At 41.9% G+C, this 121,896-nt stretch overlaps 1 protein-coding gene across 1 annotated transcript; it reads right to left on the bottom strand.

The window, feature by feature from the left end:
- Positions 1-4,110: 4,110 nt before the first annotated feature.
- On the bottom strand, positions 4,111-81,199 carry HSD11B2 (hydroxysteroid 11-beta dehydrogenase 2). The gene is made up of 5 exons (XM_089692846.1): positions 80,834-81,199; positions 35,002-35,214; positions 16,999-17,184; positions 13,667-13,804; positions 4,111-9,839 (listed from the first exon to the last, which is right to left on the bottom strand). The coding sequence occupies exons 1-5, from the start codon at positions 81,108-81,110 to the stop codon at positions 9,487-9,489; spliced, it is 1,167 nt and encodes a 388-aa protein (XP_089548972.1). The 5' UTR covers positions 81,111-81,199; the 3' UTR covers positions 4,111-9,486.
- Between the last annotated feature and the right edge of the window lie 40,697 nt (positions 81,200-121,896).

The following is a 121,896-nucleotide window of genomic DNA, read 5'->3' as shown; positions in this document are numbered from 1 at the left end:
TGAGCCTGCAGAGATTCCCGTCTCATTTCCATCTCTCCCCCAAGGCATTAAAATAGGACTTCAATTTAGGTATTAAAAATTCACTGTATTTTTTATAGTATCTAACAGTGTATCCATCTGGCCCTGGAGGTTTACCCGTCATGGAGCTTTTTAATGCTATCTTTATTTTTTCATATGTAATTTCAGAATCTAGGGAATTCAGAAGTTCTTCATTTAACTTCAGTAAACCTGCATTTTTTAAGTATAACCTTCTTTTTTCAATAATTGCTGTTCCATCCTTATTTATAGAATCATGGGAGGCAATATTATATAGTTTACTATAATAATCCTTAAACACCTTCACAATATCTTTAGTTGAGTGAACCAGTTCTCCCTTGGGGTTTTTTATTTTATCTATATAGTTCCTATTCTTTTTACTCAAAACTCTCATTAAAAACTTTCCTGGTCTATCCCCCCGTCTATGCCTTTCACATATCACTTTATTAAAGGCTCTCCTCTTCTCCTCTTCCATCATGTTCTCTAATTCTTCTTTCTTTTTTTTTAACTTTCTGCATTATCTCTTTTGTTATATTATTTTTATGCAACTGTTCAACTGTTTGAGGGTCCAAACCCAGCATAGATCTACCACCTTGGGGTTGAACTCATGAACGGCACCCCCTACTTCCCACCACCCCAGATACCCCAGATCTATCTAATAAATTCAATATGGTTCCAGCAATTCTTAAGACCCAAAAAAGACAAAAAAGAGCTACCTCATAAGGAAAGAAAAAAAAAACCCAATCACCATCTCCCCCTTCCCTCTATCCCCTATCTCCTTCTTCTAACTAACTGCCAATCTTCCTTTCCTCTAGCTCCACAATCTTTCTTCCTCCTCCCAACCAGGAATCTCTATAATTTGTAAATCAAGTCTATCACAGAAGTCTCTTAAGTCCTCAGGGAATCTCAAATAAGCTGTAACTCCATTCTTTCATCCGATTAAACACTCTGGGATACCCCATCTATAGTACACATTCTGTTTTTTCATCTGCTCAAACAGGGGTTTCAAAGATCTATTTCTCCATAATGTCTCCGATGTTAAATCCGCAAAAATCTGTATGTCCTTTTCTCCATATTTAATAATTGATCTTCCCTGAATCTTTCTCCAGATCTCTTCTTTATCTCCCAGCTTCTGGAATAAGACAATTATATCTCTCGGTTTCTCTTTTCCACTTCCTTGTTGGATCCTTCCTATTCTAAAAACACCTTCCAGGTTAACCAATTCTGTTTCTGGTCTGTCCATTATGGAGTTTAAAATTTTACAGACAAGTCCTCGTATTTCTTCCCCCTTTGCAAGCTCTGGAACCCCTCTTACCCTAAGATTATTTCTCCTATCCCTATTTTCTTGCATCTCCATCTTGTATAGCAATTTTTTTTTATCTTTCCTGATATCTATTGTCCTTTTTTCTAAATCGGAGATATATTGGGCATGATTTTTAACTCTTTCCTCCGTCCCCTTCACCCTCAATAACATCTGCCCCAAGTCACTCCGTATAATTGCCAGTTCTTGCTTTATTGATTTTTCTAGATTTTTAAACATATCTGTCATCTTTCTTATTCGGTGCTTGTAGTTCACTTTCCGGTCCTCTCATCTCCAAATTGTCTATTACTTGTTGACTACTATATTTCGTTCCCAGGGAGAGTCTAGGGCTACCTTCCAAGCTCATTTCCAGTTCACTTTTTTCACCAACACCTTGAGACCTTTCTGGAGTCACATTTCCTTGGGACGTATATATTTTTTTATTGTACCAGTTTGAGACCCCTTTAGTCCACTACTTTTTACATTTTTATTCTTCATCTCTTCTGTGCGTCTTATTTTCTTAAATACAGGAACCACAGTGAATGAAAGAGTGTAAGCCAGGGACCCAGTTTTTAATCCACACTTATTGTTGTCCGCTTTTCCACTATATTCTCCTTCTAGGGCTGCTAATTCCTCCTTGTCTCATTCAATCCCCCCAGGGAATCCCCCTTCACATATCTTCTTTTCCCTTTAAACCACAGTCACTATTAAATAATATTGGCCAGCCCAAGCTGCTCGCACTCACCCTCTACTTGCTTTTCTTCTGTTGAGACAGCTACAGGCCGACAGCAGAAAGCTTCAGACTTCAGTTACTCTCTTCAGGGGATTCCTCTGGGTCTTTTCTTCTGTCAAATCCCACTCCCGTGTGTAGGTTCCTTTCACACAGGGGAGTAGGCTATCCATATGAAATCTCGCTCGTGTGCTGGGGGGGGGAGCGAACCGGCGTCTTCCCTCTCACCTCGGAAACATCAGCCGGCTTTTCCCCTACCCAGTACTCCTCTGCGGCTGACCACGTGGTCACGCCGCATTTCCTCGTCTTCCCAGCAGCCCCGCACGTCAGGCCGGACTTCCTCCTACGAGCCTCCGGCGAGCCCCGATGCCGTAGTCTTCCCACCGCCCTCGGGACCGCCGACTCCGCTCCGGGTCCAGCCACTCTCAGGTAGGTCCCTGGCTATTAGGCTTTCAAATCTGCAGGCATCTGGAGCAATGTAGAGGCCTCGGAGAGCACCCGCACTGTGCTCTCCTACGCCGCCATAGCTAGGCTCCACCCCCCAATAACCAAAACTCTTGACCAGTTAGTGGATCATGACAAAAATAGACTGTAATGTTAATTTTGTGGGAATTAAAAAACGTGGTCCTGTCTAAATAAATAAAAAACTGGGGAGATATAATTTTGCAAAATATTTGGTCTTAGATCTTAAAAATTATAGATTTACCCACTTGCCCTCCTGTAGGTTTTACCCCTTTCCTGACCAGGCCATTTTTTGCTATACATCATTGCGCTACTTTAAGGCTGCTTTCACATGTATCCATTTTTCTTCTGCTTTTGCATTTAAGAAAAGAGGAAGAAAAACGTGACCATGTATACCTATGTGACTTTTCACACTGATCCGTTGTGATCAGTCAAAAACGTACCTCCACATTGAAAAAATGAAAAAACATGGCAGAAATGCACCCGTGGTGCATTTTTGAGTCACATGTCCTGTAGAAACGTTGCAAAAACACTGTAAAATCACAGTAAAAATGCAGTAAAATCATTTTTGCTAGATCAGTGTTAAAGTAGCCTTGCTGACAACTGCGCAGTCATGCAACACTGTACCCAAATTAAATTTATATCATTTTAATCACACAAATAGAGATTCCTTCTGGTGCTATTTGATTTTATTATATAATTTATGTGTGTGTGTATATATGTATATGTGTGTATATATATATATATATATATATATATATATATATATATATATGAATGCGTATATATAGAGAGAGATTTATTTATTTATATATATATATATATATATATATATTGTACCACATGAGCACATAGCTAGTCTGTGAGCCAGAATTATTGTTGGTTGGTAGGGGATCAAATACTTATTTTATTTACTAAACTGCAACTCAATTTATAACATTTGTATCATGTTTTGTCTGGATTTTTGGTTGATATTTTGTCGCTGTCGTTTAAAATACACCTATGATAAAAATGATTAGACCCTTCATTTCTTTGTAAATGGACACACAAAATCTGTAGGGGATCAAATAATTACTTTCGCCATTGTATCTTAAAGTGGAATTCTAGCCATAAAAAGTATAGTTAGAAGTTTAAGTCAACTCTGGAATAAACGTATAAACTGGCTTCTTTAGCAAAGTTTTAGTAAAAAAGCTTCTAAAAAATGCCTATTGAATAAAGGAGCCAGTTTATAAGTTCTGATGTAGGGGGAACATGAAACCCAACCCCCCCGCTCACCACATACACTGGAATGACTGGGTTGTTGTCTTTCAACAATCATTGGTACTGCACTCCTATTTTCTTGGGTTTTCAAGCTTATCACTTTTAAATAAGATCAAACTTAAAACAAAGGAAAAACCCAGCAGATTGACTCAATTTTTGCAGTGGACAAGTCTTAAGGCCATTAGATCAAATCAGTCATCTATATTCTACCAATCTTTCATTATTCCAGCTGATCATGTTTATAGCATCAGTTCCACCCATAGTCAATTTTGGCAATCATGACTCTTTCCTTAATCATGAAATTAAACACACAGACACGTCATATTTTACAAGTTTTTATCACACAATTTAATGTGGTTTTATGTAAAAATATAAACTTTTTATTTTCTAAAAACTAGACAAGAATTGAAATGAGAAAGCACTTTTATGCCTTAGAAAAATAGTTTGATTTTTTTTAAAGCGCAATAATTATAACATAACCAAATCATCATACATCTCACGCAAGTATGATTCTAAAATTCCTATTTAGCTAGATATATGATGCAGCAGTCTTGATTTTGAGGTTAAACACAGAAATTTTGATAGGAATTTTAATAACACCATTGATTTCATGTGTGGACAAATATTGGTTTATATTAGAAATGGTCATATATGCTCTGTCTGTGTCAAGGCAATGTGTAATATGTTAGGACTATGCAAATGGTGTTTGGAGATTCTCTACAGTAGAAACCAGGGTAGTCTAATAACTCTTAGGAGTCTTATGTATCAAGCCGTTTCCCATTTGTAGAATGTTAAAGTATTATACCAAGAAATGTACGCAACAAGTTTAACTCAGTGATACTAGATTTATGGCCCGCATTATTATTTGGAGATAATCTCAATAGAGACAGAAAGGACTTTTTCTTCCAGGGTTGCTGAAGACCTAGCTTGCTTTAAGAACCTACTTGGATGCAAAGATCTCGTTATTGTTGCATCACTATCTAAGGTCTTATACATGGATCAGAACTTTTTTTTTTTGTTTTGAGAAGGTACCATAGCAAGTATGAGTGTCATTATTTACTTTAAATATGTCAATTTTAGTTACTTACAGTTTTAGTTACATACATTTTTTTACAGTTTTACCAAAGTTTTGTAATTTAGTTCATTTTATGGTTTGCATTCATCCTCCTTCACAGCCAGGCAGGTAACACATATATTTCTTGGATAAGCCAGTGGTAGTATATGTTCAGCTAGTGGATCTCAGTGTAGATCAGGTCCAGACTGACCATTTGGAAACTCGGGCACTGCCCGAGGGCCTGGGGTCAGTAGAGGGCCCCATGAGATGCCCCTGGTACCTTTTTCTTAGGCTTTTTTGAGTTTGGGCCAGGACACAGAGGCCCCATGATCCCCTATTGCCCGGGGGCCCCATGAGTTGTCAGTCTGCCCCTGGTGTAGATACTCTCCCTTTCAGTCCTCAGTCAGTAGACCTACAGACATTGACAGTAACTGGACATTATATAACTATCTGCTCCCTGTTCAGACCTACAAACACAGAGCCTGGGAGAGGAAAGTCAATATCAACCTTGTGGCTCAGAGATGTTTTGTGATGAAATGCAGAAAACTGCAACGAAAGTCAATGCTGGAAGAATTCCAAATGGAGAAATGTGTTGTTCTAACTTAGCAAAAAAAAGCTATATGATAGGGATTAATTGTGATTATGCCATTGTATTATATTTAGGAGAGTTCATAAATGTTTACAGAGCATCATTCATCTTTTTCAGCTCATTAACGCAGAAATAAATTTAAAAAATAAAACCGGTAGGCAGGTTTTTTATTACAGAAGAGATGCAATGTTTCTTCTGCAATAAAGTGCACTTAACTTCCTGATCGCAACCTGCTTTGGGATAAATACTGAGCTGCGCATGTGCAGCTCAGTTTACATTCAGGCAGACCACCAGTGTGGCAGAATGACTGCACTCCTGTGCTTGCACATTGAGGCGTCATCCTACACCAGCCAATTAAAACAGCTGACCGGCAACTGGAAAAAATTGAGAAGATGCTGGCAAGGGGGACCTCGCAAGCATCAGACCATTGGAACTAAGGTAAGCATTTGTTCCTTTAGTTCTCCTATAAGTACTTTATTACAATTCACTTATTAAACCCCCCCCCTTTTGGCACATTTTCCCTAGCTCACAGGAGACATTTCTACCATAATAAGGCCAGTTGGATGGATTTCCTTTAAGGCCAAAGGTTTCCCTTTCCACCCTGGCTTCCTGTGTCACTCTTCCCATTCAGATTGGTAATTGGTCAATAAATCGACATCATCACCTCTGTCCAAGTAGCAGGAAGGGGATTGAGGAACAGTAAAGCTGAACTAGAAGTAGCAGAATGATCTTACGGACTGTGCAATATGCAATGTGCAATATATGTAAACCAAAAAGATTGCCTGTAATGAATTACAAATCCTTAGAAAGGTAAAACAAAGATATATGTACTGCAACTGTGTATTTAACTATGCATTTAAAGTTCCACCAATTAGCTCAATAATAGATGGAAAAGGCATATATTAAAAATAACAAATTGTTGCTTTTGAATTTAAGATAAACTAATCAAATTTCTCATATTTGGAGCAGAGTGAGTAAAGTGTTGTTGTGTTTATGGGTTACAATGGTAATGTTTTTTCGGAATAAGACATCAGTCATTTGCACTATGTTCCTTGACTTTTAGCTATAATTTTTTTTCTACTAAGTCACCATTGAGTATACATGTGTTTATATAACCATGGCAATATACTCTAAGCCAGCTTACAGTATATACTGTATAATCATCCAAAAGAGCTGACGGTATTGGTAAAAGTCACAGCAGTCCCTGTTGGATATAGTCAAATATTCTTCTGACCATGAAGCAAGGTGGTTAATTTAAAATAATGAACAAAATCATAAAAATGGTGATGAAGATTATGTCAACAAAGATTTGCTTTTTAGGATGGAATGAAGGAGGGTTTGAACAAAGGAAAAAAAAATAAGGATTGTGTCATATCCCAAAATGCTAAATTACAATATCCTGATTTAAAGGACATGTTCATAAATTAAATAAACTGCCCCCTCACCATTGCCCTAAACTACACTATAATAACCCTCCAAATACAATCTTGCCTACAAAACAACAAACAGAGGGTGCACCTGCCTAGTGCATTACTGTCAAACAATTTTATTGATAAATAAAACCAAGTGATATACAAACACATGTGAAAAACGAGCATATTATAAATAACAGATGAGACTGCCTCCAGATCCAAACTGCTCAAATGGTAGCATGAGAAGAACCATCAGCGTCCTATGTGGCTTACGCGTTTCAAGGGACGAATTCTCTTCTTACAAAAAAATCTGGAGGCAGTATTATCTATTATTTATGATACACTCGTTTTTCACATGTGTTTGTGAGCATATCGCTTTTTTATCACTATATCCATTTTATTTATTTATAAAATTGTTCGATGTTAATGCGCCTGCCAAGCCGAATGCACCCTTTGTTTTTTTTGTAGTGTTGCACGAAAGGCTACCCACACTTCTTGAATGGGGCAGAAAGACATGTCAGCGCTTTATTTGGAAGCCAGGACCACACTCAAGTGCAGGAGGCTGTTTTGTTTTGATACAATCTTACCTACTACAGGGGCAACTTTTCAGTTTGCTTACATCCTGGGATCCTGGGTGGTAAAAATCTACAGTTGCCCACATCTGTGCAGAAACATCCCATAGACTTGCGTGGGCCAATGCTATAGCAGTACGGGTAAGTCCCATTCAAGTCTACAGGGCTTTATTGTGCAGGCATAGGTACTAGATTTTAACTGGCCATGATCAGCATGGAAGCCCACCCTAATAGGAAATAAGTAGTTTGGGGTTTAAATAGTTTCATGAATGTCTATGTTGTTGCTATAAAATGACCACACATGCTTAATGTAAGCCTTTAAACACTTTAGAAAACCTTCTCTAGTTTGTGAATTAGTTTTACTTTGTTACTGAATATCGGTTTAGCAGGGGGTACCCAAAAAGCAAGAGAAATCAAGCTCCCCTTAACAAAGTTAAACTAAATTACAAAAGTGCACAGACCTTCAGTAAGTAAAAGAGGTTCAGGTTCCTACTTTTAGGCAGAACTTTTACTCTTAAAAACTTTTCATGGCTGATTATTCTGCTAAAAATATACTGTTGGAGGCTTTTTAAGTTTAGCTTGACTTAGTTTTAATAAAACATAACTTTTGTTAAAATGTTATTAAAGCATTTGTTTAATTTAGTTTTGGATACAGTGGGGAGGGATTTGAAGCCCTGTCAGATTTTACTGCTATCCAGGGCTGTGTTACAGAATTTTCTGCTCACTTTCAATCCCTGTGATATAGATAGGAAGTGAAGGAAATTTCTAACAGGAACAGAGAAAGAAATGTACATTTTTTTTTTTAGTAGAGTAGGTTAGAACCTGCAACAACTCATTTATTTATGTGTCCCTAAAGCAAACTTTACTTCCCTTCCTATCTGGTAAAACTGTTGTCACAGTTGACGGTAAGTTAGAGGAAATCTGCCCCCAGATAGCAGTGAAACCCGACAGGGGTTCTAATCCCTCGCTACTCTATAAAAATCTACAATTAAAAAAAGGCTTGGCTGGACTTACACTTTAAATTATGTCTTATCAATTCATCTTAAATAACACATGAACCGTTCATAGAGTAATCAGATTTCACCTCTAGACAATTTTATGAAATCAGACTCATGAAGCCAAATGCTTGATTGATCTACTACACACCATTGCTCTCAGCATCATAAATAAACCTGTGCGTCATGTGCTTCACATTTGTGTGAATACATGTAAAGATCTTCAAAGACGAGGACAATCAGAGTGTGAATGATGAATATAAAAAAAAAAGTTAAAAATAGAGTTTAAGGTAGATTTTTTGAAATCATGTTCTGGGTCAGACATCTTCTAAGCCAAAGAAACTCAACTTGGTCTCCTACTGCAGTGAGGTTGCATGTTTTAAGGATCTGAGGGACCGTATCCTTTCAAATTGATAATATAAAGTGGAATATCCCTTCAAGGGAGATGAACAAATAATATATAAAAGGCAAAGTATCCTGCTTGGCATAGGTATTGGATCATTAATAATATAAAATAACTGCGTAAAAGTTTTCTAGGGTAATTGCAGCTTCTAAATTTCCAGTCATTTAAAGTGTTGAAGATTTTCCTTATTTTTAGAAGGCACTTTTACCATCACAAAATAGAAAGGAAATCTACAGTGCATTTGAATGGTTAATGCCATTATACAACTGTTCCCTATGCGGTTGCCCAGGTTGTTCATCTAACTTAAAGCAGAACTAAATCCACATTTTTAACCATTTCCCAAAACTAGTTGCATTCAAAGTACACTTCTGGTGATAACTATCACAGATGCTTGTATGCTTCCCATGGTGTCATAGCTGATCATATGTGCAGCACCGTGAGAACTGCAGATCTAAATGGAGGCACCATCTTTGGTGCCATCTTGAGCTGTAAAGGAAAAGAGGGTTTAGTTCCGCTTTAATATAATGCAGATGTCTATCTCCATTCCACTGTGGTCACAGTCAGTGCCTTTTTATATTATTTTGATTTGCTTGAAACGCAGCTAAGTTGGCTCCCAGAGAAAATAATTTGTCATGGTTCAACATACAAATTGCATGGCTTGATGAGATAACTCCTACTCATTGTTCTTCTGTTTTCGCAGAGCTCTGGGCCGGAGTTTACCCTTCAGGAATAAGCTCTTGAAGAAACTGTCGCTGATGCAATGAGGTAAATATATTCCAATGAAGTAAAGGATCCATAACTGCTTGCCAGCATAATATTTCACTTTAGGGTTCTCAGATAAGATGGCATCAGTTATACTGTCTATCACAGGACTGAAGTCAGTGTGTGCTGTCTTCCCATATTCGAGGAAGAGGTTTTGGGTTTCACAGATATATTCCTCACCATACTCTTGGAGGAGTTCATTAGGCAAATTGGAGAGCAGTTTCTTGTGCTGATTTTCCCAATGGCTTTTGTCATCATGTGCACCTGGTGGCAAGCAAAAAAAGTCACTTAAAAGTCAAATATTTTAAAGGATTTGCAGTAAATAAATTAACTGGTGACCTTCAATATAATATTTTTGACATGCTACCTGCTTCATAGTCGGCTCAGAATATGATTAGAGCACGTGGATCCTGCACTCTAATGCTGGCCTGAAACTAATGATGGATTGAAACTTTGTCAATTTAGCAGGGACTGTACGGATTTTGATCCATGTGTGGCCATTCCTGTTCAACAGATATTAATTAGGAATGTTGGAAAATATTTGTTGATCAGTGGCTGCAGTCACTGATCTGTGTATTTTGACAGCGGAGAGTCCTGCTGTTAGAATACAATCTGCCAGTGGGGGAAATTCTTCCATCCATCTCATTTGTGTGGATGGAGGAATCCATTCTTTTTTTTTCTTGGCTGAACAGAAAAAAAACTAATCATCTATGACCAGCTTAAAGCTGATTTCTAGATTTTGTTGCACTTTGCATAGTTTGCTGTAAACTGGCCCATTTGAACCATAGCTCTCACTAACATGTGAGGCCTCTGGATGTGCTGTATAAACTGTATGTAGCTGCACTGTGTTCCAGGTGCGAGCCAAGACCTTCCTGTCTCATACCAAGAATACAATAAAATCTGTCTCTGATTGGCTGAGTCAGAGACGCAGGCTGATGATGTCACAGCCTCTGACTCATCCAGTCACAGGAAGCTTTGTATTCATTAATGGAATACATTGCTTTCAATAAGTAGCTGAACGCCGCTCAGACAGATTCTACTATGTTCCAGAAAGGTCTCGGCTTGCACCTGAAATACAGTGCTGTATGCTGTTTGTAGCCTCAGGTACAAACAGTTTATACAGCACATCCAGCGGCATCACATGATAGTGAGAGACATAGTTCGTTTGTGCCAGCTTGGCCCAAACAAACTATGTAAAGTGTAACAAAAGCTGGAGTTCAGCTTTAAATGTTGCTGGAACCACCATTTGGGTGAGTTGTCTTTTCAACTCAAACTCATGACTCCACTCCAGACTTGTTCCTTTCATCCCACATGTCAACCAGGGTGCTGGCTACCACAGCCTGTTTCCACTTTTGGTGGAAAGGAAAAAATATAACCTGCACTAAAAGCTTGGCTCTTCTTTCTGTGTTTAATTTGTCAAAAAAAGACTACTGTACATACATTGATGTATCAACCCAAAACCAACTTTCCTTGATGGGTTTCGCCACTGCTGACTTGCACACAAGGATAGGAAAAGTCTTTTTGTTCTTTTACAAATTAACCATAGAAAGAAAAGCTAAGTTTTGGAGTTCTACTTATATTTTTTACTGTCTTTTCAAATGAAATACATCATATACACAGTTTTATTTTATTGGTGCCATGGCTAATTGTTTTTTTTTTTTTTACACTGACAGCAATTGTACTGGAGTTCATAAAATGCTGTACATCCCAGTTGAGTCTACTGGATACATATGCTTTGTTTATACTAAAATCTAATTAAGTGGATTTTAATACAGCAAACTTTACAGTGTTTCAAAATAAGTGGAAAAATAAATCGAAATTGTACTACATTTAAATGATGCCCTCATATACAATACATGTCTGAATGAAAATATACCGGTAAGTGTTTTAGAATAACAACAAACTCATGCTACTAGAAGTTGATCAGTCATAATATTAGGGAACGCCAAATTGCAATAAAAGAATATATCAGATGATTTTACTGATAAAAGAAAAAGCTTAAGGACAGGAAATTGTCTGCTGGATAGTACAATAATGTAATGTCAATTGTGTTACTTATAATAAAAAAAAAATGTTGGTCAGAACAAACTCTGTTTTTAAAAACCAGGTCTAATTAATGAAAGCCAAATGGAAAATGGACATTTCCCCTTATCTGATATGTCTAGATCGTGTTGATCCCTTGTGGTCTACCAGACCAATTATGATGTCTGGACAGTTTGTCATTTGTTTGTTTCGGAGGTTAAACAAAACTGAAAGTTATCTAAGTACAGTAATGACCCTTGTGATCTCAAATGGGTAAAAACTCCAAAAGATGGTCATATCACAACACTGCATTCATATGTTTCTTTGCTCAACCCAACTAATAAATTGGAAGATGGATGACTGAGTAGACTCAACTAACGCAAGCACTGTGGCAGGCATTCTTAAAGTGTAAAAAATACGTGTTTTGTCATTTTTGTCTCTTTTTTTTTTAGTTTTGGGTAGAGTAAGGAGGGGTTATCAACATGTCAGTTTTTTCACTCTCTTTGTATGTCCTAAAGGACAAAAGTGAGGAGAGATCCAAAACTAGTTAGAATGCAATGGTAATAGAATGAAAATCTTCCAAGAAAGACAACTTTAAAGAAAAATCAGATATTGACTTTGGTAAGTTGACTCTTTAAGCTGTTAATAAAGTTTTTTATTGTTTATGAGTAATCAGACCCTCAGGAGACTGTACAATGGACTAAGTTTTTTCCTGCATTTAAATATTCATTGCAGCAATTTGGAGGATATACTGTAGTTTGTTATTATATTATCAAAAGGCAAAACAATGTTTTATATCAGCCATTACAGTTGGAACAAAGACATATGTAGCTTAGACAGGCTTCAAAAAAATAAAAAAAAATAAAATTCAGAAATATATGAATTGAACCGTTGTTTACTAATATTGAAAATAAAATAGTGTTTCTATTTAAGGGAAACTTACTGAGAAAATATGGAGTCTGTCTTTGTTGACTTTCTATTGGAGATGCTAGCTGCTAGAAGTCCTGACTTCACTCCAGTGTTTTAATCTGCATGCTCGTTCCAGGCCAGTTACTCAAAGTACTCAATCCATAGGTAACCAGGCAACTTGTATGTTTAGAAATCGTTCAATCTGGCAGCCTTCATATTTCTTTCAATATTTCACAAATAGTCTGTCTGATTATAATATCTATGTTTATATCATTCATGGAGCCAGTAAAAATATAGAACTGTTACTACTGTGCTGGGCCCAGAGAAAAAGAACTGAAGGCTTCTGGCATACACATACAGCTTTGTAGTGGAGTATGTGGAAGAGGTTATGCTGTGTCCCAACTATTATGTATTTCTCATTACATTATTGATGTTCTGATGTAGACTGACATCTAGTGATGGTGCTGCACCACTAAAACTTGCTATTATGTGGAACCTGCCCTTTCACTTCTTGTTTTATTCTATTTAGAATAGTCTTAGGCAACCCTCCCTGCTTTTCTCATGTTTTCTCAATTAGTTTTACTTCATTGCAGAGAGAGGACTCAGCCATGCTTACACTTCAAAAGTCTAGAAAAACATTCCTTGTAATTTGAAGTAAAATGACTCAATTTCTGTCTTAGAGAGTTAAGCTGTCTGTGGATACTGCCAAATCAGTAAGTTGCCATTTTGTCCACCGAGACTGGGTCTAAGTCCAAAGAACAAAGGTATACAGCTCAGGCAAACAATCCAGATCAATCCCCAACAGGTTCTGGCTCGCCACCCCTCACGATGCAATAGGAAGAAAGGGTCAGCCGCACACCAGAGGATAGATGAATATAGTGTGTATTTATTAATCCATAGGACACACAAAACACCAGAACATGAATACAGGACCTTAATCATAATGATGATTAAGCACGAGATCGTGTGAAACACGTTAACAGGTCCTGTAATCATGTCCTGGTCTTTTCTGTGTCCTATGGATTAATAAATACACACTATATCCATCTATCCTCCGGTGCGCAGCTGACCCTTTCTTCCTATTGCAGACTGGGTCTAAGGAGGTAAGTCATTGCATATATTGTTACTTGAAACAGGTTATGAAATCTTTAGTTACACACCGGTTCTGTAGGATCCTGGCTGTATCACACTGACTTTAACTCCCCAAGGCATCAGCTCATGGCGAAATGTGTCCATTACTCGACATAGAGCAGCTTTGGAAGATCCATAGGCAGCCAAGAACGGGAATGAATGCTCACCTGTCAAAAAGCAGATCATGTTTTATTTAACAAACGTTATCCACTGAAGGTATACACATGGGATTCAATAAAAGTGGGGATTGCATAGATTATCCAAACAGATCCTAGCCATCATTTTTCTGTTGCAGGTTCAAAAGAACTGTCAAATGGGTTGCTCTTCCTTGTATATACTACACCTACTGCAGATTTAAATGAACACCATAAATCCGCTTCAGTTAAAGGAGCATTAAAGCCATTGTTTTTTTTTTTTCCATCATGAAATTAAAAAAAAAAAAAAATTAAAAAATGCCTGCTTCTTCCATACAAGTGTTTGTCCTATAAAAGCATAATGAGAACAAGTAATGCTTATCAGTGTTGTTGGGCATCTCTGGCCATTTATGGGTACTGGTTATTACAGACCACATATACTTATCACTTGACACAAATTCATGAGACCAGCTGCACAGCCTGGAAACCACAACACCGTTGGTGTACAGACACAATGATTGCTCTTTTAACAAACCTTTTCATAGCTTGTAATAATCACTAGGCAGGTACTGTGACAGCTGAAAGGAACAGCTTAAAAGGGTGTGATGACACAAATGGACTCTGTGGTTTAATTATATACTTGGGAGAAAACATTTGGGAACTCTTTTTTTTCTGGATGAATGGCTCATAAAATGTGATGAGATCTGCATCCATGTCATGATAGTGAGGGTAGTCTAAGTTAACCAACAGTTTAAATTGCTTTATCTTTATTTAACAAATCATTTAAATAGTAAAAGTTGCTACAAAAATATTTTTTTTAACATCTGAGATAATGGCACCTTGAATGGAGGATAAGTAGGTTTCCAGTTACTGAATTAGTTGTTAGTTCAAGTATGGGTTTGATCTGTACTGCCATACAGGGCTGGGACAAGGGGTGGGCAGGAGGGGCAGCTGCCCTGGGCACAACAGTAAGGGGGGGGCACCCAACCACACCAAGCCTTCCCCTGGGGAGGTGTGGGTGGGTATTGCCCAGGTTTTAGACTCCATCTTTGGTGATTTTAAAGGTATCAGAATGTTTGAATATTTAATTAACCACTTCCCGTCTGGCCCATGTACATAAACAAAATATATAGAAAACTTGCGCCAAAGGAATAAACAATAAATTGAAATAAATGCTGCTGTTCAAAAAATGACTGAACATCAAAATATACTCATAAAGTGACACATTATTATTATACCATTGGCATTGTTTTCTTTTATATTTTATATCACCCTATGTGGAAATATCTGGGAAGGTGAGAAATCGTTTAAGAGTATTACAACATCTGAGGATATAACACTCCACCTGCAGGCTCGTCTTTTTGTCTCTTAAAGCTATATTAGCTCGAACATTCACAGTATTTGGTGAGTGTGGAACAAATGTTTTTTTCACTGAAGATGTGAGCATGCTGGAAAATTTATGAAGTTTGTGTTAGAGTTCTATATATTTTTTTTCCCACAAATTTTTGGGACATTGGACTTTAATTTGGGACTTTTGTTTGTTGGACTTTAATATATAATTTTTCACATTTTTATTATTTGTATTATTTGCTCTGTCACTTTAGGAGTATAATTTCATGTACATAAATGGCTGGACTGGAGCAGTTCAGGAGCGGGTGGCTGTTTATAAACGGCCTCCACATTCACTGCCTGTGCACGCTCCCTGGGAGCGAGCAGCACAACGATCTGGTTCCCGCTGTGTCTGGAGGACACAGCAGAACACTGATTGCTGGATGGGACCTCTGTGTGAGGTCTTGATTCATGTGATCAGTGATTGGCCAATCAGTGATCACATGAATAGTAGTAAGCAAGATATCACTTCCTGATATCATTGCTTACTACTTGTGAAATCTGTGAATGATCACAGAGATCATATGGTACAAGACTATTCACAACAGCCATGTACCATGTGACAAGCTGTGACCAATCACGGCTCTTACAGTATTTCTCAATGGCTGCAAAAATGCAGCCAGAGAGAAGGAGAAATGATTGCTTTTACAGCCTTTATGGGTGTAAAAGCAATCAATGTAAAAAAAAAAAAATCTTCACCCCCCCACAAGTAGTACAGCGTCACTATGGTGACACTGTACTGCTAGGGTGACAGTATGTAAAAAAAAAATTATATAAAACATAAAATAAAAATGTAAAAAATGTTTTGAAAAATTATAATTTTTGGTTATAAAGTAATTTGGGTTATTTTATTTTTACTAAAAAGATAGCTGAATAAATTTTGGCCAAGATTTATGAACAAATATTATTTATTTGCAAAATTTTATAAGAAAACACACTTTTTTTTTTTTTCAAAATGTTTGGACTTTTCCATTTATATAGCAAAAAAATAAAAATCCCAGAGGTGAATAAATACCACCAAAATAAAGTTTTATCTGTCTCAAAAAAATGCTAAAAAATTCATATGGGTACAGTGTTGCATGACCATGCAATTGTCATTCAAAGTGTGATAGCACTGAAAGCTGAAAATTGGCCTGGACAGGAAGGGGGTAAAAGTGTCTGGACTTGAAGTGGTTAAAAGATAAAAAAAAGATTGACTTTTGATTTATAGTTTCACAGAACCTGAAGAAGTGGGGTATATTGGACCCACAAAGTACACTGTGATAAATTCCTTTATTCGCTCCTCCCAATGTTGTTGTGAATATCTGTATTATCAAGTTCAAGCAATGGAAAAAGCCAAATGTTATTGAACAATGTGGGAAAAAATAATGATATGCTGTGAAATGTATTTTTTGCACTAAATCCATACTAAAAAAAATTGCTGTGTAAGGCGAAATATACCATATGTGGAAATGCTTTTATGATTAGAATAAATGTGTGATTTTTAACAGTGTTCTATATATGTGGTATATCATTGGACACCTTTAAGGTCCCAGGTTTTGAAAGCTTTTTTATCTGTTGGAATTTGATGGGATGTTGGTGCCCTCCAAAGCAACCCTAGCAACACATTGTTTTTTTTTTTTTTCATTTGGAAGATGCAATTTCACCCATCTATTGGGAGGTAAAGATAGTGGCTACAAGGACAGATTATACCTATGGCTCTAGTATAAGTGTTTCCTAGAAAATTCTTTCAGTTAGCATGGTAAACCTATATATAACATGTTTCAAGGATCAAGGTCAATTTACAATATTGTTGCTGTTTATTAGTATGAAGGGAATTATATTGGAATGGTACCTACCAGCTGGGCTGCCAATAGTCGCAATTCGTCCTTTAGAACTGCGTAACATGGGTAACAAAGCTTTAGTGATCTCCAGTGTCCCAAAGAAATTCACTTCCATGCAGCCTCTGTAAGTGGACATGAGTGACAGCTCAGCATCTCCAAAGTGAACACAATATCCAGCATTGTTGACCAGTGCCCAGAGCCCTAAACAGAAAGGAAAAAAGAATTACACATTAAAATATATAGAACATAACAGAGTGAGAACTAATTGTCTAGGCTCCAGGACTTCTCCATTCTGCTGTTGGTAGTAACTTAAGATGGAAAAAAAAAACATACCATACAAAGCAATAGTTCTGGGATTTGATAATCAAAAATTTTAAAGGCAAAAAAATACTGAAAAAACAAAGTTTGCGGTCTACCTCTCGTATGCAGGTCAACACAAAAAATGTGTGTGTGTGTGTATATATACAGTGAGGAACATAAGTATTTGAACACCCTGCGATTTTGCAAATTCTCCCACTTAGAAATCATGGAGGGGTCTGAAATTCACATTGTAGGTGCATTCCCACTCTGAGAGACCGAATTAAAAAACAAATTCAGGAAATCACATTGTATAATTTTTAAAGAATTTATTTGTCTTGCACTGCTGAACATAAGTATTTGAACACCTAAGAAACCGCAAGAATTCTGGCTCTCAAAGACCTGTTACTGTGCCTTTAAAAAGTCCACCTCTACCCCACTCATTAATCTAACTTAGTAGCACCTGTCTGAGCTCTTTAAAGACACCCGTCCACTCCACAGTCAGTCAGACGCCAACTACTACCATGGACAAGACCAAAGAGCTGTCAAAAGACACCAGAGACAAAATTGTGGACCTCCACAAGGCTGGAAAGGGCTACGGGGCAATTGCCAAGCAGCTTGGTGAAAATAGATCAACTGTTGGAGCAATTGTTAGAAAATGGAAGAGGCTAAAGACGACTGTCAGTCTCCCTCGGACTGGGGCTCCATGCAAGATCTCACCTCGTGGGGTATCATTGATGATAAGAAAGGTGAGGAATCAGCCCAGAACTACAAGGGAGGAGCTGGTCAATGACATGAAGAGAGCTGGGACCACACTTTCAAAGGTCACTGTCGGTAGAACACTACGTCTTCATGGTTTCAAATCATGCATTGCACGGAAGGTTCCCCTGCTCAAGTCATCACATGTCCAGGCCCGTCTGAAGTTTGCCAATAACCATCTGGATGATCCAGAGGAGGCATGGGAGAAAGTCATGTGGTCAGATGAGACCAAAGTAGAACTTTTTGGTCTAAACTTCACTCGTTGTGTTTGGAGGAAAAAGGATGAGTTGCATCCCAAGAACATCATCCCTACTGTGAAGCATGGGGGTGGTAACATCATGCTTTGGGGGTGCTTTTCTGCGAAGGGGACAGGACGACTGCACTGTATTCAGGAGAGGATGAATGGGGCCATTTTTGTGAGATTTTGAGCAACAACCCCCTTCCCTCAGTCAGAGCATTGATGATGGGTCGTGGCTGGGTCTTCCAACATGACAACGACGCGAAGCACACAGCCAGGATAACCAAGGAGTGGCTCCGTAAGAAGCATATCAAGGTTCTGGAGTGGCCTAGCCAGTCTCCAGACCTAAATCCAATAGAACATCTTTGGAGGGAGCTGAAACTCCGTGTTACTCAGCGACAGCCCCGAAACCTGACAGATCTAGGAGATCTGTGTGGAGGAGTGGGCCAAAATCCCTGTTGCAGTGTGTGCAAACCTGGTCAAGAACTACAGGAATGTGATTTCCTGAATTAGTTTTTTAAATTCTGTCTCTCAGAGTGGGAATGCACCTACAATGTGAATTTCAGACCCCTCCATGATTTCTAAGTGGGAGAATTTGCAAAATCGCAGGGTGTTCAAATACTTCTGTTCTTCACTGTATGTATATATATATATATATATGTGTATATATATATATATATATATATATATATATATTGGCAGTGCGGTATCCTGCCATGGTCTAAAGCAAGGTTATAATCCAGGATTCTCAACTATACAGGTTGAGGGGCTCCAGGCAGTTTGCTTAATGCAGAGGAAACTGGTTTGTCAGTTTCCTCGTTGAGTCGTAAAGCCCATTTTGGAACCTGGGGCCTAGAGATTTCAAAGTGATTTGGGAGGGATGAAATCTCCAATCCTGGGTCAATGTTTAGTGAACAGCCAGCAAACTGATTGCACAGGTGTGTGCAGGCATTCTTGTAGAGGCCTAACCATGGTTCTGAGCTCCATCCCGGCAGACAGGAGGTCGTTGCCCAGGAGTCAGGAGGGTTCCACCTAGGAGAGGTGGGAGCCAGAGCAGAAAGGGGCTGCAAGCTGTATACCTGAGAGAGCCAGGAGGCTGAATATTTGTTTCATTTCTGTTGATGGTGGATACCCCTGCGTGGGAAACATATTGTATGGAACTTTCCTTTAAATAAAATTGGGCTAAAAGACCCTTAAAAAAGAAGAAAGCGGGTGACTGTATGCTGTAAAAGCTCTACCCTTTAAGCTTGTTCTCACAATATATATATATGTAACATTAAAGTAGACCTTTCCAAAGAGGAAAATGGGGGCTGTCACAACTTACTTTCATCTTAAAAATGCTTAGTTGCCTCTTGAGGGACCAGGAAGGATCAGGGATTTTTTCCCCTGCTGGAGCAAATTGGATCAAGCTTAATTAGGGTTTTTTGCTTTCCTCTAGATCAACTGTGGGGATAGGATTGTATAATTATTTTCCCTTCCCTAATGGTTGAACTAGATGGACGAGTGTCTTTGTTTTCAACTGGACTATGTAATATCTTATGATCATCCCTGAGCTTCAATATTTTCTGGGTCACTGACCAGAAACAAGTATGCAGAGCAATAGCAATCGAGATTTTTGTCAACCTGAAGTAAACCTATTGCAAAATTAAAAAGTGGAAAAAATGTTACCCCATTTATTAGTTATTCCAGGTTCTTATATAGCGCCATCAATTTACGCAGCACTTTACACACACACATATATATATATATATATTGTACATTCACATCAGTCCCTAACCCTCAAGGGGTGGACAAGCTAAGATATTTAAAAGAGATGTTATACTTACCCATCCTGTCACCCCCACCGTCAATCTTTGCTTTCTTCAAGAACTATGGTGCTACTAATCTGACACAGGAGAGTTGAATTCCTTGTCCCCTGATGCTGTGGTTTCTTCTGCCTGGCCCCAAAGTCACTGCAGGACACAATAGTGACATAGGCAATGGCAGAACAATGGCATAGTGGCTGGTGAGGGACCAGAGATGCAATACATCTGAAAGTGTGTCACATGAAGAGGATCCTCGAGGTGCCATAGCTCATGAAGAAGCTAAGATATGTAGCATTGACAGGTAAGCATGAGATGACAGGGTTACTTAATAACTGGATAATAAGCATTTGCGCAAAGAGCAGTCAGTAATGGCAACCACTGTTTCTCCTAAAGATGTTTTTTTAAGCAAATATTGATATATTTAGGTCAAAAGTCATATTTTAAATAAATTCTAACATACTTTAACCACTTTAGTGCCGCCCCATAGCAGAAATAATGCTACAGGGCTGCAGCTGTATGCAAAATCACGTATATATACACGTGATTTTACACTTCTGGGTAGGGGGTGCGTGTGAGTTACTCGCCTGCTTTACCTGCGCTGCTTTTCGCGGCTGTCAATCACCGGGTTCCGCCCGGTGATTTCTCACCGGCGCCAGGTGATTGCCAAGCTTCTCCGACAGGGGGGACAACTGTTTGTAAACAAAGCAGTTCTCTCCCCTGTCATCTCCTGCACGCTGCTTTGCATGGCTGTACATAGCACAGCCATGCAAAGCAGTGTGCTTACAGTGAAGCACTAACACAGCACACTTAGTAAAACGGCACATAGTTAACCCCTTTGGTCGCCCCAGATGTTAACCTCTTTCTGCCCAGTGCCACTACTATAGTGTCAGTTTTTTTTATTAGCACTGATCACTGTATTGGTGTCACTGGGGATGTCAGTGACACCAAGTCAGTTCCCCCCAGTGTCAGAATGTCCGTCGCAGTCCCACTATAAGTCGTTGATCACCGCCATTACTAGTGAAAATAAAAAAAAACCAGTATATATATCGCCATTTGTAAACTCTATAACGTTCACGTAAACCAATTAATTTACATGTATTGGGATTTATTTTTAGCAAAGACATGTTGCAGAATACATTTTGTCCTAAATTTGTGACAAAAATTAGATTTTTTAAAATTTTTTCTACTGGATATGTTTAATAGCAAAAAGTCAAAAATACTGTTTTTTCCTCAAAATTGTCTTTTTTTTTTTTTTTTTTTTTTTAATAGAGCGGAAAATAAAAGATGCACAGGCGATCAACTACCACCAAAAGAAAGCTCTATTTGTGGGGAAACAAAGGATGTAAATTTCATTTGGTTGCAGTGCTGAATGACTACACAATTGTCAGTTAAATTTATGTAGCACCGTATTACAAAAAATGGCCTGGTCAGGAAGGGGGGGTAAATCCTCTGGAGGGAAGTGGTTAAAGCCCAACTTTAAGAAACCTCAGAATCTTCTCTTGCAATGGGACTGCACCTACACTGCAAATGTTCAAATTTAATTTATGCCTAGAGAACAGAAAAGATTTACTGTCCTGATCCTCTACTACCCCAGCAGACTCTCCATCTCCATGCTCCGGGGTGGATTGTTCCTCAGCATCCTTACATCCATTGGTCTCCATCACGCCAAGGACCTTAGATCGCCAGAGTATAGGGAAAAAAGAGGCTGCGGGGAGTGATCTGACATCTTTACATTCATCAGCTTCACTAATGTCAAAGAACCTTAGACCGCCAGAACATAGGGAAAAAGAGGCTGTGGGGACTGATCTAGCAGCTCAGAGGAACCTGTAGGACTGGAGGATCGGGTAAGTTCCCTAGGCATAAGCGAGTGGTTAACGTTGCAATGCAGGTGCATCCCTACTGCAAGCGAGCATTTTAGGACTCGTTCACACCGTGGTGCAAAGATGTCAATTCTTTCTGCACGTGTTCTGCAATGGCTCAACTAGTCAATTGTTCTCTATGTGCCCTGTTCACACCACAACACTAGTATCACGTGCAGACTTTTACTGCACAGCAATGTGTATAAAACTCATTGACGCATGCAGGAAAACTGATGTAAACTGATGTCTTTGCAAGTGAAATCTGCATGTCAGTTTCCATCGGTTTTTCTGCACGTATGGTGTGAATTAATCCTTAAAGCGGAGCTCCATCCAAAAGGGGAAGTTCTGGTTTAAGCCTTTGCCCCCCTGCTCCCCATTAAGGATTGGCACCTTTTGGGAGTGGGTACCCGAATTTGACAGGTATCTGCTCCCACTTCCGCTGCAATCGCCTAAGCGATCGGAAGCGTAAGTTGTCCCAGAAGACTACGGGGCCATTCACAAAGCGCAGGGCTTCTCACACACTAAAGAAGCCGGCACCAGGGAGAGAAGACGGCCGGTGAAACCAGCGGTGGTGAGGACACCGCTGGACCGAGGGACAGGGAAGTGGCTGTACTTTAAAAGGCAGCAGCTACAGTTTTTGTAGCTACTGACTTTTATTTATTTTTTTTTTTAGGTGGAACTTCGCTTTAAGGTTTCCTGAGATTCAGTTTTAACCAATAGACAAATTTGGTGGACAATATGAAGTTATACATTTCAGCATATATAAACAATAGAAATAGATCTCCTTTGAGGTGGCACCTTAAATTTTGAAAAAATTAAGCACAGATCCAATAAATCATCATCTCCAGCCATACATTAACCTTACTCACTTTTTTATGCACCTCTACCCTAAGAAAGATGGTGGATGTGAAGGGGGCTCAAAAAATAAAAAAAGCACAAGATGGTCCCTATTTCAAGCTGTGCTTGAAGAGGGTGATACTGAGCACCTCTGTTTCACTAGGAAATCTCCTTCTACATAAGAGAATAATGTACTTGAAATAACACATATGATGCAAGGGTCATGGCAGGTCATGGTGTTTAGCAGAACCATGCTAGGTATCGCCTAGGCTTTAAAGGAAATTAAAGTAATGGCAAATATACACATTCACACTAATGGAACAGTGAAACAAGGACAGCCCTTAGAAAGCAATCAATCCTGTGAAAAAGGTTTGCTGGTACATTGATCTGTTCTCTACCTGTCTGGGCTGTGTCTACTGATGTTCATACACCACCACTCTCTGGGGTAAGATGCAACTGTGTCTTTAGGGTAGATGCTTGTGTGTTGAGGTCAACAATGACAGGACGAATGAGATGCGGATCTGACAATGCTGCTGTCAATTAAGCATCTTCATATTCTTATTGAAGGCTTGGCACTGGAAATATAGAAATCATACAAGCACTCCCACATGGAAGAAAAATATATTTTAAAAATATTTTTCCCAAATATATTGACATATATTTGAAATACTACAATCTTGACCGTATTCAATATATTTAAAAATATATCTCAATATATATATGTATGTGTGTGTGTATATGTATGTGTGTGTATATATATATATATATATATATATATATATATATATATATACAGTTGCAAGAAAAAGTATGTGAACCCCTTGGGATTACGTGGAGTTTTGCATGAATTCTGCATAAAATGTGCTCTGAACGTCATCTAAGTCACAACAATAGAAGAACACAGTCTGCTGAACATAATACTACATAAACATTAGATGTTGCCATGGTTTAATTGCACATAACATGTAAACATTCACAGTGCAGGGAGGAAAAAGTATGTGAGGCCCTAGTTTAATGACTCTAGAGCTAATTGGAGCCAGGAGTGAGCCAACCTTGACTCCAATCAGTGTGATGATATTGGATGTGTTGCTGACAGCTGCCCTGCCCTTAAAAAACACACACCTGTTTTGGGTTTACTGGTTTCAAGAAGCACTGTCTGATGTGAACCATGCCTCGCAGAAAAGAGCTCTCAGAAGACCTACGATCAATAATTGTTGACTTGCATGAAGCTGGAAAGGGTTACAAAAGTATCTCCAAAAGCCTTGATGTTCATGTGTCCATGGTAAGACAGACTGTCTACAAATGGAGAAAGTTTAGCACTGTTGCTACTCTCCCTAGGCGTGGTCGTCCTGTAAAAATGACTGCAAGAGCACAGCACAGAATGCTGCATGAGGTAAAGAAGAATCCCAGAGTGTCAGCTAAAGACCTACAGAAATCTCTGGCACATGCTAACATTTTTGTTGACACATCTACAATAAGGAAAACATTAAACAATGGAGTACATGGGAGGACACCACGGAGGAAGCCATTGCTGTCCAAAAAGAAGATTGCAGCACGTTTGACGTTTGCAAAAGAGCACCTGGATGTTCCACAGCACTACTGGCAAAATATACTGTGGACAGATGAAACAAAGATTGAGTTGTTTGGGAAGAACACACAACACTATGTGTGGAGAAAAAAAGGCACAGCACACCAACATCAAAACCTCATCCCCACTGTAAAACATGGCGGAGGGAGCATCATGGTTTGGGGCTGCTTTGCTGCCTCAGGGCCTGGACGGATTGTTGTCATTGATGGGAAAATGAATTCCAGAGTTTATCAAGACATTTTGCAGGAAAACGTATGACCATCTGTCCGCCAACTGAAGCTCCGCAGAGGATGGGTGATTCAACAGGACAATGACCCAAAGCATACTAGTAATTCAACAAAACAATGGCTGCAACAGTACAGAATACGCCTTCTGGAGTGGCCCAGTCAGGGTCCTGCCCTCAACCCAATTGAAATGCTGTGGCATGACCTTAAGAGAGCCATTCACACCAGACATCCCAAGAATATTGCTACACTGAAACAGTTTTATGAAGAGGAGTGGTCCAAAATTACTCCAGATCGTTGTGCAGGTCTGATCTGCAACTATAGGAAATGTTTGGTTGAGGTTATTGCTGCCAAAGGAGGGTCAACCAGTTATTAAGTCCAAAGGTTCACATACGTTTTCCTCCCTGCACTGTGAATGTTTACATGTTATGTGCAATTAAACCATGGCAACATCTAATGTTTGTGTAGTATTATGTTCAGCAGACTGTGTTCTTCTATTGTTGTGACTTAGATGACGTTCAGAGCACATTTTATGCCCAATTCATGCAAAACTCCTTGTAATCCCAAGGGGTTCACATACTTTTTCTTGCAAATATATATATATATATATATGTGTGTGTATATATTTTGAAATTTACATATATATACAGTCAGGTCCATAAATATTGGGACATCGACACAATTCTAACATTTTTGGCTCTATACACCACCACAATGGATTTGAAATGAAACAAATAAGATGTGCTTTAACTGCAGACTGTCAGCTTTAATTTGAGGGTATTTACATCCAAATCAGGTGAACAGTGTAGGAATTACAACAGTTTGCATATGTGCCTCCCACTTGTTAAGGGACCAAAAGTAATGGGACAATTGGCTTCTCAGCTGTTCCGTGGCCAGGTGTTTGTTATTCCCTCATTATCCCACTTACAATGAGCAGATAAAAGGTCCAGAGTTCATTTCAAGTGTGCTATTTGCATTTGGAATCTGTTGCTGTCAACTCTCAAGATGAGATCCAAAGAGCTGTCACTATCAGTGAAGCAAGCCATCATTAGGCTGAAAAAACAAAACAAACCCATCAGAGAGATAGCAAAAACATTAGGCGTGGCCAAAACAACTGTTTGGAACATTCTTAAAAAGAAGGAACGCACCGGTGAGCTCAGCAACACCAAAAGACCCGGAAGACCACGGAAAACAACTGTGGTGGATGACCGAAGAATTCGTTCCCTGGTGAAGAAAACACCCTTCACAACAGTTGGCCAGATCAAGAACACTCTCCAGGAGGTAGGTGTATGTGTGTCAAAGTCAACAATCAAGAGAAGACTTTACCAGAGTGAATACAGAGGGTTCACCACAAGATGGAAACCATTGGTGAGCCTCAAAAACAGGAAGGCCAGATTAGAGTTTGCCAAACGACATCTAAAAAAGCCTTCACAGTTCTGGAACAACATCCTATGGACAGATGAGACCAAGATCAACTTGTACCAGAGTGATGGGAAGAGAAGAGTATGGAGAAGGAAAGGAACTGCTCATGATCCTAAGCATACCACCTCATCAGTGAAGCATGGTGGTGGTAGTGTCATGGCGTGGGCATGTATGGCTGCCAATGGAACTGGTTCTCTTGTATTTATTGATGATGTGACTGCTGACAAAAGCAGCAGGATGAATTCTGAAGTGTTTCCGGCAATATTATCTGCTCATATTCAGCCAAATGCTTCACAACTCATTGGACGCTTCACAGTGCAGATGGACAATGACCCAAAGCAGACTGCAAAAGCAACCAAAGAGTTTTTTAAGGGAAAGAAGTAGAATGTTATGCAATGGCCAAGTCAATCACCTGACCTGAATCTGATTGAGCATGCATTTCACTTGCTGAAGGGAAAATGCCCCAAGAACAAGCAGGAACTAAAGACCGTTGCAGTAGAGGCCTGGCAGAGCATCACCAGGGATGAAACCCAGCGTCTGGTGATGTCTATGCATTCCAGACTTCAGGCTGTAATTGACTGCAAAGGATTTGCAACCAAGTATTAAAAAGTGAAAGTTTGATTTATGATTATTATTCTGTCCCATTACTTTTGGTCCCTTAACAAGTGGGAGGCACATATGCAAACTGTTGTAATTCCTACACCGTTCACCTGATTTGGATGTAAATACCCTCAAATTAAAGCTAACAGTCTGCAGTTAAAGCACATCTTGTTTGTTTCATTTCAAATCCATTGTGGTGGTGTATAGAGTCAAAAATGTTAGAATTGTGTCGATGTCCCAATATTTATGGACCTGACTGTGTGTATATATATATATATTGCATGTTGAAATGCGTTTTGTATATATTAAAAAAGTATATGAAAAATATTTTTCAAAATATTTTTTTTTTTAAATATATTCTTCAGATTCTTTTTAACATATAAAAAACTAATTTTAACATATATTTTTACATATGTAAATGCATTCCAAAAATGTAGATTAAATGTATTTTTAAAGACATACAGTATATTTGAAAATGTATTTTTTAAAATATTTTTTATATTAAAAATGCATTTCAACATACAGTGTGTATATATATATATATATATATATATATATATATATATATATATGTTTATTGAAATATATTTTGAAATACATTGAATACGACCAAAATTTGTCAATATATTTTGGAAGAATATTTTTTAAATATATTTTTCTTCCATGGGGGCTGGAAGGATCAACAGGTATATAATCAGAACAAAAGGATGACTACAACAAAACATTATAATGGCTTGTATACTAAAAGAGGCATGTATATTTGGAAAGGTTTTTGATGAAGTTCCAATCTAAGTTTGCTGAATGTTTCAGCAGATAATCTGAAACAAGTATCAAATTAAGTGGAGCTCTTGTCATGAAAAGAAATCAATGCCTGTGATTGTTTTAACATACCCCATGCTTATTAGTGTAGTGCCGGGGCTGAAATAAAGCATTATTTGTAAAAAGAGTTTATACAGGTGTCATTTTTAGATATTCCACCCAGCTTGTTTGGCATCCAAAAAGATATTGATTATTCTAATGGCATAATGTACTGTAGACATTATTCTTTTGAGCATAGTTAGCTGGGGGATGGCCATCTTAAATATGAAATAAAAATATTTTAGAAGGTAGATTTTGGAGAAAAATCAGAACGGTAATAAAATTTCAAACCAACAGGTCACTTGCTAGTCTGTATTATAGCAAACAACTGTAACAGAGGTTAACTTCCTGCCCTCCAGAGGATTTACCCCCCTTCCTGACCAGGCCATTTTTTACGTTTCGGCGCTGCATCATTTTAACTGACAATGGCATGGTTATGTAACACTGCACCTATATGAAATGTGTGTCCTTTTTCTCCCACAAATAGACCTTTCTTTTGGTGGTATTTGATCACTTCTGCGTTTTTTAATTTGATGCGCTATAAACAAAAAAAGACCGCCAATTTTGAAAAAAAATTTTTTTATTACTTTTTGATATAAAACATATCCAGTAAAAAAAATTTAAAAAATCATATTGTCATAAATTTAGGCCAAAATGTATTCTGCTACATGTCTATTCCAATATGTGTGAATTAATTTGTTTACGTGAAAGTTACAGACTCTAAAAATGGCCGTATATATACTAGAATGTTTTGGATGTTTTTTATACTAGTAATGGCGACGATCAGTGACTTATAGCGAGACTACAGCGGGCATTCTGACACTGGAAGGAACTAACTGCCACTGACATCCCCAGTGGCACTAATACAGTGATCAGTGCTAATAAAAAGCACTGACACTGCACTAATGACATTGGGCAGGAAGGGGTTAACATCTGGGGTGATCGAAGGGTTAACTATGTGCTGTTTTACTATGTTGTCTGAGTGTATTTTACTATATAAGCATGCTGCTTTGTATTGCTCTGCTATGCATTGTATTGCAGAGCAATACAAAGCAGCATGCAGGTGCTGACAAGGGAGAGATCTGTATTGTTTACATACAGACCTCTCCCCTGTCAGTGTTCCTTGGCGATCGCTGGGTGCCAGCAGGGAATTCCAGGCCGGGACCCGTTGATCGACAACTGTAGCCGCCAATAGTAGGGCACTGGTAGGGCGGCACGTGTGTTCCCTACCCGGAAATACATACAGTGGGGATCGAAAGTTTGGGCACCCCAGCTAAAAATTTGTATTAATGTGCATAAAGAAGCCAAGGAAAGATGGAAAAATCTCCAAAAGGCATCAAATTACAGATTAGACATTCTTATAATATGTCAACAAAAGTTAGATTTTATTTCCATCATTTACACTTTCAAAATAACAGAAAACAAAAAAATGGCGTCTGCAAACGTTTGGGCACCCTGCAGAGTTAATATCTTGTACTGCCCCCTTTGGCAAGTATCACAGCTTGTAAACGCTTTTTGTAGCCAGCCAAGAGTCTTTCAATTCTTGTTTGAGGTATCTTTGCCCATTCTTCCTTACAAAAGTCTTCCAGTTCTTTGAGATTTCCGGGCTGTCTGTCACGCACTGCTCTTTTAAGGTCTAGCCATAGATATTCAATTATGTTGAGGTCAGGAGATTGTGAAGGCCATGGCAAAACCTTCAGTTTACGCCTCTTGATGTAATCCCCCGTGGATTTCGAGGTGTGTTTAGGATCATTATCCATTTGTAGAAGCCATCCTCTCTTTAACTTCAGCTTTTTCACAGATGGCATCAAGTTACCATCCAAAATTTGCTGAAATTTTATTGAATCCATTTTTCCTTTTACTCGTGAGATGTTCCCTGTGCCACTGGCTGCAACACAACCCCAAAGCATGATTTATCCAACCCCATGCTTAACAGTTGGACAGAGGTTCTTTTCATAAAATTCTGTGCCCCTTCTTCTCCAAACGTACCTTTGCTCATTCCGGCCAAAAAGTTCAATTTTAACCTCATCGGTCCACAGAACTTGTTTCCAAAATGCATCAGGCTTGTCTATATGTTCATTTGCAAAGTTCAAACGATGATGCTTGTGGTGAGGACGTAGAAGAGGTTTTCTTCTGATGACTCTTCCATGAAGACCATATTTCTACAAGTATCTCTTTATAGTGGAATAGTGTACCACAACTCCAGTGTCTGCCAGATCTTTCTGGAGGGATCATGCAGTCAAACGTGGGTTTTGAATTGTTTTTCTCACAATCCTGCGAGTTGTTCTGTCTGATATTTTTCTTGGTCTTCTAGATCTTGCTTTAACTTCCACTGTTCCTGATGACTGCCATTTCTTAATTACATTCCGAACAGAGGATATTGACATCTGAAAACACTTTGCTATCTTCTTATAGCCTTCTCCAGCTTTGTGAGCGTCAACTATTTTCAGTTTCAGTTTTCTAGACAACTGGTTAGAAGAACCCATGGTGCTGATTGTTGGGGCAAGGTCAGATGAGTCTGGGCATTTAAAACCTTTGAGATTGACATCACGTGGTCTGCCCAGACGATGATTCAGAACAATCCATGACACTGGCAGGTCTCAGCTTGGCAAAGGGGGCAGTGCATGCTATAAATTCTGCAGGGTGCCCAAACTTTTGCAGACGCCATTTTTTTGTTTTCTGTTATTTTGAAAGTGTAAATGATGGAAATAAAATCTAACTTTTGTTGACATATTATAAGAATGTCTAATCTGTAATTTGATGCTTTTTTGGAGATTTTTTCATCTTTCCTTGGCTTCTTTATGCACATTAATACAAATTTTTAGCTGGGGTGCCCAAACTTTCGATCCCCACTATATGTGTGTATATATATATATATATATATATATATATTTATGTGTGTATGTGTTTTTGCACAGCCCTGCCGCCCTGTAGCAGTAGTTCTTCTATAGGGCAATCGGGAAGCGGTTAATGAACAGTCAGAACATGAGAAAATGTTGAAAAACAAGCCATTTTTTTGTACATTTTTCTTGAAACATTATTTGTACACCTGACCATTGTATCATATAAGAAACAATCCTCTGCAAACAGTAAATGCATTACAAGGTAACAATAGTGTTTTTAGAAATCTGGAAACAGGTAGCGGAGCAGAAGATTAGATAAAATAGTGAGTAATACAGTCATTCCAAATGTACATATGATCATTGAAATACTTCAGACAATCAACATTATTATTATTATACAGTATTTATAAAGCGCCAATAGTTCGCTCAGCGCAGTACATTACAAAAGGGGGACAGAACATGTGACAGAACAATACCAATACAATGCAAAACATGAGGGGATTGAGGGCCCTGCTCTTTCAAGTTTACAATCTAGGAGACATAATAACATATAGGCATGTGTGATCCGTTTCATTAAGAATTGAGATTCAGACAAAATTTGAGTGAATCGGACTTTTACATGTATTCAAAACAATGAATCAAAATAATAACAGATTTCAACTAATTGATAAATAATTAGAACGAAAACGACAAATGAATTCATATTAATTCGTTTGATTTGGATGACATGATATATTTTGAGTTTGAAGCATCTAAAATAACATAACGAATTGATTCAGATCCATTTGTATTTATTTTGTTTTGTATTGGGGTTGAACTTGAGAGACCATTTGTTTATTTTGTAAGTGCATGGCCCAACAAACAAAGTCAGTTGGGAATGGGGAACTGAATTCAACTTTATAACATGAATGAATAGGTATTAGTTAATTACATTAAAACAAATATAGCCAATATTCCGAAACAACAAAAAACAAACAGAACTTCCGAGAATACGAATCGTGTTGAAACAATGTACAATATATATATATATATATATATATATATATATATATATACTGTGTGTATCAATCATATATACAGTCTCTCGAAATAGCAAATCGCTCTGAAAACAAATCATTCTACATAACGATTATGACGAAACAAAATGATTTATTGAAAAAATTAAACCAAAATGAAACAAAATTTTCCATCATGTACCTTTCTGATAACATACAGTATATAGACTATTTCAGTGGTCTCAAAACTGTGGCCTGAGAGACAGATGTGGCCCTTTGCTAGCCTTTATCCGGCCCTTGGGACACTATTCCTCCTAGTGATATGAGGCAGTATTCCTCCAACTGACACCAACAGTGGGGCATAATTCCTGACACCTATGATGGGGCACTATTCCTTCCACTAGTATCAATGATAGGGTACTATTCCTCCAACTGACACCAATGATGGGACACTATTCTTTCCACTAGTATCAATGATGGGGTACTATCCCTCCAATTGAATCCAATCATTGGACGATATTCCTCCCACTGACACCAATTATGGGACACTATTCCTTCCACTAGTATCAATGATGAGGTACTATCCCTCCAACTGAATAAAATCATTGGACACTATCCCTTCCACTGACACCAATTATGCGGCACTATTTCTTCTACTGATACCATTGATATGGCACTACTCCTCCCCTTCTATTGACCACCAGCCCTGAGGCCATGTTTGTTCTCACTAATGTTTGGCATGGGACATTTTCTACCCCCACTGACCTCAATCCGGCCCCCCTAAAGTGTGAAGGACATTAAACGGCCCTTTGTTTGAAAAGTTTGGAGACCTCTGGACTATTTCAATGAACACTTTTAATAGCCAAAACGTTGACCCTCCCTTTCAACCAGCTTTCTATTTTTGTCTTTTGTTGCTGTATATGCTAAGAATCTTGGATACACGGTTCCAAAGTATGGATTAATTACCGTAAGCAAGTTAGTGTAGCATGCATAAATAAACTCCTAAAGACTTAAAAATATTATCAGGTTACATCTTTATTAATGATTAAAGATAGTGTGTCCTCAGAGAGGTCATATTTCCCAGTATGGAGTTTGCGGGTGTTTGCTAGATAAAAATCTGTGCCACTATGTTTTGCATTTAAACATTAAACAAAACAAAGTAAATCATTATGGAAGAAGATGTAAAAGATTATTAGTCCTCAATAAAAGCCTGCCAAGCAGAAATAATCTGTAACTTCTACATGTGCTATGGTAACTGGCAGTGGTCCAGATTTATTGAAGTGTCTGAAATGACCAGTGTGTAATGATTTTCAGAATGGTAATGATAACATAAGGTCTGCTCTATTGAAAGCCTACGACCCAAAAAATCAGATCATTTACGGTTGTGTTTAAAAAAAAAAAATTAGGAAAAATATTACGTAACTCGGTACCGACTCCCAAAACATCCAAGTGGACATCAACATGCCTCGCTGCTGCCTCCTAGGAGGTGAGGTATTTTTTCTCTTTAACAGCTTTGTATTTAAAAAAGCCTTAGAAGGCAATCTGATTTGGGGGGCTGGGGGATTTCGATGGAAATTCTTTAACCACTTGCCGACCACCCTCAGTAATTTTAATGCGGGTGGGCAGCTTGTACAGGCACCATCACGTACCTGTATGTTGTCACCTTCTCCCGGGTTCAGGGCGCGCATGTGTGCCTCCCCCACCACCCCCTCCAGCTGACTCCCACTATGATTGGACACAGGGGTTTCAGACAATGATTCATGGTTGAGACCTGCTGATTGGCTGTTTCCAATCACAGCCCATAGCCCTGTGTTGACAAACATACAGTGCTCTGTACAGAGGGAACGGTCTGCAAAGCAGGGTGAAATAACAAGCAGATTTTTAATAAAAACAGCACATATTACACACAGTGACACTTGTTAGGCACACACTTAACCCCTTGATTACCCCAAAATGTTAACCCCTTCCCTAAGACTTTGATACTGCCCTGGAGGAGGGGCGAAACGCGTCAACCAGATGTGCTTCCGGTTTCCTATGTTGAGCGTGTGACGTCATATCCGGTGCTGCCAGTTTGGTTTACTTTCTGGAATTTTACACTAGGAAGTCTGTTTTGGAGGATTTTGTCAATTGGCAACTTATTTTAAGTTATAATGTGAGTAGATTGAGCACTATTTTATTCAATGAAAAGTCTTTTCAGTATTGCACTATTGGTTCTCCTTTGTCTTCCTATATAACACATCGTTATGAGGGGAAATCCCTTTTGAAATTGGATGTAAGGAAGCTCCTGTATATGGAGGAGGCTATGGAGAGAAAATTTTCCCTCGGAATTGGAAGATAATATTGTATCCATAAAGTGCAATTTATTCTTATCTCTGGTGAGATTCAGTATTCACAGGATGATGTGGATCCGTGGAGTCTTTTCTCTGTATTACACTTATCCTAAAAAAAATTTTGGAGCACTATTTGCATGTTTAAAGGGGACTTTCTTTGTTTTAGGTTTCATCACTTTTTGTATTTGGACACAAATTTTAATTTTGTTTTCATTTTGGTGGTTTTGGATATTTATTTTATAACCACAGAATTTATTATGATTTGTGCCTAATTATTTTTGATTCATTTCATGTTTTGCGCTGTTTTATTGTTTCACCGATTATTTTTTTTTAAAAATGTTTTTTAATCTTTTTGATTCTTATCAAGGAACAGCAGCATTCACTTTCAAATTTTTCACATAGTTCTTGTGGCACAGGTTGTTTGTTTTAACAAATTCCGGTATATACACCATAGTTTTAGACGCTCACACTCAGTATACACTTATTGGGATTTTTTTTTACCAAAGGCATGCAGCAGAATACATTTTGGCTTAAATTTATGAAGAAATTTGATTTTAATTTTTTTTTATTGGATATGTTTTATAACCGTAAAAAATATTTTTTTAATAAAAATGTTCAGTCTTTTTCATTTATATAGTGAAACATAAAAAAAACAGTAATGATCACATACCACCAAACGAAAGCTCTATTTGCGTGGAAACAACACAGCGTTGCATGACCAAGCAATTACCAGGTAAAATAGCGCAGTGCTAAATAGCAAAAAATGCCCTGGTCATAAAGGGGGTAAAACCTTCTGAAGCTCCAAAGAGGATGCACTGCATGGTCTTTTTTAAGTGGACCTTCCATGAAAATCTTGCAGTAGCTCTCATTTCCCTCTGCTAGAGCCAAGTGATGGCCAGTCTGAGTAAGTAATGTTTTGGGATTGTTGGGAAATACAAAATGTTGCTTGCTTTCCCACCTCCAATCTGGAACTGTTGAAGACAGATCATATAGGGAGTACTGGATGTTACTGGAAACGAGCCATTACCATACTTCAGGAGGTTTTTTTATAAGCACTGATTGAAGTTACTGAACAATTGCTGAAGCCTGCTGACAGCTTTATTAAAGTTACAGCCAGCTATTCCTTTGAGACACGTTTAATACTAGCAGAACTAAACCAATGCTTTCAGAGCTTTACAGAAGCTGATGAATGCTCAGTAAAAGCTTTGAAAATATCTACTGTACAGAGCAGCAAGTACAAACTGAAGGTAGGTCAACAAGTATGAATATAATGAGTACTGTCATTTTGTACATCTATTGATTAGTATTCTTGCACCAAGTGGGGTTCTGGTGCTATTTCTGATGTTAGAGCAAATTCACATACCAGTTTCATGTGTCTGCTCCTTTGCCACTTGCTGGGCTCTCTTGATGTCCTCAGGTTTCGTCAGATCCATTTGGATGATAGTTAGGCGGTCTGAACACCTCTTCCGGAGATCTTTAGCTCCTGGGCTTTTAAGATCCAGCACTGTTGCAATGACCTTGAAGCCCATCTCATCCATTCTCTGAGCAGCAGCCTTTCCAAATCCAGAATCGCATCCTGAAAGGAAAGAAAAATAGTCTGTAGGAAAAAATGTGGTATTTATGCTTTCTATAAACATGATGCCAAGTACAGGTTGTCTGCCTTTTATGTTTCAATTAAATATAGCCTGTCATTGCTTCTAACTTCTATATCACTAGGGTATCCCTCATGGCTGGATCTAGGGAGGTGCTAGGGTGGGGTATGCTCCCTCAGATTTTAGTTGTGCTTCCACCCCTAAAGCCTGCCCTAACCTGCCACTATACTGCCCTAACCTTCTACTATACTACCCTAACCTGCCACTATACTACCCTAACCGGCTACTATACTACCCTAACCGGCTACAATACTACCCTAACCTGCCACTATACTGCCCTAACCTGCTACTATACTGCCCTAACCTGCTACTTTACTACCCTAACCTGCCATTATACTGCCCTAACCGGTTACTATACTGCCCTAACTGGTTACTATACTACCCTAACCTGCCAGTATACTGCCCTGACCTGCCACTATACTATCCTAACCTGCTACTATACTACCCTAACCTGCCATTATACTGCCCTAACCTGCCACTATACTGCCTAAGAATGACCCTTGGCCTCTGCCTTGCTGACCTCCCATCCTCTGCTTCCCTGACATTTTTTACTGCACCCCACATCGGACAGGCTAGATCAAGCCCTGGTCCCTGTAGCTCTTGCACTATCAATCAACATTTTGCAAGGATCTGCTGGGATCGTTAGGTGACAGAGGGTTAGAAACAGACAGTGGGGGAGATGCAGTTCTAAAAAATAAACATTTTGGCTGGAATCTCACTTCCATTGACCTGGCACATATATGCAACCTCTCGGTGGGTGGGCATTCCTTGCGGGTGCATATAGGCTTCCCTAGGTAAATACTTTACTCTGTTAAGAGAGAGCTCCCAGTATAGTAACGAGTGGGAACCAGAAAGCTCCTGATGCATGCTAGCAATCGGGAGCTTTCCAATCATGTGAATGCTCTGACTGCCAATCACAGCAGTCACATGATCGGTATGCCCGTCTCTGCCTGCCAGCATTTAGATCCTGCTAAAGGGCCAGGAGGCAGCGGGGGGGAAGGGTTTAAAGCCAGCAATATATGCAGCACTTTACATATTGCACATTTCTCAAGGAGGTTACAATCTAAAGTCCCTATCTCACATGCATACAGTACATACACATACTAGGGCTAATTTACCTACCAGCATGTCTTTGGAGTGTAGAAGGAAACTGGGGTACACTAAGGAAACCCAAACAAGCACAGGGAGAACATGCACATTTCTTGCTTGTAGTGTCCTGGTTGGGATTCAAACCGAGGACCCTAAGGCTGCAAGTCACCAACTGCTAAGCACTAAGCCACTGTGCTGCCCATATTGAATATTTGACTTGGCACCCACCAGACCAGTAAGTATTCACCATTTTCTTTGACAAGGAGTCCAAGTTTTTATGGCATCCATAGCAATATGGTAACTTTGGTAACAGCTCAAATTTAGTTCTTGTTTTTACTTGTGAATGTTGTATTGTTTTTGTTCAGTTGTGAAGTCTTTCATTAAAGGCGTTATTGTCAAACTACAGTCCATTGCCTCTCTCTAAACATACTAAAAACCTAAATAAATCTGTATAAAGTACAGAATATTGCATGGGTAACCAATATTCTGACTTGATGTCAGAACCTTTCATTACCATACTGCTTTATATGTCTTGGAGGCCAAATGTACTGAGGCACCCTATATCAACTTTGTTCACAAAACAAAAAAAAAATCAAGAGCACAGTTAGGCTGGCCATACATTATACAATTATCTGCAGATTTTCTGCCCATTTTCCTTTAGATTTACCTTCAACTATGTAGTGCAAGGGCCTGCCTAATTGGATACAACTGAAAGTGTTGTTTAGGTTTGTCCTCCTATTATATGGTTTTTGGTAAATCTAAACCAAAAATCTGCAGATAATTGTATAATGTATGGCCAGCCTAAGGCAATTATTGAAACTTTTATTCTTTTTAGTTGAAAACAGAGAAAAATCATAGGCCCCTGTACGATCATAAACAGGAATCTCAGTGGGACTCCATGACCAACTACGTGTGAGTGGCCACGATTAGCTGCAGGAGCTGTCATCCTTCCATTGCCTAGAGTGGGGCTTCTTCCAGCAGCTAATTACCAAGAACCGCCGCTGGGATTCCTACATATGATCGCACATGGCCCCATCCAATGTGAATGGGGCATTGTAAAGTGCTATATTTTTCCTGTAAACTGTAAATGCAACACCAAAAACACCCAGCAGCATTAGAAAGACAGGGTTGGCAATTTATGGAAGAGTTTAATGAGAACAGCCTTGTCAACACCCAAGATAGATTTCAGTTCATCAACAAAAAACCCTCTTGCCCTGAGCCATTTATCTACTATTATAATTTTTATTGAGATTGTTAAAGCTAAAGTTTAATTTGCTAATATTTTGCTTTTCCTGATTCTTCCTCTCATCAACAGCCTAGTGAAAGTTTTATAGTTGAACTCCAGGGGAAAAAAAAACAATTTTGGGCTATTACCTCTGTTGATGGCTGTCCCATGCTTGGCTGCTGCTCCATTTGGTAAAACGTTTACTTTCAATCAGCCCTGCAGTATTGTAAGTTCTGAACGTCCAGTGCAGAGACTTGTTGTTCCAGCTGCAAAAGACTGATCATAGCAAGTCATTCACTGTACATCTGCTCCATTCAGAAAAAGCATTGGGGGTTATTTACTAAACTTGGACAGTGCAAAATCTGGTGCAGCTATGCATAATAACCAGCTTCCAGGTTTTATTGCCAAAGCGTAACAAGTTAGGAGCTGATTGGCTACCATGCACAGCTGCACCAGATTCTGAGTGTACCAGTTTTAGTAAATCTACTCCATTGCATACTATTTACTGAGTGCAAGGCTTCCTGTGGTTGGAGGAGGGCCAGATGGATGTCATGATCTCCCCTCCTCCAATCAAAGAAAGCTTTGCATTCATTGAAAAAAAACAAAAGGTCTTTTCTGAAAGGAGAAGGCGTACAATAAGTTACCTGCTATGATCAGTGTACTGCAGTGCTAGATGTTCACATAAATATTTTTTTATTGACTTGCAATGTGCCACCAAACTTGTTAATACATTTGACTGTTTCGGGAAGAGTCAATTCTGTAGAACAGCCCCTCCCTCTTTGCACGTCATAGCCCCCTGTTGTTTTAGGCATGCCTCTTTGTGTCTGCAGGCTGTGACACCACATCCAAGATGACAGCACCCAACAGCAGTCTCAGGGTTTTTGGATGTAAGTAACATGCCTAAAATATATGAAATGCATATATAATCACATGGGAAGACTGATGTTTAAAGGAATGGTTAGGCAGCAGGGTCTTATTAAATGAACACATTTCATAGTAAAATGTGAGACGAAGTGCTGTCCATAGTGCTGATGGCATTCAACATCTTAACACTGTAAAAATATATGGTATTTAGCAAGAGACTTGCAATATTATTTTTACATTTACTCAGTTTGGTGGAATTTTTGCATTAGCAAAATCAGTGTGTGTTTGAGACATTTGGAAATAGATTAAAAAAGGATACATTTCCTTTATTAAATACATTTTAGCATTCCAGATGCGTACACTGAAAAGAGGAACAAGGAGCAATGAACACAAAGTATACAGGTTACAAGTAGGCACATGCAGCACAAAAGGCATGTTAAACTATACAGCAAGTAATAAAAACTGTTTTATTTCTGAAATCCCATTGTCATCTACTTCTGCGCCTTCCTACTAATACACCAAAAACCCTCAATGTGTTCACACTGGAATCAAAATAACCAAAGCTGGGTGAAGTAAGAAGCGAGGGTCAAGAGGGCTGGGACCTGGTAGAAACACGAGGGCTAGTTAGGGGAAGTTAAGGAACAAACTAAAACACTGTTCCAACAATAGGGGGGCAAACAACGGGATGTCTGCAAAACATGCGTGGTAGGAAAAACAGCCTAACCGGCCATCTAAATGATGTGCAATGGCCATGGCTTTTGTAGGGCCCAGTTGTATGCAAGTCAAGAATTATTGTAGGTAGTTATGAAATGTTTACAGGCTGCAAATGATCAAACTTACCATATTTGTCCTGATAGAGATGTGCCCAATTCTCAGGCTCTAATAATCTACTCTAGCAATCCAGTCATTGACTGAAAGTATAACTAAAGACAAAACGTTTTTCATTTTTAGATAGAGGAGAGGGGGATTAGACCACCTGTCAGATTTTAAGCTGAAGGGAATTGTGGTATTTGATTATAAAATTAATTTGATTTTATCTACAGCTTGAGCCCCTCAACAGGCGTTCTCTTAAGCTTTAAAGAAGGCAACAGCGTAAGGCCACTGAAATGTGTTGGCCATTGAATTTGCTACGTTTGGAAGAAAATCTCCTGTTTATATGTCAATATGTTGTTGTGGCACTCCGATCCTTTGATCCAACCAATATATTTCCAAAGGATTTCTGTGGAGGTCCCTTGATGTATGGAAGCAGCCCACACATCACCCAGTTGTCCCATTGGGATAACATTAGTAGCCTTTTCGACAATACCACTCATGGGTACTAAAACACATCCACCTAGGGTCCTGCAGCCATCAATTTCACTATCTCAATGTGTTTATTGCTATAGATGCCTCCTTTAGGAGATTCACCCTCTCCTGTTTACAGTTATCACTGAGAAAATTAAAAACAATCCCAAATTATGGGTTGTCACCTTAACAGGTAACCTTGAGGACAAGCAAGGATTCTTAAACTTTAGAGAGATTTCCTCTCACTTATTGTTGTGGCTACAGAACTGGAAATTAAAGGAAATCTCCCCGATGGGACACAGATGGCAAAAACCCTCCCTTATTCTACCCAAAATGAAAAAAAGCAAGCTTTGGTTCTACTTGAAGGTGTTTGCAGATATTTCCAGTATAGGAGGAATCAAACAAGAATACTTTTAAAAACATTTTCAGGTTGCAGGAAGATGGCTTTTCCAAGTCTACGCAGAAAACATGGTGCATGCACAGTATACTGCATCTTGCCAAGAAGAAGAGTGCAGCATTATGATACCTGGCAGTGGTCATGGGGCGTAAAAGAGGTTGTTGGCTAATCTGAGGTCTAGAGTGGAGGGTATAAGAGGAGACGATGGAGGAGATTAGGACTGGCAAACAACTAAAGCCAAATTCCATGAAATAGGCAACTTTGTAAAAAGTGCAGGCACACCATGGGTTAAGTCCTAATAGCTGCCTGCCACATCATGGGCCTATTTCAATTATTTATATTGCTTTGCTGGACGATACACTCCACAATCAAGTCTGTGAGAGAGGACAGAAGCATAGAGAGCAGTTATGCCTGCCCCCCTGCTCTGCTGCCTATTCACAGAAGCCTGTGTATTGTGTGAATGAGTTCACACAAAACAAAGGCTTCTTTGATTGGGCAGGAGGAGGGGAGGGGCAGGGATAGTAGATGCACTGACTGTACACTTGAAGCGGCTGAGACCAGAGGAGTTCAGTGTCGGAGCTCTGAAAGCTATGCCGCTGGAGCACAACAAACCTGTCAGATTTAAATAATAGACATAAACACAGACAGGCACCTTGTTGGACTTAACTCAGAGTGCCTTCACTTTTTAAAAGTTGCTAAATTCCTGGAATTCAGCTTTAAAGGTATCCTTTAAATCTTGTGTGTCAGTGATAAATTTTGAAGGAGAAATGGTTTAAAAAAAAAAAAGAATAGAAAAAAAAACTATAGAGCATTACAGTAGGGATTTATGCCAGCCATAGATGGATTGAATCTCGGCTGGTTCAGCAGTAATCATTGTGTTCTGCTGGAAATGAAGGCTCCCTGCACAATGGTGCTATGGGTGGGTTTTCCCCAGCAACAGTGAATGTATTGATGGGGGAATGGAGCAATTTTCTTTCCTGCAGCTTGTGGTTGCAGGAAAGAAAATGGCATAATCTATGGCCTGCTTTACAGTATATTTAGTTAATTTTGCAGGTTTTTTTGTGTTAAAATCATATTTACATGCTTGTTCTTCCATATATTTGTTATTATAACAGACAAATATCACTTGCACATGTGCAAGCACACTACATAGAAACAAGGTTTTCAAAACTTGCATATTATGGCCTGGATTTATTTACACTGAAGATGCAGTTAAAAGGTTACAGTTTATTTACAATGTCGGATTGTTTTTTGGCTTTGATGATAGCATTGTGTACAAAATAAATAATTGATCTGTACCTGCCAAATTCTTATATAATCGATTCACTCATTAAACAATAATAGATCCGGTACAATACCACATAATGGTATGATCTATTTTATTAGTGATGCTGTTAAAGTGACCATGAGTGCAAATATATGATAGTCATCATAAAACAAATCGTAACCTAAATATGTTTTCTAGAATAAGTGATCAGTGAAAAAAATGAGTAGTAAACATCTATGCATACTGTATATACAGTACAGTGGAAGAAAATCCTTTAGCATCCTGGACACTTAGAATTCCCTCATACCAAGACTGTTAGTGTTTGCAAAAGATTCATGTACCCATCAGGTACATGAATCTGTCTTCGGAGGTGGAGACACTGAGGCTGGAGTGTCCATACAGATGCCACTTTGCAGAGGGGTGAGCGAAGCCTGATAGGGAACTAAGAGACTAGGTCCTTATCAGGTCCACCTTGCTTTTGATTGACAACACACATCAGTGGGCAGATTCTACAGCCATGGCTATGGAATATTCGCACTGCCATGCATGGTCAATCAAAACCAAGGTGGACCTGATGGGGAACTAGTGTCTCAGTTTCTCATCAGGCTCCACCAACCCCCAACAGGTGCTGTGACTGTTCCCCATAAGGTCCACCTTCTGTGTGACTCGTAGGCATTGCTATATTTGGGTAGTGATGTCAGCCAGTATCTCCGGTACCTTTGTTTACATTCACCTTTCAGTAGGCGAATCCAACATTCTTGACAGCTTCCCATTACAGACAAGCCCCCAACTCTGAGCACTAGTACCTCTCTGTGCATATTGGTGGTGATTCTCTTTCAATCTGTCACAGGTTCTTAAAGTGGCTGATGTGAAAGTTATCTGAATTTGTAGCACTTGTTGTGGCTGATACCCAAACTAGTGCAAATGCTTGCCTGAATTAGGAGCAGGAACCTACTGCCAGAAAACCGTTGTAAAAAGTTTATTGAATTCTCTGGATTATATTTACAATCACATCTAATTTTTTTTTTCTTTTGAAAATTTTTTTGGTGGGGTTTCTGAAAAATAGAAAAAATTACAGTATACAGAACCACAATGTTCAATATTCATTTGTCAGACATAGCCTCGCGAAGCAGGATAAAGGTGTACAGATCAAATGCCCTAGCAAGGGCATAACCATACATGAGCACTGTGAATAGGGGGAACTACAGGTCACTAAAAGGAAAATCTAGACAACAAAATCATCTTTGAGTAATAGGAAGGCTATGACCGATGACATACACTGTCTCTCCTGCTAGAAATAAATGCTGCTTTTTGAAGGTGGTAGGCTGGACTGCTCTGCTCACAAATGGAGTATGTTTGTGGCGATAGTGGGGGTACAACTAGGATCCCAGGTAAGGAGATCAGAGAGGCATAGGAAGGAATTGAAATCTCCATTTGCTCCAGTATCCAAATTGCAACATTTCAAGCAGTACCTTGTCAATTCCTCTAGCATAATCCTACTGGCCAACACGGCTTCCTACCATAGTAATAGGCCAGTAATATTGTGAGAAAGACATATTATTCCTTTATTCTTAGAGCTAGTATTGTACCATTTTAGTGGTGGCAGGTGTACTTTAAGAAAGATTTGTGTTAAACCGCATCTTTACCTAAAACATTTTTTTGGGTAGTTTGAGGGAAGGATACCTGTCAGGTTTTACTGATTCTCCCTAAATCCCCTTAACATTATATCCTTTAGATTTGGTTGTCCACCCTAACATATTATACATTTTTAGGGCTTTAGTTTGCTAGCAAATTTTTAAAACATTTATTTAATTTTTTCTCTTGTTTTTTGTTAGGGCAAAGAGTAACAAAATTAAGAAAAGCATTTTCCTGTAATTTTTTTTCCCAACACAACGGTTATGTAATTTGTGCACCTTGTATATTTACCCCAAAAATGTTGATTAACATGAGATCACAAAAGCGTGACTCTTATGTAACGTGATGGAATAGCAAAGGTCAAGGTGAATGTATTGAATGTAGGGGGAAAAAAAGATAACAACAACCCCAAACATACATCCAATGACATTAAGAATTATCATTAGTGTAAAGAAGAACAAAAAGTACTGGAAGTGATGGTATGGCCCCCACAGAACCCTGGTCTCAACATCATTGAGTCTGTTTGGGGTTACATGAAGAGACAGAAGAATTTAATGCAGCCTACGTCCACAGATCTGTAGTTAGTTCTTCAAGATGTTGGGAACAACCTACCTGTTTTGTTCCTTCAAAAACTGCATAAGCACTGTGTATACCTAGAACTAAAGAACTGATACTGGTTTGAAGGCAAAGGGTGGTCACAGCAAAGATTGACTTGATATGAATTTCTCTTCTGTTATTATACTTTCCATTTTGCTAATTGTTAAGAATAAACTAACATTTCTATTTCTGAATGAATTCTTAATTTACAGCATTTCTTTCACACCTGCCTAAAACGTTTGCACAATACTGTATAGATAGAGGAAGAGATAGAAACTACTGTATATCAGCTTTTTAATGCTGTCTGTGATTCTATTGGGTAGATGGCTCCTCACTTTTTTATACTATAGTGGGGAAAGGGTAGAACCAACATGATTTCCCAAGGTCTGTTTTTGATTTCATGTCCCAATAACCAGTGTTCCCCTCATTACATTGTTGCTCTAGAATAAAAATACTTTTCCGATGGTCGCAAACAGCAAAATCGCGAAATAAGTTATCATCCTGCTGTGCAGTATTCGAAATTGAAAAAAAAAATCATGTTGGCTAGAACTGGGCTTTAAACATTTACATATTTATATTTCAAAATAATGCCACTCCATGCCTAGGTCATGCAACTTCTGCTAGTCCTTAAGATCAGTGTTCAAATATAGAACTTTATTATTCTCAATTAAAAAAAAAAAAAATCAGTGCAAAGCCCAAATTCGGTGCGTGAAATGTAGTAACACAGTGAAACCTGAATTCTGATTGAAAGCTATAAGCTAGTGCACCTAGCATATTGCTCTTTGCCTTACTAAACAGGGTCCACAATATATGTGATAGCAAGTACATTCTATGTGAACTAGTTCAATGAAGCAGCGCAACAGTGCCATCCAAAATGCAATATGCCAAAACCAATCTGACTTTACTGTATGTAGTTGATGCCATTTTTCAAAAGATGATTTCTGGAGGTTACCATGGGTGAATGTTCGTTTAATAGTGCCCTTTGTCTTACTCAACAAGACCAGTAGAGCAGAACATGTTATGTTTATGTTTTTTCCACCCAGAGGCTAAGTAATGAAGAAATTACAAGTGTCATGATTAAATTAATGTTGATACATGAACAGAACTGCTAGGTACACCATGTTCTGAGCCCTACTTTAGTTTAATTATACAGTTATGCTACAACACTGTAAACGTTATAGCAGATTTTTCTTGTTTCCAATTCTGTGTTGGCAATATTGAATAGTAGAACATGCGACTAATCCAGACCTGAAGTCTAGAGGTTTTCTTAAAGTCTAAAGCCCCATACACATGGGCCAAATATTGGCCAAAATCAGCCAGTACTGTAGACCCCGGTCGACATTCGGCCCACGCGTACAGGTCCTTGTTTGGCATGGCTGATCACAGTGTTGGCCTCTGTTGAAAACACATGCTAGAAAACCAGTGCTGCGGGGGGGTTGTTTAGCGGTCCCCCTATCAGAACACAATAGCTCAACAAGGAGATCGCTGTACTAAAATCGCTTTGATAGAACAGAGACCTCCTCAATTTTTTTTTGTTCAGCCTGCTGGGCTGAATGAAAAATACTTACCGAGTGTACTACGTTTAACAGAAGAGGTGAGAAAATTAAGAAATTAAATTTAGACATCATACAATACCCAATACACACCATGTATGGGTACCCTTAATAGTAAAAAGTTCATAGTGGAAATATGTTACACACTGACTAATAGTCATTTGGCATTCTCCATCACAGCACAATCTACTTTCCCAGTGAATGAACTTTAAACTTAGAAATTCAACCCACCCATCTTGTCCTTAACTTGCCTTGAACTCAGCCTACCGTAGCTGATGTGTTCTCAATGATTCATGTATTACTTATGTTTATTAATGAGTCACATGTTCTCTTTTGTACAAGAAAGCTCAATATTAATGATGCTTTCTTTCATTACAATTTCTGTCTAACCCCCCTCCAAAAATATGAGCAAATTTTATAGGACAATGCAAAAACCAATGGTTTGCTGTTGTCTAGAACAGATTTTTTTTCTCCACTAAATTGTTAGTTGGCTAGCACAATGGAAGAGAATTGCAGATTGGTCATATGCATCAGCATGTCTTTCACATATACATTTGAGTTTGCTGAATAGGCGTTTACAACCAAATATACCATCATGAATCTAATAGAAAGCAATGGGTGCCATTTCCAGCACGATGGATCAAGCCACCATTAAATCACTTATAGTGTTTTTTTATCCTAGACAACTTGATTACCAATATGGTGGCTAATGGCTAGCTTTTTACAAGCTATACTCAATTTCTGTGATATGCAAAAGAGAAAGGATGGTATTTGATCGCCTGTGCGGTTTTTATTTTTTGCGCTATAAAAAAAAAAAAGGCTGACAATTTTGAGGAAAAAAAACAATATTTTGGACTTTTTGCTATAAAACATGTCCAGTAAAAAAAAATTTAAAAATCACATTTAGTCATAAATTTCTGCCAAAATGCATTCTGCGACATGTCTTTGCTAAAAAAAAAAACCCAATACGTGTAATTTAATTGGTTTACGTGAAAGTTATAGCGTTTACAAATGGCGGGAAAGATACTGGGATTTTTAGTTTTTTTTATACTAATAATGGCGGCGATCAGCGATTTATGGCGGCGATCAGTGACTTATGGCAGCGATCAGTGACTTATGGCGGGACTGCGGCGGACATCCTGACATTGGGGGGTACTGACTCGGGGTCACTGACATCCCCAGTGACACCAATACAGTGATCAGTGCAAAGAAAAAAAAACACTGACACTGTACTAATGGCACTGGGGAGGAAGGGGTTAAGTTTAATATTCAGGGAAAGGGTTAACTGTGTGAGGGGAGTGTTTTACTAGGGGGCAGGGGTGTGTACTGCACGGGACACTGCTGATCGGGAGAGAGAAACTCTTCTGTCCCGATCAGCGTGTCCCGGAGCTGTCACGGAACTGACAGAAAGTACAGCTACTGCAGCTGTGCTCTCTGTCAGCGATTGCTGCAGATCGCCGGGACATAGCCGGTAACGACCGGCTGTGACCCAGCGACTGACATCCACGGCTGTGATCGGCGGCACACCTCGCGCGCGCCCCCTACCTGTTTTCAAAACACACGTTTAAAACGTGCTTTTGCCCAGCTGTGCCGGCCTGCCGCCGTATTTATACAGTGGCTGGGCGGCATGTGGTTAATATCCCTACACAAATAATGCAAGTTCATTGCCAGGCTTAAAGGGAATTCCTGAACGGCAAATGGCGCACAGAAATATTTCTATGCGCGCAACATCGCACATAGAAATGAGAACGGGAACATTGCTAATAAAAATGAGCATAGGCTCACACATGCACGCAAGAATGCGCTCACACGGGTGCACGCAGGAGGGAGTGTGCCCACACTTTCTGGCACCAGTTAATTCCCTGTATCCTGCTGTATACTTTGTGTATCCGTTATTGAGCCAGCTTGCCATTGACCTTCTCTTGGATTATGTTTATGCTTTTGCTCATCGGTTTCTGATCCTGGCTTCCTCCTGACCTCGTCCCTGTCTGATGTTTCGGTATCTCATTGCTTGCTCATTGCTGACCCTGGCTATTACTCTGACTACGCTTCTGGCTCCAGTTTGGCTCTACAGTCCTGCCGAGTGCTTGCCCTGGCTATCTATTATATCAGCTCCGGTTGTTACGGTGTGTTCTGGCCTCACGCTTATCAGAAGTTCCTGCAAGTCACGTACCCAGACCTTGCAGTTCCAGTGGAGTGCTTCCTTAACCTCAGCTGGCTGTTATGGCATCTCTTCTATTCCTGACTGGATGCCCTGTTTGGTTTTACTGAGGTTACACCTCCAGCTGCAAGCTCTGCAATCAATATTCGCAGGCACTCGTGTTTCTCCTGTCCCTCGGCACAATCTGTTCCACCTTCAGTGGGGCCTGGGTTGGAGATGCAAGAGAGGTTGACCTCGTCAATTCAGACTTCTATCAGGTACGTGACACAGGCCTTGATGAATTTAAAGTAGAACTATGGCTTCCCATTAAAAGGTTTTCTGCAGCATTTTTTTGTTTATAAGTACACTTGATTTTACTTTTTTCTCTCATTCCTTATGCAAAGTCGCACAAATACCTATTGATCCCACCAGGTAAAGTGTTACTAAACCAAAACAGTAAAATCAGACTGTATATGCAGTAATACATACTTACTCACTGTGGAAACTAAGGGGTTAATCCTCTACATTGAGTAAAAATGCTGTTTGATTCTGTCTTCTCTAATCCTCCCCTTTTTCCAGTGCCCCCCTCTTAGCTCCTGATGAGACATATCATGTGGAGACACTCTACACAAGCTCAGATTAGTGTGTATTGCTAGAGAGGGTTTTTTTTTTCTTTTTTGTTCCTTGGGAGAGTGCATGTGATCAGCACAGGGCCAATCAGCACTGTCCAGACAGAGGTCAGGGGTTCTGCATCCTCCTAGAGCAGAAAGAAAACTCCTCCTATAAGCTTTAACCAATGCTAAGCTGGACACTGATAGAAGTCACAAGACTGCTCTAACTGCTGATGAGAAAAGGTATTTAGCAGTTTATATTCACTAAAATAACTGCATTTCCATGTTCTGTGTACTGTGGGAGTCCAGATATATTAAATGCAGCGTCCTGGGTTTAGTAGCACTTTAAATCCACCTAATGCAGCTTTCTGGAATTGTGTACCAATGATGCTGCACTGCTACTGAATTCAGAGTCGCATGCAGGTAAGCTGTGCCTTTTTGCACCACATTAAAATGTGAAGATGTTGCAGGAGGTTGTTGTTGAGGGGGTTGTGGCTATCACTGTCACAAGTCTGTAGCTTGTCAAACAGCACCTGGCCTCTCCTGCCCACTAATTTGTGCATTTACAATACAGCCCTCTGTTGCTGAAACCCTCCCACTGTAGGCTGAAGGGGTAGCATGGGAGGCACAAATACATAGGATATGGCTTACTCAGATGTGATACAGGAAGTTTTTATTTAATTTATGAGGCTTGTAAATCAAATAGTAATTGGATTTGGGCCTTGCTTAGACTGTCATACAGAAGCCTTTAGCTGTACTCTAAAGCCCAATTCTGTGAAATCTAAAAATGATCCCTTGCTGTGGGCTTGCGCCCATACTTCAAGCATTAACTGCTCATTTAGTCTAGGGAAGAGTTTTTGTACTTTAAAGCGGAGCTCCAGTCAAATAAAAAAATAAATAAATAAACGTCAGCAGCTAACAAAACTGTAGCTGCTGACTTTTAAAAAACAGCCACTCGCCTGTCCCTCAATCCCACGGTGTCCTCATCACAGCCTGGTTCAGCTGCCTTTCTTACTCCCTGGCGTTGGCATCTTCAGTTTGGGCACCTGGCTGTGACAGCTTTCGGCTTCACAGGTGGGTGCCCACTGCACATGCGCACGTAACACTGCACTTTCTGCATGGTCCTGTAGTCTTCTAGGACCAGTCATGTGTCCCAGAAGACTATGGGGAGGAAGGGAGTACAACTTCCACTTTCAATTGCCTAGGCGATCGCAGAGGAAATGGGAGTGGGTACCTGTCAAATTTACCCTGCCCCCCCCCCACTCCCCAAACATGGCAATTAGAAACGGGGAGCAGGGGACGAAGCCTTAAGGTGGAACTTCTCCTTTTGGGGGGAGCTCAACTTTTACTTACCTGATCCTCCACTCCCCATCTGATGGCACTCCTCCACGCTCTGTCGATGGACTATCCATCAGTATCATTGCATCCAATGTAGGACTTTGAACTATGCATTGGTCTTGATGATGGCATGATCCTAGACTGCTGGAGCATGGGGAAGAAGATGTTGTGGGGATTGGTCTAGCAGAGTGGAGGATCTGGTAAGTAGTGCTTAGTTTTTATGTGCCACTGCACATGCGCACGTAATGCTGCACTTTCTGCATGGTCCTGTAGTCTTCTAGGACCAGTCGTGTGTCCCAGAAGACTATGGGGAGGAAGGGAGTACAACTTCCACTTTCAATAATTGCCTAGGTGATCGCAGAGGAAGTGGGAGTGGGTACCTGTCAAATTTACCCTGTACCCCCCCCCGCTCCCCAAAGATGGCAATTCTTAATGGGAAGCGGGGGATGAAGCTTTAAGGCGGAACTTCCCCTTTTGGGTGGAGCTCCACTTTTACTTACCTGATCCTCCACTCCCCGTCTGATGGCACTCCTCCACTCTCTGACGGTGGACTGTCCATCAGTATCATTGCATCCAATGTAGGACTTTGAACTTTGCATTGGTCTTGATGATGGCATGATCCTAGACTGCTGGAGCATGGGGAAGAAGATGTTGTGGGGATTGGTCTAGCAGAGTGGAGGATCTGGTAAGTAGTTCTTAGTTTTTATGTGCCATAAACCTAAATAAGCAAATTGCCCTTAGAGTGCAGGCATGGCGCCATTGCAAGGGATAATTTTTAGCTTTACCAATGTTGGGCTTTAGGGAACCCTGGAGCTTCACGTGCAAATACTGCAGGAAGAAAAATTATTTGTGTTGGTAAAAATATTTTCAGACAGATAACAGCACAAGCAGGATGCATTCACAGTTGACTTGTCCGGAGGAATAAAAAGAAAGTGCAAACTAATCTCAGAATAAAAGACCATCCAAATGTCCATACAGCTCCCAAAGCTGCCATTCCTTTGGTTAGAAGAAGAATTGAATCTGCATGGTTATAATGGGTAACCTAGATACTCTCCTTCTCTTTAAACTTCATACAATAGACCAGGGGCGGACTGACAACTTATGGGGCCCCCGGGCAATAGGGGATCATGGGGCCCCTGTGTCCTTGCCCAAACTCAAAAAAGCCTATGAAAAAGGTACCAAGGGAATCTCATGGGGCCCCCTACTGACCCCGGGCCCTTGGGCAGTGCCCGAGTTTCCAAATGGTCAGTCCGCCCCTGCAATAGACAAAATATTTCAATCCATATAGCACAGTAGAGGCAAGTGTTGGATCAGGTTTATTAGTTGAAACACGGGAACAGTGCATAATTTGCATAGGACCATCTTGTTTCTAGTTTATGCCAAAAACTGTACATATAAATGTGACATCTCTGTTCAAAATCAGAACATAGCTCATCCTTAATCTGATAAGAGCTAACTTCAGATGATGGCTCATTAATTGTACCTTCTGCGGAAGGTTAAGATTGGCAGAGTGCTTTGTGCCCGAAGCAAACTACAGTGCTTAGGCAATTATAGAGTACATGGAGTTCTTTTGGGATAACAATTATAAATGAAGCATCCCTCCCTGCCTGGGAAGAATAGGAATAAGTACACCATCCCAAACACGTAGTTATTAGTATATTGCAATTATCCAAATACTGTGATTAATCTTCTAGAAGAAAAGATTTTCAAACCTCTTGTATTTTATTTGTGTCATTGTGTCAGCTAAAAAAAAAAAGGATTGAGTAGCAAAATATTTAGTACTTATTTATCTAAAGAGATAATTACTGCCAGCTATGGTTTTATTTTTACATGGTGTGATTAAAATGTACCGTGTGTATACAATGTAGAAGAGAATAAAATGATCTGCACTGCAAAAACATGGTAAAAACACATGTGCAAAACTTCAAAAAAATATAGGTTGCGCTTAAATACATACAAAAGTGTAACAAAAAATGTGACAAAACAATAAAAAACAATATTTTAAATCAAAATCCAATCCAGCAAAAAAGAAAAAGTCCAAAAGTTGAAATAATCAATAATGTCCAAAATAATTAATCACCAAGTGAATCCACCACCAAAAATGGTTAAATAAAACCCACCAGAGTAATATGCTGATTGTTGAAAAAACCAGCATATAGTTCTTGTTACTCTGGGAGCAATGATTAATATGGTGACAGCAACACTGAAGAAATGAGGGATGAACTCCAACAGATGATGTTCTGCAAAGCTGAAAATCCACTCCAAAGGTGATTTAGTACACATGTGCGTTTTGCCGCATGTTGATGCGTTTCTGATGCATTTTGTTGGTGCCTATTACCCATCATGTGCTTGTAAAACTTAGATATGTGACTCAAAAAACACACAAAAAAGTGCATTTTTTAATGCGTTTTTGACCCTTTTTCCATTAATTTCAATAGGGAGGTATAGATTTGTTGCATTTTTTTAACATGCACCAAACATGCATCAAAAATGCAGCAAGCTGGACTTTTAATAACTCACCAATGGAAATAGTTCCATAGGCTTTAAAGGGATGCATTTTTCATGCATTTTTTCTTCTGGCTTTTTTTACTGAAAAAAAGGGCCCTTACATTCTAGTTATTTCCTGCAGATGAAAGCATAATAATGCACTAGTTTGGGCATGTATCTCCTTTTAGTGCAGAGGTTCCGAACCCTTTTACGATTATGGACCCCTAATGCATTGCCAATATGCCCCCATACCCCCTTTGCCAAATCAAAATCATCATCAAACAAGTCATTTTAGGTCTCAATAGGACTTTAAAAGATGTCAACATCTTGGTTTCACTAATTGGTATTTTGACACATCAGATTGATTTCTCCAGTCGTATACCCCATCATTTAGTTCCTGCGCCACCAAGGAGTATTGATACCCATGGTTGAGAACTGTCCTGGTTAATCATAGCTGGTTCTGCACAACATGCCATATGGTGTGGCCATTTATTTCATATTGATCATTTTATGGGTGAATTTTCCTCTTTTCTTCTTCTCTTCAGTACCTATTTGTATGACAGGCAACACAGTTGGTTAAGAAAAAATGAAGCACAAGATGAGCACTTTAATAAAGGTTAACTTTCCAGACTCTATGGAGGAGATTTTTTAAAACTGGTGCAGCTGCGCATGGTAGCCAATCAGCTTCTAACTTCAGCTTGTTCAATGAAGCTTTGGCAATAAAATCTGGAAGCTGATTGGTTTCTATGCGGAAATGTACCACATTTTGTACCATTATGTAACCTAAAGTGGAAATGTTTTCTACAATAACATACACACTTTTAATAAACTATTTTGAGGGTCACATTTATTAACAGACTTGTGCTTTGACAGGATGAATACTATATAGCAAGGAAGGCCATAATGATCTGATTCAATCCTCAAATGGATGAGCCACTGTGATGCCCACACTAGATTGGACTTTTACTATGGTGATCACGAGCACTCCTGATAATTGGACGCTTTTGTTGCTTCATGCCAAGATTTTCAATCTTCTGGAGAGGAGGGAAATGTACAAAGTAAACTTCTAAACTTAAAATCTGGGATGCTGTATTTAGGAAAAAGCAGTTAGATCTCTCCAGGCCTCTATGTAGCCAGATGCCCCCTTTTGGTTACAAAGTATGATGGGTCTCTTCACTGGCCAATAGGAAGGTGAAAAAGGCAGGAGGATTGGACTATACAACACCCACAAGAGATCTGGGAGATTTTTGCTCTATTACAGCAATCCAGATTTTAAGGACTTGAAGGTCACTTCTTTGTATAGTTCTACACGTGCTGTACAAAACCTTTAGAACAGTTTTCCAAACAAATTTACCCTTGAATTACTTCTCCCACAGCAAAAAGGTATTTTTATTGCTGCAACTACAAATTTGATTTTCTTTGTACCTCTAATTATTATTCTTCTATTGCTAATACTCTTCAGGTTATGCCAAGTGGCACTTGAATCTCTTAGAGTGTATTCATAGCCAGCTCAGAAGCAATCGATACAGAAATGTAGTGCGGGCCCCGTTGGCAGTAAGGGTTACAGGCAGCTGTAAAATAGAACTAAATTCCTGGAATCTGTATGCCGCAGTGATTATATTCTCACAGCTAGTTCCTAGACAGAATACCCCTTGGAGAGGAGCCAAAACTATCAGCAAACAGAGCAGTTTGGACGCATGCCATCTTACCATTCCCAGCTAAATCAGATTTTACACACTATGCTTTCAGTCATTCTACAACCTTGTTACAGAACATTAGTTAAACTTATCCTAGATTGTAGTTTTTACCGAGAGAATGAAATCTTTGTCAATTATTCAGCAAGTAGGAACAGAAATAAAATGTATCTCCGATTAAAGTCATATTAATAAGGTATTAATACAAATAAAATGTATCTTTAATGAGAGTTTTAACTCTTATCAATAAGGTTTTTAATGCAAAGAAAAGGAACATTGTGGATTTCTACTATCTTTGTGTGCTAACAATTAAAAGTTTCAAAGGTAACGCACAACTTGAAAAAGCAGTACAAAATCTGGATAACTCCTTAAGTGATACTCATTATCAACCACAGAAAAGATGATATTAATTGATAAACCAGCAGTACTTGGACAAATTAAAATCCCTGGAAAGTAGGCTTGATAAGGAAACTTACTTACATTTCTTCCTCTCTGCCATTTACTGGTGTACCCACCAGAACTCTGATAAAATCTGGTATTCCTGGGAATGGGGGGCATCTCTCTCCCCCACCTGTCCACAACACAGCACTCATTTTGAAAGTGGCCATTTGCCAGGCCCAAACAATGTTTTATAGAAGCAGAGGAGGGTCCGTAGCCCTGCGTAATCTCCCATCCAGTATATAGATGAAACATAGACAGTGATCTTCGAGGGGCTTTGGTGGGTGAATAAATATGTCTTGTTGTATAGAACCAAAGATCTTCCATCTAATGGTGTACACAGAAGATGCAATTTTCTTTCCTGCAACCACAGGTTACAGGAAAGAAAATCTATTGATTCCCCCATCAACACAGTTAGTGTTGATGGGAGAATCCTTCCCAGAGGGAGAACCCAGTGATTATTGCTAGTGGCTATAGCCGATGGCAATAAAAATCAGACAGGCTGGTTGTACGCAAGTCGTAGAACAATTAATTTGGGTACAATCAACTTGCTCATAGATGGTTCGAATCTCTGTCGGTTCAGCAGGGCCCATCTATGACCATCTATGGCCGGTTTAAATTATTGGCTGTATTTTGACAATGTGAAATCTTAAGTTTGCTCCCCTAGAGAATCATTGTATTTTATAATTGTTCTACAATACCAGATTTAGCAAAAAGCAGCACTGTCAGTGAAATCTGGAAAAGATTGCAGCCAGTCTTTGTTAAATTGAGATGTCCGATATAAGGTAGTTCTAGTTTTTGAAAATCCTTTGTAAATGCAAGATGCCTGCACAATAAATGAGGGGGGTGTACTTATCACTAGAACTGAAGGGCAATAAAAACATAGTCAGATACGCTAATCTTTCCTCACTTGCCTTTATTCTTCTTAAATCCCTTAGAGTCACAGAGCGTTTTTTTTTTTTCATTTATCTTGGTTTCACACAGTATATTTGGTATTTGTACTCTACCTAAATGTAATATACATCTTTTATTTAGGAGATATAGGACTTTAATTTAGTAGCAAATGTCAATACATATATTTTTATTTCTTTGGGAATAAATATTAAAGAATAGCGAATAAGTAATATTATTCATGCAGTGTTTACTCCCAATCTACAACGTTCACCCCCATATATTTACTGCAACATCTAATCAACAAAGTCTGCTGATTAAAGTGATATCACATTAATGAAGTGGAATGGTAACACTCAAAGTGAATGTTTGTTTGCATTTTGCTTTAGAAGAGCTTTATTCCTCTTTTGAAGCTACACTGTGATGCGCACAGGGGAAGAGCAAATTATTACTGAAACATTAAGATAAAATTAAGTCGGATTGATGGGGCATGTATTAGCATGATGGCAACTTTCTGACAGGTTTGCGATTGCTAAAAATGTGAACATTTCATTCACTGATCTGATGCTGGTTTTCCAGCCTGTCCCTTCGACTAGAGCCAGTCCGTAGACAGGGCTTCTGTCCGAATGACAGCTGTACACGTGGTCCGAATGTAGTCTGGTTCCTGCTGAACTAGCCGATATTCGGACCATGTGTACCCAGCTTTAGTTACAATGGATTAACAAAGTGTGCTTAAACTGATAACACACAAACAACACTAATTTCTTGTGTCTCCATTGAACACACTCATTAGGCATTCACAGTGCTGGAGAAAAAAGTAACTAAATCCATGGGATATTTACTTCAACAAAAGGTGATTATAGTCAGTAGTTTGAACTCCTGGTGTCCAGCTAATGAATTAGTTTTGGGGTATGGTTTATAGCTAAAGTGATTGATAAAAGAGACTCAAACATTTTAAGGTCACTGTTCATAGGAAGGGTCAGCTGGTGTGAATCATGCCCAGAAAAAAGGAGCTCTCTGAAGACACACAATCAAGAGCAGTTGACATGCATAAAGCTGGAAAGGGATATAAAGCAATCTCAAAGAGTTTAGGCATCCATCAATCAACAGTTAGACACATTTGTCTATAAATGGAGACCGTGTAGTACTGTGACTACCCTTCCAAGAAGTGGACCCCAAGCCAAGATGAATCCCAAGGCACAACGCAGAATCCACAATGAGGTAAAGAAGAACCCATGACTAACATCTAAATGCTTGAAGACATCATTGGAACTGGCAAACTTCTCTGTTCATGAGTCTACCATACATATGTTTTTGAACAGGCAGAGAGTGTCCATGGCAGAACACCATGATGGAAGCTGCTGCTCTTCAAGAAAAACATTGCTGCATGGCTGAAGTTTACCAAAAAGCACCTTGGCAAAACACAACGCTACTGGGAAAATGTTCACCAAAAGTTGGATTGTTTAGGAAGAATACTTAGCACTAAGTATTGCACAAAAAGGGCACAGCTTACCAATATCAAATCAAAGCTTCAGAAAAAGATAATGCTCTTTTTGGAGTGGTCCAGTCAGTGCCCAGACCCTAACCCCATAGAAATGCTGTAGCATGACCACAAGAGAGCTGTTCACACCAGACATCCTACAAATGTGTCTGAGCTGAAGCAGTTTTGTAAAGCAGAATGGTCAAATATTCATCCTGAATGTCTGATCCAGAACTACTGAAAGAGCTTGCTTGAAGCCATTGCTGTCAAGGAAGGTTTGACTAGCCATTAACCCATAGAGTTCATTTACTTTTTCCTCCAGTACTGTGAATGGGTGTATTCAATAACAACGCAAGACACTAGAATTGTTTGTGTGTTTTTGCCACTGTTACTATTTCTATGTTTTACACTTTCTTTACACTTTTTTCCTCATGGGAGGTCTGGATCTGGTCAGTGAAAACCTGATCCAGACCTCCCCATGCAGCTTGCTACCATCAGATTGATTCTAATATTGATCTATTGCCACTGCAATCAGCAAACAATAGATCACAACATCAGAGATCTGCTGCTGCAATTAGAGACTGGACAGAGCTGCAACAGCTCTTCATGAGCCCCTGTACTAGAAGGAAGTGCTCAGACATCACTCTTTACTTCACCATCTTTCCATTGTAAACACAATGCAGAAGCTGTCCCTGTGCTGATTTAAACCGATTTCCAGGACTTAAGGGGTAAAAATGTATTTCATCTTTGTTCCTGTTGAAGAGATATTCCATCACTTCCTGTCCCGTCTCCTGTTGAGGAGAAATGTATCCAACAGGCAAAAAGTGAACCTCAAACCCTTCTCTGTTTTGACCAAAATGAAAAAAAAAAAAAAGACATGAGTTGGGCTTTAACTATTGCACTTTTTAAAATATTATTTTCCTCAGAATTGGTGAGAGAGGGTGGAATAAAAATTCACTACAGAAATAAAAAAAATCTACTTTGGCCTTGAACTGCTTATCAATGCAAGGAAAGACCAGAAAACTGCAAGGACGTGCCAGAAGGGCCATTAGTCCCTTGTATTATACCTGCAATAAAACAAGTTTACAGTCAGTAATAAAATGTCACTGAACTTGTGGCAATTCAGCTGAATTATGAGAAATGAAAGTGCATATAAATAGAGTAAAGGGAAATATATTTTACATTGGCCTCTGGAAGTCCATGGGAGTTGTCTTTCTAAGAACTAGCTATGAGTGAAACCTTGCCTACATTCTCCATCCATGCTAACCGGCATCAGGGGCATCGATTTTTGATACACTATAGTAGTCATTATATGTAGTTAACACCATGGATGGCAAAAGGCATTGAACTTTGTTTTCATCTCTGCTTGATGGGGTCACAGATGTAGATTACAGTGGGCACTGTACATATCAGTGCCTGATTTTTCTCAGCCAATAATATAAATATCAAAGCAAATATTATACTTTGGAAGACCTGGATGTTCCTGTACAGATAGCTGACGCCATATTTGGGCTAGCTAGAGGCATACTCATAAACACCAAACTGGTGGAAATGTGAGCTTTATTAGGTCACACTGCAGGTACTTATGTATTTGCAGTGCCAGTAATGCTACAAAATGCTAATAATGGTAATTTTAGAAATACTTCATATACAGTATGTATGTGTGTTTACCTCTAGACATATACCCTTATATGTAACTTGCTCTCTTGCTCTATGGTTATGAAAGTTGAAAGGTCAGTCAACAAATGGCACCATACATGTTTCTTTTGGTTAAGCAATGAAGAACCTGGATCACCAGACCAAAGTTTAGTAAAGACTTGTACCTTAGCAGGATGTGAACTAGTTGCAACAGTTAGTGTCTCAGAGAAACTCACAGTCTGTCTCCTTTTAAAGTCTTAGACTATTTGGGAGTCTGCTTCGACTCTGTCTAGGAAAGGGTTTACCTGCTGTTAGTTATGGGGTGTTGAAAGGAAGGCAGCGACAGCCATGAAACTTCTGCAGATGACAGCAAAAGATTGTATGACGTTCCAGAGTCTTTTAACATTGACCATACCAGTGGTGTCATGGGTCAGATGATACAGGAGAGCCTTTCAGGTCAGCTTTCTTCATCAATGGAATTGCTTCTCAGTGGACCAGCAGATTCCCCTTCCACCTGGAATTTGCCAGTCTTTGAGATGGTGGAGAGTGGAGTTTAACCTATCTCCTGGCAGGCATTTGCAGCAGGACAATTTGGTCACTCTGACAATGGATGCCAGTGGCAGGGGTTGAGGGGCTCTCTGCATGGGTCAGCAGTGTCATTTCCATTGAGTTTATATGATGCCACCTAGTTTCAAGCAACTTGAGCTAAGAGCCACCTTGGGGGCCTTGAAGACCTTTGAGTATTGAAATTCTCTTTGACAAGAGAGTGGTGTCATACAGTATATGGTAAACAGGGCAGCATAAGGGCACTGAATTTGCTCCAGATAAGTGCAAATATCCTTGCATGGGCGGATGTTTACCAGCTGGACATAACAGCTTGTCATCTTTTCATCAATGTAGAGGTTAAGCTGTTGGTTCCAAGACCATAATGCATGGTCTCTGAATTGTCAGTACCTGTAGCCAATATTCAGAATGTGAGGGGTGCCAGAAGTGGACCTGATGGCAACAACCTCCAATTACCAGACTTCAGCAGTTCTTTTCATACTTCAAGTCAGGGGCTCTAACTCAAGATGCACAGGTTCAGGAGTAGAATCTCACTATACTGGCCAAGGGGCCTTGGTTTCCCCTACTGTTGCACATGAAGCTGGTCCCTCCAATCTCTGTTTCTAGAAGAAGACTTCTTGACACAGGGACAGTACTTATATCCAAATCTAAGTCATCTGAACCTAATGCAGTGCCTAGAACATCAGAGGATACCTGAGAAGGTAATTCAAACCCTAAGTCAGCACTGCTTAAATGCAGTTTTCCGGCATGCAATCTGCATCTAGAGTATGGTGCGTGACTGAACACATTTCCAGATTTTGTGGTTGCATCCATCAATGCGGCTTTCTTGTTCTATGGGGAGTATTGGCCACAATCGTTCAGAGATGCATTCTCCCTGTCAGGGCCACATCCGTTATGGCGGGCTTCTACCTGTATTGGCAGCTCCAATATCGGCAATCTTTTCCCTTTCATGGTCACAGCCAATTGGTGTGACCTTCCCTTTCTGAGCAGCACTTTCCAACTCAGTGCAGCTCTTGGCTTGATACCCATGCAACACTTCTCAAGCTAGTTGCAATGCCTTTGGTGAGCCTTCCTGCTAGCCAGTCTGCATTGATTTTTGTGTACCATCCTCTGGCTTTTTTTCCTGGTTATCCTTGTCCACTACCTACCCTGACCTCTAACTTGTCCCTGATTATTTGTGTCTGCTGCCTGCCCTGACCTCTGGCTAGTTCCTGGTTATCTGTGTCTGCTGCCTGCCCTTACTGTTATGGTGTCTTCCTGACTCATGGTCTGTAGCGCTTGAGCAGGGGGAAACCGAGAGTTGCAACATGGGGTCAGCACGCAAGTCCAAACCCTTGTGAGGTGGTCCCTGGTGAATACCAGCTGGCTTTTAGACTCTGTGCCCTGGGGCATTCCACACCACCTGCTCTCATATTTTGTCGAATCCTGATCCAAGTCCCAGGTCCTATCCATTCCAGTGTAATCCTGATCTCCTTTCCCTGGTCTTACCTTTTCCAGTGTTATCTAGTGTGGTTCCTGCTTTGCAGATTCTGCACCCAGGTCTAACCTACTCCATTGTGCAGTTGCCTACCAAAAGACCCGCTGTTAGTCTAAACCTCTCAGGTACACCCACTGCCTTTCCTTGGCTATCTCTTACAGTGTGGCTGGAGGGTCCACATTAGCACGGTCACCACCCTGGCATCCTGTTGATGATGAGAAGGACCTCACCGAATTTGCCTACAAGTGGGTCTGGGAGAATGTTGTGACCTTTGGCATAGCAAATACAGTTTCTCTTTCCTCTCCTTTGGTTAAAAAAAACTCTGGACTTCCTGCAGCAGGGTCTGGACATGGGCTTCATTCATAATACCTTAAGGAACGATGTCTTGGCTCTGTCTGCATTGTCTAGCTTAAAATGGGTGGTACAACCACTAGCTGTGCAGTTTATAAAGCTGATAGCAAAGATTCAACCTCCAAGAAGACTTCTCTTTTTCAAGTGATACTTAACTTTGGCCTTAAAGGCATTTAACTGCTTGACTACTGGGCACTTATACCCCCTTCCTTCCCAGGCCAATTTCCAGCTCTCAGCGCTGTCACACTTTGAATGACAATTGCGCAGTCATGCAACACTGTACCCATATGAAATTTTTATCATTTTTTTTTACAGATAGAGCTTTATTTTGGTGGTATTTAATCACCTCTGGGATTTTTATTTTTTCTTAAACAAACCAAAAACCACAGAAAATGTTGAAAAAAAAAGTTTTAGTTTTTGTTATAAAATTTTGTAAATAAGTGATTTTTCTCCTTCACTGATGTGCGCTAATGAGGCTGTAGTGATGGCCACTGATAAGATGCACTGATGGACACTGATAGGTGGCACTGATGGGCACTGATGAGGAGGCACTAGTAGGTGACACTGATGGGCATTGACAGGCATCACTGATGGGCACTGAAAGGCAGTACTGATATATGGCACTGATAGGCGGCACTGACTGGCACTGTTAGGTGGCACTGACTGGCCCTGATAGGCGGCACTGACTGGCACTGATAGGCGGCACTGACTGGAACTGATTGGCGGCACTGATAGGCAGCACTGATAGGTGGCACTGATTGGCATTGATAGGTGGCACTGACTGGCACTGATGGGTGACACTGAAAGGCAGCTCAGATATGTGGCATTGATGTGGCACTGGCAGGTGGCACTGAGCAGCACTGACAGCTGGCACTGATGGACACTGACAGGTGGCACTTCTGGGGCTACACTGATCATCAGGGCACACTGATGATCAGTGTACATGTCCCCTCCGCGGAATGCCGATTACCGGCTCTCCTCTCCTCTTTCAGCGTGACAGCTCGAGAAGAGAGAAATGCAGATAACCGGCATTTCCCTGTTTACATGTGATCAGCTGTGATTGGACACAGCTGATCACATGACCGAGCCGACATCTTCGGCTCTTTCCGTGGATCGGTGATCCGATGCGCCCATCATTGGACTATATGGCGGGCGGGAGGTGGTTAACCTCCCTGGCGGTATTCCCGAGTGTAGCTCGGGGTAACATTTCAGTACCAAAAGCGGTAACCCCGAGCTACACTCGGGAATACCATGCGGCGCTGCTCCGGCATGTGTTCTTCACTTACCTTACCCTGCGCTCCCACGATGTGTCCCCTGCAGCGTCCCCGGCCATCTCCTCCGGCCGATGCCGGCATCCGGCTTCTGTGTCCTGTCCCTGTGACGTCGGGACGTACGGGCGCCGCCGCCGCCGGCGGCGGGAAATTTAAAAATTTTAAAAAATGTCTTTTTTTTTTTTCATTTTACACAGTAAAACATTGCTGTTTCAACCTATTTCACATACATATTGTCCCTAGTGCTTTGTCCTGCGCCCTGCCTGCATTTTGTGTTCTTTCTGCCTGGAAACTGAGAAATGTCCATGGCGTCCAAAAAGTGTCCCTTTAGGTCAAAAGCGGTTTAGACCAGCTAGAGAACAGCGATAGTAAATCAGAACCACTTACAGAATTGAGTGATAATGATTCGTGGGGGAAATTCGTCATCAGAAACTGAAAACGATTTTGCGACTGAGCTCGGCAATGTGCGAACTTGGCGCTCTATTTCACATTTCAGTGTTTTTGGTTTGATTATATTATTGAATTAAATTTTTTATTATTTTTATGATTATTTATTAAATTATAATTTATGATTTTGTGTTTCAAATTTTATCATACCCGGGATGTTTACTAGACTCTTGTTCGAACAGATTTCAGTGAGTTTTTCCTAAAAATTACAGCCTACAATAAAAAAAATACATATTTCCATGCAAAAAAATGGTACCGCTTTCAGCACCAAAAATCTGAAATAATCATACCGCCAGGGAGGTTAAGGTATCTTCCTTTGGTCTGGTTTGAACTTGTTCTACAGGTGAAACTCAAAAAATTAGAATATCGTGCAAAAGTTCATTTATTTCAGTAATGCAACTTAAAAGGTGAAACTAATATATGAGATAGACTCATTACATGCAAAGAAAGATAGTTCAAGTCGTGATTTTTCATCATTGTGAGGATTATGGCTTACAGCTCATGAAAACCCCAAATCCACAATCTCGGAAAATTAGAGTATTACATGCAATCAATAAAACAAGGATTGTACATAGAACAATATCGGACCTATGAAAAGTATAAGTATGCATATGTACTCAGTACTTGGTTTGGCCCCTTTTGCAGCAATTACTGCCTCAATGCGGTGTGGCATGGAAGCTATCAGCCTGTGGCACTGCTGAGGTGTTATGGAAGACCAGGATGCTTCAATAGCGGCCTTCAGCTCTTCTGCATTGTTCGGTCTCATGTCTCTCATCTTTCTCTTGGCAATGCCCCATAGATTCTCTATGGGGTTCAGGTCAGGCGAGTTTGCTGGCCAATCAAGCACAGTAATCCCACAGTCTCATATATTAGTTTCACCATTTAAGTTGCATTACTGAAATAAATGAACTTTTGCACGATATTCTAATTTTTCGAGTTTCACCTGTATATGGCTTCTTAAGTTGGGAATCCTAGATGCAATAGTCTAAACAAGGTGAGTTTTAGAGCTGCATGCCTTTTCTGCAAAGCAGCCATTCTGTTGTAGATTTCCTGATAGAATAATTCTGAGGCCAGTTTCCACCTTCTGGCTAAGTTATCATCCCCATTACATGTCAACTGGGGGACAGAGCTGTCAGCATTTAGCTCATCAGAACTACCAGAAGATGAACAGAAATGGTCTAAGCTTTATCTTTTTCACAGTCTGAGTATTTGGGGAGATCATTGTCTTTCAGACATGATGAAAGTCGTTTCATTTTGCCTCTAGAAAAGGTACAGCAGCTCCACCTAGAATTTTTACTTGAATAATGAGAACCATCAAGGCGGCCTACATGTCTCTGGGTCTTTCTTCTACTTCAGAAATTTGCACTCACTCATACCTGCTTGTGAGCAAGCTATGCCAAGGTTCCTGTGAAGAAAATCTGTAGGATGGTGATTTAGAGCACACCCATCACTTTCTTTTGTCATTCCAATTGGGAATCAGATTTGGATCTTTTGATTCACTGGGGATCTTGGTCTTTTCTGCTGCTCTTTATTTATTTAAATTTCCTGCATCATTCCCATGTGATTTGATATATTTTCCTTTCCTGATTAACACTAGTACATCCCATAAGAGGGTGGTATGAGAAAGTCCAGGATTATGGAAAATTGTAACGTTATATTTACTATAATTTTTCTTTCCTTGAGCCTTCCCATGTCAGCCATGCACCCCCACCTCTTCATTGGCACGAGTTCTTGTGATGAAATAGTTAGGATATAGGGGCTGCACTCTTTTAAGGGCTAATTTGGGGTTGTCCTTTGGGGATTAGGAGTGTGAAGGTGAAACACACCGCAGTGACTGGCTGCGATATATCCTGAAAGATCGGCAATGTGTCCTCGTTGTGATATTGCGGTGGGAACGTTTCACCATATGTTTTGGGAATGCACAAAGCTACATCCCTGTTGGGCCGTAGTAATGGCTACTATTAACGCTGTTGGTAAACTGTCTATTTCAATGGACCTGCTGATTGTGTTGTTGGGTCTCCTGGACCTTGTGGAGGCGTGTAAGCATACTAAATTGTTTGTCTTCTATTCTCTCTATTATGCTAGAAGAGAAATTTTGTTGAAATGGAAAGTGTCTACCACACCGATGATCTCGGGTCGGAAGTCGGGAATTAATGGTGCACTTCCTCTGTATAAACTTACATAAGTAAGTTTATACAGAGGCAGTGCACCATTAACCACTTGACCTCCAGAGGATTTACCCCCCTTAATGACCAGGCCTCATTTTGCTACTCGGCGCTGCACTAATTCAACTGATAATCGCGCGGTCATGCAATGCTGCACCCAAACGAAATTTACGTCCTTTTTTTCACACAAATAGAGCTTTCTTTTGGTGGTATTTGATCATCTGTGCGCTTTTTATTTTTCACGCTATAAACAAAAAAAGGCCAAAAATTTTGAAGAAAAACAATATTTTTTACTTTCAGCTATAAAAAATATAAACTATAGTAAACTCAAAGTTGGTTATAAATTTAGGCCAAAATGTATTCTGCTACGTTTTTGGTAAAACAAATCCCAATAAGTGTATATTGATTGCTTTGTGTGAAAGTTATAGTGTCTACAAACTATGGTATAGATACTGCAATGTACGACATTTTTTTGCTATAGAGCGCTGCGCTAGTTTAACGTACAATTGCGCGGTCATGCACATAAATAAAATTTACATCCTTTTTTTTCCCACAAATTGAGCTTTCTTTTGGTGGTAGTTGATTGCCTATGCGGTTTTTATTTTTTGCGCTATAAAAAAAAAGGCTGACAATTTTGAGGGAAAAAAACAATATTTTGGACTTTTTGCTATAAAACATGTCCAGTAAAAAAAAATGTAAAAATCAAATTTAGTCATAAATTTCTGCCAAAATGCATTCTGCGACATGTCTTTGCTAAAAAAAAAACCCAATACGTGTAAATTAATTGGTTTATGTGAAAGTTATAGCGTTTACAAATGGAAAGATACTGTGATTTTTAGGGTTTTTTTTATACTAATAATGGCGGCGATCAGCGACTTATGGCGGCAATCAGTGACTTATGGCGGCGATCAGCAAATTATGGCAGGACTGCGGCGGACATTCTGACATTGGGGGGTACTGACTTGGGGTCACTGACATCCCCAGTGACACCAATACAGTGATCAATGCAAAAAAAAAAAACACTGACACTGTACTAATGGCACTGGGGAGGAGGGGGTTAAGTTTATTTTTCAGGGAAAGGGTTATCTGTGTGAGGGGAGTGTTTTACTAGGGGGCGGGGGTGTGTACTGCAGGGAAAACCGCTGATCGGGAGAGAGAAACTCTTCTGTCCCGATCAGCTTGTCCTCGAGCTGTCAGGGAACTGACAGAAAGCACATCTACTGCAGCTGTGCTCTCTGTCAGGGATTGCCGCCGATCACCGGGACATAGCCGGTAAGGACCGGCTGTGACCCGGCAACTGACATCCGCGACTGTGATCGGTGGGACAGGTAGGGTGGCGGCGCGCCTCGCGTGCGCCCCCTACCTGTTTACAAAAAACACGTTTTAAAATGTGGTTTTGCCCAGCCGTGCCGCCCTGCCGCCGTATCTATACCGTGGCTGGGCGGCATGTGGTTAATTGCCGACTTCCAACCCGAGATCATCGGCGGGGTAGACAGTTTCCATTTCAACATATAAATGAGCCGTACCTGTCCAGCTAAATTTGATAGAATATGGGCTGCGTGGGTGGAGGCGCAGGGTCTTATGGTATAATACTTGGTGAATTTACTTTGCGGGTGTGTTAAGTTTGCACTATCTGCCTGTTTGCTTAATGTTTTTTAATTTGCCCTCCCCCTTACCTGTCTTTCCCTCTCCCCCTTTCCCCCTCCCCACCTCCCAACCAGAAGTCTAAACAAACCCCAAATGTACTCAAGATTCCATGCTTTACAACTATTGTGAAAAGACTTCAACCACTTAGGGAGTGCATTGTTTGTACTGACTCAGCCAGCTCATAAATTTGCATTGTGTGAAGGAGCAGTTAAACAAAACCATTATGAGGGATACAAAGCCCACATATTAAATTAAGAGATATGGATTTACAGAATATACTGTGAAAAATGTATTTGGAATGTATACACATTTTACAACAACCGCATCTCTTATATATAAACAAAAACACTGAATAATAGATATGCTTGTGCAATAGATCAGTGTATTATTCAATTCTATCAATGTAACAAAAAGTTTAAAAAATCTTATTCTACATATAGTTGATAATTATAAATGTATCTTGCTTGTGACACAGGATCTGCTTCCTGGCTAGGGCGTTGACTGAAGACAACATGATCTCTGTAGTCTCTAATGACTTGAAATACCCACGATTCTCCTGAAAGCCAGAAGCCACACTGCCTAGAATGTGTACTGCAGTCAAAGACAATTACACAATATCATAATGCTTACATGCCCTGTTGATTTATGTGAGGTGTGGATTGTAGTCAGAAATATGCTTTAAACTAGCATAGCATTTGTTCTTCTTGTGGGAGATGGGGAATCCAAAAAAGCTTGAATTTGATATTTTAATCTAGTTTCATTCTGTCCTTTTTCTGTCTCTGCTGCACCTGCCTTTGTAAATTCTCCCTGCTCGTTCTTCAACCATGATACTCCCACATCTGAACAATCTTGTAAACTAGGAAACCTGAACTGTAACCTTTAAATTCCAGTACTCCACCTGTTCTGCACCATGAAATCCTCATTAACTACAATGCAGTTCATAGTACATCCTTGCATGCTAGGCTTCCTTTAGGTAATATTTCAAGTAGGGCAACAAACTCTGTGGCTATTATAAAACAGACAATACTATTATATACTGTACACTGTGCGGTTTCAATAAACATGTCAAATATCATAGATTCCAAGGCCATCCACCTGTAATTGCGTTCAAAGAACAGATATAAAATACTGCCAGATTACACTGGCAGAAAGACCAATGAACTCAAGAACATGGTTGTAACTGCATTCCATAAACAAGTGATGATGTACTTATGCATTGGTCTGCATGTGAGATTACCAAAAACAGAACCCTGTAACTCAAAAAGCAATATTACCTAGTTTTCACTTAAATTACACTCATTAGGTTAAAATGGACATATTTATGTTTTCTATATCACATTTTAAGCAATATGTTGTGTCAGCCCAACCAATCAAATAGGATGGTCATCATTTAATACCTGCCATTTTGTCAGGTTAAAGGTATTTTCTCTAACAGCTCCATGTCAGCACACTTATGGGTAGGCCCTGCCCAGACCCTGCACTAAAAGGATAGTAACTCATAAATCTGAGTCCACCCTAAGCCTGGTATTCTAAAACTGAGGCCTCCAAAAGGCCTTCTTTTTTTTAGGAAGGTATGTCTCTCTGGCACCTTACCATGAAAATGGCCTTTTTGGTGGCAGTTACATTGGCCAGAAGAGTCTCTGAGATTACAGCGCTTGGGTTTAAAGAGCACTTCAGATCCTTCCTGGCATACAGGATTGGAACTGTTCCCTATGTTGGGAATCACCCTTAAAGTTGCTTCCAAGTTTCACATGAAGAAGCCAATAGTTTCACCTATGTTTCTAATTGGAGGCAGTCAGGAAATTAGCCATTGAGGTGCTGGCATAACTCTAATGTTGATGCTATGGCTGACATCAGATCATCTCTTCTTCATCCCAGCAGGGACAAATAAAGGCTCTAGAGCTTCAAGCAGAGACATAGCCTCTTATATGGTGAAGACCACAGTGTTAGACTACAGGTTCAAGGGGTTGGCAGTGCTGGAGGGAGTAATGGTACACTCCACCAGGAGTTACTAGGCATCTTAGGCAGCAGCATGTCGAGACTCACCTGAAACAATCTGCATGCAGCTACATGATGTTCTATCCATACCTTCATTTCATACCATTGTGTGGAACCAGCAGCGTTAACTACCGCAGATTTTTGGCAAAAGATTATCACGTCTGCCTCTATCCGTTAATAAAACTTTTCAGCATTCCCTCCCTGTGTGGCCAGTTATTTCCCATGTGTGTGCTGACATGGACCCATCTAGGAAAACAGAAAGTTGTTCCTTATACCTATGGCACTTTTCCTTTCCCAACAAGCAGCCAAACCTTCCCATTCTGTTACAGGGAATTAGTTACATAACACCAGGCTTTGGGTAGACTAAAATGTACGAGTTAGGATGCTGCTAGTGTTGGGAGTGGGCAAGTGCTATCTATATGTGTGTTGTCATTGAGCTCATCAGGAAAGGAAAATTGAGGTAAGTATGAAGAGCAATTTTTTGTTTGCTGTCCTATAGGAGGGAACCTTGGAAAAGCCCATGTGAATAACATAAACTGATCTGGTGTTGGAAACTTTTTTGCTTCTGCTTTCATCTCATGTTTAATTACTTTAAGTAAAACATAAGAGAACACTGACTGGATGAGATGGAGTGTGTTCGGTTATCAGTGGGGCAGCTGTCTGGCAAGGGACCTGGAAGCTAGCAACAGTCACTGTAGTGGAGATGCCTACTACAGTGATTTCCAGCTGTCACGTGGATCCCACAGGTATGGTACATCCATACTTACATTGGTCCAAGCTGAACTATGTAATAATTGCCATACCAAAACTTCAAATGTAAAACTCCAAATAGCATCTAAGATTTGAAAACCCCTGCTTAAGTTAGTAATAAGTATTTTACATTTTGCTGATCACATTCACATACATATAAGTAGCTTTCAAATGACCTTTTAAAAGCACACTGCCTACTCTAAAGAAACACAGAAATGCTCAGAGCAGGCATCATGCATAAACTTCTAGAGATTTGATTTAACAGCCAAACCTCTCGCTCTCCCTAGATTTCCAGTGGGGCACATAAAAGTTCTTGGCCAGCTAAGCAGGAGTGTACAAACCCAAATCTACTGAGCCTTCTGGTTTTATAGCATGTCTTATTTCTATTTTATTTCTATTTTCCTTTTCAGCATGTGTTACAAAAAAAGGTCTTAATTCTCTTGAGAGATAACAGTTATGTAAGAGTTATGAAGCTGATGTTGGAACATTGCCCCTACTATTCAAAGCCAGGCAGCTAAAGATTTCATCTGTTGTAGTGGCTAAACATAGCTCACCAGGGTCTCATAAAGATACAGAGAGCTGCGATGAAACATAGGAATGGTGAAAGGGTTAAGTCATTTTAGAATGTATTTTTACAGTGTCATTGTAAGAAATATTGGCCAAAGTATCAGTATGTAATTAAAGAACTTTTGGAAGAACACATTTTAACAGGGTTTTAACAGGGCCATACAGTGAATTGCTTAGTGAGTTTCTGAGATCATCTACGCTTAGGTTCATGGCATTTACCATGTTTGCAGCAAGTCATGCTTAGTTTAGACAATTCCCATAATACCATTTTATTGTGTAAAAAATAACACACTAAGAGTAGCAATAGATTATGTATCAAAACCCCCTATAGTTGCTTTCTTCCAATTTCTTCAAATTGCTAGCTGTGTAGGGTGTCCTACCTCATGGCATATACTTTATTGCATATACAAGCTTCTTCATGCAACTCTATTATAAGAAAATAAAGTGGGCTACCATTGCTGACCTCTCCTAAACTTGCGGTGTTTAGGAAACATTCACACTGGAAGCCGTCGGTGACGTTACCGGCACATGCGCACTGCCCTCTGAATTGATAGCTCACAGAGTATGCATTAATTAAGGGTGCTGTACTGTGGTCATGACTCCCACGCACATGTGCATTCAAATGGCTGGAACCCGTGAGCCCGGTAGGAAGACCAGGTGAAGATAGAAGTGCTGACAGCAGCAACGTTGTACCGCTGGATGGCTAGCACTTTATGGCTTAACCCCCCCCCCATGCTGAACCTCCCTGCCCTTTAAGGGGTTTCTGACGCCAGGAGGTGGGTCTGGGCTTAGGGTCATGTGACTACCGTGATTGACTGTCATGGCAGTCACATGATCAGAAAGGTCCCGATCGCAAGGAGAAATTGGGACCTTTCCGTGCAAGGCACACGCTTTCAGCACATGTTTGTTTACAAATGGTATGCAAATATGCGGCCGCTCAGTGTCACCAAGAGGCTGTATATTTGTGTACCGTCAGCGTGAAGTGGTTTAAATTGCAGAAAGTTTTCACCTTAATGCATTCTATGCATGAAGGTAAAAATCCTTTGGGGTGCAGCTTCATCCTCAGCCCCTTATACTTACCAGAGCCCAATCTTGACCCAGCAATGGCCATTCACAGGAGCATGGCTCAGGAGGGAGCTCGAGCGCCCTCATAGCAAGAAGCTTGTTATTAGGAGCACTCAGTCGGGGGAGAAGCCAAGACCACTGGCGGGTGACCCAAAAAGAAGATGATCCGGGTTGCTCTGTGCAAAACCATTCTTTTTAAACAAAACAAAAAAAAAACAACCTTTAGAATTACTTTGAACCATCATTTTTTTTCTTAAAGGAGTTTACTACTACATTAATGTCTTCTAAGTCACTGACCTGGAATAGGCATAGAGAAAAGGAATTCTGACACTCATCCTTGTTTGAGACTGGGTGACAAAAAAAAAGTCAGACAGCCATATAGCTAGCATTTTCAAGGAGGGCAGATCCCATATTTTTTGTCATGATGGAGTCACTTTAAATAATAAATAATAAATTGAAACACTGTTGGGCAGGGGGAAGCTACTCACAGCAACTTATCAGGTTTCAGTTTTTACATAAGTTCTAATTGTTTGCCATGTTTTGCTGCACTTTGTACAAAGTGATTGCACTGCCTTATTAAATAAACCTGATAATGAGTCACTGATGGCAGATAATCTACTGACAAATGTGGGTGACAGCACAATGCAACAGGTTCACCGTAATGCCCACTCCTCCTCCTGTATGTACAGTGTTCACTTTACCTTCACTCCCCCAACTCCAACCGATTTGTACACTGCAAGGAAAGAAGACAAATATCCAGTACTTCCAGGTAGGAGGATCACATAACTCCCTCCCCTTTCTCTAATGTGATAGTGCTGGTGCTTAATGATTGGCTGCCACAAGAGACATGGAGCTTTCACAGTACTCTCTTTCCTTCTCTTCACACCTGAGCGGACTGGAGTAGAAGGCAGAATCGTACTATTCTGTCTGCGATTCCAGAATTGCAGTAAAACGTGACGCAAATTCAGTGCCATTATTTCTTAGTGGCACCCCAAATGTGGTGCAATTTTGCCACGATTGTTGTGTAACAAAACGCACAAAAATTGTGGCAAAATACACAGCACCAAACATGCTTGGTTCAGTGCCAAAATTTGGTGCATGAGCTTCTCTGGCATGTTATTGCAGTGGAGAGATGCCCATTCAAAATGAATGGTGCTACTCCAACAATGCAAAAAAAAAGTGGAGCTGCAGGTGCTGCTCAGGTGTGAACGGAGCTTAATGTCCGGCATTGAATGGTGAGAAAAGGAAAGGTGAGCTTTAGATGCTGGAGTGGTCAATTTTAAAGAAAATCTGATCCTTTCTGCAAAGCATCAGATTTTAGCCATGAGCATTTAAAGGCTTAGAGCTCTGCTGCAGTACAACATTTTTCTATCTGATGATATGGGTCTGGGGTTCATAGTTCTACTATACAACTTTAGAGCAACATTATTTATTCCTTCCCCCTATGTTCTCTTCAATCAACAGCAATATAGCCATTCTGTACCTAAGATTGCCCTTTGCTCCCTGCAAAATGGCCTTTTTACTATATGATGCTGTTGGCCTGATGAAAAATATGAACAAAGAATACTGGCTTAGTGGTAAACTTACCATTTCACGAAAAAATGTGAGTCGATACGCCTTTGTCAGCCTAATAAAATTCATTATCACAGTAGTAATTGGTCTCTTTCCAAACTGACGCTAGTAGGGACATTAGATTGGAGCACAAGGGTTGATGTGAACAAGAATGTGGGCAGCACAGTGGCTAAGTGGTTAGAACTAGGGTTGGTGGCAGAGGCGGACTGACAACTCATGAGGCCCCTGGGCAATAGGCGATCATGGGGCCCCTGTGTCCTTGCCCACACTCAAACCACACCCAAAAAAGCCTATGAAAGGTACCAGGGGCATCTCATGGGGCCCCCTACTGACCCCGGGCCCTCGGACAGTGCCCAAGTTCCCAAATGGTCAGTCCGCCCCTGGTTGGTGGTTTGAATCCCAACCATGGCACTACCTGCCTGGAGTTTGCATGTTGTCTGTGTGGGTTTCCTCCCACTCTCCAAAGACATGCTGGTAGAATTGATAGCACTATATAAGTACCTGTAATAAATAAATGTGCTGTGTAATATGATGGTTCTATATAAATACACATGATATATGGTCTTCCATCTAGGATAGGCTTTCTCAATGTTTTTCACACAGTGGAACCCTTGAACTATCTTTTAGGTCCTAGGAAACCCCTGCTGATAATTAATATATCTAGAGTTCACCTAACATTACCATGAATTGTAAGTTGTGAATATAGGGTTACATACAAGGATAAGGATGTGGCGTACTTAGGAACACTGAAACAAATAACAAAGAAAAGAAATGCAGAACATGAAAATGGTGCTGCTCCTCCACATTGATGGTCAGTGAAAACATGCCCTCTTACATTGGTGATCAGTAAAGTGCCTCTTTATATTGGTGGTCAGAGAAGTGCAACGTTGAATTGGTGGTCCACAGAGAATGTCATTTTTAGATTGGTGGTCAGTGGAGAAGGTCCCTATTACACTGTTGGTCAGTGGGAAGAATGCCCCTTACATTGGTGATCAGTGTGGTGCCCCTTATATTGTTGGTCAATGAAGTGCTATGTTGAATCGGTGGTCCACAGAGATTTACCACCTTTGGATTGGTGGTCAGTAGAAAAGGTCTCCATTACACTGGTGGTCATTGAGAAGAATGTCCCTTACATTGGTAGTTCATGGGAAGTGAACAGAGAAGAGAGACCAATGCGAAGGCATATAGTGTAGTATGTTTAAAAACAAAAGGTATTTTGAAAATAAAATAATGAATGTATTACACTCACAAAACTAACAGAAGGCAAGGCTCAAAATCGCTGAGGCAGAAGGACCACACAAGTGTAGCTGGAATTGATGATGTTCAGGAGACCTCGCAGAGAAGGAGCAGGATGTGTAATCTGCAAGAGCTGGAACTACCAATATGTGTCTTGGGCACCATTTGCCGCCATTTGTATCTACCTTATTTTATTTGGTATTTGAGATGTGTGTTCTGGGGTGTTTTACTTATGTACATAGTAAGTGAGAATGCCAGACTTGCACCTGATGTTAAGCCAATAGAAAGTAATAGATTTTCAGGATTTACATTGGGCACAATGTATTGAATAGTTTTTCTATTTCTAGAAATAGCATTATATACAGTCAGGTCCATAAATATTGGGACATCGACACAATTCTAACATTTTTGGCTCTATACGCCACCACAATGGATTTGAAATGAAACAAACAAGATGTGCTTTAACTGCAGACTGTCAGCTCTAATTTGAGGGTATTTACATCCAAATCAGGTGAACGGTGTAGGAATTAAAACAGTTTGCATATGTACCTCCCACTTGTTAAGGGACCAAAAGTAATGGGACAATTGGCTTCTCAGCTGTTCCATGGCCAGGTGTGTGTTATTCCCTCATTATCCCAATTACAATGTGCAGATAAAAGGTTCAGAGTTCATTTCAAGTGTGCTATTTGCATTTGGAATCTGTTGCTGTCAACTCTCAAGATGAGATCCAAAGAGCTGTTACTATCAGTGAAGCAAGCCATCATTAGGCTGAAAAAACAAAACAAACCCATCAGAGAGATAGCAAAAACATTAGGCGTTGCCAAAACAACTGTTTAGAACATTCTTAAAAAGAAGGAACGCACAGGTGAGCTCAGCAACACCAAAAGACCCGGAAGACCACGGAAAACAACTGTGGTGGATGAGCGAAGAATTCTTTCCCTGGTGAAGAAAACACCCTTCACAACAGTTGGTCAGATCAAGAACACTCTCCAGGAGGTAGGTGTATGTGTGTCAAAGTCAACAATCAACAGAAGACTTCACCAGAGTGAATACAGAGGGTTCACCACAAGATGTAAACCATTGGTGAGCCTCAAAAACAGGAAGGCCAGATTAGAGTTTGCCAAACGACATCTAAAAAAGCCTTCACAGTTCTGGAACAACATCCTATGGACAGATGAGACCAAGATCAACTTGTACCAGAGTGATGGGAAGAGAAGAGTATGGAGAAGGAAAGGAACTGCTCATGATCCTAAGCATACCACCTCATCAGTGAAGCATGGTGGTGGTAGTGTCATGGCGTGGGCATGTATGGCTGCCAATGGAACTGGTTCTCTTGTATTTATTGATGATGTGACTGCTGACAAAAGCAGCAGGATGAATTCTGAAGTGTTTCGGGAATATTATCTGCTCATATTCAGCCAAATGCTTCAGAACTCATTGGACGCCGCTTCACAGTGCAGATAGACAATGACCCAAAGTATACTGCAAAAGCAACCAAAGAGTTTTTAAGGGAAAGAAGTGGAATGTTATGCAATGGCCAAGTCAATCACCTGACCTGAATCCGATTGAGCATGCATTTCACTTGCTGAAGACAAAACTGAAGGGAAAATGCCCCAAGAACAAGCAGGAACTGAAGACAGTTGCAGTAGAGGCCTGGCAGAGCATCACCAGGGATGAAACCCAGCGTCTGGTGATGTCTATGCGTTCCAGACTTCATGCTGTAATTGACTGCAAAGGATTTGCAACCAAGTATTAAAAAGTGAAAGTTTGATTTATGATTACTATTCTGTCCCATTACTTTTGGTCCCTCAACAAGTGGGAGGCACATATGCAAACTGTTGTAATTCCTATACCATTCACCTGATTTGGATGTAAATACCCTCAAATTAAAGCTGACAGTCTGCAGTTAAAGCGCATCTTGTTCATTTCATTTCAAATCCATTGTGGTGGTGTATAGAGCCAAAAATGTTAGAATTGTGTCGATGTCCCAATATTTATGGACCTGACTGTATATATATATATATATATATATATATATATATATATACACACACACACACACACTTTGAAAATACATCAGATCTCAATGGGGAAAAATATCATGCTGGATATCTATACTGATATGGACTGGGTAATGTGTTAGGAACGTAAAGATGCCCCATCGTTTGATGGAAATTAACATTATCAACCTACAGAGGAATGAATTCAGACACCCCAAAAATTAAAGTGAAAAAATTATGCAGCAGGCTAGTCTATTTAGCTGAAATTTCACTGCAGCAACTCAAAATGGTACTCAGTAGTTTGTATGGCCCCCACATGCTTGTATGCATACCTGACAGGAGGAACCCAGGACCCACTGCACCAGTGCAGGATCTGACAATGAGTCCAATGATTTAATCCTCATACCTAATGGCAGTCAGGGTGCTATTATCTAGCCTGTAGAGGTCTGTGCGTCCCTCCATGGATATGCCTCCCCAGAGCATTAATGGCAAACCACCAAAACAGTCATGCTGAACAATGTTACAGGCAGCATAACGTTCTTCATGGCTTCTGCAGACCCTTTCACGTCTGTCACATGTGCTCAGGGTGAACCTGATCTCATCTAGGGTGGCACAGTGGCTAAATGGTTAGCACTTCTGCCTGGCAGTACTAGGGTAGCTGGTTCAAATCCCAGCCACGGCTCCACCTGCCTGGAGTCTGCATGTTCTCCCTGTGCCTGCGTGGGTTTCCTCCAGGTACTCTGGTTTCCCACACTCCAAAGACATGCTGGTAGGTTCATTGGATCCTGTCTAAATTGCCACTAGTATATGTATGAATGTAAGTTAGGGACCTTAGATTGTATGCCCCTTGAGGGTTAGGGAATGATGTGAATGTACAATATATATATATATGTAAAGCGCTGTGTAAATTGATGGTGCTATATAAGTACCTGAAATAAATAAATAATAAATCTATGAAAAGCACAGGGTGTCAGTGGTGCACCTGTCAATTGTGGTGTCCAATGGCAAATGCTGATCGAGCTCTATGGTAGTGAGCACAGGGCCCACTAGAGGATGTGGGGCCCTCAGGCTACCCTCATGAAGTCTGTTTCCGATTGGTTAGATACATTCACACAAGTGGTCTGCTGGAGGTCATTTTGTAAGGATCTGTTAATGCTTATCCTATTCCTCCTGGCACAAAGGAGCATATACCGGTCCTGCTGATGGGTTAAGGACCTTCTACAGCTCTGTCCTAGAGTAACTGCCTGTCTCCTGGAATCTCCTTCATGCTCTTGACATTGTGCTAGGAGACACAGCAAACCTTTTGGCAATGACATGTATTGATGTGCCATCCTGGAGGAGTTGGACTGCCTGTACAAACTTTGTAGAGTCCAAGTCTCTCCTCATGCTACCGGTAGTGACACTGACCCTAGCCAAATGCAAAACTAGTGAAAAACAGTCAGAAAAGATGAGTAAGGAAAAAAATGTCAGCCTCCACCTGTAAAACCATTCCTGTTTTGGGGATTGTCTCATTGTTGCCCATCTACTGCACCTGCTGTTAATTTCATTAACACCAAAGCAGCTGAAACTACTAACAACCCCCTCTGCCACTTAACTGATCTATCTATCTATCTATCTATCTATCTATCTATCTATATATATATATATATATACTTATATATATCTCACAGAAGTGAGTACACCCCTCACATTTTTGTAAATATTTTATTCTATCATTTCATGTGACAACACTGAAGAAATGAAATTACACTTTGCTACAATGTGACGTAGTGAGAGTACAGCTTGTATAACAGTGTAAATTTGCTGTCCCCTCAAAATAACTCAACACACAGCCATTAATATCTAAACCTCTGGCAACAAAAGTGAGTACACCCCTAAGTGAAAATGTCCATAATTTTTTTTTCTTCTTGATGAGGCCAATAAAGTAGAGGGGGAAAACAAAGAAAAAAAAAAAAAAGTATAAATTAAGATAACAGCACCCCGGGCATTATCCACAGCAGATCAGCTTTCATTAAACTTTCTAGCCTAAAACGATGGCTAGTTAGTACCTAATTGTTATGACTTAGAGGAAATCTTTTAAATAATCCAATATTTGTACCTAATGACTTTGCAGTACGGATTACTTAGGGGTCTGTCCTAACTGGAAGAATGTGATCCTAAACACATGACTTACTCGGTCAAGCTTTTTCATGTGACAAGAGTTGACCAAGTATATAGCAGTCATACAGTCAAAAGTCTATCAGGCTGGTCTATCATGGAGGTTTAAGCAGAAATAGAAAACTTGCAGCCACAAACAAACAAAACAAACAAAAAAAAAGTCTGAAGAATGACTGTTTTATCTGTGGCATTGGTAGTCCAGCACTAACCTATTATAGTAAATATAAGGGATGTAAAGTAAAGTGACATTGGTCCATTTTGTAATGTCTGTGATTGACAAAGAGGCACTGTAAGGACCAGTGTTGACCGGCTTTGGACTTGTGTCGGTGGCATCAGATTGAGACACTTTTGACATCATTCAGAATTCACTGACAGGTGCATTTGACCTCCTTCTGATCTTCATTTGAACTCCCTTAAATTAGAATTATAAAGGAGATCTGCTTCAAGCAAACAAAAGCTTGTTGATTTAGTCCTTAAGGCTGGCCATACACACAGTAAATCCATGAGGAACTGGACATAATTCTATGTTTGGTGGCCCTGTTGGCACCCTCCTGCTCGACAATCAAAAATAGAAGGAATTAGGCAAAAAAATTAGTAAAAATAGTAATATTCTTTCTACCAGTAAACTTGACACGGCAGAATTTCATACCACTTTCATCTCCATCTGTGCCAGAAATGTACACTTAATAACCTGTTACATCAATGTACACTCACCAGCCATTTTATTAGGTACACCTTGCTAATACCGGGTTGAACCCCCTATTGCCTTCAGAACTGCCTTGATTCTTTGTGGCATGGATTCAACAAGGTGTTGGAAACTTTCCTCAGAGATTTTGATCCATATTGACAAGAGTTACTGTTGCCTTTCTATCACCTCGAACCAGTTTGCCCATTCTTCTCTGACATCAACAAAGCATTTGTGTCCACACAACTGCCGCTCACTGGATATTTTCTCTTTTTTGGGCCATTCTCTGTAAACTCTAGAGATGGTTATTATTATTATACAGGATTTATATAGGACCAACAGTTTGCTCAGAGCTTTACAATATAAGTTGTGTGTGAAAACCCCAGTAGATTGGCCCATCGGACACCAACAACCATGCCACATTCAAAGTCACAAAGTTTTTTTCTTCCCCATTCTGATGCTCAGTTTGAACTTCAGCAAGTCCTCTTCACCACATCTAGATGCCTAAATGCATTGAGTTGCTGCATGTGACTGGCTGATTGGCAATTTGTGTTACCAACCAATTGAACAAGAGTACCTAATAAAGTGGCCGGTGGGTTTATGTTACATAAGCTGCTACAAGTTGTCCAAGCTGCCTATAGACACATGAATGGCAAAATCTAACTACCCTCAGGTGCCTGTGTCTTTGGCTAGGTCTCTAAACACAAACTGTGTGGTGGCTTATCTGGTAAAAATAATTATCATCAGACAAGGTTTTTCCAACTTGTCTGCTCTTAAAATCCAAAAATAATGGCCAGTGGCATCTACAGGTAGCTCAGACAGATTCCTGTCCAGCAGAAATTGGCCAGTTCTGAAGTTGTCCATCATCTGGGGCACACTTATCCTATAGGCCACAGCTAAGACCAGTGTGCTCATGGCAATTGATCAGAACTCCTTTCACTAATTTTTTTACAGTAAACTGGAAATGTTTGGTTGCTGTGTGTAGCGGTTTTATATATTTAATTGCCCAGTGAACTTAAAAAACTTGTAGTTGATATATATTTGAACAGCCTTTCTCCACCTTTCAACACAGAGGATCCCTTGAAATTACTTTCTGGTCTCAGGGAACCCCTGCTAAAAATGACTATATGTACAACTCATATTGACCATTGTCATCTACACTGCTGACCCCCTGTACACTACCCTACTGACTCTTGTATACTGTCCAGCCCAAGGGCGGACTGACAACTCATGGGGCCCCCGGGCAATAGGGGATCATGGGGCCCCTGTGTCCTTGCCCAAACTCAAAAAAGCCTATGAAAAAGGTACCAGGGGCATCTCATGTGGCCCCCTACTGACCCTGGGCCCTCGGGCAGTTTCCGAGTTTCCAAATGGTCAGTCCGCCCCTGCTCATGATACATTAGTGTGATGGTCAGTGGGAAGAATGCTCCTCATACTTGTAGTCGTTGGGAAGAATTACCCCTTTATAGATTGCTGAAAAGATCAATGGTGTCAGAGAGGCAGAAATTGCTCATTGCACAAGGAACCCCTCTGGAGTTCCATGGAACTGTGGTTGAGAAACCTTGTATTAGAGGTAGGCAGTAATAGTCAAGATACTTCCCTTGGCAAATGCTGATATCTCATGATCTGGACAGCTACATTCACCCAAAATGTGACCACTTATGATATAGTCTGACTGTATAATCTTCTTAGGCTCATTTACATCAGATGCAGTCAAACAAGTTTTTAAATACAGTACAAATGCATATGAAAGCAAAATGAATATATTTCAATGAGCCTAGTTTACACCATTGTGGGGATGTCATGTCTGGTTAAAAAGTACAGCATGCTGAATTTTTTCACACGTAAATGCATTACAACAGACATTATTAACACACTGCAAATGCACCAATAAAAAAATAAATGGCAAAAAATGGACTGCAAACTCAAAACGTAACGCACATGCGGAACCTCACACTGAGCTGCTGTTTTACTCCCCCCCCCCTTCTGACCACCCACCTGCAACCAGCTACTACACACTTCTACGCATGCCACAGCTGTAATGGTGATACTTTTCTTCATGGCTGCCTCAAAAATCATTCCCCATGTTGCGTTCAGTGGGTAGAATCGCTGTCAAGCGCAACCCAATCAACTTTCCCTATTCGTCGTCTATCAAGCAGAGCACTGGAATCACTTGGCTGTCACGCCCCTTGTAGTACTTTCTTTTGATTGGCTGAAGAATATATACAAAGCCATGTGCAGTGTGTTCATTGATTACAAACGTTCTAATGTACTGTGCATACATTGGGTTTCATGTACATTACAGTAACATGACATTTTTTTAAATAGCAGGTTTAAATACTACAACCATGCAGGGTATGGGCTATATGGATGCAGACACCTGAATCCTAAATTATCACCTTATGATCAGGATAGAGAATGCAAACTTAGTACAGTTGAGTTAAACCATTTTTCATGTGTAAAAACAGCAGTGCAGACTTTTCTCTCTTCTTCTGCCTAAAGCTCACCACACAAGTTCCAAACTGATTGCACAATCACTTTTAGATCTACCAACAATCTCTAGCTTGAACATAGGAATAGGAAATAAAGCAAACTGTTGCCAACATCCCCATGCCAACTGTATACTTTGTAGTTCCATGGGACTTTTTAGGCAACCAATCCGATTCAGATTCAGAATGCTTTATTCATCCCACAGGGAAATTAATAAATCATGCAAGTATATCATCAAACATAATATATACCATAAAACATAAAAAAAGGTATTATGCTTTAGGATATACTGTTGCCCATGGAATTACAAAGTATACGAATCTACCAACAAATATGTAGTGCAAGGGGCCTGCCTGATTGGATAGTATAGGTAGGTGCTCATGTTACAAAGTTTTGGTAATCTATAGTTGATTGTAGAGAGATTGTAATTTGTATTGCAAGCCTAATAAATGAAGTGTGTGGAGAGCACTTACCTGTGATCAGCACGGCTTTCCCAGCCACGGGGAGCATTTTCCTGGGGGACACGATGCTCAGAACATACCAGCATGCCGAACTGAGCAGAAGCATTCCTAGCAGGATGGGGAGGTACAGGTGACAGAACCACTCAAAGAGCACCAGCAGGAAGAAGTATACTAGCAGAGCTGGGGTCAGGACCATGTCAGAATGGGAAAATTTGAAAAAAACCAGGAGGGAGAAGAAGAGCCAGACAGAGCCATAAGCCACCAGGGAGGGTGATGTGGACAGCTCCATAGCAGGCAGGCGATGGGCACTGAGCAGAGATGGGCAGAGCAATGAGTATAGGGAACAGAAGTTGTGCACAAAGTCCAAGGAGTGTACAGTACACACACACACACACAAAATCACACATACAACACTAGCAGGCTATTTATAAAAGAGCAGACAGTACAGAAGGGAGGGAGTGGCCACTTGTAATCTGTACTCCAATGATTTCATGTTCATAGGAGTTCACCAGGCTCTTTCTTTCCTCTATTGCACACACAAACTTCTCGGACGGGGTTGTTAGAGGCGGGCTGGATTATTGGAGCTCCTGTCCAGGCGATTTCTGTTCATTCCTGCCAGCAGGCTGACAACCAGAACGCAGAAGTGCAGCTGCCACTGATAACAAGCACTACGATTACAAGGACAGCAGGAAAGATTTGGTTACCTATATGATGATCCTAGGAGATCCTGCCTGGTACTCTCTCCTCCTCCCTTTACAAGTGATAAACTCTGGGGAAATAAATGAGTAGATGACTTCAGGAACTCAATATGTACCGTCTGGAGGAAAGAAGGGAAAAGGAAGACATGAGTGAAACCTTTAAATACATGAAGGGGGAGAATAGGGTGCAGGAGGGCAGCATTTTCAGTATGAAGCCAAGATCAAGAACACGGGGACATGACCTCAAACTAACTGGAGGAAAGTTTAAAACTAATCTTAGAAAGTATTATTTTACTGAAAGGGTGTTTGATGCTTGGAATAGACTTCCAGCAGAGGTAGTGAATCAATCAGTAAGTGGTTTCAAACATGCTTTCAAGCATAGATCTATACTCGAAAACTAAGTTAACCACTTGAGCTCCAGAGGATTTACCCCCCTTAATGACCAGGCCTCTTTTTGCTACTCGGCGCTGCACTAATTCAACTGATAATTGCGCGGTCATGCAATGCTGCACCCAAACGAAATTTAAGTCCTTTTTTTCACACAAATAGAGCTTTCTTTCAGTGTAATTTGATCGCCTGTGCGCTTTTTATTTTTCACGTTATAAACAAAAAAAGGCCAAAAATTTTGAAGAAAAACAATATTTTTTACTTTCAGCTATAAAAAATATATAGTAAACTCAAAGTTGGTTATAAATTTAGGCCAAAATGTATTCTGCTACATGTTTTTGGTAACAAAAAAAATCCCAATAAGTGTATATTGATTGCTTTGTGTGAAAGTTATAGCGTCTACAAACTATGGTATAAATACTGCAATTTACGCCATTTTTCTGCTATACAGCGCTGCGCTAGTTTAACGGACAATTGCGCGGTCATGAAATACGGTACATAAATGAAATTTACATCCTTTTTTTCCCCACAAAATGAGCTTTCTTTCGGTGGTATTTGATCGCCTGTGCAGTTTTTATTTTTTGCGCTATAAAAAAAAAAAAGGCTGACAATTTTGAGGAAAAAAAACCAATATTTTGGACTTTTTGCTATATAACATGTACAGTAAAAAAAAATGCAAAAATCAAATTTAGTCATAAATTTCTGCCAAAATGCGTTCTGCGACATGTCTTCACTAAAAAAAAAAACCCAATACGTGTAATTTAATTGGTTTACGTGAAAGTTATAGCGTTTACAAATGGCGGGAAAGATACTGGGATTTTTAGGTTTTTTTTATACTAATAATGGCGGCGATCAGCGAATTATGGCGGCGATCAGGGACTTATGGCAGCAACCAGCGACTTATGGCGGGACTGCGGCAAACATTCTGACATTGGGGGGTACTGACTTGGGGTCACTGACATCCCCAAAAACACTAATACAGTGATCAGTGCAAAAAAAAAAAACTGACACTGTACTAATGGCAATGGGGAGGAAAGGGTTAACTTTATTTTGCAGGGAAGGGTTATAGGAGTGAGGGGAGTGTTTTACTAGGGGGCGGGGGTGTGTGCTGGGCGGGACAAGGCTGATCGAGAAAGAGAAACTGTTCTTTCTCGATCAGCTCATCCTCGAGCTGACAGGGAAGTGACAGACAGCACAGCTACTGCAGCTGTGCTCTCTGTCACTGTTTGCCGCCGATCGCCGGGACATAGCCGCTAAGGAGCGGCTGTGACCCAGCGACTGACATCTGCGGCGGTGATCCGCGGGACAGATAGGGCGGCGGCGCGCCTCACGCGCGCCCCCTATTTGTTTACAAAATACAAGTTTTAAAATGTGGTTTTGCCTGCGAGTGCCGCCCTGCCGCCGTATATGTACAGTGGCTGGGTGGCATGTAGTTAAAAAAAACAAAAAAAATACAAAAGCATGTACAACTTAAAAAAAAAGGACAAACTCGATGGACCACTTGATCTTTTTTCTGCCATTTTCTATGATTCTATATAAGTGTTTTTTTGCTCAGCTAAAGTGTCATCAAACTAAACGAAAATCTAAAAATCTGATATGTAATCAGGAAATTCGATGCTTAACCAATTCAATAACGGGCAATTTTACACCTTCCTGCCCAGGCCAGTTTTCAGGTTTCAGCGCTCTCACACTTTGAATGACAATTGCACGATCATACAACATTGTACCCAAACTAAAATTTTATAATTTTCTTCACACAACTAGAGCTTTCTTTTGGGGGTATTTAATCACCGCTGGGGTTTTTATTTTTTACTAAATTAACAAAAAAAGACTAAAAATTTTGAAAAAAACACACGTTTTTCTTTGTTTCTGTTATAAAAGTTTGTAAATAAATAATTGTTCTTCATAAATTTAGGCCAAGATGTATTCTACTACATGTCTTTGGTGAAAATAACCCAAATTAGGATGTATTTTTTAGTTTGTAGGAAAGTTATAGAGTTCACAAACTATGGTATAGATCTGAATATTGATCAATCCTGAAGTACTGACAGCCAATCTAATTTCTTGAGGTCCAAGAATGTCAAAACAGTACAGATATCCCCCAAATGACCCCTTTTTGCAAAGTAGACAGTCCGATGTACTTCATAAGAGGCATGGTGAATTTTTTGAAGTTGTATTTTTTTTGTCATAATTTTTCGGAAAATTAAAAAATTTAAAAAATTAGTTTCACTATTTTTTTTTTACATACTGTCACCAGTGCAGTACGGCGTCATCATATAACTGGCATGGCGGTGATCAGGGATACTGACTGGTGACAGTATGAAAAAAAAAAATATATATATATTTTTTTTTATTTTTTATAAAAAATTTTTTCTTTTTTTTAAGATTTTTTTTTCATATTTCACTATAACCAAAGTAGTACAATGTTACCATAGTAATATTGTACTACTTTGGGGAAGTGATCAGTATTTATTTTTTTTACACAGTTTGCTTATAGCAAAGAATTACTTTGCTATGAGCAAGTATTTACCTGAATGACATCGATTCATTCAGGGGTTTTTTTTTTTTGTGCTTAGCTGTGATTTGGCCACAGCTAATCACATGACATGTGCATGTGATTAGCCGTGACCATTCACAGCTAGACACTAGTATACAATGGATGGCATGAATAAGCCATCCATTGTATACAACTGTCATGTGACCTGCTGTGAATGGTCACAGCAGGTCACATGGCACCGGCAAGGGGGGCTGATACTCAGATCTGTCATCGGCCGTGTGCGAGGTACACGGCCGGTGACAGATCGCGCCTCTGCACAGCTCTGCAGGAGCACAATCTGCACATGTGCGGGAGGACGCCATATGGCGTGCACCCGGAACGCTGATGACATTTGCCGGCCGCCATTCGGCCATAGGGCGGGCGGCAAAAGGTTAATCTATGCTCCTTGAAAGCCCAAACATGCTCCTCAGATTTTGGGCCCCTTTGTGCATCTAGGCTTTAAAATATTCCCACAATGTGGTATCCCAATATTCATAGCAGAATGTGTTTTGGGGTGTAATTCTAAGTATGCCTATGTGTGAGAAATAACTTAAAATGACAACTTTGTGAACAAAACATTGTGACTAAAAAATTACAACTTCTAAAAACTCACCATGCCTCTTATTAAATACCTTGGACCAGGGGCGGACTGACAACTCATGGGGATCCATATCCCACTTCCTGGATCACTTTTCCTCCTGGCTACCCTTCTTCCTCTCTTCTGAGCTACCCACCATCAGCCTTGGGAATTTCAACATCCCTGTCAATCTCGACAACCCGGTCACATCCCATCTCCTCCACTTAACCTCCTCCTTTGCACTTGCACAGTGCATACAATCCACCACCCACTCCGACGGTAATATCCTTGATCTTGTCTTCTCCAACCGCTGCGCCCCCCACAACCTCACTAACACCCTCTTCCCTCTCTCTGACCACAACCTGATTACCTTCTCTATCTCCTCATCCTCCAACGCCTACCCCTCCAAATGTCACACTACTACCAGCTGTAACCTCCGCAACCTTAACACTGCCCCCCTCCACCCTGCAGCTGATCAACTCCACAACAGCATCCTCCCCCTGTCCTGCCCCGACTTGGCTATGACTGCCTACAACAACGCACTGTCAACAGCCCTTGACTCACTAGCGCCTTTAACCACATGCAACATCAGACCCCGACCGCTCCAGCCCTGGCAGACTGATCACACCAAAACCCTCAAATGACACAGTCGTGCCCTGGAGCGACTATGGCGCAAAACCAAATCCCAACAAGCCTTCACCCGCTACAAATCTGCCTTCCACACCTACACCTCCTCCCTCCACACAGCCAAACAAGCCTACTTCCTGACCCTCATCAAGGCCCTCTCCTCCGGTCCTCGACGACTCTTCTCCACCTTCAACTCTCTACTGTCGCCACCCCCACCTCCACCCAGCACCTCACTCACCGCCCTTGAGATTGCCAATCACTTCAAAAGCAAGATTGACACAATTCACAAGGACATCGCCGCAACTCACACGCCCTCTCAACCCGTCCCCTCTCACACAGCTACCCCCTCATCCCCCCTCTCCCTCGACATAACCCGCAGGGACTTTGTCTCTGCTCAAACTCCTTCCAACCCCGTTCCCCCTCACTCAGCTACCCCCTCATCACCCCTTTCCCACGACCCCACCACTGCTCTGACCTCCACTTCCACCCCACCCCACATTCCTCATACTGAAGCCCCCTCAACACTCCGCACCTTTGACCTTACTACCATCGAGGAAGTCTCCAAGATCCTCTTTGATGCCCGCCTCACCACCTGCCCCCTCGACCCTATCCCCTCACAACTCCTACGACCTCCCTCCCCCTCCATCCTACGCTCCCTCACCCACATCTTTAATCTCTCCCTCTCCTCCGGCACTTCCCCCTCCCCTCTGAAACATGCACACATCACCCCCATACTTAAAAAGCCCTCCCTGGACCCCAATGACCCGAACAACCTCAGACCCATCTCCCTGCTCCAATTTACATCCAAACTCCTCGAGCGCCTAGTCTACACCCGCCTAAGCTCTCACCTCAACGACAACAACCTCCTCGATCCCCTACAGTCCGGCTTCCATCCCCTACACTCCACGGAAACTGCCTTACTTAAACTCTCCAACAACCTGCTAACCACCAAAGCTAATGGCCACTATTCAATGCTCCTACTCCTTGACCTCTCTGTGGCCTTCGACACAGTCGACCACCCCCTCCTCAAAAAAAAACTACACTCCCCTGGCCTCAGAGATTCTGCTCTCTCCTGGCTCTCATCCTACCTGTCACAACGCTCTTTCAGCATTACCTATAATGCTACCACCTCCCCCTCACTCCCCCTCTCTATTGGGGTCCCTCAAGGCTCCGTCCTCGGGCCCCTTCTCTTCCCCTCCATCTACACCTCCTCCCTTGGCCAACTCATACACTCTCATGGCTTCAACTACCACCTATAAGCCGACGACACACAAATCTATCTCTCAACCCCCCACCTCACCACCTCAGTCTGCGCCCGAATCACACACCTACTGAGCGACATATCAGACTGGATGTCGCTCCACTTCCTTAAACTGAACCTGTCCAAAACCGAGTTTCTTGTCTTCCCCCCAGCCCGGACACCACCCCCCATTGACTTCTCCATCACATCCAACAACGCCACCATCAAACCCGCCCGCAGGCCAGAGTACTTGGTGTCAATCTGGACTCCAACCTATCCTTCCAGCTCCAAGTCCAATCTTTAACAAGCTCGTGCAGACTCCACCTCCGCAACATCACCAAAATCCACACGTTCCTAACCCCAGAAACCACTAAACAGCTCATCCACTCCCTCATCATATCACGACTCGATTACTGCAACTCCCTCCTTACTGGCCTGCCTCACCGCTGGCTATCCCCGCTTCAGTCGATCCTGAATACGATTGCCAGACTCATTCACCTTTCCAACCGCTCCGTTTCCGCCACCCCCCTCTGTTTCCGCCACCCCCCTCTGCTTCCGATTGCGCAACGGATCAAATTCAAAATCCTAACACTGACGTACAAAGCTGTCCACCATACTGCCCCGAACTACATCACTGACCTAATATCTAAGTACCACCCAGCACGCACACTCCGCTCCTCACAAGACCTCCTTCTCTCTAGTTCCCTGGTCTCCTCCTCCCATGCCCGCCTCCAGGACTTCTCCAGGGTGTCACCCATTCTCTGGAACTCCCTGCCCCAACCCATCAGATTATCACCTACTCTCCTCTCCTTTAGGCGCACCCTGAAAACCCATCTCTTCAGGGAAGCCTACCCCACCCCCTGCTAACTTGCCAACCTCCTCCACTCTTCCTACCACCCCATCCCCCACAGCTATCTCCTCCTGTGCCACCATCCCCTCCCTCCTAGATTGTAAGCTCGAAAGAGCAGGGCCCTCGATCCCCTCATGTTTTGCATTGTATTGTTGTTGTTCTGTCACATGTTCTGTCCCCCTTTCTAATGTACAGAGCTGAGCGAACTATTGGCGCTTTATAAATACTGTATCCTTACCCAAACTCAAAAAAGCCTATGAAAAAGGTACCAGGGGCATCTCATGGGGCGCCCTACTGACCTCGGGCCCTCGGGCAGTGCCCGAGTTTCCAAATGGTCAGTCCGCTCCTGCCTTGGACTGTCTACTTTCCAAACAGGGGTCATTTGGCGGGGGGGGGGGGGTGTTTACACTGTCCTGGCATTTTAGGGCCTCAAGAAATGAGATGAGGCAGTTAGTACATCAGTATTGATCAGTTTTCAAACATATATTCCATAGTTAGTAGATGCTATAACGTTCACACAGACTATACAATAAACACTGATTTGAGTTATTTTTTACAAAAGAAGTGTGGCAGAATACATTTGGCCTAAATTTATGAAGAAAGGTTATTTTCAAAATTGTATAACAGAAACTTGTTTTTTTTTTTATTTTAAATTTTTTTGCTTATATCACAAAAAATAAAAATAAAACCCAGTGGTGATTAAATGCCACAAAAAGAGAGTTCTGTCTCAAACAAACAAAAAAAATTAATTTGGGTAAAGTGTTGCATGACTGTGTAATTGTCATTTAAAGTGTGACAGCGCTGAAAGCTGAAATATGGCCTGAGATGGTTCAACCGGAACTAGACCCATCAAGTTAACAGTGTAAAAAAATAGTTACATTCCCGGCATGCTAGGAAAGCTGTCCAATTGCTTGTGCTCTGAACCAATTTGTCAAACCATCAAATGGCTGGTGTCATAACTGATCACATGTGCAGCATCATGGCACTTGCAGATCAAACATAGTCTAAGATAGCAGCTTACTTGGCTGAAGGGCATAGGAGGGTTTAGTTCCACCTTAAATTAGAACTATATCTCACCTCCAATCCAGTGATGCACTGCCCTGGAGTTCCCCACTAGGCTGTTGATATCTTTGGGCATCCGGTCTCGGGGTCCCAAATGCCAGCTGCTGCCATTGGACGCATGCATGGAAATTCTGTCAAATTTTTAGAGTGAGCTGCGCCTGTGTGGCTCACTATACAGGGGCGGACAGGCAGGTAGGTAGCTACCTGCAATTATAGAAACCTGGTTTCAAGCTTCAGATTCTTCTTCTCCTGCAGCAATTTCCTATGGAGGCCTTCTCTGGACTCACTCACACAGAGCCAGTGGTCGGAAAGGAGATGGAGTTGGTTTGCTTCTATCCCCACTGATGAGCACCTTTCAAGTCCTCCCTAACCCTCCCTCTCTATCCTTCTCTTCTTTCGAGACTCACTGCATCTGGCTCTTTTCTCCCATTTCTCTGAGGATTGCAGTGATCTACTGGCCTCCTGGATCGGTGTCACGGTTTTTTGATGCCTTCTCTGTTTTGCTACCCTACTTTCTCTCCTCTGAAATACCCACTATCATTCTTGGAGATTTTAACATCATTAATGTGAACAACCCGGCTATATCCCAACTCTTCAACCTAACCTCGTCTCTTGCCTTAACACAATGGACACAGTCCTCCACTCACATTAGACCTTGTTTTCTCCCATCTTTGCACTCCATACAACCTCACAAACACCCCCTTTCCTCTCTCATCACCTTCACAGTGTCCTCGATTTCAAACACTTATCCCTCCAAGCAGCAAACAATTACATGCAGAAAACTTCACAACTTTAACCCTTCTCTTTTCCACTCTGCAACTGACTGTCTCTATGACAGAATCTCTCCCCTGTCCTGCCCTGACCTGGCCAATACTGTCTACAACAGTTCGTTTTCATCCAGACTAGACTCACTTGCTCCTCTAACTACACAAAGTATTAAGCCCCGGCCATTACAACCTTGGCAGACTGACGACACCAAACATCTTAAGCGACATAGTCGTGTACTGGAGCGATTGTGGCGTAAAACCAAATCTCAGCAAGAATTCACCCGATATAAATCTGCTTTATTAACATACAATTCCATTCTCCATGCTGCAAAACAAACCTACTTTGTCACTCTTATTAATACCTTGTCATCCAGTCCTCATCTCTTCTTCACTTTTAATTCTCTACTTACCTCCACCTCCACCCAGTAACTCACTCACTGCCTACGTGATTACGAATTGCATCAATCTTGTTTTTGAAATGATTTGCAGAGACATCTCCGTGACACAGACATCTCTCCCACTTAGCATACCTTATACTAAACCTCCCACAACACTTTCCTCTTTTGACCTTGCTACTACTGAAGAGGTCACTAAAGTTTTCTCAGAAGCCCGTCTCACCACCTGCCCCCTAGATCCTGTCCCCTCTCAACTACTACGGTCACCCTCTTCTTCTATCCTATGCTCCCTCACATCTTCAATCTCTCCCTCTCTAATGGTGCCTTCCCCTCCCCTCTAAAGCATGCACACATCATCCCATACTTAAAAAGCCCTCTCTGACCACACCAACTTGAACAACTTAAAACCCATCTCCCTGCTCCCGTTTACCTCTAAAATCTTAGAACGCTTAGTCTACAATCGCCTGAGCTCCTACCTCACTGACAACAATCTTCTTGACTTTACAGTCTGGCTTTCGCTCACTCCACTCCACTGAAACTATCCTACTAAAACTCACTAATGATTTACTAATTGCTAAAACCAATGGCCACTACTTCATACTCTTACTATTTGACCTCTCTGTGGCTTTTGACACTGTTGACCATCCCCTCCTCCTGAAAAGACTCCACTCTCTTGCCCTCCGAGACTCTGTTCTCTCCTGGTTCTCCTCCTATCTATCGCAGCGCTCCTTCAGTGTTACCTATAACTCTGTCTCCTCCTCTCCACTTCCTCTTTCTGTAGGGGTCCCTCAAGGTTCTGTCCTTCGACCCCTTCTCTTCTCCATCTACACCTTCTCCCTTGGTCACTTGATAAACACCCATGGCTTTAAGTACCAGCTCTATGCTGATGACACACAAATCTATCTTTCTACTCCTCACCTCACCCCTTCAGTCTCCTCTCGTATTACTAACCTACTAAGTGACATATCAGCATGGATGTCACTCCACTTCCTCAAACTAGATCTTTCCAAAACAGATCTCATACTATTCCCTTCAGCCCATGTCCCCTCCACTGACTTCTCCATCAAGATCAATAATACAACCATCAGTCCCTCCCTTCATGCCAGGGTACTAGGTGTAATCCTGGACTCCCATCTGTCCTTTCAGCCACAAATTCAATCACTGTCCAAATCTTGTAGACTTCACCTCTGAAACATCTCCAAGATACGCCCGTTCCTAACCACGGAAACCACTAAGCAACTTATTCACACCCTTATTTTCTCTCGCTTTGACTATTGTAACTCCCTCCTCATTGACCTATCTCATCACAGACTATTCCCTATTCAGCTTCAGTCTATCATGAATGCTGCTACCAACTGTTTCATATCTGCCATCCCTCTCTGCCAATCCCTCCACTGGCTTTCCATTGCCCAACAAATAATATTCAAAACATTAACAATAACGTATAAAGCCATTTATAACTCTGCCCCAAATTACATCACCAATCTTGTCTCCAAATATCACTGAAACCATCCTCTCCACTCCTCGCATGACCTCCTGCTCTCTAGCTCCCTTATCTCCTCCTCCCATGCTTGTCTTCAGGACCCCCCATCCTCTGGAACTCTCTACCCCAATCTATCCGACTATTGCCTACTCTGCCAACTTTTAGGCGATCTCTGAAAACCTGTCTCTTCAGGGAAGCCTATCCCACCTTCAGCTAATAACGGAATCATCTACTCCTCCTATCAGTTCATCCCCCACAGTTATTACCTTTTGTACCACCAGCCCCTCCCCCTCAGATTGTAAGCTCCAAGGAGCAGGAACCTCCTAAACCTCATGTATTGAACTGTATTGTTACTGTATTGTCTCCCTTTATATTGTAAAGCACTGAGCAAACTCTTGGTGCTATATAAATCCTGTATAATAATAATAATAAAGAAGAGACAAAGCATGTCTCTTCTGCACTAAAAATCCTGCCCGTCCACCCATTTATTTTTTTACCTAAAGTTCCACTTTAAGTATGTATTCTTAAAGGGATAGTCTTTTCACAAAAAATGAAAAAGTGGACTAAAGCCAGTCATACATGGGTCAAACTTTGTGCGATTCAGATATTTAAATCCTTGTATGGGCAGGCTTATTGTACACAAGTCACTCTATTGAGCCTGTTGGAAAATGTTATGTGTTCCCATGCATTTGGCTGCCCATTCAAATGAATAGGCCATCAAAACTGGAATGTGAGAATGTGAGGGACCTCGTGGGACTGCGCTCATACAGATGTGTATGTTTCAGTGTGAACCAACCCACAGTCCCTGCTGCACTTAGCTCCTTGAATGATAATCTTCCACTGCCCGCACTAGCTGTCACGTACCTGGATAGTGAGCCTGACGTGAAGAGGCAAGCCTCCCATACAACTCCGGCTCAAGGACTACTGATAGTGGAACAGCGGCCGCAGGGGCACGATGGGGTATGAGTGCCTGTGATCAGTCCAGTAGTAGCCGGTAGGCAGGTGAGCTGCAGGGCAGGGCAGGGAGCAGGATCCGAATGCAGCCATGCTGGATGGATGGATCATTGAGGAATGCGTTTAAGGATGCAGGGTCAGATGAGCCGGGTTCGGTAGCAGTCGGGCAGATCAGGCATAGACGGCAGGAGGAAGCGTAGTTGGGTCACAGGCCAAGACAGCAGCGGAAGATCAATCAGACAGGAGCAGGAGACAGAAGGGTAATCCAAGGCAAGCCAGAGGTCATGGCAGGTAGCGGTCAAGCGGAGGTCAGGAACAAGCTGGTTTAGTATCAGGAGTCAATCACAGGAATTAGGGAACACAAACGGCAATGAGACAGTCAGGAATGGGCTCAGCACAGGTGGTGCTGGGGCTCACCTGCCTTGTGGGCTGCAGTACCAGTACTGGCCAGCGGGTGCTCTCAGCAGCCAGAATCTCACTCCTGCAATCAAGCCATCACCTGAGGCTGATTGCAGGAGGTGTATTTAACCACCTCCCGCCCGCCATATAGTAATATGACAGGCGCAAGGTGGTTCTCTCGTTCTGGGAGGACGTCATATGACGTCCTCCCATTCTCACTGCGCATATGCGGCTCAGGGAGCACGCAGCACAGCGATCAGTGGTGCGGTGTGTCCCTCGGACACAGCAGATCACCGATCACTGAAAGAGCCGAAGATGTCGGCTTGGTGATGTGATCAGCTGTGTCCAATCACAGCTGATCACATGTAAACAGGGAAATGCCGGTTATTGGCATTTCTCTCCTCTCGAGCTGTCACACTGACAGCTCGAGAGGAGAGGAGAGCCGGTAATCGACTTTCCGCAGAGGGGACATGTACACTGATCATCAGGGCACTGATGATCAGTGTGCCCTGATGATCAGTGTAGCCCCAGCAGTGCCACCTGTCAGTGTCCATCAGTGCCTTATGTCAGTGCTCATCAGTGCCTCGTGCCAGTGCCCATCAGTGCCACATCAGTGCCACATATCAGTGCACACCAGTGTACATCAATGCCACATATCAGTGCCCATCTGAGCAGCCTTTCAGTGTCACCCATCGGTGCCAGTCAGTGCCACCTATCAATGCCAATCAGTGCCACCTATCAGTGTCAGTCAGTGCCACCTATCAGTGCCAGTCAGCGCTGCCTAACAGTGCCAGTCAGTGCCACCTAGTAGTGCCAGTCAGTGCCATGTATCAGTGCTGCCTATCAGTGCCATGTATCAGTGCTGCCTTTCAGTGCCAATCAGTGATGCCTGTCAATACACATCAGTGCCACCTACCAGTGCCTCCTCATCAGTGCCCATCAGTGCCACCTATCAGTATCCATCAGTGCAGCCTATCAGTGCCCATCAGTGCACCCTCATTAGCGCACATCAGTGAAGGAGAAAAATCACTTATTTACAAAATTTTATAACAAAAACTAAGAAAAAACATTTTTTTTCAAAATTTTCAGTGGTTTTTGGTTTGTTTAAGAAAAAATAAAAATCCCAGAGGTGATTAAATACCATCAAAAGAAAGCTCTATCTATCGCAAAAAAAAAGATAAAAATTTAATATGGGTACAGTGTTGTTTGACCGCGCAATTGTCATTCAAAGTGCGACAGTGCTGAAATCTGGAAATTGGCCTGGGCAATAAGGGGGTATAAGTGCCCTGTAGGCTAGTGGTTAAGCAATGGCCAGGCCTGCAGTCAGTGCCTTGGTGTTTGTTCCCATGAGCCCCTGTATCTGCATCCTGCCTGATATTTCTGCCTGATCTGGACTCTGCTAGAACTCTGCCTGCACCGACCCTATTCCTGACCACTCTCCTGCCTGCTCCTTTGTACCTTGTCTGCCCGATAGTTACCGACCCGGCCTGCCTGACTACATTTGTGTTCCTGCACATACTGGGATCTGTTGGAGGTTTGGTTGTTGCACTGTGTGTTTGGGTGTACTGTGTAGCTTTTAATAAATTATATTGTTTTACACCATACTTGAAACCTGCGTTTCCCTGTGTCAGTCCACACATCTCTGGTCATACCTGGAGCCCTGACAGAACACCAAGGCCAATCCTGACCAGAAATGGCTGCACAGGGAAGCCATCTTGGCTTGTTGTTGGGGAAGGATGCATCTGGAGGAAGTGGTGTATTTGTCTCTGCTAGCAATAGAAGACAGAGAGTACTGCTGTCAGATTCTGAAGAAGTATGCCAGGGATCAGCTGCTAGAGTGCATGCAAGTTGCTCATTCCCTAGTAGATCAGGGCACTGAGTTTTCTGAGGTCCAGCCATTGATCCAGGCTTGTGCTGAATTGGCGTTATCTAGTACCCTTGAAAGCAGGGATGACTTTTTTCCACCATTTAATGCAGATCAAGTAGAGTCACTGGTATGGTTGTTGGAGGATGATCCAGATTGCTTCCTTGAGCATTGTTCAGCTTGTCCATCACATATGCTTGTGGATTGTATAAACGCAGTGCAGTCTTTGGTCAGACAGGCTACGTGTAAGCTAAGCTTTGTTCAACCGGTATTACAGACATGGTCAGACTTGTTACACCCAGCCTCAGTCAGCTTGCAAAAACCCAGTCCTGCTCCTAATCCATTTTTTCAAAGCTCTATTCCTGCATTCCCAACAGCACCCCCAGTTACAGCCCAGTATACCCTGCTAGCAACCACATGTCAGAACCCTGTTCCCACTCACTGCACCTATCCTGCCTTTACCCCTGAAAAAAAGCCCTCTGTAGCAACTGCTCCCTCCTCTGTTCCATCCTCCGGCTCTTCTCTGTCTTCAGCTGCTCCCTCCGTTTACAGACCTGCATTTACTTACAGTGCTTCAGTAACTAAATCCAAGAAGAAGCGAAAATTCTTTCCAACCAGTACCATCCTGCCAGTATCCAAATCGGTCAGCCTGCCGTCTGAGAACCCGTCTTCTGTTGTCCAGCCTAATGCCCTGATGCCTGATGGCCCGATACAGCCTGATGACCCGATCCAGCCTGATGACCCAGTGTTCGTGATCCAGCCTGGCACCCCGGTGCCCGCGGTCCTGCCAGATGACCTGGTGCCCGCAGTCCTGCCAGATGACCTGGTGCCCGCGGTCCTGCCAGATGACTCAGTGCCCGCTGTCGAGCCTGATGACCTGGGGCCCGCTGTTCAGTCTGATGCCCTAATGCCTGATGACCCAGTGTATGCTACCCGGCCTGATGATCCTACCCGGCCTGATGATCCTACCCAGCCTGATGATCTGGTGCCCGCTACTCAGCCTAATGATCCTATCAGGCCAGATGCTCCGGTGTCCGTCATCCAGCCAGATGCTCTGGTGTCCGTCATCGAGCCTGATGCCCCGGTGTCCGTTATCCAGCCTGAAGAACCGATAACTACCGCTCAGCCTGATGTACCGGTGCCTGCTGCCCAGCCTGATGTCCCAGTGCCTGCTGCCAAGCCTGATGTCCCGATGACTGCGGCCTAGCCTGATGTCCCGATGACTGCGGCCTAGCCTGATGTCCCAGTGCCTGCTGCCCAGCCTGATGTCCCGGTGCCTGCTGCCAAGCCTGATGTCCCAGTGCTTGCTGCCAAGCCTGATGTCCCGGTGCCTGCTGCCCAGTCTGATGACCCGGTGCCTGCTGCCCAGCCTGTTGACCCGGTGCCTGCTGCCCAGCCTGATGACCCGGAGCCTGCTGCCCAGCCTGATGACCCGGTGCCTGCTGCCCAGCCTGACGTGCCTCTGTCCGCTGCCCAGCCTGACATGCCTCTGTCCGCTGCCCAGCCTGACATGCCTCTGTCCGCTGCCCAGCCTGACATGCCTCTGTCCGCTGCCCAGCCTGACGTGCCAGCTCCTGATGCCCAGCCTGCTTCTGGAAATCCTGTGTCCAGCAACCTGCCTTCCTGCGGTCTCCTGCAAAAAGATAGGCCTATCAGCAGGAGACCTAGCCAGTCACTTGATTCCGGCAGTGAGATGTCCAGCCAGTTACAGGACCCAGGCAGTGGAAAAATTGGAGCCATTATGGACTGTTTTGAGCATCCTAAGGCCGCTCCTTGGGGGGGGGGGGGTACTGGAGCCTTGACAGAGACATTACTGCAGCCAGCTTAAATAGTCCTTTTGGCACCAGTATTAGTGACAGGCGCACACCTGAATGCACAAGTGCGCATGTGCGTGCGCGTGCCTAAGCCCAAGCACCTGCACATCTGCCCGGGTACAGGGGTACAATTCAGAGAGTAGCCAACACGTTTCAGGGGTCTAAGTGGCCCAGGGCTTGGCTGGCAACAAAATGAACAAACCAGAAGTGAACTGGATCTACGATGGTATTTATTCCAGTGTGAATTAAAAGTAGAGGCCCTGATGAAGGCCCCTTAGACCCCTGAAACACGTTGGCTACTGTTTGATTTGTACCCCTGACCTTTAACACCTTCCCGCCCGGCCTATAGCAGATTGAAGACTGGGGCAAGACACTCCTCCTTGTGACTGGGAGTCATATGACGTCCTGTCAAAAGAAGCCGCTCTCGCGGCTGTGGGGCCGTGCAGCGGCACGATCTGTCACCAGCTGTGTCATTGCCACAGCCAATGACATATCACTTCACTGGCCCGTTGCCAGTGTCATGTGACCGATGTGACCAATCACAGCAGGTCACATGTCAGTTGTATACAATGGATGACTTCCTGTCATGCCATCCATTGTATACAATTGTGTTGTTAGCTGTGATTGGTCAAAGCAGTCACATGGTACAGACAGGGCCAATCACAGCCCATCTGTATCATGTGATGAGCTAATCACATGGTACAGATCAATCACAGCTAATCACAACAAAAGACTGAATAAATCAGTTTCATTCAGTAGCAATGATTGCAAATATTAATTAAATACATTGGTATTAGCAATCATAATGTGTAAAAAAAAAAAAATCCTGATCACTTGCCCAGAGTAGTTCAATGTTACTATGGTACCATTGTATTGCTTTGGTCACAGTGTGTTGAAAAAAAATAGTAAGAAAAGGAAAAATAATGTAATAAAAAAAAAATAGAATAATTATAAAAAAAAAATTAAATTATTATTTTTATTTTTTTTACATACTGTCACCAGTCAGTGTCCTGATCACTGCCACACTAGTTATATAATAATGATGTACTGAACTGGTGACAATATGTGAAAAAAAAATTCTACATTTTCCAAAAAACTACAAATTCCAAAAAACTCACCATGCCTCTTACTAAATACATTGCACTGTCTATTTTCCAAAAATGGATACTTTGGGGGGTATTTGTATTATCCTGGTGTCAGTACATCAGGACTGATCGATTGTCAGATATATATACACCATGGTTTGTGGACTCTATAACTTTCCTAAAGACTAAATAATATACACTAATTTGGGGTATTTTCACCAATGAAATGTAACAGAATACATTTTGACCTAAATTTATGAAGAAATGTTAATTATTTGCAAAATGTTATAACAGAAACAAAGAAAAATGCGTTCAAAAGTTTCAGGTGTTTTTTGTTTATTTAGCAAAAAATTAAAAACTCAGTGGTGATTAAATACCAACAAAAGGAAGTTCTATTTGTGTTAAAAAAAAAATGATAACTTTTTTTATGGGTACAGTGTTGCATGACCGCACAATTGTCATTCAAAGTGCAATAACGCTGAAAGCTGAAAATTGGCCTGTGCAGGAAGGGGGTAAAAGTGCCTGGTATGAAGTGGTTAATGGAATAAAGTTGTGTCTGAACTTCTTAGCAGTGGTATGATGCTTCAATTTCAACTCTTTTTACATAACAATGATTACCTGCTGTATAACTCAAACAAATCTGTGCTAGGAAATAAAACACCAATAAATAGCATCTGGACGCTGTACCTTGATACCAGGCACCTACTCAATAGAGATTTGTAATCCTCCCAAGCCGATCCCTATATTTGGTGACACCAATAAATAGCAGCTGGACATTGTACCTTGATACCAGGCACCTACTCAATAGTGTACAAATAAAGTGCAGCGCTTGAACATTCTAAACAAAATGAGGTTCAAAAGTGATTCAAAATATTCATAAGTGAAATATCCAATGATGAAATCAAAGCAGAACAGCCTCTAAATGCCGTAATGAGATAGGAAGACTTCTGAGGATAGCCAATGTGAAACCAATCACTTGTATGCAAGGCTTACCAGAAAGTGTGTGATCCCCTAGTAAGGGTGGTCAATCATGCTTTTTTTTATAAGACCTCCAGGGAAATGGATGGAGGGAATCTTCCTCTGGACACCCAAAGAAGAGAAATTTGTAATCCTCCCAAGCCGATCCCTATATGTGGTGACTGCAACCACTCCAAGCAAGTTGTATAAGACCAGAACTCGTGGCGTTAAACATGTAATAAAAGATTTCGCCACATAGTGTAAAACCCTCAAACAACGCAATTTATTGTAGTAAAAATACACTCACATGATGAAAGACATATATCAGCGTGCAACAGCACTAAGATCAGATCTTCCAGCATCCAATATGGCCGCTGGCGTGGTAGCGTGTGGGTGGAGCCACACACACTACCACGCATGCGTGACCGGCCAGGGAGCTGGATTTAAGTGGGGGGGTGGATTTAAGTTTACTTAGTTCTAACTTTAACTGTTGAAGCCACTCGCCCTGCAGCTCATCCATTCTGAAAATGTTTTCCATTGTCTTCATTGAATTCCAGGTGTTTTTTGATTGGAGGAGGGAGATTGTGGTGTTCATTTGCCCCTTCTCTCTACTTTGTCCAATCAGAGAATACCTTGTACACAATGGAGAAAAAAAAGACATTCTATGAATGGTGACTGATTCTCTGTGGTCAGTGTGCAGAGGGGAAGCTAATTGCACAGAACCCCGAAGATCCCGGCTCTTATTGTATGTAGGTGGCCGCGTTTGGCAGCCGTGCTGCCAGCTGATTAAAACGCAGCTCAACCACTTATTTTTCCTGCCCCAATCAGAAGTGTAAACTAAGTCTAAGAGTCAATGCGATGTGCTACATACATGTGTGCTGACAAGGAACACGCTGATAGAAGTAGAAAGCAGAGTGACTGATCAATGGGCTGCCTTTGCTTATCCATTGTCAAATCACAAGCCAGGGGCAGGGATGTGACCAAACTGCATCCTGAAAAGGCAGAAGAGAAGAGTCCAGTCACCAGCTGAACTGTACAACGGATCTTCATTATTTGGCAGGTAAAAGAGATGCCATAATCTTATTTCATATGTGTGTTTAGCTGTTTTTAATGCTAATCCACTTATGTAGCTGAGTCCTCAAGAAACTCTTAGGTGAAAGCATTAACCCTTTCCAGGAAAAGCACTCATGATCCCTGCCAGGGGCGGACTGACAACTCATGGGGCCCCTGGGCAATAGGGGATCATGGGGCCTCTGTGTCCTTGCCCAAACTCAAAAAAGCCTATGAAAAAGGTACCAGGTGCATCTCATGGGGCCCCCTACTGACCCCGGGCCCTCGGACAGTGCCCGAGTTTCCAAATGGTCAGTCCACCCCTGATCCCTGCATACGTAGGGGGATGTAACGGGCGCAGTACTGTTGTGTGAGAATGGCAGTTTGCACTACATGAACAGCGAGTGAACAGGCTGGCACACCAACAAGCTTCATTTTCTCTGTTCATTTGACGGGGAAGCAGCTGGCCAGACTTCAGCCAAGTGACATTCCCAGGAGTCTGAGCCAATCTGAATTTTAATTCTGGTTTGGACGACTAATGCTTTCTAAGAAGAACAAGAGGAAAAAGTACAGATTGGAAATCTTTGCTGCACTCAGAATGAACTTTCCATTGTCCCATTTCAGTCCGTCAGCAGCAATGTTCATAAAGTTCTACAACTAAAACCAAAAAGTGCAGAGCTGTGCGGTAACCTATGGCAACCAGCAGGAAAACAACTGTCATTTCTCTGCAGTAGGCCAACCACAAAATACAGGAGGCCACAAACTCCTGGGGCATTACCACCATACAAATTTACTAGATCCCAAAGACAAATCAAAATCAGAGAAAACAACTGCCATTTCTCTGCAGTAAACCATAGTAGGTTTTATAAATCAGCTAGTCTTGTTTACAGCTCTTTACTAAAAAAAAACAGACACGGGAGGCCACAAACTCCTGGGGCATTACCACCATATAAATTTACTAGATCCTAAAGACAGATACAAACATGAAAGAACAGCATGCATATCACATAAAAACTCCAGGTGTAGGTGATGTCATCAGTCCATAGACACCTTGCTGGCAGGTCTGACGCATTTCAGGGGGCTAGCCCCCTTTGTCAGAGCTTTAGCTCTAAAGAAGGGGTCTTATCCCCTGAAACACATCAACCTTCCAACTGTGCTGTCTATGGACTGATGTGTTTCAGGGGACAAGACCCCTTCCTAAGAGCTAAAGCTCTGACAAAGGGGGCTAGGTCCCCTGAAACGCGTCAACCTTTCAACCAAGGTGTCTATGGACTGATGACATTGCTTATGCCTAGAGTTTTTATGTGATATGCCTGCTGTTCTTTCATGTTTGTATCTATTTGTCTCTAGGATCTAGTAAATTTGTATGGTGGTAATGCACAGGGGTGGACTGACCATTTGGAAACTTAGGCACTGCCCGTGGGCCTGGGGTCAGTAGGGGGCCTCATGAGTTGTCAGTCAGTGGTAATGCACCAGGAGTTTGTGGCCTCCCATGTTTGCTTTTTTTTAGTAAAGAGCTGTAACCCAAGCAGGGGCGGACCGACCATTTGGAAACTTGGGCACTGCCCGAGGGGCCAGGGTCAGTAGGGGGCCCCCATGAGATGCCCCTGGTACCTTTTTCATAGGCTTTTTTGAGTTTGGGCAAGGACACAGGGGCCCCATGATCCCCTATTGCCTGGGGGCCCCATGAGTTGTCAGTCCGCCCCTGAACCCAAGACAAGCTGATTTATCAAACCTACCGTGGTTCAGTGCAGAGAAATTACATTTGTTTTCTCTGATTTTGATTTGTCTTTGGGATCTAGTAAATTTGTATGGTGGTAATGCACCAGGAATTTGTGGCCTCCTGTGTAGTCAAACTGAAGATTCCCCGATCTGTGCAGGGCTTCACCTGAAGAAGCATTACGGATTCAAACACCATTGTGAGTACCTTAGTTTGAGTGCTGGAGGGTTTTGAGAGTCTTTGCTTGATAAAAAAAACATTTAAATGAAAGAAACATTGCTGCCAATCACAAGATGTTATTCTTATGGTACAAGTTAGAAAATGGGAGATGAATTCTGATGGAATAATAAGAACAACACAACAGCAAACCAGGGGAGAATGAAAACTCCTCCTACAAGCTTTAACCAGTGCTCTGCTGGACACTGATAGAAGTCACAAGACTGCTCTAACTGCCGATGAGAAAAGGTATTTAGCAGTTTATTTTTACTAAAATAATTGCATTTCCATGTTGTGTGTACTGTGGGAGTCCAGATATAGTGAATGCAGAGTCCAGGGTTTAGTAACACTCTAAAAAATGTAGCAAGAAGGAGAATTTAGAGAGGATGGGGAAATCTAGGAACTCAGGTTGGGAGATCTTGCAGCTGGAGTTTTTCAGATGTGCAGGGCTACACTGCTAACCATAATATGCCAGTGCTTGATTAACCCTTTTAACCAACTGGTGCCCACTCAAGCTAAATGCTTCCAAAAGAAGATCTATCATTTGAATTGTATTTGACATTTCTCTCCCCTGGGGAGCAAAGTACATGCAGGGCTTTGTCCAAAATTTCTAAGTGTTTTTCTAGTAAAGAGTACTGAGCTGCTTCCTCTTCTCCTAGTTGCGGACTATCTGACAACAGCCTTGAAGGAGACAGCTGATTCATAGCTGCAGCCTGTCTCAACTGCGAGCAAATTCCTGAGACAAGCAATGGCAAGAGGAATGCAGAGCATGGAAAGGGGGGGGGGGGGGCATGTCAGCCTCTGCATTTTTTCTGCCATTGCTTGTCATAGAAAGTGTTCACGGCTGATACAAGCTGCAGCTTGTAACCCACAGCCGGGTGCCTAGGCCAGGACTATAGCTGGCTGGTGTTTTTCTTACATGAACAAATAAATGTTGATCACTGTAAGCTCCCCTGCCAGTGGCAAATGATTTGTCTAAACTCTCTAATTGCTACGTCTGCAGGGTTGTTCTGTTGAAAAACAACAGATGTACTGGCTAGATCACCAAATGAAAATAAAGGAATGAAAGCCTAAAAAAGGAATGCAGCCATCACATCAAAGAATTGGTAAGCTGCGTTATAATAAATATTAACTTTTGGGTATAATATCCCTGTAATAAAATTTAAAAAGAAATATTTAAAATGCACAATTCTTTTAACCACTTGCCGCCCAGCCACTGTAGATATACGGCGGCAGGGCGGCACTCGCAGGCAAAACCACGTTTTAAAACGTGTGTTTTGTAAACAAATAGGGGGCGTGCGCGAGGCGCGCCACCGCCCTATCTGTCCCGCCGATCACCGCCGCAGATGTGAGTCGCCGGGTCACAGCCGGTCCTTAGTGGCTGTTTCCCGGCGATCGGCGGCAAACAGTGACAGACAGCACAGCTGCAGTAGCTGTGCTGTCTGTCACTTCCCTGTCAGCTCGAGGATGAGCTGATCGAGAAAGAACAGTTTCTCTTTCTCAATCAGCCTTGTCCCGTCCAGTACACACCCCCGCCCCCTAGTAAAACACTCCCCTCACTCAGATAACCCTTCCCTGCAAAATAAAGTTAACCCCTTCCTCCCCATTGCCATTAGTACAGTGTCAGTGTTTTTTTTTTTTTGCACTGATCACTGTATTAGTGTTTTTGGGCATGTCAGTGACCCCAAATCAGTACCCCCCAATGTCAGAATGTCCGCCGCAGTCCCGCCATAAGTCGCTGGTCGATGCCATAAGTCCCTGATCGCTGCCATAATTCGGTGATCGCCGCCATTATTAGTATAAAAAAAACCCCTAAAAATCCCAGTATCTTTCCCGCCATTTGTAAACGCTATAACTTTCACGTAAACCAATTAATTTACACGTATTGGGTTTTTTTTTTTTTAGCAAAGACATGTCGCAGAATGCATTTTGGCAGAAATTTATGACTAAATTTGATTTTTGCATTTTTTTTTTACTGGACATGTGTTATAGCAAAAAGTCCAAAATATTGTTTTTTTTCCTCAAAATTGTCAGCTTTTTTTTTTATAGCGCAAAAAATAAAAACCGCACAGGCGATCAAATACCACCTCAATTTGTGGAGAAAAAAAGGATGTAAATTTCATTTATGTACCATATTGCATGACCGCGCAATTGTCCGTTAAACTAGCGCAGCACTGTATAGCAGAAAAATGGCAGTATTTATACCATAGTTTGTATAACTTCCACACAAAGCAATCAATATACACTTATTGAGATTTTTTTTACCAAAAACATGTAGCAGAATAAATTTTGGCCTAAATTTATAACCAACTTTGAGTTTACTATATATTTTTTATAGCTGAAAGTAAAAAAATATTGTTTTTCTTCAAACTTTTTGGCGGTTTTTTCTTTATAGCGTGAAAAATAAAAAGCGCACAGGTGATCAAATTACACCGAAAGAAAGCTCTATTTGTGTGAAAAAAAGGACGTAAATTTCGTTTGGGTGCAGCGTTGCATGACCGCGCAATTATCAGTTGAATTAGTGCAGCGCCGAGTAGCAAAAAGAGGCCTGGTCATTAAGGGGGGTAAATCCTCTGGAGCTCAAGTGGTTAAATAACAAGTTTGAGGATGCCTAAAATCTGCCTGTGACGTGGCACATGTGTAGGATATACTAAAGCGTAAATGACATTTCTTTTTCATTGCTTTCATTGCTTTTTCCGTTTGTAAACAATGCCATTTTCAAGGCAAGGGGCTGCAAAACAAAGAGCATGGGGAGCTGGGCAGTGAAGGAGGGGGCCATTTTCCAGTGAAAAAAACCTAACAATACAGCTGAGCAGGAAGCAGGTCTTTTAATTAGGCTTAAAGGGCAACGTCAAAAATGCACGTCTTTTGGGAGGCCTAAAACCTGCCTGTGAAGTGGCACTCCTGTACAATGTTCTGAAGCAGGGGTCTCCAAATTTTCTAATCAAAGGGCCAGTGGGATCGGCCAGCGGGAGTAAACAATGTCCCATCTTTGGTATTAGGGAAAATATTGGTGCCCATTCGTGTCAGTGGGAGGAATAGTGACCCATCATTGGTGTCAGTGGGAGAAATAGTTCCCCATAATTGGTGTCAGTGGGAGAAATAGTGCCCCATCATTGGTGTCAGTGGGAGGAATAGTGGCCCATCATTGGTGTCAGTGGGAGAAATAGTTCCCCATAATTGGTGTCAGTGGGAGAAATAGTTCCCCATAATTGGTGTCAGTGGGAGAAATAGTGCCCCATCATTGGTGTCAGTGGGAGGAATAGTGCCCCATCATTGGTATCAGTTAGAGAAATTGTGCCTCATCATTGGTGCCAGTGGGGGGAATAGTGCCCAATCCTTGGTATCAGTTGGGGTAATAGCAGCCCATCATTGGTATCAGTGGGAGAAATAGTGCCCCATCATTGTGTCAGTGGGAGGAATAGTGCTCTGTTTTTTCTGTCAGTGGAAGGAATAGTGTCCCATCTTTGCTGTTAGTGAGAGGAATAGTGCCCCATCATTGGTTTCAGTGGGAGGAATAGTGACCCCTCATTGGTGTCAGTAAGAGGAATAGTGTCCCTTTGTTGGTATCAGTGGGAGGAATAGTGTCTGCTTGTTGGTGTCAGTGGGAGAAAGTATAGCCCCATTATTGGTGTCAGTAGGTGGAATAGTGCCCCAAGGGCCAGATAAAGGCATGCAAAGGGCCACATTCGGCACCCAGGCTGCAGTTTAGAGATCACTGTTCTGAATCAAAAGTGAAATTCACAAAACAAAACAAGAAAAAAAAATGTAAACTGCTGCTAAATGACATTTCCCAGCTGCTTCATTCTATTTGCAAACAAAGTGGCTGAGATTCCACTCAACATTCATATCAGACCCTTATCCTAGATGAGGGCCTTGTATAGATTGTAATGGGGACCACAAAAAAACAAAACAAAAAAAAACAGCATGGGGTTCACCCTAAAAATACATACCAGACCTTTTGAGCTCCAGGATCTTGAGTAAAGTCATTGACCAAATATGGTTGTGTCCACAGACTTGCTGTCCTCAGTTGGAGAAATCCTGATCTGAACATGGATGGGTTAATTGAGGAACAGGGGCGGACTGACCATTGGGGAACTCGGACACTGTCCGAGGGCCCGGGGTCAGTAGGGGGCCCCATGAGATGTCCCTGGTACCTTTCATAGGCTTTTTTGGGTGTGGTTTGAGTGTGTGTGAGGACACAGGGGCCCCATGATCCCCTATTCCCCGGGGGCCCCATGAGTTGTCAGTCTGCCCCTGTTGAGGAGTGGAGTCTAAGGAACAGATGGTCTTCTCCAGTGCTCCTAATAATGGAGATGGGTTGGCTGCTTCCCACTCCAAGATCTCTATTCCACTTACTACCATCTAAGGCAAGGTGAGCGAGAGGCTCCAGCGGGGTGCTGGCCCCTGGAATGACGAGCACTGGATCAATACTGCAAAGCTGGCCATAGAAGGATCATATCTCAGCCAGTTCAGCAGGGACTGGCCGAGATTTGATCCATCTATAGGCAAAGCTGGTTATACTGAAGTAAGTCCATCAATCAACTATAGCCACTGGCAGTGATCAATGTGTTCTGCTGGCAGGGAAGGCTCCCCACCAGAAATAGCGCTGTGAGAGGGATTCTCCCATCAACACAGTCAGTGTTGATGGGGGAATCAAGCGATTTTCTGCACCATGTATGACTTGCCTACGAAGGACTGAATGCAGTGGGGGAATCAAGCGATTTTCTGTCCTGGTACACCACTGAATGTGACTACAGGTAACAGTTTTTTAACACCATCTCCACAGCCATAGCAAGGTAGGAGCAGTTTATATGTCTGTAGGATTACAAAGTGACACTTCAGCTGATCTGTGACAATCATGGCCACCATGTTTTACATTCAGCTGCTGGCCCAGGAAGTGGCATTCATCGCAAGGAGTCTGTCAGGAGCAGATCATTACCACGGGTCACATTCAGTGTGTTTAGTGCGGATCTGCGTTGCCAGATGACTTGATCTACGATTTACACAGTGGGCATGTTTTTTTTTTAATAAAAAGGACTTTGTCGGTGGGTTTATTTACTATTTTTTTTTTTGTGAATGAGTAACCAGGTTCTAAATTCACTGATAACGTGGGAGTATAGGCTGTCACCCTCTATTGGCAGTTCTCCAACTTTCCAGGTGATTTGGCAGATTAAAGGGTAACCACACTTTTGTGGGGAAAAATAGCAAATAATAAAAAAAAAAATAATATATACTATATACAATTGCTAAGCAAGTCATATTGTAATTGGAGGTTATTATAAATAACCTTTCCTTTTCACTCTGCAGTGCTATAATTTTCTTTAAAATGCAATGCAATATGGCTACCTGGAGGCATTCTGTGCAAAGATGGTGTACAGAACACCCCCACAGAAATTACACAATCATTACTAATTTTCCCAGAAGTCTGCACTAAGAAGTCAGATTTTGAGCATTCCCTGCAACAAAAATGTAATTTTTGGTAAGATACTCCCAAAAGGAAATCACGTCTAAAGGGATGCAGACCCTGCCAATTTTCTCATTAGAGCCCTGCAGGTGCAGCTGCTGATTGATAATTATAAATCACTTCCATTCACATTCAATTTGCACATGGACAAAGACAAACAAACTATTTCTTTAGAATAACAAAATGTAGGAAACTGCAACAAAGTTTGTTAAAGTTTCTGCAATGCACATCGAATGAGGGGAATGTTTTTATAAATTGTACATCAAATATGTTTGTAATTTATGATTAATTCTGATACAATTTAAGTGATTCTGAACATATCTTTTTCTTTAAAATAACAAACATGCCATACTTACCTGCTCTGTGCAATGATTTTGCACAGAGCAACCCCGATTCTTCTCCTACCGCTGGCGCTCCTGGCTTCTCCCCCTGCCTATGCCCTAATAGCAAGCTTGCTATGGGGGCATTTGTGTGGGTTAGTTCCTGAGCCGGCTCTGTGTGTCCTTTTTCCCACCCCTTGCTCTCTCCTCACTGGCTGTGGTTGAGAGCAGTGGGAGCCTCCTGCTGCTGTCCCTGAGCCAATGAGTAAGAAGAAAGCAGATTGAGCCTCTAATCTCATGCACAGTGCTGGATCAAGATCAGGCTCAGATGAGTATAAAGGTGGACTGGGGGGGGGCTACAAACAGAAGGTTTAATGCATAGAATGCATTTAGGTAGAAATCCTTCTACCTTTAGAACCACTTTAAATTTACATCACTTTGGTACCACAAGAGTAGATGCTCGCTCTGCTCTCTTCCTCCTCACTGGCTGTGATTGACAGCAGCGGGAGCCAATGGCTCCCGCTGCTGTCCCTGAGCCATTGAGGAGGAAGAGAGCAGAGTGAGCTTTTACTTCTGTGCACAGTGCTGGATCAAGATCGGGCTCAAATGAGTATAAAGGTGGGCTGGGGATGGGGGGACTACAAACAGAAGGTTTAATGCATAGAATACATTTAGGTAAAAAACCTTCTACCTTTAAAGCCACTTTAAATTTTAAAGGTATCCTCAGTTAGTTGCAAAGGCAGAAATCCACATAAATATTTCCACAATCAATCTACAATCAAATACAATTTTTTTTTAGGGATATGGTACTATCATTGCCTATTTTCTGCACTACTGTAATCTGGGGTCGAACTGGCTTTCCAGGCTGACTGGTAAGTGTTGCTGGGAAATTCTTTGTTTGTTTGCAATGCGCATTGCCCTTCCATGTGCTCCTTACTGCTAAGGCTGGTTATAGGTTGGGACGGTTGCCATTTTTTGTGTAGTTGGCTATAGCTGGTGTCACGTGCGTTCCTGTACCTTTAAGGAGGGATGGGCTCCTCCAGGCACACCTGCCCTTAACCTATCCACTGATACATGTGCTCCTACTATGGAGGCTCTGGCAATTTTAGAGTTAGGTCCACAGTATACAGAGGGCCCTTGACATGGGACTGTGGCCTACGCATGTATTTGCAAATGTGAGCAAACAAAACCCTCTGTTTTTAAGGCAAACTTTTAGACAGGTCCAAATTGGTTATTTTGCAGGCTGGTTGGTAAGTGCTGCTAGGACATCCTTTATTTGTTTGCAATGTGCATTGCCCTTCCATGTGCACCTTACTGCTAAAGCTGGTTATAGGTTGGGACGGTTGCCATTTTTTTGTGTAGTGGGCTAATGTGGATGCAGGGACACACTGGATGCCTTTGCTGTCATTTTGCTATAGGTGGGCGTCACGTGCGTTCTTGTACCTTTTAGGAGGGATGGGCTCCTCCAGGCACACCTGCCCTTAACTTATCCATTGATATAGGTGCTCCCTCTATGGAGTCTCTGGAAATTTTAGAGTTAGGTCCACGGTATACAGAGGACCCTTGACGCAGGACTGTGGCCTAAGCATGTATTTGCAAAAGTGTGCAAACAAAACCCTCTGTTTTTAACGCAAACTGTTAGACAGTGCCAAATTGGTTGTTTTGCAGGCTGGTTGGTATGTGCTGCTGGGAAATCCTCTGTTTGTTTGTGATGTACATTGCCCTATGGATAAATACACACTATATTCATCTATCCTCCGGTGTGCGGCTGACCCTTCCTATTGCACCTTACTGCTTAGACTGGTTATAGGTTGGGACGGTTGCCATTTTTGTGTAGCTTTCCAGCAACCTGTATGTGACCTACATGTAGGGGTGGCACGGTTCATCATTTCTTTGGAAGAAGATTCTCTTGCAGTCCTAGACTAGTGCCTGAGGAACTGAAAGTACTCAATGTGTTATCGGTTTTTATTCAAATTATAGGATGTACAGACTCTGAACATGATGCAAGAAGGAATAGATCATCTGCAGGAAGTTCCTTATGTACACATCATACTCTGTATAACACAAAATAGAAATCTACTGTGACCTGAACCTCTACACCTTTGTCTTTGGTTTCTGAAGCTGGGACGGATACTGATGTTATGGAAAATGATGCCAATACTATTACTGATGCCAATTAGGACACACCTGGAACAAACAAGGTAATGAGCTAATGACTGGTTAAATGTATCAAGTAATAAAGGCTAAATAAAAACGAGTTCTCCCAGGAAATGAAACCACACTGTAAGACTTCATGTACTGTACACACTGGTGCATTTAGGTTTTGTGCTGTCCTAGGCAACACAAAAATCAGACGCCCCCCCCCCCTCCCCGGCGAAGAGAGCATGACACCAACCAACACCAAACTCCCCCCCCACGGAGAGAGCCTGACACCAAGCAACACCAAACACCCCCCCCCCCGCAGAAAGAGCCTGACAGTGACCAACAACACCCCATACCCCCCCACCCGAGAGAGCCTTCCACTGACACCCACCACTCCATGGTGACAGAGAGAAAGAAACTCACCTTCACAGCTCTGGACATCCCCAGGAACGACAATCAGGCTCTGCATACACCATCAAGCAGCTCGCAGCCTCTCTCAGAACTCACCTGGTCCCCATGCCACATATATCCCTTCTTCTAGGGGGAAGTGCTGCCCCCCTAAAAAATGCTGCCCTAGGCACATGCCTTGTTTGCCTTGTGGTAAAACCACCCCTGACTGTACATAGGTACATTCTGGTGCTTGGGATGTCCTGTAGCTGAGTAAAGTAGCACACGTGCACAGATGTAGGTAGTGCGTGTTTGGGACATTACATCTGTGTAGTCTGATAGTGACACATACAGTAGCTGTATACAACCATCTTCACCCATTCATGTCTATGGGCAGCTGTACACAACGCCAGGAAATCCTGGGCATCAGAAAAACACAGCATCTTTACATTGCATGGGAAAATGTGCCCATGTGCTTGAAGCCTAATGCTGACATGGCGCCGTTCTAGCAATTTCAATCACCTTTTAATTTCACCGCCCCTGCCATAAATGGGATTTAATCATGATTTGATCTTGCTGATCAACACAAAATAGTACATCATTTCAAATTGAGAAATGTTTATGTAGCGCTACTCCCGTAGGAGACACAAGAATACTGTCCAGGTCTTTCCAAAAGCTTTGCCCTGCAGCCAGACACATAAGTTCATTCACATGTTTCTTCAATAACCTAGGGGTATTGTTTTTGTGTTTTTTTTATTTTTGGAGAACTTGGATAGGGATGGGGAATTAGGAGGGATACTCCAAAGATAAGAACTATGTACAGTTGAGGAATTTAGGTATTCTTTCTGATACTATGACGAAGTCCATGCTTGAAATAAACTCTAGACTTTGGCTTTAAGGCAGCAGTTATAGTATTAGCAAATTAGAGCAGAGTCCCTTTAAGTAGGAGATTAAATGGACAAGGCTCTTTGGAAAACCAGTTGGTGTCCCTTTTAGCTAGACCCGCAGCTGACCCCCTAGTACCAGAGGGGGTTAAGTAGCACACAATCTCTAAGATCCTTTAGAGGGGTCTGTACTCAAAAGGCCCATGAACTGCTAGTTGCTTTCCTACGTGATACCAGACTAGATCTTCAGTAGATGGCTCCTCAGCTTTAGCAGAACCTGGATCTCAGCATTGAGGCCCTCAGGTTGCTCATCTGAGGCCTACGACAGCAGATCCAGCAGCATTGACAGGGAGGGCAGCATTGACTGGGAGGGCAGCATGACCCCTCCAGACTGGACCAGGTAAGTATGAGATGTTTGTTATTTTTAAAAACATTACCTTTACAATCACTTTAAGACAAGGTTTACACTACTGCAATCTGCTTTTAATTTTCAGTGTGATTTTGTAATGCAACTTGGTTGCATTTTGAATGTGGTTTGCATATTCTTTGGGGTTAAAATCATTCAAATCACCAAAGTAGTATAGGAATCTTTTCCAAAATCATGCCATGTTAAGTTGCATTGATGTGAATGGGCACCATTGAAAACAATGTGATTTCCACTGTCATGCAAGTCTGTGCATCTGAAATTGCATTATCAAGAACCAACCTTAATGTGATGGCTGCGTTGGTTTTCTGTTTTTAATCAATGTTTACTTTTTTTTAAGCTGGTGATCCTGAAAGTAACACATTTCTTCCACTCTATGGAGAAGCAGCGGAGTCGGCCTTGGACAGCAGCATTGCCAACTGGGGGAGAGGGTAGTGTTAGATGCACTATTGATTGAAAGAATAACCTCTCCAGCGCTTCAAAAGGGTCAATGCCAGGAATTGGACAATGGAATCAGACGTGATGATGGCCTAGGAGTCAGGTCTTGGTGATGCAGCCCTCTGACTGGGGGATCAAACCAAAAACTGGAAAAAGAAGCACATGGGGCGCAAACACCTAGTGCATTATCCAAGGTTTATTGAAAATGTAAAAACAAAAAACATACTCACAAAATGAGATGCATATAAAAACCTGGAAAACCACTGAGATGGGCCAACGTGATGGCACAGTACCTGACCAGTGGTGAGGTCAGCCTGCTGACGCCATTCAGGAAAGCCTCAGACAGGAGGCTCTCTCCTGTCTCCTGTGGGGGATGGGGAGACTTACAGGCAGGGAACATAATGTGAGGGGTTGGGAGGATGTGTAACATGTGCTTGGAATTTGTGCTTGGAATGAGAGGTAGAGCGATTGGTGACTATTTGTGCTGGGGAGGTTAACTGAGGTAGTGTGGTGGGATAAATTTGCTAAAATGGGGGATTGGGGTGGAAGGAAATGTGCTATTAGGTGGAATGAGGTGGATATGTGCTGGGGGGGATTGGAAATATGCTAGGACTAGGAGGGGGTATTGGGGGAGATATGTGTTTGTAGGGGGGATTGGCAGGATATGTGTTGGGAGGGGGACGTATTAGGAGGGTGGATTGGGAGGGGGGATATGTGCTAGGTGGGGGATTGGGGAGGTGGAATATACTAGGGCTAGGAGGGGGGATTAGGGAAGATATGTGTTTGGAGGGGGGAATAAGTGTTAGCGGGGGGGACGTATTAGGAGGGGGGATTGGGGGGGATATGTGGTAGGTGAGGGATTGGGGAGGGGGAATATGCTAGGACTAGGATGGGGGATTTGGGGAGATATGTGTTTGGGGGGGGATATGTGCTAGGAGGGGGATTGGGGAGGAGGAATATGCTAGGACTAGGACAGGGGATTAGGGGAGATTTCTGCTAGGGGGGGGGAATATGCTAGGACTAGGAGGGGGGATTGGGGAGGATATGCTAGGACTAGGACAGGGGATTGGGGGAGATATGTGCTAGGTGGGGGGATTGGGGAGGCGGAATATGCTAGGACTAGGAGGGGAGATTGGGGGAGATATGTGTGTAGAGGAGGAATTGGGGGGATATGTGTTAGGAGGGGGGCATATTAGGAGGGGGATTGGGGGATATGTGCTAGGTGGGGGGATTGGGGAGGGGGAATATGCTAGGACTAGGAGGGGAGATATGTGTTTGTAGGGGGGATTGGGGGGATATGTGTTAGCAGGGTGGGGGAATGTATTAGGAGTGGGGATTGGGGGGGGGGATATGTGCTAGGTGGTGGACTGGGAAGGGGAAATATGCTAGGACTAGGATGGGGAATTGGGGGAGATATGTGTTTAGGGGGGGGCGGGGACTTGCAGGATATGTGTTAGGAGGGGGGATTGGGGGGGGGGTATGTGCTAGATGGGGGGATTGGGGAGGGGGAATATGCTAGGACTAGGAGGGGAGATTGGGGCAGATATGTGTTTAGAGGGGGGGAACGTAATAGGAGGGGGGATTAGGGAGGATATGTGCTAGGTGGGGGAATTGTGGAAGGGAAATATGCTAGGACTAGGAGGGGGGATTGGGGGAGATATGTGTTTGTAGAGGGGATTGGGGGGGGCACATAGTAGGAAGGGGGATTGGGGGGATATGTGCTAGGTAGGGGGATTGGGAAGGAATTTGGGAGGGAGTTTGGTTGGATATGTGTTAGGAGGAGGGACTGGGGTGGAGGGATTTGGGCTAGGAGGGGGATTTTTTCCCAGGGGGGGGGGGATTTGGGTTAGGAGGAGAGGGCTGGGGAGGATTTGTGTTAGGAAGAGGAATTTTGGGGGGGCTTGGGTGGGGAGGGCGGATTTGTGTTGGGAAGAGGAATTTGGAGGGGTTTGTGCTAGGAGGGGGAATGGGAGGGGATTATGCTAGGAGGGGGGGTTTGGGAGATAGGATTTGTGCTGGGAGGGGGACTTGGCAGGGGGATTTCTGCTAACATGAAAAATTTGAGGATAGTATGACGTGTGCTAGGAGGGATGATGTTTTTTGGGGTGAGACATGAAATGAGGACTCTCAACAGATCTTCTCCTCCCTTCAGAGCACATAACTGAGATTTGCTTGAATTTCCTTACAAACACAGCCTCAATCTGTAGCCAGCTACACACTGTGCAGATGGATGCTGTGTCTGTAAGGGAATCACATCTCAGCTATGTGCTGTGGTGTGGAGGAGCTCTGAGTACCCAGGCTGTTTGAAGTGCGGGGAAGGGAGGAGGAGATCTGCTGAGTGCTCTGCCAGCAGTGACCCTGTTCTCTTCTCTGCTGACCATTGTCTTCTGCCCTGCTGACCCCTTTACACTGCCCTGCTGACCCCTGTCCTCTGCACTGCTTACCCCTGCCCCCTGCTCTGCTGACCCCTGTCCTCTGCACTGCTTACCCCTGTACTGCTGATCCCTGTCCTCCATCCTTGACCTGATAACCCCTTTTCTCCCCCCTGCTGATCCCTGTCATATGCTCTGTTGACCATTGTCATCTACACTGCTGACCCCTGTACACTACCCTACTGACTCTTGTATACTGTCCAGCCACACACTGTCCTCTTCTCTGGTAACTCCATGTACACTGTCCTACAAACTGATTGGTTTCTGTAGACTGCCCTATAAGCTGCTTATCCTATCCTCTGTCCTGCTTACCCCCTGTATACTACCCTACTGACCTCACATCCTCTTCCCCCCTGACATTTTTTACTGCACCCCCACATCAGACAGGCTAGATCTGGCCCTGTCCCCCAACCACTTCCCATTATTCCGCAGGCACTGCCACCGCAATACAGCAGCAGGGGAGGGGGGGTTTACACAACACCCCACCACTATTGGCATACTACGTTGGCAGTGCCTTTACAGCATAATAGGGAGTGGTTTCTGGGCAGTAAAAGTGTGTCTCAGCTGCACATTTTTAATGACCCTCAAAGACAAATGTAAATAAGAACTAACTGGAAGCATCTCACTGTACTTATGTGATTGTCATCATTATCATGGTGATGATCACACAGTACAGAAGGTGCTGTATGTCTGTCTGTATACAACGTATGGCCGAATCTCTGACTGTGCCTCAGAAAACAGAAATTGTGAGCTTGCCTGTGCCCCGGGTTCCCATTGTGCCCTTGGCCACCTCTTTGTTGAATCACCTTCCACCACCGGGCTACAGATTCATCTTCCGACATCCTCAGCAGAGGAAGGGATAATCACTCCGCCAGTGAAAGGCTGTGAACAGCTGCACCTGGCCACCACTGATCAGCATCAGCCCTGGCTCACCCCTCTCCCCTGCAGCTTTTCCTTGGGGTTTGTTTGTTCTTTCCTGTCCGGCAGTGGTGGCAATGGTTCCTCCTCTACCCGGCCAGATCCCCTAGATCTGGAGAGTGGGGTGCAGCCGGCCCAAATGAGCAGGCACTGAAAACCAGCAGAATCCAGCATGGTGAGGCTGGCAGCAGAGTGACTACTTCTTTTAGGAATTCTACTACACTCACCCTCCTCTTCACTGTGCTCCTGGGGGCCCAGCCAGTCTGGCTGTTGTCAGCAAAGTAAGATACTGGGGTATGATTTACTGGCCTGCTGTGTACCCTGCTGTGTGCCCTGTACCTTGCTGTATGTCCCATGCCCTGCTGTGTACAATGTACCCTGCTGCATGCCTGGTACCCTGCTGTGTACCCTGTGCCATGCTGTGTACCCTGTGCCATGCTGTGTGGCTTTTACCTTGCTGTATGCCCCATTCCCTACTGTGTGCCCTGTACCATGCTGTGTGCCCTGCTGTGCCCTCTATCCTGCTGTGTACAATGTACCCAGATGTGTATTCTGCTGTATGCCCCTTGTCCTGCTGTGTACCCTGTACCCTGCTATGTGCCTGGTACCCTGCTGTGTACCCCATGCCCTGCTGTGTGCCCTGTACCCTGCTGTGTGCCCTGCTGTGTGCCCTGTACCCTGCACCCAGATGTGCACCCTGCTGTATGCCCCTTGCCCTGCTGTGTGCCTGGTACCCTGTTCTGTACCCCATGCCCTGCTGTGTGCCCTGCATCCTGCTGTGTACCCCGTGCCATGCTGTGTACCCTGTACCCTGCTGTGTGCCCTGTACCCTGCTGTGTGCCACTTGCCCTGCTGTGTACCCTGCTATGTGCTCTGCGCCCTGCTGTGTGTCCTATACCCTGCTGTGCTTTGTACCCTGCTGTGTGCCCTGTACTCTGCTGCGTGCCTTATACCTTATATGCTATCTTCTATAAAGTGATCGGTTCTACTAAGTGCCAAGGAGTTCTTTAAACATGCTTGATATTACCTTTTTTTTTTATAGGGTTAGGAGGTCCTTGGCACTTAGGAGAGCCCATCACTTGATAGCAGATCACATATAAGCACACCCACAGATGTCTATAGACCTCTCAATGGAGATAAAAGTGACCCCCTTAAAACTTGTTGGACCAGTTTCCTCTCCTCAAACCAGGTGGATATTGCTCAAAAGAAAGCAGAAAGGAGACCCATTCTCCACATAGTGTAAACCATGAAAGAAATGGAATAAAAGCTAAAATTGCACTTATAACAAGGTCTGTTTGGAAGCCGAATCTTTGGTTGTGTTTTAACCTTAACAAGTTTTAAGGGGTTCCTTTCATCTCCATTGAGGGATCTATAGACTGTGGGTGTACATTTATGTGATCTGAATATTAAAAATTTACTTGTGAGCCAATAAGATGTATAATAAACAGCTTCTATCAATAAGATAGCAGGCTATCTTGCTCACCCTCATAAATGTGAGTTATCAGTGCATACAAATAAAGAAAATATATATCAATACCTATTACCTGTATATAGTATAAAAACTGTATTTACATTAAATCTCTAATAGCTGCATGATCTCTTATGTGTAACCATACATGATTGTAATGCCAATCAATACCTAAACGTGTTAAAAACACTTTAATTTGTGCTCAATATGCACTCACATTGATTAAAAACAATCTGCACTTTGTATAATAGCCGCTTAAAGCGGTGAAGACCAGCCTCTCGGGTGTGCTCGCATACACTACCAGTGCTCGCCGTGTAAGGATGCGTGGTGATGTCACTGCCCCTCCCCATATATAAAAATTAGGAAATATATTTTCCTAATTCATTCATTCACTATTAACACATGTTTGGGTATTGATTGGCATTCCGATCATGTATGGTTACACATAAGAGATCATGCAGCTATTAGAGATTTAATGTAAATACAGTTTTTATACTATATACAGGTAATAGGTATTGATAGAGCGCGGCATCTATATTTTCTTCACTTGTATGCATTTATGTGATCTGCTATCAAATGATGGGTTCTACGATGCACCAGAAGGTCTTTAAACACGCTTGATATGACTTTTCTATTAGGTTAGGCGGTCATAGATGTCTGGTAAGTCTCCATATATTGGTTTTCTGGTGAAGATTTATCTTCTCGGTGGTGGATACTTTCCTTTTATATTATTTCACGGTGGAGAAGCAAGATCATCATAATGACTTTGAACACAGAAGGACTCTTAAGTTTGTATGTTTTTTTTGTACAAAAAAACGTTATTCACACATCACAATTATGTTTTAGCGCAGCACAGTTTGGTTTATCATAAACAAAACAAAAGGGTTGTTACCGGAAGGACTGGAAGGGCAGATCAAACATTGAGCTCAGAGGAGGATAAAGAAAAATATATTTTAGTGTTAGCATGTTGTTTATGCAGATATACAATCTTTTCATTTGAAATGAAACAAACAAGATGTGCTTTAACTGCAGACTGTCAACTTTAATTTGACCATTACTTTTGGTCCTTTAACAAGTGGGAGGCACATATGCAAACTGTTGTAATTCCTACACCGTTCACCTGATTTGGATGTAAATACCCTCAAATTAAAGCTGACAGTCTGCAGTTAAAGCACATCTTGTTCGTTTCATTTCAAATCCATTGTGGTGGTGTATAGGGCCAAAAATGTTAGAATTGTGTCGATGTCCCAATATTTATGGACCTGACTGTAGGTGCAACAACCATTCTCATATATTATGCTGCTGTTTAGTAGTTCTGCCACAAGTTGGCGGTGTTGTCTTTGACGTTTATTTAAAAGCTGAGGCTTTGAATATTTTTTTTTTGGTGGGGGGTTGGAGGAATACGGCACCAGACAAATTAGTTATATGTAATGGTGTGTAATGAATTACCTGTAGGCGGCTTAAGAAGAGGTGTCTGAAATCAAGATTTTATTTTTGCCTGGAGTTATCTAGACATCCTTCAGGCAGATAAGAACCTTAATAAAGTCAAAAGACCACTGCTACAGACTTTGAAAAATAATAATTATCTGAAACAAGGGAATCCGAAGTCAAAATATGTCAAAGCACAATTTGGAGTTTCCCAGAAATCAGGATGATTTAGGTTCCATAACTATAATGTGTGTAGCAATCTCATCATTGGAGACGGTTTATGTTAATTATTATTAGAAGTTTAGCACAGATTTGTGTATCTTTATTGTGACATGCTTTTTTCATTAGTGTTACTAAACCCTGGACCCTGCATTCACTATATCTGATCTCCCACAGTACACACAACATGGAAGTTTAATTATTTTAATAAATATAAACTACTGAATACCTTTTCTCATCAGCAGTTAGAGCAGTCTTGTGACTTCAGCAGAGCACTGGTTAAAGCTTGCAGGAGGAGTTTTCTTTCTGCTCTAGGAGGATGCAAAACCCCTGATCCTCTGTCTGGACAGTGCTGATTGCATGCACTCTCCCAAGAAAAAAAAAACCTCTCTAGCAATACAGTAGATAAGTGTACATGTGGACATTTAAACAAGAGGAGGAGCAGAGAAGACAGGATCAAACAGCCTTTTTACACAATGCAGAGGATTAACCCCTTAGGTTCCACATTGAGTATAAAAAGCATGCTTTACTACATATACAGAATGATTTTACTGGTGTGGGTTTAGTAACACTTTAAAAAGGTTCTAAAGGCAGAAGGTTTTTTTACCTTAATGCATTTTATGCGTTAAGGTAAAGAACCTTCTGTGACCAGTTCTCTCCCCTGCCCCCCCTTATACTGACCTGAGCCCAATCTCAATCCAGCAATGTGCATGAGAGCAGCAGCACTGCTCTTCTCTCTCCTCTTCTCACAGTAGGAACCTTTGGCTGCTGCTGTCAATCACATTATCTGAGAACAGAGCATGGGCAGGGCAACAGATGCACATGGCTCAGGAGTGAGCCTGCATGAATGTCCCCATAACAAGTGGCTTGGGGGCAGGAGACACAAGAGGAGGGGGATTGGGGCTGCTCTGTGCATAACCATTACACAGAGCAGGTAAGTATGACATGTTTGTTATTTTAAAATCACAACCAGCCTGTTGGATTTTTTGCATAAAATTACTGCCGGCGGCTACAGAATCATCAAAGAGAAGGATTATTGTTGAGTGGCAACCCTGCTAGATACTAAATCAATAGTGAAATAGTTGATCTACTGCCACCATCCTAGAGCTAGCACTTTGAGGAAGTGCTGTGTTAAAATTTTTGTGGCATTTCTTTTCCCTGTTGGAACTCCTGACTTGTCCTGCAGCAAGTGTGCTGTCTGAGAGGTCCTATTTGGAGCTACAAAAAGGTTATACTGTAACTGTGGCCAAGTCTTGTGATCTCAGCCCCATTTTGTCCAAGCTCTCTCTGCTGCAACCTCTCCTATGTAGCACTACCCCCTTAGGAGTTGCTATGTTTTGGGTCCCCTTATAGTTCTGCACAGCCAAGCAACACACATTTCCTTCCCGCACACCTAGAGACAGTAACTAGTCCTTAGGCTTGTTTTTGTAATTTTACTATGGGATATTGAACTTGAACTGTGAGGACAACTTCTTAGCAACTATGTACAACTCTATGGACAAAAAGAAAAGACTCTCTTCTCTGAAAGCACTCCAGCTCTCTGGTGTACCTCCTCAGACTGCGAGATGGGGAAACAGCTCTCATTGTTTGAACACTGTTTGTGTGGAGTAAATTAAATGTTCTGGACCGACATTCTGTGGTTTAGCCACAAGATGCCACTGTTTTCCTAACACAGCCTCAGAATGCATAGATATTTCTATATTCATGAAGAGGTGGGGTTTTAACTCACAGTTTAGGCTGTCCCTCTGGTAGACGGTGATACAGTGGAGAACACCTTCAGCACCTGCCTGTAGGTAGACCCCTTCCCTGGGCCCCCTCCCAGGCTCCATGCTCCAGCCCCTCCCGGGCTCCATGCTCCAGCCTCTCACTCCATCTTCTACCTGACATTGACTCACACTCCCAGGCTCTGTGATTCTTAAGGGTTGCCTTGGTCACCATGTCTAGCCCCTGCCAGGGGATTGACCAGGGTCCCTCGGGCATGCAGACCAGAGCTTTCTCCCCTCTTCCATTCCTCCTCCAGATAGCACTCAGCTTTCTGGAGAGGTGGGAGGGCTCCAAAAGCTCTGACCTTCAGAACCTCCCTAGCCTGTCCTGAGGTAACCTCTGCCTCACTCACAGGCTGACTCATCACAGGCTACTACTCAGCCTCTAACTAAAAAATAACTAGCTAGCTAACATGGACTGCGTTACATCTATATAATCTTTTTAAAAGTTCCTGGCCTGCGTGTCCCTAGAGTGGGAGGTTCCCATTTGCCATTTGTTTTGTTGTTTTTGTTAGTTATTTTCTTTTCAATATGTTTTATTTTTTGTTATGAAAAGAGGTACAAATACAAAAATACAATGTACTTGAAATGGATCTAATCGATCCTCCTCCATACGTACACCTATGGGCAATTTTGGTTAACCAAATATCAAAATCACCGCAGAGATAATGTCCACCAACTACTGGAAATCCTTTCCACCACACGTGAGCAACAGAGCTAAAATGAACTCACTGACATTAAAGCTGCCAGAGGAAAACAGCAACATGGTCATTTGTGTCAAACAGGATCCTTTATTTAAAGTAAATAAATTTGCAAAGAAAATTTGTAGAAAAATAGGAATGAATTTCCCCAAAATTCAGTAGAACTGTGTAAATCAGGGGTCTCCAAACATTTTAAACAAAGGGCCAGTTTATTGTCCTTTACTCTTTAGCAGGGCCAGTGGCCCACTATGGCCAGTAGGAGTAGAAAATGCCTCAGGCTTGGTGGTCAGTGGGAGTAAAAAAATTACATAGCACCTGTGGTCAGTAGGAGGAATAGTGCCCCATTATTAGTATCAATGGAAGGAATAGTTAAATCATTGTTGGTGTCAGCGGGAGGAATGGTGCCTTATCATTGTCAGTGGGAGGGATAGTGTCCCATTGTTGGTGTTAGTGGAAGAAATAATGCCCTATCATTGATATCAGTGGGAGGAATAGTGCCTCATCCTTGTTATCAGTAGAAGAGATAGTGTCCCATCATTGGTATCAGTGGATGGAATAGTGTCCCATCATTGGTGTCAGAGGGAAGGATAGTGTTCCATCCTTGGTGTCAGTGGAAGAAATAATGCCCTATCGTTCGTGTCAGTGGGTGGAATAGTGCCCCATTATTGGGGTCACTGGGAGGAATAGTGCCCTATCATTGGTGTCAGTGGGGGGAATAGTGTCCCATCATTGGTGTCAATAGCAGGAATAGTGCTCCATCAGTGGTGTCAGTGGCAGGAATAGTGCCCTATCATTGGTATCAGTGGCAGGAATAGTGCTCCATTGTTGGTATTAGTGGAAGGAATAGAGCTACATATTTAAAGTCAGTGGGTGGAATAGTGTTCCAACATTTATATCAGTGGAAGGAAGTACAGCCCATTATTGGTGCCAGTGGAAAGAATAGGGCCCAACTGTTGTCATCAATGAGAGGAATTATGCCCCACTGGTGGTGTCAGTGGAAAGCATGGTGCCTTATGATTGTTGTCAGTAAGAGGAAATAATGCCTTGTATCAACAAGAGGAATAGTGCCCCAAGGGCTGCATAAAGGCATCTGGCCCTCGGTCCACAGTTTGGAAATTACTGATATAAATGATGGTACAAATGATCATGCCCTGTAAGAGGGCCTAGTTAGGAAAAAAAAGATTAATGAATCTTTAAAAAAATTGTCCTGATTTAGAGAAAGCCCATTTGAGGTTGAGGAAAAAGAAGTGTTAGTAAATCCAATATTTTAAAGGGGTAGCTGGAATAGGAGTTGAGGGTAAATTGGGACCAGGGGTGGACTGACCATTTGGAAACTCGGGCACTGCCCAAGGGCTCGGGGTCAGTAGGGGGCCCCATGAGATGCCTCTGGTACCTTTTTCATA

The sequence above is a fragment of the Staurois parvus genome, unplaced genomic scaffold (genome assembly GCF_062004578.1).
Source record: "Staurois parvus isolate SC_StPar_1 unplaced genomic scaffold, SC_StPar_1.0 ptg000607l, whole genome shotgun sequence".
Lineage (NCBI taxonomy): Eukaryota > Metazoa > Chordata > Amphibia > Anura > Ranidae > Staurois > Staurois parvus.
The sequence above is the reverse complement of the archived record's forward strand: the minus strand, read 5'-3'. Positions and strand labels throughout refer to the sequence as shown.

Excerpts from the sequence above, each read along its gene's own strand:
- HSD11B2 (XM_089692846.1), bottom strand. The coding sequence starts at position 81,110 with ATGGAGCTGTCCACATCACCCTCCCTGGTGGCTTATGGCTCTGTCTGG. Across the intron at positions 13,805-16,998 it reads GACTATTGGCAGCCCAGCTG|GTGAGCATTCATTCCCGTTC; the intron begins GTAGGTACCATT and ends GCTTTTTGACAG. Across the intron at positions 9,840-13,666 it reads GCCAGGATCCTACAGAACCG|GTGCACATGATGACAAAAGC; the intron begins GTGTGTAACTAA and ends GCTTGCCACCAG.